The sequence below is a fragment of the Calonectris borealis genome, chromosome 18 (genome assembly GCF_964195595.1).
Source record: "Calonectris borealis chromosome 18, bCalBor7.hap1.2, whole genome shotgun sequence".
NCBI lineage: Eukaryota > Metazoa > Chordata > Aves > Procellariiformes > Procellariidae > Calonectris > Calonectris borealis.
Window position 1 is genome coordinate 6,899,814 of NC_134329.1, and position 117,013 is coordinate 7,016,826.

The window sequence follows — 117,013 nt, forward strand, 5'->3', positions numbered from 1 at the left end:
GTTGGTCAGTTGGTCTATTGAAATCGCCAATTTTAATTACGATTTAAACGAGCAAATAAAAATTTTTATTCCGTTCTTTTCCTCCATACTCCTCCAGCACTCGTACCATGACTGCGAGGCCGTCTTCTAAGGGAAGCAGCTAATGAGGATCAACCCCAGACACGCTGTTTTGAAGCGAAGTTTCTACAGACACATGTAAGCGGTTATACAGTCAACGTGCTTCCAGATACTCACATTGATTACACTGTATTAGAAAACGGTAAATTATTTATCAGGCTTTCTGACTTGTGATTAGTGTAAAGCTGTTCTTGGATGCAAATTGGAATTGTAATTAGACATGTAGAAACCCAGCACCTGAAACCTGTTTTTATTGAAGCAGTGTAAGGTACTTTTTTCCTTTTGTATCCAGCATAATTATCAAAGAACACTTTGCACATAAAAAACCCCATCAATTTATTCAAACCAGAAACAATTTTACATCTGATCAGTGAACTAAAGCTGGTCATCACAATGCCTGGATTTTAAAGCTAGTACATCTCAACTTCTCATACCTGATTTTTTTATTCCTGAACTGGAAGAGAAAGGCAAGCTCCCCTACCTCTGCCAATTTATTACTCAGCTTTGAGTGAAGCAATTCTTGAACAGAGCTACATTTAAAAAAACAAACAAACAAAAAACCCAAAAAACCCCAGACAAACAGAACAATCATAAAATCTCTTTGGCAGGTACAGAACAGACCACAGCCACTAAGAGTCAGCTTATTACTTCAAGATGCTCTGGCCTGAGACACTTACCTGCCAATTCCCTTTAATTCTGTGGTACAACTCATTAAAATTTCAAAAGTAAAAACTGCATTTACATTTGCGTAATAAGTTTAAGTGCATTTAGGTTTTATAGTTTGCCAATTGCAAGTTATGGTCAGCTTTTGAGGAGGTGGGTTCCCCCCCACTTAGAAACGATTACTTCCAACTAAACCAAATTTGTGTCTGCTCTGTCACTGTCCCCCCTCCACCCCCAGTCTCCGGGCCCTGGCAGTGGCATGTTTTATACGCCCAACAAGGACGTGCTTATTTAAGACTGAAGTGCGAGAGATCCCAGAACAGCTATTACAAGTAAAAATGTTAAGACTTTCCTTGCCTTTAGCCACCCTCCTTGCAGGTGACAGTCACTGTTCAAACCAGACCTTGAGCATGTGAGCAGAAACCAGCGTCTGGCTACAGGACCCTGCTTATCAGCCCAGGCAGAGATAATGGGAAAGAGTGAAAACAGCGATATCATCATTAAAAATGTGCTGTTTCTTTCATTTTAATTATCCAACCCTTAATTAGTAGCAGGTAAAAGCTGGATTGAAAGGTTTCCTCTCCACTGTGAATTGCAGTCCAGGAGAAATGGAGACCTGAGTGTCAAGCCCTGAGCTGTCAAGACGCTTTTCACCCAAAAATGTCAAAGCGCCCTGCACATCCACCTTGCCAGCCTCACTGCCCGCCCTCGTGGGACGCCAGGGGAGAAGGGAAGATACACCGCATGCATCTGAAGCAGCAGAACCAAGCAAGTGTCATTATCCGCGCTGGAATCCAGCCAAGACCCTCTTCCCCTGCCCCTTGGGATTAGCACAGCAGTTGAGTAAAGTAAATTCAAAACAGGATTTTGAGAGCCTGGGTCAAACTCGCACCTAGCCCAAGTGCAAGCAGTTGCTCCCGGGTCCTCATCTTAGCCCCCACTCCCAGTGACACCAGGCCTGAAAATGGCTCCACACCCGCGTCTAGAGGCCCACAGCCACATAGGAGAGCGGGAGAGAAGTTTCCAGGCATCAGGGCACGCGCAGCTATTGCTCCGAGGACATGGTGCCAAGAGCTCAGTCTTGCCAGAGGCAGAAGCTTAACTCTCAGAGAGCGCGTGCAGCACTTCGGCGTTTAAAGATGAGGAGGAGTGCAGGGTCACTCCGGGGGCCCCGATATTGGTCTCCCAGCATTCAAATCCACAGGCACATAAGTCTCGCTTGGCTGCTTCCACGGCCAGCGGGGAGGTGTCTGCCAAGAGGAAGGCAAGAGCAGCCAGTTAGTCAGCTAGGCCACTGCAGGGAGACTGAAACGGGCCATCGCACGTTTAAACACATGCCCCCTGGAACAGGGCCGATGCCCTGAAGATCTGACACACATAAATGAATGCACTGAATCGCCCCTGCATGAAACACTGCAAACCACACTGCCAGACGGCTCTGCTAGACACCATCCCACGCTCCTGACATGGCTTCACATCCCACACAGCCATACGAGGGCTAGCATTGTATCCCCCTGCTTCCAAACCTGACCCACTGGAAGCGGGGAAGGATGCCCAGGGCGAGCAGAGGGTTACTGACCTGGTCTCAGCAGGGTGATGCCACAGCCGCCCCCGCCAGCCCCGGTCAGCTTGCTATGCAGGCCGTGGGACGCCGTCACCCAGCACAGCCTGTCCAGGGAGGGATGGCCGACTCCGATCACGTTTAAGTGGTGTTGGTTTATATCAAAGAGTTCCTAAAAGCAACCGCACACACATGAGATGAGCACACATGGTGTCAGAGGCTCTTCACAGCTGTGGCTCCCTCTGCAGCAAGGTGCAGGGGAGCTGCTCTGCCTTCCCAGCCAGCACCCTATGTGGCCATCTCATTTCCGCAGGGAGTTCGGCCACCAGCACGTCTCGGGGCCCAGCAGCATTGGGAAGCAAGGTCGAGGCTGGGGTCTGAGCCCTGGGCTGCTCATCTGTCCCTGTCCCCCTCATGACTTGTGCTGCTGCTGCCCGCCACAGTGACAGTGATACGACAGCCTCTGGATCTCCTTGCTCAGGGAGGACACAGAAAATCCTGGTCACCTCAAGCTGCCAGCAGGCATTTATTTCAGGCGCTAAATCAGAGCTCCCCAACGCCTCCCGACTGCTTCACCTCTCCCCTGTCACACGAGTGTTGAGCAGGAGACTGTGCAAGCCCCCTCGCTGGCCGTGGGAAGGGCACTAAGCCAGCATCTCTCATTCCTGGCTGTCACCCTGCCCTGCCCTGCAATCCATCCAGCATAACTAAATCCAGGGGACTTCTGACACAGCCAAGTCCGAAATGGCATTGCTGGGGAGGCGACGTGGAGTTACCTCCCCTTGTTTGCATTGTGCAGCACTTCTCCGTCCTCACGGGCAGGGCCTGGGCTGCGAGCCAAGGGGCCTCTCACCAGCACCACGCTGGGAATCTGGCACCCAGCTCAAGTGGGGTCAAGAGGGTCCTCCCTTCAGGGGAGAGCAGCGCAAGCCACTCTCCAAGCAAGGCTGCCCTCCAAGCAGAGCTGCCCAGCTCTGGTGAGCTCCGAGTGCATCTCTGCCACGCTGCCCCAGTCAGCCACAAACACCGCTGCTCCTGGAGAAAGCTGCCACGGCAGCAAAGTCCGAATGGCCCAAGTGATGGACAACACCACACAGAGGTGGGAGTTACAGCTTCTCTCCTCCCAGTACTGGAGGTGAGGAATTAAGGAACAGAGGGAAGGGCTTGGCCCAACTCAGAGCAAGCCTGGAACAGAGCCAGGAACTGACACCAGGCCCCCAAGCACCGCAGTGCCCTCTCAGCTCATCACTGGAGGAAGCTCATTCTCAGCAATGCTGGTCTGACACCATGACTCGATCATCTCCCCGTCACGTGGCGGCTGTTCCCCTCGCTGTCCCAGAGGGTGTCACAAGCAGGGAGCCAGCTGAGATGGGACCAGTCCCAGAGAGGCTCCCTAACAGGAGCCCCGTGCTCCCTCCTCCAGTCAGTGCGACCAAGGCTTCCCTGCCCGCAACTCACGGTGAGCCGGGAGGGATGCTGCACGCAGGGAGCGGCGGGAGCCACGCTGCAGCGTGGCAGGCGTCAGTCACATCACCCTCCCTCAGCTCTGCATGGGTCTCCTGCCAACAGGAGGGGACGATGTAGAAATAATCCCTCTCCCCCCCCTCCATTTTCTGTACTGCATTTCTGTACTGCATTTAAACAAAAGCGAGAAGATGAATTAGCCAGTCGCATGCAGAGCGCATATATCACAAGTTCTGTGATGGGTTGGACAGACGTCCATCTAGAGGCCTCTTTATATGCCTGAGTGAGGGCACAGCACTGTCTATGATGATCTAAGACACCTGTCATCTCCTGATCCAAAATCTGCCAGGAATCGGATGACAGCTTATGACACAGTAGACTAGTTCGATGGTTCAAATACAATGCTGTCCAGAACCGCACATTTCAGAAACAGCCAAAGATATATATATGCTGCATATAATCAACGGTGCCTCTGTGGGCAATTCAAGCACAAGACAAAACAACAGATTCAAGACAGAAACCTGCTCACTGCAGTGCTGCTTCCCGAGCATTGTATACACGGCTGCTTTGGCACCTTTCATGTGAGGATCTCAAAGCACACTTCAAATTAGCCCTCCTCTTCCCCGTCTCCCAATACTTCCAACAGTCTGAGCAATAATGCATTACGGTGGAGAGGAGTTGTCTGAAGTCGCGCTGCAAACAGACTACAGATCTCCCCCAGCCGATGCCAGCTCAGCCCTCATTACGGTCAGCCCACGCTGATGGGTACAGAAACCCACCACCCTCTTGGTGCGAAGGGAGCAGAAGGACTTTGCTATGAATCCCATGGGAGACCTTGCTGCAGTCCCAGCAGCAGCTCACCCATATGCAGCGAGGTGCAACACAGCCTGAAGCAAAGAGAAGCTGTACCAACCATCTGCTAACAGAGCGGCCCTACACTGCTGCCACAGGTCGAGCTGGGACAGCAGCTCTCTGTCCCATCCCAGAGCCCCCTCCTGCACCTCCGGAGCACGCTCATGGTTGTGGAAGGGACAATCCGCCAGCAAGAGCAAGGACAAGCAGAGGTCCTCACGGGAGAGCCGAGGGGAGGGATCCAGATGCCAACAAGGAAACCGTACCGCTGGTACCAAATGGTTCTTGACCATCCAAGTCACTTGGCACCCAGGGCCAGGCCAGGTTTGCCTCAGCTGGGACGCTGCCACACATCCTTAGCCCACGGTTGTATGAATCAGTATTACAGTGCTCTCAGCACTGCAAAAAACTTCTATTTGGAAGCGTGTTTCCCCCCACCACAGCAGCCTCTCCTACTTTGAACAAAGCCAAGACAAACACAGATCTTTGTATGCACCTCATGCATCAATGTCAGGTCAGCTCTGGGCACAACTCTGTTTGTTATTCTCTGGAGCCAGGATGAGTGCAGAGCAATGGGAGCTGGCTCGTAACCAGTCCATCACAAACCAGTGGCTGCTGGGCTCTCTGCTCTTCACTCCAGCCTTGGCAATGACAAAGCAGTTGCTTCACAGGCAGCGACTGCCAGAATGAGTGTGGCTGGCCCGCGGCGCAGGGAGGCAGCGTCTCGTTCTTAGCAAAGTGAAACAAAACCTCCAGAGCTACAGGTCTACAAAGCACCAGGCCCACTCCCTCCCTCCCTGTGCACCGCTGTGGAGAGACACCAGCAGCATTTTCTGTCCCTTGGCTCCAGGAAAGGCATTAAAAGCAGCGCGCATAGACCATGGTTTCACTCAGAACTGCACATTTCCTGCTATCAAATTTTTTCTTAGACCTAATGTTCTTTAAATGACATTTTGATGTTCAACAGTAACAGTGTCTAAAAATACTAGCGAACAAGACCCTTACCTCCAGCACAGGGTAATACTCTGGTGATGGATTTGCAGGCATCGCTTCCAGAACACTTTGGCACTCCTGAGAAATTGCATCGATGGAGTCCAGCACCGGGTTCATTATAGCAGGAAACTGAGAAGGGGGGAAGGCAAAATGTGAGAAGACTGCTCGCTAGTCTTCTAATACCACCATGATAAAACCGGCCCCAGCCTCTTGGAGCTGGACAATTCCTCAACCCACTCAGGGCTACTCATTCACGGAAACCCCCCTTGCAGAGCAGGGCAACGGTAAGTTGCTCCCATCTGCAGAAACTGGAGGAAGAGAGGGAAACAGGCCAGAGGAAGGAACTGGTGATTTTTGTGGTGAGCCCTGTTAGTGCTGGAGAGAGGGAGGAGGTGAGCTGAACCCCCAGTCCGAGGGCAGCTGGGAGTTAGCTAGCAGCAGGTAGGAATGCAGTGACCACAAGAGCGATCTCCCAAGAGATCCCTATGAGACCTGCAGTCCCGCATGAGGAGATCTGAGCTCGTGAGGGTTATCCCCCCACCCTGCCCCAGCACACATCTCCATCCCCGCAACCACGCAGGTGCTGCACCTTCAGGATCTTCTCTTTGACGCCAGCCACCAGGACCTTGGTGCTTCGAGGGACTTTTGTGTTGGTCAGCAAGATCCTCAGCGTCGGCACCCTGGAAGCAACAAGAGACATCTCCTTGTCTCTCTCCTTCACAGTCCCCCAGCAGCTCCCAAGGCCCAGGCAGCTACAGTTTCTTCTGCCTCTGGGTGTCGAGCAAGACGCCCAAGATAAGGAGTCCCATTAGTTTTAAAAAAGTTAAGCAGGTGCTTAAGTGCTAGCTGGGTTCAGGCTTGTTCCTTTTAGATACAAGGAACAACTGTACTAGTGCTATAAATAGGACTGTAACATATTTACTGAAATCCATGTTTTTCAAGCAAAATTTTTCCTTTGAAATACTATCTGCGAGACTAGCCAGCAGTAGCCATTAACTGCTAATAGAGCAATTTCATGCACTGTGAAAGATTTTAATGGAGTCAGATTATACTTCATTGGCAGGAGGCAGAGGGAACATGCAGGACCTGGATTTGTCTCTGCAGCTTGGTTTTCAACAGTCCTACCACCAGGTAAGCAAAAAGTTCCCCCTCCCCACAATGTCATTTGCTGCCAGGAGCAGACCCGTTCCTGCTGCCCATAATGCCATGAAATTAATATTGATCCTTTGTGCTGTGTTCATCTAATGTCAGATAATGACCAAACATTTCATTATTCCCGTCCACCCCAAACCAAGACAACACTCAAACTACCCACACCCATGGCACAATCTGGCTACAAAGCCCTTCCGCCATCCCGTTAGCCATCTCCCATCAGTCTCATACCCTACGAGATCCACCCAATGCCTCTCTGACATATTCTACCCACTGGATGTAAGTGTTATTTTTAAACTCGAATATTACCTTTTTAACGGTGTGATTTTTCCTGATTGGTATCTCAGGGCTCCACCTAAAGTAAAATACATGCATTGTCTCAGTACACAGTGAGCTGAGAGAGAACACAGTGTCGTAAGAGACAGAAGGTCTTTCATCTTTAGAACCTCACCCAGAGCATATGACAGTAATTGCAAGAAACACCAGCTAAATGAACCATGTTCTCAGACAGCATGAATCTGCCTAACCCTGCTGACTTAATGAGAGGGACGTAGTTAACTCAGTGCCTTTCCCTTTGCTCTCCCCTACTTCGGGATCACATTAAATATTTTTTAAAAGGCAAAGAGTTTGGCCAGCATTAAATCTTTACTGACAAAAAGAATCAAGCAGTGATTCCCTGGGGCAGAGCCAAGCGCGCAGGTTTCAAACTGGACTGAACGTGTCCACTCATGTCAGCAGCCGCCCTTCAGCATGGAATTTCATTGTCCAGAAGGAATGTCTCACTTGGCTCCTATTTTTACAGAGGCATTGCGATTAGGTCTCATTAGAAAGATTATTAAAAGTCTCCAAGGACACTTCCAAAACACTTGGAAGTCTCTGCTAATTGAAACTAAATGACAGCTGTCCAACTGCATTTTCTACTGCATTATTCTTGGGACAGGATTAAGTTTCTTTGTTCACGCCAGAGTGTTTAAATTTCAGTTATTTGCAGCAGGGTCTCTGCCCCACGGCACTTGCCTCAGGGACACAGATCTCTGGTGTTACTGCAGTCAGTCCCCAACAGCCCATCTGGCTCCAGTCCCAACTTACAGATGGGGCAAACCAAGACAGGGAAGGATTCCCTCTACTCGGGTCAAAACAGGGACCTGAATTTGGGAGTTTCTGGTCCCTTCGCTGCACCTCAGTGCAGTGAGACAACCTGCTGATCCAGTGTCTCTGCAGCAACCCCAACCAAGCCTTATCATTTGGAGAAATGCAACTCGTGGCATCTGCTCATCACCTTCCCACAGCTGATGCACATTCTGCAGTGAAGAATGGAAACACGTTTGCTGCTCTGCCACACCATCAGCCCCTCCTCAGCACCCATATTCAGTGCCGGGGAGCAGCAAACACACACGTACCCCAAGTACCAACAGCATTATCCACACCCGAGGGATTGCCATGGATCACCCGCTCCCCTTGGAAGGCCCAGCTGTTAATCAAAGTCAGCTCTTCTTCTGTCCACCTGAAAGGCAAGAAAACAACTCCAACACACAACCAAAACCAGCACATGCAGAGTGACAGAGAGAAGCACCAGAGGCCCAAAAGCAACGGGAACCAATAAGGCACCCAGTTGCTGTGGGAAGCCCCAGCACTGCAAATTCCCTGTGTGCACTGCATTCTTTCAGCAGGGTGCGGGCATTGCTGTTTACAGCGCCTAACTGGCGCTCAGCAATTTCTGTATGGCAGCATGTAGAAGACATCCAGCCCTGTGTGGGGAACTGGTGCTGCTCCACGGACAGAGACAGCACGAAGGGCACAACCGCTACCCAGTGCTCCCGCTGCAGGCCAGCGGCGAGGGAAAGAGCAGATTCAGGGAGAAGATCCTAGCCCTGACCTAGTGAAGATCAAATTTAACTGAATGCAAGTCCAGACTATCCCCACCTCCCCGACACTGTGTGTTACCACACACGTTGGCCTGAGATCCTGCTCACCAACTGGCAGAATGGTGTATTTATAGACAGAGAAGGCACGATGTGAGAAGAGAATAGTAAAAGTTGCATTTCATGCATGCAACTTCAGCCTCTAATTGCCAGCTGCTCAGCTGCAGAAGCCTCACAAACTGGATCAAAAGGTGTAGTTAGAACTGACTTACTATCTCCAGCAAAGCCTTTGATTTTTAGGGATTAACTCTTAACACTTCAAGCTGCACCAGGTGCTGGCACTTAAGAGCACAGAAGGGAAGCAAATGCAGGTCCAGAAGGTGTTATGCTAAAAACACAAAACCAGGTCTTTCTGTTGTCTTAAAAGCAGTCACATAAATTGGGAAGTGCTTTGAGAGTTTAAATGCTGTCCCAAAGAGTTTGGTGCTGGGTCAGAGTCAGGAAGGATCAAGGCCCTTGACTGAATATACCAATTAATGGGCTGTAGCAATACAAAAAGCAAACGCAGAACTGCCAGTTACAAAGCGATTGCTGGCTACAACTTCACCACAATTCCACCACTGTGACTTCTTCCCCAGCGCCTCTCAAAACCCCACTGCTCTGGGCCTGCTTCTGCAGGCATGTCCCATACAACCACCTTCAGAACTCACCAGCCTATTTCAAACCCACTCGCTCGCTCCACGCTGAGGGACTGTCTCAAACCCTGGCACCCCAAGGGAAGCCTGACACCCACAGGGAGCCAGCTAGTCCTCCTGCAACACACAGACTCACACAGGCACACAAATACACATCTCTGTCCTTCCCCTGGAACACAGCGCTGCCTGCTCTGCCGTCCAGACGCACAGCACATGTCCCAAGCCACCGTTCAAATGGCCTAATGCACAGTGGTATCAGATAGCCCAGCATCAGTGATGTTCCGCGGAGATCAGAGCTGGCATTCGGTGCAGCGAGAACATGCATTCGACAGGTTTTTAGAATATGGGGCCCAGAACAGGTATTACATGATGGAGCAGAGGCACAAACATGGATTTTGGAAAAGCATCACACAGTCTTACATGAAATAACAAGAACGGTCACTGACCGCTGCTAAGGCAAGGCAGAAATGCTGAGCCACCCACTATCTGGAAGCTGCTCCCTTTAACTCCCTGCTTCCATGGGCCTCAGCTGAATGTCTTTATCCATCTCCACACACCTTTCACTTCACTTGCCAATATTTAATCTGTGAAGCATTCAGGAAAACAGCTCACACCACCGCTACTCAAAATAGAAGCGCAGTTTGCTGTAAACCACTTGTTTTTAATCCTCTTTGAGAGGCTGCGATTCTTCTCTACACAGGAGTCATTATATCACGCTGTTCTTTTCTTGCAACGTTAAGCAAAAACCTTCTGAAGCCTGACACCCCCATCTCTCACTTACCCCTCTGCATGCCAGCTGGAAGAAAAAAATTACGCTGTATTCAAGCTGAAGCTAAGACGTGCGAGCAGGGAATGAAGACATCCTCGCGGCTCGCTGCCTGGTTTGGAACTGGCCTTTCATTTCTCATGCCGTGTGACTATTTGGGAGATTTGCCTGAGCATGCCGTACAAACGGCTCTGCTCTAGGAACGTGTTTCTGGGTCAGGCTGCAAACCTCTGTTTTTGAGGCAGAAGACAGTCACCCTCTCTTGCTGTCTCACTTTCAGTCCCACACAAAATCCGCAGAAGGCAACCGTAAAAGGTTGCACCTGGCACCGAATGAACAATAGAGGGTTCTGCCGCTCCAGCTGCGATATGCATCTTTAAACAGAGCCTCCTCAGACACACAGCAAAGCAGACCAGTTTTTCAAGACTGAACTCCAAGGGAAAGCAACTCCCTTTCACCAGCCACTGATAAAGGGGAAACTCAGGCAGATCAGAAGGAAATGCACCACATGCAGAAAAAAATTCATGTGAAAATGCAGAAAACACAGAAAGGATCCTCGACTCCTTGAGGACTCAAAGCAAAACCTGGAAGATGCTCAGGGACAGAGAGGAAATAGAGGTTAAAAAAAAATCACCACATTAAAGTGTGTGTTTTATTTGCTTGGCAAAATAAAGCTTTTTTTTTTTTTTAGTACGTATATCTTACGCCAGAGAAGGGAAATGGTGCAAGTTTTACCAAGTCTCTGCATCCAGTTTCTTTTATCAGGAGAAGCGAATTGTAAACACGTGATTCACAGGTCAGAGCCCTGGGACAGGGCACGTCTCTGCTGCTGGGAACAGTTGGGCTCCGGGGGCCACTGCTGGGGCCACAGCCATTGCCATAGCCCAGAAGTCGGCCAGAGAGACCAAGAGAGGTGCCGGTGCCAGAATTTGTGCAGGTAAAAGGAAAGACAGGAGCACAGAGAGCAGAGCTGCCCCAGGCCGTGCATGCAAAGCAGGGAGGCTTCCCAAATGCATTACCTGGCTGTGGACTCTCCCTCCTTCAGAGGGCACGAGATGGCTCCGCACGCCGTCAGCAGGGCCGCCGCCAAGCAAACCGCATAGGCGGCACTTGAACCCAGCCCAGCTCCCGTGGGCAGCTCAGACCACACCAGTATGTCCACACTTGGAACATCTCTGAAACACAAACACACAGGATGGAACACAACAACCTTGAATTCCACCTTGAGACAACATTTCAAAGGCAAAAGACGCCAACTGGGACTGATCACAGGAAATGCTGGTTGAAAACTGGCAACATCAGCACATGCATACACATCCGACACACACGGGCTTCACGAGTGCTCAGTTAGCACAGCTGAGTAGCCTTGCTAAGCCATTGTACTAGAACAAAGCCTTGTTGAATTGGATCTATGATTAGCACAGCTCGTCAAGCTGCTAGCAGGGGCACTTAGTAACTAAATACTTGAGTAGCACCATAAAGAGACCCTTCAAAGATTGTTGTAAACATGATTTTAAACATCCTTCTAAATAAAGCCTAAATATCGCAATCCGTAACTGCATAGTTACATCCCACTGGAGCAACAAGCTGATGGGGAAGATAAAATACGCACGTATCCGTGTCCACATGCCCCTTTTCTCCACTGAATGCGTCCGGGTTGTGTTACAGACCCTAACATCAAACCCAGGAGCTTTTCACTGGCTGGTGAGTGACATGAACTACGAACTGATGGTTTCAGAGCAGGCTGATGACAGCCCCAGTGCTATCACCAAGCAACTCAGAGACTGCAAAGCAAAACACGATGCAGCTACACATCATAATTCTTTAACCTTTGAGTCCTTTGCTATGAATATTGAAGTCAGGTTCTGACTTGGTTTAAAATAGCAAGCAGTGCTGCATCAGACATTGCCCTGAGCACCTGCCCAGTAACTCACACTGGTATCATCAACAGTGTTGGTCAGGTTCAGAAATGCGAACAGCCTTGAGCTGCGGTTACCCCAAGTTCTCATATTTTTAGGGAGATTCAGCCCACGAGAGGGATCAGACTTAGCTCAGACAATGAATTCACAGCTCGTTTCTGTAGTTTTTCCAACCTAAGCCAGGATGAAATGAGCTGCCTGCCGGAGGGAGGGATGTCTGTCTCTGCTTCTGTTGACTGTGGGAAGGGTGGGATGAACTGCTCTGATTTAAGCACCTCACAGCCAGATGCCTACATGAGAGCAGATGATTCCCAGCCCAGCTGCTTGGGACACCCCCCCCACCAAACAGCTCAGCTCCAAAGAGTGTCTCCTGAGGTGCTCAGAACCTACGTGAAGGGAGATTCCCTGTAGTTTCTTACTTTGCCTCAAAGATTTGGTTTCTTCCCGTGACCTTATAGAAGCAATTAATGGTGAACAACACTCAAGACAGCATGTTTATTTTGGGGCAGGAAGGTAGCCTTACCCATACTTAGCTGAAATAGCCAGGCACATATACAGAAAGGCAAGAGTAGCAAGGCTCTCGGGAGCTGAGGCTCCGGCAGCGATTCCAGCAAACTCTTTCAGTGTATCCAGCTGTTCTACGCTGGGGGACTTGGATTCATCAGAGTCAGCTATGGAAGTAAGCAGGGGAGAATTTAGACACTTAGAAACCAGGGAATTAATAAACATGAAAGCAATATTTACAAGAACAACATCTCCTGTTATAGTAGGCAGAAACAGATTAAGCCAATTTCAGATTTCACCTACAAACTTTCTACCTGAGGATTCGTGATAAAATAAAAGCAAAATCTGCACCAGCCACTCTGAAAACCCAGTGTTTCCACACCCCACACCTGCATTGTATTACAGCAACTGTCTCCTTGCCTACACTTCCTAGTGCGCCCATCCATCAGTATGTAGAACTTGGCAAGCCACAAACTCTTGGATAAACTAAAGAACGTGGATATTCTGATATGCTTCACACAAGTCTGGACTCCAAATGGCCAGGAGCAGGCATCAGTGTAACAGAATTTTTAGTCAGTGCTGAGAGAGCACTGCTCTGACTCAGCAGACTTTGCTCTGCCTACTGTTAAGGAAACAGTGCTTGTGAGGGTCACAGGAGTTAACGCCAGGTCCTCGGGACGGAAACGGCACAACCGCAGTCACGGGCCCCACGCAGTACAAGATGCTGCAGAAATTCCAGTGAGAGCTGGCATGGGGCAGAGAGAGAGGAAAACAGGCCCCGTATCCCTGCCTTCCCCAAGAGCTCTCAACTCAGACCAGTTTCAGAGAGACCCTTTTTGGTCCCCCATCAGTAATACACCTGGACACGGTCCCCGGCTGGCTCCTGTATGTATTACAACACTGCCTGAGCAGCAGCAGCACAAAAACAAGCGTCTGGGAACTGAAACAGGAGGACACAGCCACAGCAAGGGCCACTCGCAGATACCAGAGCATCAGGCAGGTCACAAGAGGCACACAGAGGGAGCACGGGCGCCTGAGCTGGGGGTGTGCAGGTACACGTTAGTTAAACACACACTGAGCGTGCTCAGAGACAACAAGGCCCAGCCACACTCTGCAGGGGGAACAAATAACCCTGCGGGGTCCCAGCGCAGTCACCGGGCAGAAGGCGCCGAGCAGGACCGAGAGCCCCACACGTCGCACGGGCAGCGGCTTCCTCCTCCCAGCGCTTGCCTGCAAACCCACTCCGCAGGGCCTGGAGGCGAGGGGTGTCCCAGCTCCTCACGACGCCGACGCCGGGCAGGCGGACGCACACCCTGCCCTCACCGCAGGGCCTCAGGCGGAGGAAGGTCCTCAGGTCCAGCGCCACGGCCAAGGCCACCTGCGGGCGAGGAGAAGCGGCGTGAGGTGAGGTGAGCCGGGCCGGAGCCCCGGGAGCCCCCGGCGGCGGCAGGCTCCTTACCTTGCCGTGCACCACGGCGTGCTCGCCGTGCAGGATCACCTTCCCCGGGGCGGACAGCACCAGGCTCCGCGCCCACATCTCCCGCAGCAGGACGCGACCTCTCAGGACTCCCGCGCCGCCACCGCCGCCTCAGCTGCCCAACTCCAATCGCGCGGACTGACAGCGCAGCTCACCAATAGGAGCCGCGCTCTGCCCCGCCCTCCCCGCTCTTAAACCAATAGCTGGGATACTCGCGGGGGCGGGACTTCGGGAAGGCCAATCGGAAGGCGGCGGCGCGGAGTGGTGCGGCTCTAAGGTGACAGAGTGTGTGGGTGAAGGGAGGGACGGCGGCTGCGGAGGGTCAGGGGGCGGCGGCGGCCGGCGGCTACGGTGGCCGGGAGGGATGCTGCGGCGAGCGGCGGCGGCGGGCCGAGGCCTGTGGGGGCCGCTGGGGCGGCGGCAGCGGAGCGGGGCGGGCAGGTGAGCGCGGAGATGGGCCCGGGGGCCGGGCGGGGGTTAGGGCTCGGCGTTCCCTCTCACGGCCTGTGCCTCCGCAGCACCGACCGCGGCCCCTGCAGCGACCGGGCCCCGAAGATCTACACGAGGACGGGAGACGCAGGTAGTGCCCGGGGGCGGCGGGACGGGACACACCGAGGGGGCGCGGGGCAGAGCCCGGCCCGACCCCCGCGGCCTGGCTGGGCCGGGCCCGGCCTCTGAGCGCCTCCCCCGGGCCTTTTCCAAAGGCTTCTCCAGCACCTTCACCGGGGAGCGGAGGCCGAAGGGAGACCGGATCTTCGAAGCCCTGGGAGCCACGGACGAACTGAGCTCGGCCATCGGGTAACCCCCTGCCCCAGGACCCTCTGCCGCTGCCGGGCGGAGGGGCCGCGGAGGCCCAGCCCTGTCCTGCCGGGGTGGCCGTGCTCTCCGGGGAACTCGCCGCCGGCCCGGGGAGCTCCCAGGCCCTCCACAGGCACGAAGGCCTAGCGAGACCGTCCCAGCCCCCTTCTGCGGGGGTCTTCTGGGCGGCCTCTTCCCTTAAGAACGGCTTTCCCAGCCCCACGCCCGGCAGGAGGGAAGGGGACACGCTGTGGACCAAGATTCTCCGGGTTGCACTGACAAACAGCCAGGAGTGTCCAAATTCCGTGTTTTTCATGTGGAAAAAAACACATCTGCACAATGGTGGTAATTTTCTCATTTCCAGCTAACTCTGCTTTTTTTTTTTTTTTTAACTTAGGCTTGCTGGTGAATTTAGCAGTGAAAAGGGCCACGCATTTGTTGAACAACTTCACAAAGTGAGTGTTAATCCTCACCCAGTGCAGTCACTTCATCTGTGCTGTTGAAACATATTCTTAAACTCTTTCATTTTAGACACAGTGCTCGCACTGAGACACAGGAGTTTAATAAATTTAGTATTAAAATAAATAAATACTTAAGACTTTGACCCTTGATTACTCTCTAAGAAACAAATTTCTTTAACCAAGAAGGAAACTGGTAGATCAAGTGATTAGTTATGGGCAGACAAACTTACCTCTAGATTTATTCAGACCTGTTACTACATGGTTATGGACAGAAGCCTTGTTGTCACGTAGCCTCAGATTTGAAATCGGGGCAAAGTAACCACGTGGGCACGATGGTGGGAGACGGGTCCTGCCGTGGCAGTCTGTGAGTTTTGCTCATTAGCTTCGCTGTGCACAAGAACGCAGAAGGAGCTAATCAAAGATTTCAAAAAGCTTTACCAGACTGCCTCTCAAGTATCCCGGGCTGTGGAGAGATGCCCCTCTTGGAAGCAGATGTGACACCAAGCCAGCGCTGCTTGCAGCTGTTTGTCACTGCCTTTCTTCCAGAGGTTTCTGGTTCGGTGTCCTACCAGCAAAGGGATTGTGTGAGCACTCTCCAGTCTGCTTTCTGCAAAGTCAGCCAGGGTGGTTTAATGTGCCAGTGAAAACAGGTACATGTGCTAATCTGGCTTCTCATAAAGCAATTAGGGAGCACTTATCTGATCCCCCCTGCCAGCAGGCTGGGGCATGATGAACAACAAGGGTAGGATCTTCTTTAATCACCACAACCAGCTGTCGCCTCCCAGAGCTTGCTGCAGTTGTACTCGAGCATCAAAGGCTGGTTAATGACAGCGCTTCTTATTTTTGTTCTGATTGCCACATCTAGGTCCAGTGTATGCTGCAGGATGTGGGCTCCAACATCGCGACGCCTCTCTCCTCAGCCAGGGAGGCTCACTTAAGTAAGCCCCACGGTACCTTTCCTGGGATAACAGTTCTTGAATCACAGCTGTCCTTCTAGACCGCTGCTGGGGAGGCTGTTGCGGTCTGTGGTAGTTAGAGCTGCCCAAGGGCTGCTCTGCAGCGTGTCTGGTGCTGAATGAAGTCACGCACGGTCCCACAAGCCGCTGCTGCTGCCTGGGTGTGACTCAGGCGATGTAAGCTGGGCTGGGGCGCTGCCCCAACACCGACACGCAGCTGCTGAATGGGGAGCCAGCCCTGCTCTAGCAGGAGGATTTTTTTGGGATGCTTTCTTAGGACTTACTGATCCAAGAAATATGGAAGTAGAGCTCTATCTGTAGACTGAATCACTTCTGCATTTCTTTTAGTTGATTCTTTTCCCTCTGTAGAACGAACATCTTTTAGTGAGAAGCCAGTTCTGGAGCTGGAGCAGTGGATTGACAGTTACTCAGAGCAGCTTCCTCCGCTCAGAGCTTTCATCTTGCCAGTAGGTACTGCTTACGCCTCTCACTGACTGGAGAAGGCTCGCTTTGTTAGGGTAGATCTGCTCTGCCACTTGCTGCGGGAAAACAGGTTGTGAGGCCATTAATTGCACGGACAAATACCAAAAGAAAAGCAGAGAGAAGGACCCAGTTGAGTTAAATTTCCACATCCTACTGCATTCGGATATCTTTTCCCAGCTGCCTAGCCATAACATAGGGTTCAGTTGCACGTGTGTGTGAGATGTGATAGCTTTGCGGCAGTTACACAATAAGGTGGATGGCTATATCTGTTGTTAGCAGACATTGATGTGCTGTTTCATTGTTGTTTCAGTCAGGAGGTAAAAGCAGTGCTGCTCTCCATTTTTCCCGAGCTGTCTGCCGCAGAGCTGAAAGGTGGTGAGTGTTGGCTGTAGTGTAACAGAATAAAATTGATAAAAGGTGATCAGAATGCTACAATGATAGCAAATCGTTGCAGCTGGAGCAATCAACCATAGCTGTATTGCACTCGACTAGAGCTTGAGTCAAGCTTCGTATGTTTGTGTTAGTCAAATTCCAGGAGCCTCTCTTCCCTCCCCTGAACTCGGTCATCTGAGCTAAGAACTTCAGACAGAACAGACGGGTTTATGTTGAGATCCATCTACGTGTTCAGCTTGCATCTGGCTTGCTAAATGTATTTTATAGGCTGGCACACGTGGAAGCTGGGGCACTGGCAGGTGTGAGAGCCGGGAAGCTTTAAGATGTTACTGCCCACACCTACCTTGTCCCTCTTCTCTATTGGAGATTAAAGCTCCCCTGGTAAGGTCCGTAGGAGAAGACTCTTGTCTGCTCATTAAATCACTTCCATGCAGAGTCTCTTGTGTTAGCCCGAACCTGCTCATGAGCAGTTCTAAGTTGCTGGGGGTTCTTTACTGAAGCCGCTGATGTGCAGGAAGATGTTTCTGTGTATGTGCTCTGCTGCGAGGTTTGCTACTCTGACAAGATGCACTGGCGCAGGTGATCTTCGAAAAGCTAACACCACAGTCAGTGGTTTCTTGTCAAAAGAAAGCTAGAATGAGGGCTGTACACCAGTCAGGCGGCAAGGAACAGCTCTGTTCTCTCAACAAAAGAAGGGTCCCTGTTTACCTGCAGAAAAGGATAATGATCCTTCAGGGTATTAATCACCTGCAACTGCTCCCGTTGTTCAGTGATACCCACTGAGGAGTGGCCTTTTACAGGAGTGGAGCTGCAATCCTCCAGAATAGTTACAAAAATCAGTTGCGTTATGTGGCCACCACAGATTCTTCTTGGGGAAGTAACTGTGCTGTGGGGAGTTAGCAGGGGGACTCCAGGTGCGGTTGGGGTGTGAAGGTCGGTGTTCCAGCAAATTGCAGTCATTTGTGCATTCAGAGCTAGAAAATTAAATACACTAAAAGTTTCCTTTTCTTCTTCTAGCGTGGTTCCTTTAGTACAAGCAGGGGAAGCAGATCCAAATGTGGCCAAATACTTAAACAGGTAAAAAAAAAAAAATCCCAAACCCTTACTCTGTATGACTGCAGAGTGCCTGTGTTGTTCTCTTAGTCTTGGGAGAAAACTGTGGGTTTTACCTCTCAAGAAGCTTCCCTTCTAGAATAAGATCTTAGAAGTTTCAACAAGCAGCTTGTTAAAAAGTACTGTTGCAAGGCTGCAAAGTATGTTCACAGACACTGCTGGGGTGCTGAGGGAGCAGTCGCTTAACTTTCTTATTGAAGGCCATTTTGGAAATCACTTCTGGCGTGGTCTCGTTTTGCCTTCCTTTACCTGCAGCTCTTGTGCTGTAATCAAATGTGCTTTGCTGTGTAGTTGTGCGTTGCTGGATACAAACACACCTGGTGTGAGAGGTGGTTTCACTGCTTTTCCCTTGGTTTCCAGACTGAGCGACTATCTCTTCGTTTTGGCACGTTACGCTGCAATGAAGGAAGGGAAGGAAGAGAAAATATATGTAAAGCCTGAACCGTAACCGGGAGCTGGAATGTTTGTTTCTTTGATCATGGGAAGCGAAATCCAGCAGACTGCTTCCCCCCATCAAGGAAGGGAAAGAGAACAAGCCTGGATTGGAAACGCGAGCTGCCAAGAACTTCCAGCTTAAATAACTAGGACCTTGTTCATAAATACTGGGAGAAATACAGCTGTTCTGTTCACTGGGCCTTGTCCGAATACCCCTTGTATAACACTGTGGCGATGGCATCAGTTACTGTTTGCCCTGGGTTGGAGCTGAGGCAGGAGACTTCAAAGAATTACAGCTGATTTCTAGAGGTGTCTTAATTTCCCTGGGCAGAGGCAGGTGCTGTGGAAAGGCTTTGACAGGACTCTGAGGAATGAAGAGGAGAAAACAATCAGCTTCTCTTTGTAATGCTCGTACAGAACAGCAACTGTGTAGAGATTCAGGAATTCTGTCCACAAGCTTTGAAATAATAAATGTGATTTACTTGTACCAAAGGGCCCTTAACTGTCATACTTTAATACTGAGCCCAGCGTGCTTTTCTTTTTTAAGTTGCTTTCAATCCATCAGCCCTGGCTGAAGCTGAGCTGTGTAGATTTACAGGAATGCACCAAGAATTCTTTGGCTCTGGCTGCCTCTCTTTATGCATGTGACGAATGTCTCCGTGCTGACAATCCAGTGCATCCTTTGCCAGGAACGGGGCTCACGCAGGATAGGGATTAAAGGAGGAAAGCCCAAATCCTACAGGTCATGTGCAGGCAAGACGATTCTATGATTCTAAGCTCTGTTTAGGTAGCTGGGGTTAACTCCACGTGCAGCTGCCCCTCCGAGCGCACAGACCCCTCTCGGTTTGGTGACAGCATCCTGCTCTGGCTGCAGGTGCCAGCTGAAGGAGTAGAGCCCTTGGGTAGTTTAGTATCTCTGCTGGGGACCACGCAAGTCCCTGAATTTGCAGATAAAGGGGTTGTGATGACTAGCAGGGGCCTGGCCCTCAGCTGACAGCTGGAGGTGGGAGAGAGAGGCTAACACCTGAAGGGGTTCGTATCTCGCACACGTTAACGTCCACGTTGACCTCAGGAGCGTCACTGTCACGGAGCCCTCAGCAGCGCAGGCTAGAGCGTGTTCTAGAGCTTGGAGAATCTGGCTGCAAACATCACGATAGCAGATCACGGTACTTCAACAGAGGCGACATCCTCTTCCAGCTTCCTGATGGACTGAAAACTGCCAAAAAACATACTCTGTGTAAACGCGTGCATTACAGCCAGCTGAATGAGTTAACACCTTGCTACCACGCTGCATAGAGAAGACAGACAATTACGGTTTTACAGTTATGTCCAAGCCACTTACAGCTTGGAAATATAATTGGGAAGAACACACGTCAGACGTGGTGGTTTAAGTCTTCCCCTCCTTGTACGGAGGAGCGTCACGGAAACCTGTGGGCGGTGAGGTGATGACACATCAAGGGTGCTTGCCCTGCACTAAGGGTGCCACTTTCAGTGGTGGGAGCTTTTCAGTCAGTCATGCAGCTTCCTCTGTTCAATTATTTAAGTAGAAACAACCTTAAACTTGCTTCCCAAAAGAGTCTCTGGCTTTTGTGTTAACTTTTTAATCAGAGTGGGGTCAGAGTGAAGAATGCCCAGCGCTAATAGATACTGCTGTCTCATTATTCACCCCTTCTTTTTTTTTTAAACAGATATTTCATGGCTATTGTTAATGCACATTTTTCACAGAGTAATTTTCCAAGCCCTAGCCTGTAACACATCCCAATGACAAATGCTCTTGATTTGGACTGTACCGTCAGCTGCAATGTCACATCAGACATTTTCTCAATGCCTGCTCCAGACAGGCCATCCAGTTTTATGATAGCTCTGTCTCAGTGATCACTATTGAACCTTAAGAATCTAGAGGCTTTTCAAGTTTAATTGAATAAAATTCTTTGCAATATAAATTCTTCATGAATGCTATATAAATCAGCTCTGGGATGGATTTATAGTATTTTCTTTTTTTCCAGCTGGGGGGAAGAAATCTCACTACTGTTTTGGGACCAAAGCTAGTATTGTTTTGATTGCAAGGAGAAATAAATTTAGCTACTACACTTTAACATGATGTAGAGATTAAATTTATTAGGGTGCCCTCAGCTTCCAGCTCCCCCCCTTCTCCCTTTCTACCCAAAGACCTCTGCGCAATTGTTTCTGCGGGGCTGAAGCGGGGGGAGGCTGGTGTCTGGGGTGACCCTGTTGTTTCAGTTAAGCAGGCGCAGTGGGCCAGGGCTCAAATGTAGGAGTGAGCATAGATCGGGCTGAGCGTGGTCCCAGCCCCGCGGGCTGCTGCAGCTCAGCAGAGCAGAGCTCCCCGGGGGCCACGCTCGGCCCTTCGAGAGTTCACAGGGCGCAGTGAACTGCTTCAGCACCTCGTCGTACAGCACGCGGCTGTGTGAAAGGGACCTTTCTGTCCTGAATGCTGTCCCCAAGGTACGGAGGGGAGCCGCTGGCCATTGAGCTGCAGCAAGGCTCAGGTCCTCGGCCCCAGTGCACCCTCCGTGCTGCGCTGGGACAGAGGCCAGTCGGGGGGGGGACACTGGGGTGAAGCAGGGACCTTGTGCACCGAGTTGAGCGAAGACGTTCCAGCGCGGCCGAGCTGGCGCCTGCTAACGATCACGGAGCAGCGTGCAGCAGTGCACGAGAGCCTGGCGAGACAGCAGGCAGGAGACGGGTAGGAGTGAAGTGTCACCAAAATGAAATACAGGCTTTAAAACAAATAAAGCTCTGTTGCTCTGGATTAGCATTTGTTTTTCCAAGTCCTTTGTCCCCACCCAGCAAATCCAGCCGTAGAGCATAGGGATTCCAGTGCCTGCACCTCATTAATATAATGGGAGGAAGGCAGATGCTTTGTCCATACTGACCGTATGCAGAGCCCAGATACATTCCTGCCTAGCAGGGTTCCTTATTTATGATTACGTTGGAGCTGCCAGCACAGACATATGTTGCTAAGGGTCGTTTATTCTTGTTTGTAAAATGTATGGCTGCTCCTAGCTTACACACTGTCAAAACTGGAAGAACTGGCCCCAAAATCTCTTGCTGCATGATTGGATCAGACGCCTGTACATCTGTTAACGCTGTAGGAGCTGTAAAATGAAATAAGTTTCACTATAACTCAAGCACCTCTATTACCGCCACAATGTGTAAGCAGCAGAGCCGGCTGCTGCTCTTGCAGAAATGACACAAACATACATTTTGCCAAGTCATATGTAAATTTATACAAGGCAGCGTTTCCTCTGCTAAGGCACAGAAGGAAGGACTAGTACGTGTGTGCCCCCACCTCGACAGGATGCGCTGGCCCCCCCAGCCCGGGGCTTGCCGTGCTGCTGCAGCTGAAGGGCAAGTCTTGGGGTGCACAGCCCCAGCAACGGGGAGCCAGCAGCAGTCCTGCACTCCTCCTCTCAAGCTGGAGGACCAGAAGGGACCACATCTGCCATCAGATCCAAGTCCTCTGCAATTGCAGGCCCCTGAAATATCCATTTTTGCCTGGAAGGGGGTCAAAGAAAAACCCTCCCCATCCGAACAGCTCATGCTGCAGCAAGGTAAGACCCGGCTAGAAAAGGGCAGGCGTGCCGTTAGGGTGCCTCAGGGTAGGAGCCACCGTCCCTGCATCAGACAGAAGCAGATTCAGCCCATTTGTGTTGAGGAAAGGGCTGTCTTGGTCCCTCAGCTCTACCTCTGCCGCAACCTGGCAGAAAGTGCCCACCTCTGTGCCCCGTCCCTGCTACAGCCGCTCCGCAGAGCGTGCACGGATAGGCAGAGCGCCATAGCCAGTGCTCCAACCGCCCCAGGGCGAAAGTGAAGCTGCAGAGGGTCAGTATTGAAGAACTTGACCTTAGAAATGACCACAAAAGCGCGTTTCTGAACAGCCAGTGTAAGTACCACTCACCCAGGAGGTGGTGGGTGGCAGTGCCAAGCCGGTGCCATGTAGGTCTGACCACTCCGTCACCCACGCAGGTCACTAATGCGCTGCAGGAGCTGCTGTTGCATTTCTCAGTAAACGTGAGCAAACACAAAAATAAGCCATAGGAATACCTGATCTCGTTCTGCTCAGGGATGTGGAGACCAGAGCTCGGCGTACCCTCCTCCCTCTCCATCCGAACTTGCAACCAGCCCTGGCACAGAGCGTGGGCCAAGAGGTTGTGCAAAACAGTGCTATCAAATGGAGAGAATACCAGCCTGTGGCAGGGGACAGTCTGTAGGAGAAGAAGAGCAGCGAGAAGAGCTGTCTGCTCCCAAAACACGCCTGTGCCTGCACTGCCGCAGCAGCAGCGTGCCCCTGGCCAGGGCCTGCCCGCACGGCAGCCGCCGCGGTTGGGACACCCCAGCACCGCTCCCCGCCGGCACCGCCGCTGAGGGAGCACCAGCCCCCGGCGATCCCTCCCAGCCCTGCACCCAGCAGCACCCAGCGTGTGCATGGTCCCAGCGCCTCAGCCACGGTCGGACTTCACCTTCGGTCAGCCCCGAGGCGCAGTGGCATGTGCAGAGCCAGCCCCAGCAAGACCGTGCCGCTCTGGCCCACCACGCAGCGACGGAGAGGCAGGCATTTTGCAGGCCTGGCTGTTTGCTGCCAGCTTTCTGCCTTGGCAGCATCTGCTGTGGGGTTTCTTTTTGCTGTTTCTGACGGTGCCATATGCCTCCGTGTCAAAACAATGGCGCTTGCACACTGACTGGGAACCCTCTCCCTCGCTCCCACCGAGCTCCCTCTCCCCAGCGAAGCCCAAGCGCCCGCAGGGCTGGCCCCGAGCACCGCGCTCCCAGGGCGAGTGTGCACGATCGGCACGGTGAGATCAGGCAGGGAGGGCTGCAGCGCGGCTCCGAAGCTGGGGGAGCCAAGGACTACACCGCCACGCACCAAACCTGAGCCCCAGCAGCAGGCACAGCTCCTCTTTCCTACAGGGATGCTCCCAGAGCCAGCCGAGGGGAGAAACGTGATGCCTATATTATTATAATATTAACAACAAACCCCATGTCGGCGCCAGTACCTGGTCCTTAGAGCAGCTTCTAAAATACAAAGCACAGCCTTGCCCCACAAACCCACGTCTCCCTACGCCTCTTCTCCCTCCCCAAACCAAGAGGTGTCAGATTCCTTGGTGCAAAGATCCAGAGTTGGCCCCGCTGGCCGCCCAAACCCAGTTCTGGCTCTTGCAGCAGAGCCTCTGAAGGCAGACGGCTTTGCCACCAACCTCCAGCTTCTGCCCGGGCAGAGCTCCTGGAAAAGAGCACTCACTCGATGGGGCACCTGCTCCGAGTGCACGGGGACACGCGCTGCCTCGCTCTCCCGCGCGGAGGGACCTTGCCTGGCTTTCCAGTCCGGTTTCCTTTCCACTGGGGGCTCCAGCCACCGTTCCCAGCTGACCAGAGCTGTGCACGGAGCACTGCTAACCCCAGCCTCTGCATCCAAGGAGCACCTACGCTCTCATGAAGGTATCGACGACTGAAGCCGCAGCACCCTGCATGACCTAGTAGCACTTCTCCAAGCATATTCCAAGACACAAGTACAAATCCTGCTTCAAACCACCCTGCCAGGTCCCTTCGGGCTCAGAGGCACTCATATCGCCATCAGTAGCGTGCCATGGAGTCTGTTTCTCGGGGACACCTGAGCACACACACCAAGAACCAGCCTGACAAAAGGGATTTCCAAGGACCCAGCAGCCTCCACCCTCTGCCTCGCAGCCTCCTGGCAGAGGTACCAGTACCCCAAAGCTCTGCTCTCCCCTCTGCCGTGTGCTCCGAGCAGGAGCATTACACCCAGGGAAAGGAAGAGGAGACATCCAATAGTCTTACTCATAGCAGGTTTATTTTTCTCTTCCCTGCATTTCCGATACAAGGGATGTAACCAAGGTCTCCACAGCAGCGAGTCTTCTATAGAAAAAATAGTCATTAATCTCCCATGGCAAAACCATCCCTGCCCTACAAAGAACACCCGCGCAGAATACAGCAGTGCAGGCAGGGACCGATACACATTCGCAGCCTTCTGCTCAGGTAAAAATGTATTAAAGCCTCCCAGTCATACAGAAATGAGCTACGCAAGAGAAATATTATTGTTGCACACACAGCCACCAGGGCATTTACTAGAGAATCACGTTTTACACGCTAGCTACAAAATTGGATGTAGTGTCTCGTAGTGCAATATTTCCAGGTTTGGAGGGACCTAGCTAAGTCTGCATGAAGATCTTTTCTAGGAATTGTACTCCTGAGGAATGAAGGAAAAAAGGGGAGCAAAGATTTCATTTCACTGTGTTCAACAACTCACTTCATTGAACAATCATTGTGCTCTATTTAGACACTGCATCTCCCTAGAAGAAAAAGAGATCTTGTGTGATATTTTAAACTACGATTGGTACAAGTCAGTGCCCAAACCTCTCAACTACACAGTCAACAACTCGTGAATGCTGAAATGCTCTATGTAAAAAAAAAAAAAAAAAAAAAAAAAAAAAAAGAAATTTACTATCATCTTTAATCTCTCTGGACTCACTTAGTCCAGTATCTTGAATCCTCTGAATGCAGACATTTCTGCCCTCACTAACACTTCCAATCACGCTTGTTTAATATTACTGACTTGACATAGAAAAAGGACCCCAACGTTGCTTTCCAGATGCATTTGCAGGCATTGGTTCTAAAAAAAGAGTTACTTCTCTGAAAATCAGCTGAAGCAAGACAGAAGAGAAAGATAAAGCAAAGGCCATCTCTATACTCTTGGTTGAATGGTGCCAAGTATTTCTGGTCTGTTTGAACTGTGCAACGTGTCGTGGTTAAGAGGGTCTTCCAAAGAGCCCAGGGAGCCTTCTCCGTGCGGAGACCTGTGCTACGCTGAGCACGCCTGGGGATGCGAATCCCCGCGAGATGGACCAAGGCAAGCCAGAGGATGAGGTAGGGTACGGCAGTCTCGCACCGGAGCGGGTGCTGCGAGCTGACCTGTGCAGCAAGGCTCCGAGCCGATCCGCCCATAGAGTGCAGAGGGGCCAGAGCGCAGGGTGAGGGTCGCCAGTGCCACAGGAAGGTACGGAGGGGAAAGGAAGTCCAGGGGAAATACTAGCCTCTGTGGGAGCTTGTTTTATCAGTGAGCAGCAACAGGGGAAGGGGAGAAGGTGACTAGTTTTTAATCCTGTCCGGAACAGGAGAACGCACATGGCTTTCCTTTGTGCCAGAAACCCAGCAAGGACAGAGCAGCCCAGGAGACGGCAGCCTCTCCTCTCACCTGGCCCGGGCCGAGGCAGGACTTGCAGCAGCACGAGGGACCAAGGCCGGGAAGCTGCAGAGACACTTTGTAAGTCAGGCTCTGGACTTCGTTAGAAATGGCAGGAAGGGTCCACACCTTCCCAACACACACACATGCGCACCCCCGCACTCACACCCTCCCTTTCAGAACAACCTGAAAAAGCTGCCTGCTACAGGCAAACATCAACTGTTAAAAATAAGGCCAGAAAGAGACAAAGCGACCAAAATAAATAGTTTGGCAATAAAGCAAATGTGGCCGTTATGCAGAGGCCAAGTCCTTGAAAGGTTTGAAACAGCACATCTCCCTAACAAAAGAGCCTGCAAACAAAGTGAAACTTCTGTCCAAGTAAGAGGAATTTTGCCAGCGGAGGTTCCAGAGGGCTCTCGGCAGCTCAACGCATTCCCCTTCCAGAGAGGGCAGGGGGCACCTGCCCCACTTGAGCACTGTGCTGGGCAGTGAGGGCTGCCCGAGCTGTGTGCCAGCTCCTGTCCTCTGGAAACTAAATAAAATTAAACCTTTTCTGCTCCTGAGCAAATTCAGACAACAACCAGAACAGGCTCTGGCAAGAGCTTGGCAGAGGCACAGCTGGCTCAGCACGCTGACCCCCACGCCTGCTGCTTGAGCTCTTAACCTACAGCACTCTGAAGCCTTCCTGAGAATGGCAGGGTCCATCTGCTTGCGTTTAACCTGCTGCTTCTCGAGTCTGGGCCAGTGGTTCATTCTCCAAGATGCAAGGGGCTTGCACAGAGCAAGGGCATCAGGAAGCCCCCACGCAGTACCTGTCCTGAGAAAACAGTGCCCATTTGTGGCCCATCCAACGCCGCGGGCTCTGTCATGTTTCTGCCTTTGTGCAGCTTCCCACAGACTGACTTCCACCCAGTAAGAAACTGGACCATCTCCTGGGAAAGGAAAAAGAAACACTCCCACAGCAGCAGCTGCCCAGACGGCACAGCCTGCTGGGGGGTATTACGGTCACTAATCTGACTGGCACTTTTAATGTTCCTTTTATGCTCCCCCGGGGTTTGCTTTTAAAGACGATTTACGTGGGTGTCAAGTGAAGTGTATTGGGTCAGGCCCATCACCTCCTTCATCCTGGAGAAGTGCCCAAGAAGAGCCAGGCCTGTCTAGCCCAGCAGCTCTTCCCTGTAGACCTCTATTATCAGCTGCATCTCTCCAGCCCTCGAGTGAGCAGTCAGCTCCCACGGAGCTGATCCATCCTCTGTGCATGAAGGCCTCCACCTCCAGCAGCAGTCAGCAGCTCTGAGAGCCCCCATTGCGGAGTCCAGGGCCATGGCAACTAGGACAGCTCGAAGCCAGTGTTCATGCTGATCGCGTAGCGCAGCTTCTCCCGCAGGATGCTCTTCTTGCTGTAGTTGGGAAGCTTGAGGAGGTTGAAACACGTAGAGGAGGTTGGGAGACGCCCGCCTGGCTCTTTCTTGCGGATTGTGAAGAAGCCCCGAAGCACGCTGCCCAGCGTGTCACCGGTGTCCTGGAACAGGGCAGAAATGCATCACCCTTGCACTTCTCTGCTGTGCTCCTTCCAAGCAGGGTGCCTATACACAGGGCAGAGGGGCTAACACAAAACCTGTCTGCTGGGAACAGGGAGAGTCAAACCTCAAAGCCCTGTCCCCCACAACAGCCAGAAAGGAGCTTCTCTTGCAACTGCAACTGCCATTACACGCGCAGGGTCCCTTCGCAAGGTGCACAGGGAAGCAGGATCAGAGGCACAGGGAGGTCCCGAGGAGAAAATACAACGCTGGAGACAGGCAAAAGAGCCCAAGTGTGTGGGGAGGCAGGTGCAGCCATATGCATCCTACTAGTGTAAGCTTGTTTTCACCTTGCCCTATAAAGCATATATTTTTATGCCGTAGTTTCCTGGCCAGGCAGAGATGAGGAAGGAGGCTGCCAGAAGCCTGGCAGGGAACGCACGAGACACAAGCAACCAGGGTGCCTACCTGATCATCAGAGACTTCCACACAGCGGATGGAAAAAGGAGGCTTGAGGTAGGCAAAGCCCAAAAGTGGAGGCCTGGAGCAGCTGGTAACAAACTGAAAAAGTGACGGACAGTGAAAGACAGCAGCAGTGAGAGCAGCCTGGCTGTAACAGACATGTGGCTAACGCAGTCACAGCAGACAGCTGCTTGGACTGGCATCTGAGCACCCCCCAGTACAATACTGCCCAGCTTTAGTGCACAGCTCTGCTAGCTTTTGAAAACAGCACTATTCATGGTGACACAAGAGCATTTATAGGAACTCTGCTTCCACGGCTGCCCCTCTGCAGGGGAGCAAGATGTTGATTTTAAGGCGTCAAGCATCTGACACTCCTATTAGTGCGGAAAGCACCCAGCTAACAGGAGAACAGCGCTGGCCCAGCCACCCCAAATGGCGGGCTGGGCTGAAATGACTGCATTTACCTTGAGAAACATGGCTCTCTCCTCAGGGCTGAAGTCATTGGCTAGGATGTCCCAGAGCCAGATAATGACCCGGTGGCTCCCATGGAAGCCCCCATAGTACACCGTGTGTTTTCTGGGGAGAGAAAGGTTGCAACAGGCTTGTGTCCCACGGCAGCAGGAGGGTCACAGCTGACAAGTGCTGGAAGGATCAATACCTGCCAGGAGTCAGGGTTCACCCTGCCAGTACTGAGCCCCCACCAACGCTTACTGGGCACTTCATCAGAGAAAAGGGAAGGGCAGAGAGAAATTCTGCTCAGGAGCAAGTGGAAGGAAGGACCCTTCCCATTCATTAGTACTTTGTCCAAATTAGCTTTAAGGAACACATTCTTCAGCTCCATTCATTTCTGTCTGCTCCCCAAATTTCAGTTAGGAGAAGCAGAAAGTTGTGAAAGAGTCAGTCCCCTGCAAACCTCCAAATAGCTATATAATAAAATGGCTTGGTTCGCTGTGCAAGACGACCAGCAGACCAAGTTGCTCACTTACTTTAAGTCCTCGAGGTCAATCTCAGCATTGTCACCGGAGATCAGCCGCTGCAACTCTGGTGCAGAAAACATACGAATCCACTCAGGCTTAATGATCGACCTGAATCCACTGATGAGTGCTGCTGTCTGACTCTTGATTTGCGTGTGCATGCGGAAGTGAGCCATGAGATGGATGTAGCTGATCCTGTGTGCGACAGGGAAGGTGGCAGTGAGGGAGCTGAAGCAGCAAGGGACAACCACCTCGCCAGCGCAGGAACAAGGTTGCTGACCTGCCTCTCCAGCCCAAAAGGGACTAGCACTGTCTGGAGACGCATTATACTTTCCGCTCCAGGGCCCTGCTCTTTATTTAAGCAGAAAGAGCTGTTCTTCTGCCCAGACTTTGCCCCCCACCTCTGGGACTGTCTGCTCATTTCTTAGAGCTTCTTCCCAACCCAGGGACTAGCTGGCTCTAATAATCACTTAATCAATCTTGGCCAGACAGCAGCTCACAGAGCAGAGCGTGCGTCCAACTCCTCTTTAAAGGATCAGATCCCCAGTCACAGGAACTCCTCTAGGCTTCAAAAACAACTGTCTGGGCTCTGATGCCACCTGCACCAAAACCCACGGCTGGAGAATCAACACACCAAAAAACACTTAGGAGATTTCCACCTTTATCCCAGGAGTATGGAAGAGGTGCACTGTTTATTAGAGGGAGGCACCACCAGGCTTCCTCTTCTCACCAACAGTCAAAACAACCGAGCTTGCTGATTCTTCTTCATCAGTTCCTAGGCAGACACCACCACAATCACATTGACTGGGTTTTCAGCTAGGTAACCTCACTCCACCATTAACAGTTAGAACTGTTTCTAGATTGCTTCCCCTTATAACGCTTCTCCTGCTCCCTCCCAACTACCAATTTGTGTGCACATCTGCACGAAAGCTTCAAAGTTTCTGCTATAAGTGAGTAGAGTAACATACAGGACTTTCAACTTTCTCCCTGAGCTGACTTCTGACAAGCCAGAGAAAGATCCTTTCAAATGCAAACTCCCTGGTCAGAGCTCAAGAAGGGAAAGACTAGGAACATCAGATTGCAAAGCACGACTAACAAAGGACTAACAAAGACAAATTGTCACGTAGGATCCAGCTTCACTTGCCATTAAAGAGAACAACCCCCAGATTACCAGTTTAAACACACATCTGCTTAATAGATATTTTATCCTGCTTTTATGATCACTGAAGGGTACAGAGAAGAAAAAAAATGAAAGGAACAAAAAGGTGGGTTTGGTTTTCAGGCTCTGGAGTTGACATTTACGATAACTATCTAAAAGCCGGTTATCTGTGAAAATAGCTACAGGGCTCGGTGTCTCCTCTGATTTCCTGTGTCTAAAGTACGACTGTCGACCACATTTGAATTCACCACTGTCTCTTCTGAAGAACAGTGCTTTATACAACTGCCACATGTTATCATTCTGAGAAGATCTGTCTGCTCCAAGGTGTCTTTGAGCATCTGTGCCCTCTATGTTCACGACTGTGTGCCTGAATTGCTTTGAATCCATCTGTCTGTATCTATCACCATCATTAAATCCTGCAGAATCTCGCAGACTGTGTGCCTTTGACCTCAGAAGCGCTGTTTCAAGAAGTAAATTGTCAATTTTTATTTTGCAAATCGAATTTAATACAATTTCTGCCGATGAACTGTAACCAGTAAATTCTATTAAGATATTTATGTGCTCCTTCTACTCCAATCTATCTCAATTCATTCCAGATGCAAGCCCAAGGAACTAGAATAAAGTATTTTGCAGTGGTGACCTTAAAAATCTAATTGCTGTACTTACTTATTTTCATTGGTAACAGGAATGGTCTTCCCTCCAGGAACAAGTTCATGGCAAACAAGCTGAGGGAAGAAATGATTGTATTGCTAATTACTGCCTGGAACCACAATGGAAAGAAATGCCATGCTAAGCTGTTACTTCCCCATAAAACATTTATTTTTACAATAAAACAGTAGGATTTAAAATTTAAGTAATAATCCTGCTTCTGCCTTGAACCAGTTTCACTTAACTATTAACATAGTAATTGAACAGTAGGGAACTCCGACTCTCCCACCAGTGGAGCCAGCCCTTCTTTGAGGAAGCCTCCTCTCTAGTCTGATCCATCACCGCTGAACCGCACACAAATCAATTCGAAGAGCCCTGGGGGACTGTCACAATCCCAGAATCCAGAGGCTGAACAAGCTCAGAGCCTTTGCACAGCTCAGTCTAACAGCACAATCCAAAACTGTCTGCTCCACAGGTCTCATCTGGGGCCATCTGAGTGACAGAGCTCCCTGGAGGTCACTGTCCCTCAAGCTGGGCATTCAAAGCATGAAGCCGAGAGCGCTCAGAAATGAGACAGCCGGGAATTATCCCCTCCCTGCCCTGCCAGGGCCTGGTGCTCAGCCGACAGCACTGCTCAGAGACAGCGGCAGGGACCCTCCGGGTGCTTGCTATAGCAAGAGAGTCGTGACTCAACTTTGCACCCACACTAATTATTCGCATATTACAGTGGCCTCTGTGCTTCAGTTCCAGGTGACTTCCAAGGTCAGAGGGGAGCCCAGCACAGGGAATGAGCTCAGCTCCCCTGTGCCCAGCACAGAGCCGTACCTAGCGGGGACACACAAGTTCATTCAGGAACCACAGGGTTACCCCACCTGGCTGCTTCAGCATGGCCAAAGCACAGGGCAAACAGGTTTATTTTGAAGTTTTGAGTGCTATAGACTTCCATGTCTTACTGCTGGGCTCTCATAGCTGTTTCCTACCTTTATTTTTAAGGTGGAAAAAATCTCAGAGCTGAAACCTCAGCAATCCTGAGGCAGCAGCAAGGTGTTCAGCCCACTGTGCAGTGGGCGCAACCTCTCACCTGTGCGCAGCAGGGCTGTATCCGTACTTAGCTGTCTTCCCATTCACCCTTGCAGCTTTGCAGATGCATTTACACTGCTATTGCTGTTATCAGAAGTATGCAAGCTAGGTCCAAACTAGCCAGCTTAGGAATAAGAAACTGCAGCACGCAAAGCTCTCAAGGACAAGCTGCCCCAGATAAACACTCCATGACTTGGTGGTCTCTGAGCTCTGTGCTACTGGATCTACACTGCTAACAGTGCTCAGGCTTAGCGCTAGCTGGGGTCTCCCCACGGAATTTGCAGCAACAACAGCATACACAGACAGCAAAGGCATTTTTATCTTATCTGTCTGTATTTTCCAGCTATGCACACACAGTATCACAGAACCCAAGGCACAAGTGCAACCAAGAACCTTCAAGCCTTCCTAAGGGACTGACAAATAGCCTTTTCCTCTCAAGGCCAAGAGACCTCCTGACACACTTCAAGTTTCTCTGACGGAAACGGCTACAATTAAAGAAAAGGAATTCCTTCCTGCTCACACAAATTCTTCTTTTTAAAAGAGGGGAAAACCAATTATTCAGGGAAAGCAATAACAGTGTTTTTCAACTAGAGAAGAAAAAGTCCTGGCACTAGAAAAACTGAAGGTCAGAAGGCAACCTTTTTGTGGAAAAAGCCCACAGCTAAATATTGAACGAAGCCGCACAATCCTATGGCTGAGTTCAGAGAACCTCTGAAGCTGGGCCAGCCTTTCAGCACAGGCATTTTTTTGTAAAAGGAGAGCCGAGCTAAGCCCTAACCACAATCAAACACAAGGTCATTTACTTGTCAGTCCCCTCAGGATCCTTCTTCAGATGGGCCACACAGAGCATCCACTTGACATATCCAGAAACAAGGTACCAGAGTAAAAAGCACTGTGTGTGGCACGAGCTTGGACAGACCGCCTGACATTTAGATGCTCAAGACCAGCTCTCATAAAGCTCAGCAGAGAATAATAGCTGTCTTCTGCTGGCAAGTCAGACTGCAGGTGTATTCCTCTGCTCCAAGGACACTAATAAAAGCTAGGACACCTCTGCTCAGGAGTCAAACCTAGTTCTGCTGCCAACTGTTTATATTCACAATCTGCCAATTCTGGCACCAGAGGCTTTCCCACAGCAGTGGATAACGATCCTCAGGATCCCTCTTAGTGCTTCAAAGGCTCTTCTTGGTAGCATCAGCCAGACAAGCGAGGGAGACGCTCCTGTGAGGAGCAGCTAAGATCTAACCAGAAGAAACAGGGATTGCCTGAACCAGGGCTGCAGACTCTGAGTATCAGTGCCCGGAACTCTGCTCGTCACCACCTCGCATGAGGAGGGTGTTTGGAACAAAGCAGAGATAAGGTCCAACACAGTCATTGAATAAAACCCTACCTGACCCATCACATCTTCATCGTAGGACAGCGTTAAGCCCAAGTCACTGATATCACCATCATAACGCTAGAGGAGCAACAGAGAAAGGGAAAGAAGGTCAGGGTTTAGCAGTAGGAACAGCAGCTCTGCATTTTTGTATTACTCTTCCACTCAGTGATGCCCAGCAGGCACAAGTCACCAAAGCATAACAAACACATGAGTCGCTCTAGGTTATGGGGAGACTGCTCAAGAGCTGAGGCTAAAACTTGGGATTTCCCGATTGCCAGTTCCAGGTTTACACCTTCAGACTCCTTTCTCATCCCTGCTTGCCCCAGTAAAAACACAGGACAGCTACCTGCCAACCTGCCTCAGAATCACCAATTACTTCCAGGGTGTTTTTAAAGATGATGAGTACCCCAAAGGCATTTGCGATTCTAGCATTTCTAGCAGTAGCCAGTGCTAAGTTAAACAACAGGAAAAGTAATGCTCAAACCTTAATTGAAGTGAGATTTTTATAGAACTCGGAGTCCAAGGAGGGAAGTTCATCTACGGAGCTGTAGAAGACACTGTGGTGGTGCCCAAGTAGCTGACTCAAAAAGAAGGAAGCAAACGGTACATCCACAACTATTCCCTACAGACAACAAGAATGCATAGGTAAGGTCCTGCCGCGTACTCGTTATGTGCAATATCTTTGGTTACCTACGAGGCCTGCAGGCAGATCATGTGTTGGGGAACAAGTGCAAAGATGAAAGACATTGAAATCAGCTAAGAAAACCACATCCTCTTAAAATCCATTAATTAGTGGAGCAGGTGCAAAAAGGCAACATTTCCGTTAACAGAACTACCTTACACAGAGAGGGTCATTCTGTCATCCCACCCTCCTTTTAGTCACATGTCCCTTTAAGTAAGGTATCAACAAATGGATGCTCGTAAGGTGTAACACCAAAATAAAAGACTATTCCAGCTAGTGTCCCCAGCATCAAGACAAATAATCAAGGTATGTCCCAGGTTTTACCTCCAAAATTATTTTTAATATATGCCTGAAGAAGTGCCAGACTGTTCCACCATCATTATCTTTATCCAAGTAATTTTTTCAAACTCACCTCTTCAGTGACACCTCCCCAGGCATGTGACAGATGCTCTCAAAGGCAAGGAGCACCATCACAGAACTGCTTCTGAACAGTGCTATACCTAATACGGTACTTCTGGCTCACCTCATATACAGCCTTCCCAAGCATCTTCCCCACAAACTCAAAGAGCTGTAGGTAGTTCTCATGAATGTAGGATGTTGGGGATGGATACAGCCTCTCATCACCACTGGTTGTCTGCACACAAACAGAGGTAACAGCACCGTGAGCCAGTCTGTTTCTCTCTGCAATGGGTCATCATGGTCAGCATCTGCAGCCCTGCCTCAGACCTTGAACAAGTTGAGTGCAGGGTCAAACACCTTCTTTATTATCTCTTCCAGAAACTCTTTGAAGACACCATCTTGATCAATACCAGCCTCATCGACACCCAGATCATTCACAAACTTCACTCTGATCACTCCCTTCATGGCATTTTGGGAAAGCTGCCGTAGCTGTTCATATCCATCCTACACAGACCAGAAAAGCCAGAGGACAATCATACAGGGGGACATGTGAAACATCCATGCAGACATACAGCAGAGACAGGAGACAGATACACCACGGAAATCTGCATTTGTCATTGAATTTTGGGGCCAAAAAGACCAGCATTTTTCCTAGTCAAAACTCCAGCTTTGTAGCAGTCTGAACTGAACTAAGGTCCGGCATTTTCCTGTAACATCACTTCATACAAAAGCAGCCAGAACTGGCACTGGGTCCCTCAGCATTCACAGAGAAGATAAAACATATTCACACCCCATTCTCATTAGGTCAAGTTATTGGCTCGTTGGTTGGCTTCTGCAACCCAAGTCACTCACCTCCAGCATACGTGAGCGGCGGATAGTGATGTGTGTGACATGAGGTGATGCGGAGCTGGTTTCAACCAGCCCAAGCTTCTCTTTCTCCTTTGTAACCATATTTCGGAAAAGCAGCACCCTCTTAAAAAGAAAACAAATGTAAGTCTTCATCCACAAGGATCCTTATCCTCCAGCGCAGCAGGGCTTTCAGATGCTGCTGACGCACGCCCAGAACTAGCTCTTGGTTGTCCTGTTCCCAGCTAGGCCCAATGATGCCACTGTCACCTACTCACTAGAAATAGTGGGATCTGCCTCCTTGTTCCCCAGTGGGGCAGAGAAATCCTTGAAGCTCTGCTTTGGGAGGGACAGGGCACTGACGATACTGAAAACAAAAGCACCTTTCCCATCACCACATAAAAATCATCTCTGCAGATTTGCCACCTGCAAAAAGACACTCTGCTTTCTGCATAAAGACTTTCTCCAAAGCCACATCATGCATTGCTGGATGACTCTATGCAGCTGCCCACACAAATAAGCTCTCTCTCAACGAGACAAATCGAGACAGTGTAGAAGTAATATATTGGGGTGGGATGGGAAGGAGAAGACTTTTGTTTAACTGGCATTTCAATCACAAGTTCCATGTCACAAAATGCTCAAGACGCACGTCCCTTCCATCTCTGGCCACCCAGGTCACTGGCTTTTCAGCCTCCATCCTCTGCCCCTGTCCCACTCACATTCTTGTGGGGAATGACGTGCGGGATGTACTGCAGGAGCAGCTGGGCTCGTTTCTTGTCCTTGTCCAGCTCCTGGAAGAGCACGCTGGGTTTGAGGTCCCTTACAAAGAAAGGCACAGATTCAGAGATCCCTGAGAAATGCCCAGGTGTGGTAAATAGCTGGGGGTAGGAGAGAGAGGAAACCTGTAATTTCAAAGATGACTTAAGTGCTCAGGTGTACACATCTAAGAAGGCCAGAGACACTCAAGCTGTTAGGTGCCGAGTCAGTTTTCAAACATCACGCTCCATGAGCAGCAGCTAAACCTTACACCACAGAAGAGAAGCGCAATAGGAGGGACGTCCTTAAATGCAAACACAGGGAGCAGTTCTGACCTTGATCTCACAGGGAGAATGAGAGGCACTCAATTTTAAAGTAAGGGATCCCAAACCAGCCACTCACAAGGGACCTGGTGCACTGGGACAAGCACACGATCCTCGCCTTGGGCTGAACGCTTACTTGCGTAACCAGTGATCCTCAGGAGCAAAACGCCTGCGGCAGTCCCTTTCATATAAGACCATGAGCCAGCCATGGACAGAATGAAACAGCTCCAGGGTCTCCCCTCTGGCGTTCTCTGAACAAAAGGAACAAAGCAGCAATGTCCAGGAACCCTAGGTAACAGGAGTGTCCAAGAGCAACATGCTGATCATCTGCCCCACGCTAACAGGTCAGGTGTATTTCTCCCAACCTCCACTGCCTTCAGACGGAAGGGAGAGATCTTGTGCCTCCCAGAAGACAGACAGTTTCTTCTTTGATCAAAGTGAAAAAACTCTTAGCCACATCAAAGCCATCTCAGCCAGCTCCAACTGAGCCCTCACAACAGAAATGGACTATCTGATCCCACTGCCAGCATTGAGCTGTACCCAAATGATACGAGCATATAGATCAACACTAGATACCTATGGAGACCCTAGCAAGCCTGCTCTGCTTTGTCAAAGCACTATATTACGTCCTTGTCCAATACATGGCCCAGTCATGCTAAACTTAGTCTCTGGCAAACAACAACATGCCCATCACATCTGTTACACAAATTCTTATTGGAAATAGGAAAGTGCACTGTATTAGGTGCCAAGCACAATAGTGGCATCTGGACACCAAAAGACTGGGACATATTCTCATGCCACCACCACGTGTAGTACGGTTTTTTCTGCAAAGTAATGATTAGCAGAAGCTTCAAATTCCAAAATTAATGCTTTTTGTGGTTCTAATAGTAAAGTCAAGCTACTAAAAGCACTTACCTACAATTCCATCCCAGATCATCTTAAATACAAAGGAATTCAGAAAAGACGAGATGGTAACAAGCTCTTCCAGTTTGAATGAAATCTGCTCTTCATAAACTTCTATGTCATCAAGAATCCTATCGGAGAAAACAAATGCAAATGCACAAGTGTAAATTTAATTCCCTTTTGAAATTTTTATAAAGGCACATTATCCTTTAGCAGCAGCTCTTATTTCTATGACAACTGACACCCGTGAGGATCTAGTCATAAACAACTAAATGTTATTTATTGATTTTGATCGACATCTGATCCTAACAGAAGACAGTATGAAAGGTCCGAGACACAAGCAAAGCCAGTATCTAATAGTTAAAAGGACCTATGCACTCATCCCGAAGAAAACTTTTTCATCATTCAAGCTAAGAAAACTGTCTCTATTGACCAGCAAAGGCAATTTTCCACCCCTCTCCCATCCTTTGTGTTGGGTAAATCTATGAGCGAGACAGCAAAGGAGAAGGACATAAGCTGGGGAGCTTTCTTGCAGCAGTATTATAAGAGTTCCTCAAAGCTTATCTACATCCAAGTGTTGCTTTGGACTGACACAACTGGTGCCCATAAGCCGTAGAAGAAATGTTTCTTCCCCCTCCCTAGCCAGTGCTGTAATATTTTGTTACCAGTTCAGCCAGCTGTATATTCCTGAAGTAGCACATGGCTGAGGGGGAAAGTCATTTTGAAGTCCTCTATTTCTCAGGACTCTATCTGAAAAGCTTGTTGCTTTACTCTGCCTAGTTATCTTTATGCAAAGGCAGCAATACTTTAACTATTCCTCTTGAAACTTAAGGAACACAATAGCTTCACGTTACAAGTCTAGAGAGCACCCTCTGCTTCTACCTACGTGATAAGGTGGCGGGAGCAGTCACAGAAGAGCATCAACATGGCCAGCAGCCTCTTGGATTCCTCCGTATCATTATTCAAGCACTCCAAGAAGAGTTTTAACCCGCCCTGTGGTCCCAGCTCACAGATAAAAGCCCATAATTTGGGCAACAGATCATCCAGGTAAGTGAGGCCTAGCAATGGAAAAATATAAAGCACACTCAGTAAAGCTTGCTCTGCCCGCTTGTTCACGCAGGCTCAAAGAGACGAACGTGACTTGGAGCCAAAAGATCCTTTTGCAAAGCAACACTTTACTTGAAGGGAACATAAGCATCACATTTGGCTCCCAAGCCTGTCTGCATTAACAGGAGATGTACAATCACCAGGAAAGGAAACAAAAGCTTTTAACAAGGCATTAATCGTTTGCACATCTGAAGCCCTTTCCTGCTAATTATTTTGCAACTTTAGAAAAGAATTAATTCCTGAGATCCAATCACTGCTACAGCCATCTTAGAGATGGGAACACAAAGAACAGGGTTGTACCTGTGGTCACCACTATGGCCACAAACAAAGCATCCAAGGCTCTGGACTCATTCCTCTGCTCTAGCCACTAGACCAAAACAGCGCTTATCTCCTCCTCCACCCATTCCTAAGGCAGGCAATTTGTTCTTAAGATGTACGAAAGCATTCGGTGTTTGCATCACATAAAAATTAATATTGCCAGGCTTCTCAAAAACACTGACTCAGTCTTAAGTTTGATATGGAGTAAGCAAGGTTTCATTATAGGAAAACTTGTTTCAATTTGTATTCTGGAGAGTTAATGCTTGATAAAGAAGTGATGAATGTTATTGATCAGATGTATGATTCGGGATGGAACAAGCCTTCCACCCAGCCAGCCAATAAACGGTTGTCAGTATTAAAACTACCAACAAGTCAACAGAATTTAGTAAGAAAAATCTATTTTTTTTCTCCACATTGTAAGCGATTTGAAAAGCACAGATGTGGCCTGACCTGTGAGTATCTGCAGGCGGATCTGCGTCAGCGTTGTGAGCGTGGTTTGGTACAGGACACAGATACTGCACACCTTCTGTACTTCTGCTGAGTCCACTCGCTTGCCCCCAACAGGCTTGAGAATGTTGCGGACAGATGCAGACTTCTGGAAAGCTCTCTTGAAAAGATCTGGTGACACAGAAGTACATGAGACGTTGGCTCAGGAGACAGAAGTGCTATTCCAAAACATTTCTTATTCTCAGCCACTTCGAAACCATGTGATAAAGAGGATTTTAAGCAGACTAAGTCACTCCACAGACAGGAGGTTTTGGTGGACTTTTCTGGCAGAACATTGTACAGCTGCTAGCGATGCAGAAGAATATTTCAGTGGGGGCATTAGTCTAAAGCTTAAAACCTTACCAGAACTGCAGTAACTAATGACCACAGGATCTAGTGGTCATGGGCAGCTACGGGCAGCAGCTAGAAAACAGCTAGATTACAGCTGTCTTATTCCAAATACTCTTCTGCAGAATCACCACGCATCACAGGTCCACAAGCCAGCTTCACCTTGCTTTTCACCTGGGAAGCTGGCCTCCCATCTTACCTTGGGAAGTACTAAGTTAGGCAGTAAGCACTTCAGCTACCTGAGAAACAATGGAAAAAACTGCTAAAATAAGCAAATATGTTCACAGCACCAAAGTAAGAGGCTTGCCCCAGGTCACAGAGGCATTCTGAGCAGGAATTACAAATAGGAGAGACCATATCCCCACCTAAGCAGCAGAAGCAGCTACTGCAAGTAATTACTCAAAGCTTTTAGCATACGTGGAAAAGTCAAAGCCCCGTGAGTCTGCGAGAGAGAAAGACACGTGTACACGCACACACATGCAAAAAGCAACCCTTCAGAACTGACTCTTCATAGGAAGGCTGTTCTGAGGGGAAACTGGCTGTGTCGGCAGCTGAGCTATTTCCTGATTCTCCAGCAATTTCTTGCTGAGCACATCACTGAAGAGGATGCGGATCATATGGACTCCCCAGAGATGCTGCAGTTGCTTTGTCAGCAGAGGCATGGACTCATTCAATCTGAAAGACAAGAGAGACAAGTTAGAAGGCAGGCTGGAATAAAACACCAGACAGCGATACTTTGATACATTTAGCTCATAGTCAAAATGGAGTATGCACCCACCCTACAAATGGTCCTCACAGGAAGAGCTGATATACAGGTCCTGTATCGAGTGTACCAGTATGGCCACTGTTTACCAGTCTAACTATACTAAATTAATTTCCTCATGTAATAGCCTGTGTATGAATGCAGCAGTTTATATTGTGCTGAATATCTGAAAGTTATTCTGAATAGGGTCACACCTGTTCATCTCAAAACATAAAACACATCGCAGCATAAAAAAAAAAGGAAAAAAATAAAAAGAGAGGCTTAATCATCTATCACCATAAGGTCCTCCTCACTTACCCATAATCCACAGTCTGTGAAAACCAGCCAAGAACAGGATGCCAGTGGGTGAGGTTGGATTTCTTTTGTGAAACGTACTTCTGGCAGTAGGAGAGCATGTGAATAAGCACACCCACAAAATGAGCTGTCTCCTCCTCAAGAACTTTGTCATTCAAGGAGCCCAAGTACACAAGATTACCTGGCGGAATGACCAGCACAGCAAGACTTAAAACAGGAACAGATGCTGCGGGACAGTGGTTACAGACATAACAGACCAAATAAACTCACACCCCTGTTCAAGTCCAGGAGAGGATTTCTGTGAAGAATGACTGTTGGAGGCTACCCTGCAGCAAGCCATTTCCAGCACACACCAACCACTAAGGCGGCATGTCACTTTGGCCGCCTTCGTATCGGTATACCGCCAACACCTTCTACAAAATACTATGAGCTACAGATGATCCACGGTTATTCCTGAGTTCCAACTGTTCCTCTTGTTACTTTTACAGAAATGTGAACTTAAATATTTCAGTAGCACATCCATTTAGGGAAGTTAGATTCAAGTCTGCTACACTGCAAGACTTTCTCAGAGTCCAAGTGAAAAGCTAGCAGAGATAATACTTCACAGTTTAGGTATGATGACACGTATAAAAGAAGTGTCTGATCCTTCCTCCATTTGCAAGGGCCTTAAACCATGTTTGCAAATCCCCAAATAAATCTCAATTATTATTTAGAAATCATCTAAATAAGTATAAAAAAATGATGAGTTGGAGGCAGCTCTGACTCATGGAGAATGAAGATTTGATTCAAGACCCTCTTCCAAGCACAGTAAAAAAAAAAAAAGAAGTGTTACAGGTGCTTACCCAACAAACAAAGAGTGTGACTTCCTTCTAGGCATACGCAGACATCTCGACATTGTGCTTCACAACTTAAAAATAGGATGAACTTGCGGAAAAGATCATGAGATTCTATCACTGCCAGACGCTGCAAGACAGAATTTAACTGCCAGTGAGGCTGAGAAGCGCCACACAGAACAACCACACCTGATCTGCCACCAGCAATTCGGATTGTTTTTTCTTTCCAAATAAAGCAGAAAGTTGAGACTGTTGCACTGAAGAGAATAAGTGTTTGACATGAAGCTGGTTTAGGAAATAAAAACCCTTGCAAGTGAATAGGCCACGTTCTAGTTGTAGACAGACCTTCGCAACTGTCTGTCTGCAAGAACACAGAATGCCCATTTGGCACAAAACTTGCCTGTCTGCACCAAGCTACACACAGGAGCAGGCAAATTAAATCAGATTAGTGGACAGCCTACTAGTTACCATCACAGATCTTTTGCCATGCAACAGACTGATTTTTCCTATGGCTCTGTCTATGGTTACAGAAACGGATGGGGCAGTTCAGCCCATCATCCGTTGGTGTTAATAACTCCTGTGGTATTAGAAACCCAGAGTATCTGGAGAGCGTGAGGATCAAGTGCTTCCACAACAGAGAGCTGAAACTGGCAAAGAGAGAAATGCCAATGCTCTGTTCCAAGAGCTGATAAAATGAAATAACAAGCGGCCTTATGTGATACTCAGTGAATTTTTGGTACTATTACATCACCCACTTACCTCAGGTGTTAGAGTAGCAAGATGAGTCATTATAGCAGGCACAGACATGATATGGATCAGAAATGACCTCAACAGATTGTCTGAAAACTGCGCAGCAACCACAGGGCTACAGAGAGAAAAATACCTCAGTGCAAGCAACCTGACCTAGCAAAGTAAGACGCAGCCTTTAACCGAGCCATTCAGAACTGGCTGCTGATTCTACCCTCATCGAGAAGCATCTCTGGAGAAGGAACATTCACTTATACTTTTGTTATCATAGCAAGTTCACAAAATAGCTCATGACTCAAAGGAATATAAGCCAAACATAATGTGTTTTTACACAGCACATCCATACCACCCAGAGAACTATAAGTATTATGTGGTTCACCTCCTAAGTTCCCCTTCTCTCCTCACTACCATGAAGTTAGTAATTAAATAGTTGTTTTCCTTACAAAGAAGTTAAGTGACATATTCAAGGACATCCACTGCTACTCTACTAAACATCACAACCTCATCATCCCAGCAGTGACAGCTATAGAAGGGAAGTGGCACACAATTAACCACTGAAGTCTTAAAAGAATGCTCATTACTGGCTGCAGATTTCCAAAGTCGAGAGATATGAGGTCAGGGTAACAGCATACTTTTCTTTTTTTGAAGAAAACAAACTGAATCATTAGAAAGATCTGCCACCAGCTCTTGTTTCAGAGCCCCTGCAAATTGAGTAACAGGTACATCTGCATCAGCAGTTCATCGTGAAGAGGCACAACCATACTTATCTAGAGAACTCCAACCTCTTCTGATGTTTAACAGAATGACGTACAGATCCTGTACTCTGAACTGGAATTGCACTCCAAAGTCTAGGCTCATAGTAACACTAATTACTGACTTAAGAGCATTCTGATCTGAAAAAGGACGACAGGAAAGTGAGCTATTTGCCTAAAGTGGTTTCCTTCATCAGGGTGATACTCTCAATGGCACAAAGAGACTGGCAGAGTGAGAAGTTTTCAAAAAACACAATAAAGGCAACTTTGGCCGTATATCATCCCAAGCAGCTCTGGCTGCCTTACCGCAATGCAAGAGAGAAGACGGCAGTTAAAGAGCCTTTGGACAAGGAAGGTCTGGATCTTGCCAAGCCATTAGTTAGCAAAATCTGGAATTAAAAAAAAAGAAATAAAAACAAAACCCCCTGCAGTACTTGGAAAAAGAGGACACTCCTGAAAGAGATTATGTTTATTTTCAGAGCAGAGAAAAAGAACACCACCAAAACAACCTAAAAACCAGTTACTACAAGTCATTTGACAGAACTAGAAGGGCTTCAAGTTAATAATGGCATAACAGAGAAACTGCAATCAAATCAGACACTCTACAGTACTTATTCCTCTAGGACCGGTACTCAGTTCCCAGGCTTTTTAAAATTAACAGGCAAGGCTCATAGCTGCCTGGTAATATCCTTCTCATTTAAAAGATTAAGAAAAATTACATAAGTTCCTTTCTTGTACAGAGCAGTAAACAAATCAAATACATACAAAATGGCAGCAGCAGTTTGGAAAAATATTCAAGCCTCCTTTCTGTCCATCTCATTACGAGATGATTAAGCAGGATTTCGATTCAGCAATAGTGACAAAAAGGAGACGGTGTATTAGGTCTCAAGTGCTTTCAAGAAAAATATGACCACGCACAAAACACCAGTGCTCCACAACCAGCTTCTCCCTGACACACCATCACAGAGATCATAAAAGCTTCCTCAAAACAAGGACGACAGCACAGGACTGGGGCTTGTTTTGAATAAAGAGAAGACATAACTGTATCAGCCTGACTGACCTGCAGCACAGAAAAAAATCCCTTCTGATTTAGATGTCCCATGATGTTTGCACAGATGTGGTTCATGGCAGGCCTCAGGGTTTCACCTTCCGGGTTAAAACACTGATGTTACTAAATCAGCATCACACTCCACCCGTTACTTCCTTACAAACTATAAAACACTTTGTCAATTCATAAGCCCTTCTTGGACAAAGTCCTTGCCCTTAAATGCAAAACCACCATTTTAGCAGCATTTCACATCTATTCTTATTTAAGGTATAAGAGTCATCTTTCCTCACGATACTTGTTTATCTTTTCTATGTGTATTTCCTACAAAAACCCAGAGCTAAAACCACATTCCATTACCCTCTGAACACTTCTTGTGTGTGACATTTTGGAGCATTATAAAAACGTTGTAACTGTTGCTGTTCTAAGGAAAATAGCCTATCTAGTCGCAAGGGAATCCTTGCTGCCCATTCTAGGCTTTGTGCAAGCACAGAAGCATAATGAATCTTTATGGTAAGCACGGGGAGAAGACAAGGTGCAGGAACAGCATTCAGTAGATTTTAATAGCAAATCCCACATCAGTCGTTTAAAGTATTGAATAGGACGCACCAACCTTTTCCCCGAAGGATTTTCCACGTAGAAGTGTCTGTGAAGGTGACAAGCATTGTGAGGTGCAAATTGACCAGTCTGGAGTCTTGTAAGATGTCAGGCTGCAATAACAAACACCAATATTAATAAATCAAATTCGCTTTGTGCCAGACTACAGAACTGTTAAACACAGGGAGACAAAACACAAAGAAAATGTTTCTTACCTTAAGCTGCTTGAGAAATTCACAGCAAAACCACAAAATGTCTTTGATCTGTTTGATCCATAAGAGTGTAAGATCCTTGCAGAGTGCCAGTGACACATACCACACCTGAGAAAGGCAGGATACAAACGGGAGCAGTGATTAGTAGTTGTGCTACAGACCGGCAGAATACGTTAACAGGAAGCTTTGTAACAAAACGACCTCCTCAGTGCCCTACTCAACCCAGCAGCAGAACCAAGTTCTTTCTCTCCCCAGAATTCACTGGTCAAAACATACCACCCACCACAGAAAGAAATTGCCCTTTAACTCCTATAGCTGTATACAGAGTAAAAATATCAGAGGAATACTACAGAACTTATCCAAACTTTCACCATTGAATCTCAGCAGTGTTCAGGGGCTTTTGAAAGCTAAAAATTCAAATATCACCAACTTAAATCCCACACATAGAATTAAAAAAAAAAAACAACAGGCAACCCTCCCACCCCCAAACTAAAAATCCATCCTGCTGACCTTGGGCTCATTCTCAACATCCATACTATTCAGAATACAACGGCACAGCTTTTCAAATCTCTGGGGGGAAAAAAAAAAAGGTGACATTAGTTCTAACTACAGGAAGGGCTATTCTGGAAAAGCACTAGGAACACCTCAGCAGAGGGAGCAAGATACCTCCCTAACAAAACAACAAACGTTCCAAATATATTCCCTACAGACAGTGCCGATGGCTCCTTCCCCGAGAGCGCATCTACACATCATGCTACAGCTATGCAGAAGAGTTTCCTCCTTGAACACAGTGCTCATCAACAGCAGGAATTTCTCAGCCTTCCCTGCTAAATTGCCTCCCTCAACAGCACAGGCTGAAGCCAGGAAAAGCATTTTTCTGCTGGGGTTCAGCTAGAAAAGCTTAATGCTATTGAGTGCAGCAGCGTGTTCCAAACTCCCGACCATCACGGCTCTCAGCAGAACCTGGTGATCACATCCAGAACTCCTTAATTATTATTTCAGTCCAGCTGTATTTGTCACATGCTTGCAAGTTATAAAGCCATTCTGAGCTACAGAATTGGCTGTGTGGTTATGCTAACTGAGAGCCGTGTCCAGAAACAGAGTAGAAACAAGCACAGCCTAGTCCTCGGCCCAGCAAGGGACTGCGTTGCTGCTGGAAGGGAAAGAAGAGGAAATAGAAGAGACATATTTCAGCAATGCACCCGATTACTGTAATGCAGAACTTCAAATGGATGCCAGGCACTTAAAAAATTCGTATGTAATATTCACATTTTTTTTGATGCTGTAAATACAGAAAAATGCATTTGCAGTACTTGTACCGTCATCAGCAGAAGAGGAGTTTGATGGAACAAAGATTAAAAAAAAAGTCACCCACTGCTGCTGCAATATAAATACAGCCTTTCATCTTCCAATTGTTTTCCTTATAATTACCCCTCACAGTTTCCTGGGGCAAATATCATCATTTCATAGACTACAGCAAAGGGCTTCACTCTGAAACCACAAATTCAGGGCACGGTCAGAAAAGCAGTTGCGATATAAAGAGCCTGCACGCTACACTCTGCCAGGACAGCTCTTTGTGAGCTTGCCACAATGTACCTTATCTGGGGAACTGATGCAGCTGACAAAATCATAAGGCACCGCTCAATTCCTGAAGTTGGCACGGTCACCAGGAAAAACATTTGTTAAACTATGCCCTGAATATGGAACCGCTACTAAAAAATTCAAGGGTTCTTCTATTTCATTCCTACAGGCAGATCTCTCCAAGAAGTACTAGGAGAGAAAGAACACATTTCTGAAGCCAAAATATATTGCAGGAACCTACAAGATGACTACATAACTAATTAAACATATTTAACTTGTTAAAATATGTACTCAAAAGAAGAAAAGCATGTCAGAGTAGCAACCTTACCTCTTTGTCCTCTTTATGATTAAATACAAACAGCAGTTTCCTCGCAATTCTGAAGATAGAAAGAGCACTTCTTTTACTTGAGCCAGATTCATTTGCCCCAAAGAAATCCTCCACTTCTCTCCTAAGAAAGTAGGAAAAACGAGCATCGGTAGTTAAAAATCAAGCACACCTCTCCAGATAAAAGCAAAGCGCGGAAGGTAGAATTTCACACACCTTATCTCCCTCTGCAGGCGGCACCGACAGAGAAATCTTCTGATCAGAGCCTGGATCTGGACGGCAGCACGCTCCCTCTCCTTCAGCTCCCTCCGCTCCTCCCGAGCCTGGCGCGCTTTGTCGAGGAACTGGGCTTTGGAGGACTGGCTCGCACTGAACATTTTTATAACCTACCAAAATGTAAATTTAAGGAAACAAAGAATCATTGCAGCAAACACCTGGGAAACCAGGAGCAGAGTGGACAAAATGCACAGGCAAGGGTAATTCTTTACATTACTTCTGAACTGACTACCTGCATCCAAGATTTAAGTAGGGGAAGGGGAGTGCCCAACAGCACAGAAAGACGTGCATGTAAAATACAGCCCAGGCAAAGCCCAAGTTACTTGTCGATGGGACTGCAATAAGAACACACGAACACTGATATCAGAATTATTCCACCAAGGGTGATTTTAAGACCAAAAAAAAAAAAAAAAAAATCAGCGTGTTGTCATTGTGTTCCACTCCCTGTACTCCTGCTCGCCTTTCCAGTCTTATGTTATCTGTAACCAAGAAAATGAAAATAACTAAGAACAATTCTATAGGCAAGGATAGGAGAGAAAGGGCACAAAGGACACCTGGAAGCTAATTTATTGCCACTCAACAAGACAAAATGAACAGAGTCAGCAACAGCTTTATAAATACTTGACAACGAACTCACCTGAGGGCTTACTTCTTCAAAAGAAGCATATGATAATCATTTACACACAAACATGATCCTCATCCACTGGCTTCAGGCAGCTCCTGCACAGATAAGCACATTACCTGCAGATGACTTGGGGATTTTCTCTTTACCTTTGCAGTTCTAAGTCCTTTTGACTGGACTTACCTCTCACTACACCCTCAAGAAAAGGTTAAGTCAGAAAAGCTTCAGGAGAGGAGGAGAAGCAGCACCACCACTTAGTTGTGATTGCTGGCACAGGTAGCTCCTGACACTTCAGAGCAGGAAAGAAACAATTCGATGCGTGACAAAAGCGAAGGCCAGCCTCAACCGTGCCAGGGCCCTGGGCACCGGCGAGACCCGAGCAGGAACAGTGTTTCCCACTTCACCAGAGTGGGGGCAGTACCCAGGAGCCACCCCACAGGCCCAGAAGCGGGCTCTAACACCTTGGGACTTGCCCAAGCCGCTAGCAAAGCAGCCAGCAGAGACCCCCCCCTCAGCCCCACGGCCCCAAATGCCCATCTCACGGCCCTCGCAGCCTCCCCCCGCCGGGCCCCAGGCCCAGGCCCAGGCCCTCACCCTCGCCCCGCCGTCGCCTGCGCCGCCGCCGGAGGTAGGGCCTGGCCGGGCCGAGCGGCCCCGGGGCAGCTCCGTCGCCCGCGAGGCCGAGGCCGAGGCCCGCAGCCCCGTTGCCCGGCAGCCCCCACCTCGTACCCCGTGTCCGCGCTCCGGGTCCGGCTGGCAACCCCCACTGCCGCTGCCGTTCCGCACGCTCCCTCGCTCGCCCGCCCGCCGGCTCCGCTCAGCTCGACTCGGCGTAGAGAGGGCAGGCGGCTCTGGGTCTCGCTGCTGCCGGGTAGTTCGGGCCGGGCGCCTCCCGGGAGGAGGGAGCGCATCGCAGCACCGCCTGGGGAGGCCGAGCGGAACATCGGAAGGGTTTGGTGGCGCACCCCGACCATGGCGGAAGTGACGCCGGAGGGGCGGAAGTTCCCCCCGCCCCGGCACTCCCGCTCGCTCGGTCAGTGGGGCTGCGCTGCGCCGTTCATGGTGAGGCGGCGCGGGGGGGCCGGGGGCCGGGCGGAGCTGGGGGGCTCAGGGCCGCGGGGGTGGGGGGCTGGGGCGGCCTGGGTGTGTGTGGGGCTGCTCAGCTGCGGTCGGAGTGCGCGGGTGGGCGTCCTTCCCCGGGGAGGGGGGGCGCTGGCCTGTGGGGGTTGGGGTGAGGCGGGATTTGGGGATCCGGCTCCCGGGGTGGGGTGCGCGGGGAGTGGGGGCGGTGCGGGGTTTGGGGGGTTTCAGTCCCCAGGGGCGGGGGGCTGGGAAGGGGGGAGAGGTTGCAGAGTGCGGGGGTGGTCCAGCCCCTGAGGTTGGGGCGCTTAGGGAGCGGGGAGCAGGTACGGGGGTCCTGGGTGGGATGCGGCTCCCAAAAGACGGGGTGCGCACCGTCTGGTTTTCATGTGTGCGGGGAGGGTCCCGTCCTCCCAGGCCGGCCCTTGGCCAGAGGCTGGCGTGGTTTGGGGAGGGCAGGCCTGGGGGGCTCGGGGTGCAGCCCCACGGCTCTGTGCCTCGTGGGTGGCAGGGTGCTGGGCTGCGGCCTGGTGCGCAGGGCCGGATCCCTCTCTGGGACCCCGGGCACGGTTCCTGGCTGAGCATTCAGCTGCTGGAGGGAGCCTGAGCGTGGGGCTGAGGCTGGTGCCTTTGCGCTCCAGAGAGCCCTGGGCAGGCTCCGTAACAGAGGGAATGGTCCCCTGTGGCCATCTCTGGCCATCCCGCTTCTTCACCTTGTGAAATACAATCTGGACGTGTCACTACATTTCTGAACTACTGTTCAGATTTGCTGGCTGATAGTTCCGCTTTTCATGAGAGCGGAGCAAAAATCATTCAGTACAGCAGACAGCCAGCGCGCTCTCAAGGTTGTAGGACCTGGGTCTGCCTGAGATGGCGGGGCATTAATCATCCCATCCTCTCACGCCGTGAAGCAAAACAGTTAACCACAGAGACGCAGCTTGATTAAGGATTTATCGTTAGCAGCTCTTGGAGCATTTGTGTTGCTAAGCTAACGTGTTCCTGTTACAGCGTGTGACCTCGTTAGCTGACTGGAGTCCACTTTGTCCCGGGACTGTGGGCAGAAGTAGTGAGGGATGTTGGACATCGGGTTCTGGTGTGCTGAGAAATGTGGGAGTGCAGGGAAGAGAGTGGGAAGCTTGTGTGTGCTCTCTGTAGAGCCGTGTATGCTTTAAGGAAAAAAAGCCTCTAGAAAATCTGTGCAAAAATACTCTGCATTTTAACACATAGGAATCGTCTGCTCAGGCTCTGTGTATTGGGAATTGCCCAGTTTCATACCAGATTATTCAGGAAGTAAGAACTTAAGCTTTAGAAGTTGTGAAAGAAATGAATGCAGTTTTTGTGGGAAAGCACTGGCTTTCGCAGTGTAAAATGCTGCTCAGCTTTCACACCGTTCTTCACTGGCTGAGTTGATTTACGTTCTTTCGCTGGTTTATGTCACTCTCAGAAAGAAGACGAAGTTAAACGTCTAAAACATTTGAGAACTTTGCAAAGAGGCAGAGAGGAGCCGAGGCTGATAGTGCCCAGCACATCTATGACTACTTCTGTGTAAAATAACCGGCGGTAACACAAAGTTGGGTGCCATGCAGTGGAACTGCAGGTCTAACTGGTAACTCTTTGCTTCCAGGAAGAGATGTCGGGAGAAAGTGTGGTGAGCTCAGCAGTGCCGGCGGCTGCGACTCGCACTACCTCCTTCAAAGGCACTAGTCCGAGCTCCAAGTATGTCAAGCTGAACATTGGCGGTGCCCTCTACTACACCACCATGCAGACCCTGACCAAGCAGGACACCATGCTCAAAGCCATGTTCAGTGGCCGAATGGAAGTCCTCACGGACAGCGAAGGTAAGGGGCCGCTCCCCGCGTCCCTCGCACCGGCTTCCTTCCTCTTCAGGGGTTGGAGAAAAATGTTAGAGAACGGAGAGGAACATCTCAGCATAGGCCCAGATATTTCTACATTTTATTAAAATGTCAAAACTCGTAGCTTTTACAACTGAGAAAAGATGCAGAACAAAAGACGTGTATGACTTGAATAGTTGTCTGAACAACAAAAGGACAATAAGAAGTCCCAAAGCTCCTGTCAGGCCCAGATAGCACATCTTTTTCTTTGGAAATACTAACGCTAGAGCTCTTAAGCGTATGGAAAATGGTGGGGATAGTGATTAAGAAACTATGAGTCAGGACTTGCCTATTTACTTTGAACCTCAGAAGGCAGTTCCCTCATCTTGTTTCCTTACCTCAAATACAAGTATAAAATTTGCTCTGAAGACTGAGGGGGGTGTTATGAGGTAAAATCTGATTTTTTAAATGAAACTATTTTCTTGTGAGAGTATTGATTGATGGCTTCACTAAGACACAACCAGTTGCAAAATTTTTAGAAAATTTGCTATAGTATTACCGACAATAAAAGGAGAGAGCTAGCAAATGGGTCTCTCCACGTTAAATGTCTCTGAAAAGAAGGAATGTGCAGTATGTCAAAGCACAGTCTTCTAATGGAGCAGCGCTCAAACACTTCACTTCTTTACAAGAGACGTTGATTTTATCTTCTGCTGAGATTCTTTAAAACATTTAGTTTAAATTAATAATATAGCTAAAATGTGTTTGTGATTACTGCAACTGGTAGCATAGTTTTATATCAGCATTCTGTTATTGTGGGCATGTACAGAGTTTAACTGGAAGCACAGCTTTCTATTTATGTGCTGACATTTTGCCCATAACTCTCTTTATGGGCTTGCATACCTTGTCTTTAACAATAGCTACTGCATTGCTGAGCCTAAAGGTTCAAAACACCTTTTTCGTGACTAGTTAATTATTTGAAAATTTCGTTTGAACTTTCTGAAAGCATAGAAAATGTAGTACGTGGTTAGATGAATTGGACTTAGTTTTGAATGCTTTAGAATAGTCTGTATTTAGAATAGTCTATATTTATTCTGGCACAACCTAAAATATGTGGAACAAGTGATGGATTTAGCAGGGCTCTTGTGATAAGCTTTCTTGAGATAGGAGGAAGTGGATTTGGAGGAAAAAAACAGTGAAAAATACAACCTAATGATCTGAATATTCCTGTTTTAGCTAGAAGCCCTTATATTTAAGCTGGGGGAAAAAAGGCGCATTGTTCCAGGTGTTATACCGTGCTTTTTGCCAGTTTCAGCTGCTGTAAAGCAGTAACAGGTGCTGTGGTTTGTGGGCCCAGAGCAAAGGGTCTCTGGGCTACCTCGCATGGGTCTGTGCAGGTTGCATAAAAAAGCCAGCCTGTGGGTCAAATTGAAAAAAAAAACCACTGTCAAATGGGAATCGGCACCCTTACTGGGAAGACTGGAGGGATGTTCTAGCGGAAGGGTTGTGAACCAGTTCATTGAAGACCTCTCCCTTTGCTGCTGAACTTCAGGCAACTCCAAAAGTATCCTCCTGTCCCTCCCTAAAGCTGCTCTGTGTTTCACAAAATTTGATAATTCAAGACTTCTGAAGTCCTTCAGTTTGGAAGCGGATTGGAAATTCCAAATTAATTTTGGAAGCGTGCCCTGGGGTGGTCTCAGCGCTTCCTCCGGGTGTCCTGGGCAGGTACCGCAGGAGGGCTGGTACAGCGCGTTCCCGAGGCTCGGAGTCTGTGTAAGCGCAGGTGCTTTTTGCTGGAGAGCAGCTGACAATATTACTGGTAATATGAGGGTAACTAGAGCTTAATCTGCTAAAATGTCATGCTTGAGACATAAAATCACAAGTTTATTTTGCTGTGAATCCCACAGTGTCTGTGTGGGATTCTTCCGTTTAGCCAGTTTGTGTTTTAATAGGAATTTGATACTTCCTGTATGTTGTAACTGAGACACTCCCATTGCAGTAGTTCTTGCTTTATCTCCCCTTGCCTGGCGTGATGCTGGAAACTGGGACAATAGCATTATAGCTGTTAAAGGAAACTCTTTTTATCTGAAATTCTTCAAAATACTGCTAATTGGTCACACCCAAAATCTGGCACAAAACAAAGTGTTTCTTAGGAAAAGAAGCCAGACTGGTGGAGAAACTGGAAGGAGTAAAGTTTTTAAACAGTCTGTGGAAAGTGTCACACGGGGTCCTCTCCTCTTTGTTTAGATGCATTCTTCTGACCCCAGCACCATCTCCCCAGCTCTTTCTCAAACTTAACAATTACAACATGCTGTTAGTTGGGCCGCAGGAGAAAAGACTGGAGTTCTCTGGTGGTGGGTGGCAGATGATTATTTTTGGCTTAGAAATTGTTCATGAACTGTAGCAAATCGGCATATTTTGAAAATTTTATTTTTATGGTAATGAGCAGATAGAAGGATGTGGGTTTTCCAGGTGCATCCATCTGTTTCCAATTTTCTTTTCTGCAGTGTGGTTTTTTTCCTCACTCCCCACTGCTGTTAACCAGTTCATCGAGATGCATGTTTTTCATTCAGCTGCTAGTAAGACTGTTGAGCATCAGGCAGTCTTCAGTGTCAGGCTACTATTTAATCTGTCAAGGCTTGGTCAGAAAATGTCATCTGGTTTAGTTTGAGTGTTTGGATGCTGTCCCTTAGAGTTCTTGTAAAACAAAAGATTAATTTCCTAAAAGTCTAATGTGTGTACATACAGTTCATGGATTATGTATTCCTACCTCAGTAAATGGATCAGAGGACATTCTTGTAACACTGCAATTAAAAAATGGCTTTAAATGACTATAGCTGAAACCCACTTCTTAGGCTGTGCACAGCCGTGACTGGCAGCAGGGTCGCTTTCCTGTGAGTCATCTCGCTTTAGCTGCACGCTTGGCTGTTTGGTTAAAACAGAAGGTTTTTTGAAAGCTGTTTTAGCACTCACTTATATTTTGCAATGCTGCTCGAAATATTTTCTCATCCCCTCTCCACATGAAAGTGAGCAATTCTGCTTTGGTTTCACCATCTGTAAACATAAAGTTGCAGCAGATTTTTACAGCCTACAGAGGGAATCACAGCAGAGATGATAACAAAGAATTTGGGGGATACAATTCTGCTCTCAGCCTGCCCTTTACTTCTCTACATGTTGGTGTACTCTAGTAAACTCTGTCAACGGTTGTATTTGTGGAATATGGATGTCCTTGTTTATTACCATGTCTTGTGCTTCCTCTTCCCTTTAAAATGGGAGATCTTGCTTTACATAGCTCTGCATTGACAAATGGGCTTTTTTCTGCTCTGGTTGGTTAGGTATACTGTATTCATTAGCCTGGATCAGTCTTTTGTTCTTTGATTTCTCTGTCTCTAGTTCTTCTGCCTCCAGCTTTCTCGTTTGTTATTACAGTCTGTAAAATTACAATTGCGAGCACACATTGTGTTTTTTGTAGACAGCAGGGTAACGAGGGAGATGGAAAGCCTGTAGTGAACTGCTGGAGAGTGTCTCAGTTTTCCGCAGAACAGCATGAAAGGGCTGTGTTCACTTTCCAAATTGAACGAAATGTTCAGACTTTACTAGTAATTCCATTCATGCAGAGCATACAGGGTCTGCTTAACCTACTTTCCTTATTTGTCCAAAATATGACTCCTTCCCCACAAGCGTTTCCTCACTGCATTCCTGAGCTGCAGCCCGTAAGAGTGGCCATCTGTTCATTTATGGAAACTCGAGCCTCAACATTGCCTAACAATTCTCAGGGTCCGGCCTGATTCAGGCAACAGACTGGCAACGAGAGGTGAAGCGCAGATCCTTTGATCGCCAGCTAACTGGAAAGCATTTCGGTTGTAGCTCTGTTTTCTTTTCTTCACACCGTTGTCAGTACATAGCAGCGCTGCTGAGCTCCAGGGCAGGGGCTGTATGTTACATTCTGCTTACGCATGCTGTCGCGTCATGTCCTTCAGCAGTTTAAGACATTGTACTAATAACCACTTTGTTCTACCAAATTAATGCGCTTTGGGAATATAGAGACTGAAACAGTGTTTGCCATGACACTGGCAAACTGTGCTGCGTCTGTGCTGCCTTGCTCTTGCCGACCTTTTTGCACATCTACTGGAGATGGTGGATCATGGTGGATCATGGTGGATCACGGTGGGTCCTTGTGTTGTGTTCAGCTGAAACAACCTTTAGACAGTCACATCTGCTTGGCTCTAGTAAGCTGTCTGTAAGAAACAGCCACACATGTACGTAACAGGGCCCTAAGACAGAAGGCAAGAAAATAATAATCTGTCAGGGCTTTAGGAGTAGAGAAGAACAGAACTGGTTAGTTTGAGAATGAGAACTATTCATTCCTCTGTTTCAGCTAATTATTTGTCAATAACTGGGGAACTATGAGAAACAAGGGAGCTTCCCACTTTACTCCCACATACTCTGCACTTGAAACGCAGAAGGAGACGATAAATTCCCTGTGCTTTTTGCTCCTCTGCTCGCCAGCTCAAGCAAGGAACTGGAGATAGTCTCTCTTGGCAGGAACCTGCTTGGTACAGCAGTCCCAGGCCAGTGCCAAGGCCTTTCGCTGCGTTTGCCTCTGCTTCTGCTCTACTCTGGTCGTTTTCTGTCCCTAGGCTGGATCCTGATCGACCGCTGTGGAAAACATTTTGGGACGATACTGAACTACCTGCGCGACGGGGCTGTGCCGCTCCCTGAGAGCCGCAGGGAGATAGAAGAGCTGTTGGCTGAAGCAAAGTACTACCTGGTCCAGGGGCTGGTGGACGAGTGCCAAGCAGCCTTGCAGGTAGGTCGCAGAGCTGAGGAGGAGTCAGCTTACTCTGGCTGCAGTGAGGGGTCGAGAAGAGGAGGCTGCTCTGGGTGGAAGCAGCATCTGGGCAGAGCAAGATTTTCTGCTGGTCTCCACTTGGTGTCTTTTTGAGGCTGGGATGAAATTGAAATACTTCATGTCATTGATCTGCTGGAGATCTGATCTCCAGAAAAACGTACTGAGTCGCTCTCAACGTTTAGTGCCACCCAGTTACAGTGAGGGATAAACAGTTGCTCAGTTTCCCTCCGCTGACTCCTGGGAGCGTGCAAGGAGCAGCAGCCTGGCTCCTCTGCTGTGTTCTCTGCTGCCGTCAGGGTCTTGCATGCTGAAATGATCCGTCATCAGCACGAGCTCTGTGACAGGAGTTAATTCTTCCAGCGTGAACCAGAATGGGGTAGGTCCTTTGGCCAGAACAGAACAGCTTCTTGTAGCACGGTAGCCACAGGCTGCTGGGAGTCCTGCTTTGTTCTTTGTTTTCCTCTGGAGTGCTCACCCTAGGTTTGAAGCCACTGTTACTGGTGTCCTGTTTGGGTGAAGCCACATTCCATTTAAATAGGTGCATAACATTCAGTCCCTGTGTTTGCAGAGTGGTAGAGAGCAGAAATGAATATCTCAGGTGGTCCCAGAGGAATTCTACCTGGTAGCTGGAGTGCCAGCCTGGTTCAGAGCATGGACCAGAAACGGCCACAGATTGCACACTGAGCTCTTCAGCACAGAATCTGCAGGACCTTCCCAGTTAATATGAGTGTGCCCTAAGGCCTATTTACATTCAGCTGCTGTTTGATTCTTGTTTCAGCAGAACAAAGATGCATATGAACCGTTCTGCAAGGTACCAGTCATCACGTCTTCCAAAGAAGAGCAAAAACTTATAGCCACTTCTAACAAGGTAAGGGAGGCGAGGCTGCGCTGTGGCCGGGGAGGGTGCTGACCTGCTGGCCCAGGCTTGCATGGGCCCTTGACCAAGTATTCTTTAGAAAATGGTCTTTAGTTTTCAACAGTGGGCTTACCCTAAAATACATGACTTCAACTGTTGAGCTGCAAAGCACTGAAAATCTACAGCAGACTAAACATTTCTTCCGAATTAAAAGTCAAATGTTGCTCAGGCTGGGCCTGGCCATGTGTTTCTCCACGTAAGGTATTAAAATAGAGGGCGTAGGCAGTAGCAGGCTGATCAAGCAGATCCTCAGGGCTATTAGATCTTCCATTTATTTGTCCACTCTGGTTATTAACGACACACACTTTCTTTAGCTAAAGTGAATCGATGACTCCTGTTTCTGGAAGCCTGCTGGCTGTGGCAGGCGGAGGGGAGGGTGCTGGTGATAACGATTAGCCTTGGCAAAAGGGCAGAGGGCGGGTGAGAATAGATTATGTTCTAGTCACAGAGGGGGTCAGAAGGGATCGCAGCCCCATTGCCAACCCGTGCATGACAGTTTTGCAGCAACAACAGTAACAACAACAACAAAATCCCACTGGGCTCGGGCCTGCTGGTGTCATAGCGTATTGCAGCTTCTCTGCTGTGGGGTCTTGGACTGAGTGGAGATTCCAGCTCTTACTGCACTTCCTGTGACTGATCTGTGGTTTGTTTTTTACAGCCAGCAGTGAAGTTGCTATATAACAGAAGCAACAACAAATATTCCTACACCAGGTAAATGACTTCAGCTGGACTTCTTTGAAGTTTTTTATAGACTAATATCCGTGATAAGCATTTGCTTTTTCTTCACTCAGAACCAATGACAGATTGGTGCTGGCATGCACTCAATTTTTTCCCAATTAATTTCAAACTTTAGTCAGAAGGGAGCCTACTGTCATCAATGAAAGGCTAAGCGTGTGCCATTTCTGTGCCAGAGGAGTTGTTCTAATACTTAGGTGCAGCTGGCAGAGACTCCTGGCCAACTGCTGGCCTGCATTCCCCATGGGCTACCGCACTTTAGTTGCATACAGGAAGCCTTCCATGGTGCGGTGTTCGCAGTAAGTGGTAAAATCATCAAGTCTGGGACCCTTTCCTTATGTCTGTATATGTTTCATGACATAACGCTGTTTCCGTCCAGTTGGTGCTGAGCTTGAGCTTAGGAATGGTTTCATTTGGGTGATAGAATTTTGTACACAAATGAAATAGCCGTGGACAGTGTAATTCACAGTACTGTTGATGTCGTGTTACTGCTTCTTCAGCAGCAGGTTTTCCTGCTTGTACTAGTCAAATGAGTTATCCACTGCAGTCCTGGACACCAACTGTAAACACTACCTTGGTAGAGGCACAGTAAGTCAAAGGAAACTGGGCGTGTGGGCCCATAAATGCTCACTGCCCGCACCCCCCTTCTATTCTGTGCGCTGTCTTAATTACCCTAACGTGACTGCTGCCTGCCTTCATTTCTCACAGCAACTCTGACGACAACATGCTGAAGAACATTGAGCTATTCGATAAGCTGTCCTTGAGGTTTAACGGGAGAGTGCTCTTTATAAAAGATGTGATTGGAGATGAGATCTGCTGCTGGTCTTTTTACGGGCAGGGGCGGAAGATTGCCGAAGTCTGTTGCACTTCCATTGTTTATGCTACTGAGAAAAAACAGACAAAGGTACGAGTAAATCCCTGAATGCTTCCAGCAACAGGCCCAGCTGCTGTCAGACTGGCATCCTGACATCTGTTCCATTTTGAACACTCCTTCCATTGTTTAGCGTCTCTATAGAATAATCAATGCCATTCAAAACGGGAGCAGCACAGTGGAGCTCATCCTGTGGGTTCGTTAGGGTGGGGACTGCTTGGCTGTGGCACTTAACACGGCAACTGTGATATTCCGTAATGCAAGTTCAGTCCAGTTCTTTATCTTTAGGGAAACTTGTGCATTTAACCAAGTTTGCTTTACATCCCTGTGTAAAGCCAGGTCCTGGTGAGCAGTGGCATGCCTTCCCTGTGCCTTCTTACCTTTCCCAGGAGAAATCTGTCTGAGTCTGCCCTGCAGGCAGGCCAGTTCTGAAAAAAAAACCAACCCCAACCTGGTTGCTGGGTCTCAAAAGCTGAAAGCAAATAACAAAACAGAAATGACTGTTCTAGAAGGGATTTCTATGGCTAGAGTCCACTTAAGAAATTTTGAAAACAGAAGGGTATCAGGAATTAAAAATGAGGTAACCTGGTGCCTGCAGTGACTGGCGATAGTTGAGAGTGACCTTATTTCTCTTGGGTGGGCAGGTGGAGTTCCCAGAAGCCCGCATTTACGAGGAGACACTGAACATTCTGCTGTACGAGTCCCAGGACGGGAGGGGACCTGACAACGCGCTCTTGGAAGCCACAGGAGGGGCAGCTGGCCGCTCCCATCACTTAGATGAAGATGAGGAGCGAGAGCGCATTGAACGCGTGCGAAGAATTCATATTAAACGTCCGGATGACAGGGCCCACCTGCATCAGTGAGCCGAGCGACAGCCGCAGACTGCGCAGCTCTGTCTGGAAGGTGCTGCCCTTCGTCTGATCGATTATCTGCAGCAGAGCACCAGGTGGTTTAACTTCTGCTCAGCAAAATCTGTAAATTACGTTTTGTAACAAACTAGATTATTTGGGGTATTTAAATGCAGTAGTTCTAGGACAAGAATAAATAAGGTTACTGGGCATACGATAGATACTGTAAGGACCTATTGAGCACCTGGAGAAATGCCCTGGATTTTTAGCACTCTTTGCTGTTTTGTGGCTAGAGAGGAAGAGGGCTGGCTTCCTTTGGCTTTAGTAATTATCCTGCACTTTAAAAAAAAAAAAAACAAACAACAAAACAAAAACAAACAAACAAAAGGTCAGTCAGCCATGTACCTTCCCTCCAGGCACTCATTGACCCTGTCTCCTCCTAGGCGTTCAGGCGTGGGAGAAACGCAGTGATCCAGACACACCAGAGCTACTGCAGAGCTCCCTGTCTCCCAGGCCTGTAGGTGACAGGGTCGGTAGCTCAGGAGTGCCTCGGTGCGACTCCCAGGAGGACAAATGACACGTGCTGACTAGATTCCTGTAGTGCTGGGGGCAGAGGGAGCCCCCTCGGAGCAGTGGGAGCCACTTGGGCTCGGCTTGCCGGGTGGCTGGCTGTGGCTCCCTGCAGCTCTCGGGACCTGCTCCCCGAAGGGTTCGGTGGAGCTTCTACAGCACTGAACTGTGGAGGCCCCCCTGCTTTATCTGTGCAGTTCAAGGGTGGAAGATGTTAAAATTCCTTCAAAAGAAGGATCAGGAGCAAATTGTACGTTATGCTTTTCCTTAGGGTGGTGTTGCTACCAGTTAGCGCGTAGAACTTCTGCCTGACCCCGGGTCTCAGCTGGGGCGTTTCTTTCCCCCAGATCGCAGGTCAGTAGGCTGCGCTTTCTTTACTACAGGTAAAGCAGTCGCCATCACAGGTTCAAACACTCCATGCCAGCCTAGCGTAGGTAGGGGGCCAGCAGCCGTAGTTCAGTTCTGTAACCAATACAGGAGCATTGTCTTGCAGCGCGAGTACCATGGGGAAGAGGAGTAGGCAGTGACCCAGAGGCAGTTATTCCTTGACTTTGTATTCCGAGTCTTTTCAGAAATGGCAGCTGTGTGTGAAAGGGCAGAGCTAAAATGTTGTGTAGAGAAGACCTACGTAGTCTAGTTTTCCAAGAGTACTTTTCTATTATAAATGAATATGTTATCTACCTCCTCGTCTCTTGTTGCCTATTGTGGAGTCAAGTAACAATTACAGTGGAAGATCATGTATTATTCAATAGGACTGGATGCTAAAGGATAATGAACAGAGCCACAGCTGTAATGGTTAATGTAACAAATCTTGAGAGGGAGAGAAACATGATGGAGGAAGTCTTAAACTCGCAATCAGGCTGGCACCTCGGCAGACACCAGAGTACTTTGGCCTATTCTAGAGTTTTTTGACCCTTTATCTGGAATATCTAGCACTGGTCTTAATGGCCAGACATCTCAGAGAGAGCAGCAGCTCCATGTTCCTCTTCCTCAGTGAGGTGGTTATTTGTTTTTTCCCAACTTCCTGCTGCAAGGATTCCTACTCCTGGCTCAGGGCTGTTAATGGCATGTTAACATTTTAAAAACCAAAGGTGTTGTCAGCATCACCAGCTACATTACGCCAATGCTTCTATTTCAAATAGCAGTTACATCCCAAACTATGTATAGCTTGTCTGTAGAAGCTAAAATAAAGTATTAAGCATTTGCTCAGTGGTACAATTTTGGATCATCAAGTAAAGCTAAAAAGATTTCAAAGTTAGGTTGAGGTCATCTTTCTAGTAACCAAAGACTTTTCTGAGTTACAGACAGCTCGTGTCTGTAACTTGTTGTACCTGTATTTCTTATACTGTAGCTCTGCAGCTTCAGCTGTGTCCTGACAGTTACAGGCTTCTATTTTAACCTGTACTTACACATTTGCAACACACTTTGTGTTTGTAGAAGTCCATAGTGCAGATTGTTGTTGTGAAGGATGCAGTGCCTCTCCCTTCTTAACTTCCTTATGTGATAAGCTGGGGAGTGTGGACGGGAAGTCCTCTGAATTGCTGTTTCTCCAGCACTGCGTACTTTGACACTTACTGGCACGTTACTGGGCTGTTTATGGGTTTCTGAGCATCTGTAACAGACCTACCGCCCTTGAAGGGGTCTAGACCCTGTACTATGTTTCAGTCTAACTCCCACATCTCAGCAGTCCCACTGTGCTCCCGCCGGCCATCAGTGGTGAAAAGGAAACACCAGCTGATTACTGTAGAATACACCGATAGTCCTGCAGCAAACCCTGCTTGCTTCATTAGCGCTAGAGAGCTGGCTCCCTCCTGTGAGATAGGAGGGACAGGCCATCCTCATCCTCAGCTGTGCTGAACTACCTGCTTTCCCCATACAGCGCAGGGGAGACTCCAGCAACCCAGTGCTGGCTGCTCAAACAAAATCCAGTCGCATCCTGTGGTGCAAGAGCAGGTTCAGCTCCAGGAGGCGACGTGTTGACACCAGTGCTAAGCACCTGACAGATCACATCCATGTGATTAACTTCTCTGTAAATAGATTCTTAACTGGCTTCAGGATTTCCTCTTTCAGGTTTTGCAAACTAAGTTCTTAAAAAACAGGGGATGATTATTTTTAATCTTTGTACAGCGGTTTGTATAGCTATTGGTTTAGTAAGTCACTCCAGGAGAGTCTAAGTTTCAGTTTTGTTACTGCATTTATGGGCAGACTCTGCCTTAACGCACTCCTGACTTAACCCCCTGCGTGCTGTAGTTGTGTAGTAAAGATGTACTGCTGTTGTGTTAGCATGTCCTTTACCTACTGGCCGCTTGTCCTTGGTCTGTGGAGAGAGACTTAGTTAATGCCATTGCACAAATGCTGTCAGCTCTTGAGCCTTTTTACTGTAAATGGTTTTGCCTCTACAGCTTTCAGGTGAAGGTGGGGTACAGGGCAGCTGGCCTGGTCACAAGCAGCTCTTTAGATTATCCGGTACTACCTTGTATTAGCAGAGCGCAGACCTGTCTGCTGTGATTCTCCAGCACCACAAACCCAGCACTAATAGTGACAGTAGAGCAGAGCTGACTAAAATCTTACGTGTGGAAGCGGTTTTGTCCGTCAGCACAACGCAGAAGAGCTGGAGCACAGTCTGCAGCTTGTAATACAGTTAGGGCTGCACGGTAGAGGCAAGAGTGACCACCAGCCACTGACTTAAAGCTCCCTGAGAGGGTGTTTACTCCCACCTGTATCAGTGTAGCTGTAGCACCAAAGCAGCTGCTCCTCTGTTGCCATAAGGGCAGGTTTTGGATCCCACCCTGAGCTCCACCTGCTGCAGGACAGGCCCTGGTTAGAGCCCTTGTAGGAGGCTCCAAGCTCCAGTCTTACCTTAGAGCAAAGGGTAGGCAGAACCTTTCAGCCTTGATGGAGTAGTTTCGTTTCATGGACAATAGCAGCATATTCATCTGTTCTGTACAATCATTCCCTCCCACTTTATACTTATGCACAAAAAAAGCTTAAGCTAGATTTCCGTGTATGGTTGATGTTTGCGATATGTACTTTTTTAAAAATATAACACAATAAATTAGAAGATATTTCATATTTACATGCGAGTCGCTTTATTACTTGTTAGAGGCATGCTGTCCTCATGGTCCATGGAGCTGGAAGGAGCTTTCAGGAAGAAATACCAGAGATCATCCTCCCCCGGGTTGTTGGTTTTACCTCCTGGCACTGCTCATGGCAGAAGCACCAGCGATCTGGCTCTCGGGACTCTGCAGACCCCAGGATTTAAAGGCAGCAAGTCAAGGATCTTCAGGCTGTAGTTCCAGCCTACACAAAGCAAGCTGGAGCTACGCAAGTTTGCCTCAACATGAGGCAGCAGAGTAAGCGCTATGAACACGGAGTGGCAATACAGCTGCAGCTTCCAGGCAGCAGCGAGCAGAGGGAATTCCTGTCTTCCACCCTCTCCCCTTGTACCTGCCCCAAGACACCTCAAGGAACAGCAGTGCCTGCCACACTCTTGAGTGAGTAGAGTCCAGCTCTGTAGGTAGAGATGAAGGTTCTTCAGCAGCAGGAGACTCATTTCTTCTGAACTGGATTGCACCAAGCCAGCACATCCCTCTTTAAGAGGGGGCATTTTGGTCATCTTTTATGGTTTTGCTTCCACCGCACCGTGCAGAGCGGCTGCGCGGGGAGAACCAGGACAGTGTTACTTTAAAAGGAAAGATCTGTCCCCATGTCAGAGTGGACAAGAAAGCAGCTTACTGAGATTTCCAGATGAGCAGCTTCATATGCTGATGCACCAACTCAAAACGATCAGTGCCAGCCCTACTGCTACATTTAACCATCTCTACACATGCCAAAGGACTAGCTGCTGGCTTTGCCAGCCTGCCCAAGAGAAAAGGTGTTTTCAGACTAGATTTAACTTCCTTGATCTGCACTTGGAGTTCTCCTGGCAAGTTGTGACTCAAAGTACAGCTAGAGAAGCCTTTTTGCTTCTATCTTAATGCTTCCTGACTGGTCAGAGCCCTCAGCTCTTGCCGAGTGCACAGAGACAGACATTTCACATGGGGAACTGCAACTTTTGGTTTAAACATTTCCCTGTGACAGTGTGTAACGAGCATTTGTGCTCACGGGAGTATGTTACAGCAACATAATGGAATTTATTTAGCTATAGTTGAATAGTTTTAAGCTATAAAAAAGAGCCTGAAAAATGCAAGCAAACTCTCAAATCACAGCAGCCCTATGGCATCAAAGATTCCAGAGGAGATGGGAGCGCTGGTCTCATCCTGCAGGCTCCTTTCTGTTCCCAGCCAAGACAGTGACCAGGAACAGGAACTGTTTCTCATCAAGACTTTGCCTGGGTTGACACCTGGGATGAGAAAAGGAAGGAGTCATTAAGCACAAATGTTATTTCCTTGAGGTATCCTGCCTGTGGGAAAAGAGGTTGTGTTGTTTCTGTTTAACAGTTGGCATATCAAGATAACTCCCTTCATCTCCGGACTGCAAGGACAGCTAACCAGTGCCCAAGGGTGTTACACCTCAGCACGTAATTCTTCCTTGGAGCTGCCAGCTAACAGTCCCAAACACACTAAGCTCACCTTTGAAGCAGCAAAGACCCACATCTTTCCTCGTTCCTCCAGCCACGCTTGCAGCTGTGAGCTGACGGAGGCAGGTTTAGCACACCTCCCTGCCCGACCGTGAGCAAGGACAGAAGCAAAGCTCCTGTGTTTTCCATAGCTACACACAGAGTCAGAATTCGTTCTCCCCTCTGCAGCAGTTCTGCCACTGGGTCAGACAGATCCTTCCTTCTCAGATAACCTGCTTGGGTGACAGGAAATGCTTTCCTCCTGTCCCCCAACCGATTTCAGAAATAACTTCGCTGAGGGCGGCAACAAGAGGTGGCAAACCTCACCTCAGTCTCATTTTGCAGGTACACGTTGAATCTGGGCTCAGGCTAAATTCTCTAAATGACCAACCAGGAGAGAGCCTTGCTCCCTCTCCCCGTGCAAACTTGAGAGAGCAAGTAGCAGTGACAATTCATGTGCGAGGTGCGTAGCTGCAACTCCCAACACAGCGATGACCATCTATTATGCGTTAGCTTAGTAGGTAGATACTGACGGGGTAGTTGTCTTGCACCTCCGTGCTCTGTAAGAGGAATCAAGTCCTCGAACTCATACAAAGGGCCCTTGCTAGAACTTAGCTGTGCTCTCTACAGGGGTTGAGCACCAAAGGAGAAAGCACAAGTCATATTCCCGGCACTTAGGTGAGGCCTTACCACTGTTAGTTGTCCATTTTTAGCTTTAAAGACCTGAGGCTCCTGCCCAACGGTAAACACCATTGTCCCATCCTTCCCAGAGCCAATGCGAAACTGGAGGCTGCAAATACAGACAGAATTACTCATTAGAGTAAAGCCTATCGCAAAGAAAGCATCTAAGTCCCCTTTATTTCTGTTCCCTTGGCAAATCTCGTTAGATTAGAAGATCAGAGCCCTCCAGCTTAGGTAAATTTCCTAAACAATTGTATTATACCACACAACCCAGAAGGGTTTGATGAATGAAACATGCCTGCCTGGTCCGGGCATTTAAATTTTCCTTGTGCAATTAAGCACTAGAAGATAAGCAGATCTGACCTGGAGAAAACCACTGAACACACAGAATCTAATTACAATTGAAATGCAAAGACCAGAGAGAAAAGCTGGAGCAGAAGTACAGGTTTCATATGCCAGTTTCAATTCATGTAGAGATTTGAGAGACAGACTGCATCCACCTGCCATTAGGCTTGGTGGCGTGACTGAGAAGGCTCCTGTGCTCAGCAATCACATTTCAGGGCCTTCTCAATCTTTTAGGGAGAAAAGCATTTATCCTGAAGTGACCCACAGGCTCAGCCCAGCAGGCTTTCCTCAGAGCTGGTGCTAACGAGATCTGTTGTGAAACCACTAAACCTACAACCTCACGTCCAGGTCACATCAGCAGAAGCCTGAAAAAAGTGTTTTTAAAGTACAGTCACCTATAAAGAAGTTTGGGTTTTAAGCAGATGGATCATGGGCAGGTCTTAGAGCAGAGCAGCACACCTAGCAAGGTGTAACCACAGCCACCATGGAAGCAAGCCTCGTTAGTGTGGGAAATAGGTTGTAATGATTTTGAATATATTTTCTTGTTCCCGTGCATCCCATCTTGTTTCCCCTCTGCCTATGAAAGGAAGCCATGAAAACAACTGTGCACAACAGACCTCTAATCAGTTTAGGGCACTGTCTGCTGGGGTGATGTTATAGTTTTGACTTAAGTAGTCCAGGCCTAAAAGTTTTTGAAGCAGGTTCTTCCATAAAATACAGCCTGCACAATACTACCCATTCAACTTCCTTCCTTACCTTCCCTGCACAACTTTAACAAGGTTTTGCTTATTGGCCAGCATGCAGAGTTTAGTGATCACCTCAAAGATATGCTCACACTGAAGTATCACATCTCCCTGGAAACAAAAAAGAGGCAGTCAGTCATCTGGCATCGCCCTAGCCCATAAGGGCGCATAAGCCACGTGCATTCAGAGAAACTTCTTCCTAATGCCAGAGCAGTGACTGCTGTGCAAAAGGGACCGATAACTACACAGCAGTTAAAACAATCATGTACAAGTTTAGTTTGTTAAGCATCCTTTCCAGGGACAATTTAGGATTTACAGTGACTTTGGCTCTAAAAAAAAAAAAAAAAAAAAGGAAAGTGAAAGCTTTCATGGTGAGACAGCAAGAATATAAAGGCCTAGCTGATTACAGAATTAGTAAACATCAGTAATTGTGTAATCCCAGTATTTCATAGGAAAATATTAGAATTGTCAGCTACAAGACCTTACTTCTAACCACAAGCTCACAGTAGCTACATTTCAATTTTCTACCTTCTGTTTGTTGTCCTCGGGAACATGAATGACTACAATCCCATCACTCAGGTTACTGGTGGAAATACCTTCAAAAGAAATCCAAGAATTACAGGAAAAACTACCAAAGACAGTTCCACAACACCATCATCATCTTCCCAGTTTTCAAAATACCTTCTGAAGATCACTTTCTCATCCACTTGTCTATAACACATTTCCAACAGTGATTATTTAAACACGGTGCATTAGTTGTTTGCTCCATACCTTTCCATGCTACCTTTGTTTTGGTAAGGGAGGAAGGAGAAAGTGTATATTCTACCCCTGGACTGTAGTTCAGAGAATGTCAGGATTAAAAAACATGTATAAAATGGGGTAGGAAAGTTGTTTGGTTTTTTTTTCTCCTCTTTATTTCAGCAGAAAGTGATGTCCTCCTGCATTTAAGTATTTCAAAGAACTGTATCCTCTTACTCATAATTTATACTTCAAGGAACTGCACGCTGACACACAGACCCTTTATCCATCCCCCAGGAAAACGTGTTCTCAGGTAGATCATTGCTTCAAATATCTTAAAAGACCAAGTTTCAGAAGTTCATCTTTCCACCTCAGGATCACTGGCAGAAAGGGAAGCCCCACGCTGACCTCCACCATTACCTTTCAGAGTGGCGTAGTCTATTTTCTGCTTGATCTTGGCCATTTCCACCACATATGCTGAGGACTGGGTCAGAACAAGCAGCCGGTCTCGTGCTTTGAACCCGTTCCTGTCATATTTTATCACGGGGGTCACATACTGAAAACAACGAGTTGGTATCAGCATTTCTCACTACCGCAGGGTCCTGTGCTGGAAGCAATTCAGCAAGGAGCAGCCCTGTGCCGCGGAGCTGCAGATCTCAGCTCACAACAGCTGCTGCCAACCTCTGCTTATGATCATCTGGGTTTTTTTTATACTTGGAAATTCAGATGGCAGAATCATGCTTTGAGAAAGATGGTTTACCTGTGCCCTCTATGCCATAACCATGGGAAGTGCAGTGCACACACCTGCACTTCTCCTGCCCATTACAGCCCAAGTAGGGTTAATGATGCTTTTTAAGCTTTTATTAAAAGGAATCTCAAATACTTTTTGTCTAGGTGCACTTTGAGACCTGTCTTCAATTTTAAAGCAAGGAAATACTCGCTACACTGCTATTCAGCAGCCTGCCCTGCCACATAGGCATGGCTGCAAGACAGCCTCAGACGTTACGGATCACCCAGTCTGCGTGACCGACCAGCTCCAGGACTCCAATGCAGCAGGTTCAAGGGCTGCTGAGCTCCAGCTGTCTTTCCTTTACCTTGATCTTCTCACCGTGGATGAGCTGCAGCACTTTGGGGTTTATGTCATTCTCTTCTGAGGAGCAAACCAGAAAGACAAACTGAGTGTAGGCGACAGACAGCCACCACTCCCACCAGCAAAACAACAGAGAGCTGTTGTTTTAATTGTCTTCATCCCATTAATCCTTGTCCCCTTGGTACACTGCCTTCTAAACTGAGGGTGTTCACTTCAAGCTACTCCTAAACCCATTTCAGTAATTATTCCTGCCTGACAAGTAATTCACAGTGGGAGTTACTGGCTGATCTTGGTTCAGGCCCTGGCACAGAAGGACTCCTGCTCAGAACCACCCAGAGATGTTTCCTTCTGCACGGTGCTCCAGCTGAAGCTCTCTGGGAGCTTCCAATAAAGACCCCAGCATCTCACCCACACACCACTGCTACCACACCCTACCCAGTCTCCCAGACCCCTCGCCCTGCCAAGGCACTACTTTTATCTGCTTAACAATGACTACACGGATTCCCAAGATTCACATCTCTCCTTCCCAGTAGCTCCAGTCCTTGGGACTGGATCCCCACAGCTGGTGATGCTGCACTGCAACACCCCCGCTCAGCCTCCCTGCTCCATCCAGCACAGCAAGGGTGGGTCCCGATCCACCCCAGCCCACAGGGAATTTTGCTTGGGTTTATGGCTGGGTCTGTCCCAAGAGGGATTCCAGGTGCCTCCAGTTTGAGAGCAAAGTCTGGCAGATAAATCTGTTTAGTGTCACTAGACATGACAAAGGAAGGGAACTCAAACGGTAGGGCACAAACGCAGCAGGTGATGCTGCCTCTGTCAGATAGGAATTTATCTTAGAAACTGAGTCTGTTTTGTCAAACAGAATTTTCCTGAGCAAGGAGCACATGGCCGAGTCCGTCAGGGGTTTGTTGTGCACTCACTTAGTCGGGTGTCCACGAAAGGCTGGTTTATGCTCTGCAGATAGCCCTCCTTCTTCCCTCTGAAAACCGCACTTGCTACCACTTTTTGCTGTAGCTGTTTTGAGAAGGAACAGCCGTTACCCTCTTAGAGTTTCTCCATCAGTAACATCAGCAGTTATAAAGCAGGCATCATTACTGCACAACATCATCCTTTTACTCATGCAATATCTACCTGACTCACGCTGCATTTCTTTCAACATCTCTAGGTTATTCCTGTATTACACCAAATAAAGGGGTAGTAAGGAGTAAACAGTCCTACGGATCTTTTCTTATTTATGGATCTATCCTAATTATAAGAAGTGCAGTTTTAATGCCATAAGATTAAGACCTGTACGTCTGTAGGAGCACTGCTCTGTACATTGCAAGTGCCACTGTAAAATACCTGACTCCAGGCCCAGGAACATTTGCTCAGCAGAAGGAGCAGTGCTGTGTCAGAAGGTGCAGTCTGTGTTTCAGACAGTTCACAGAGAGCAGATATCACACATGCACAGCGTGTTTTAACTCGCACATTTGCATTCCACATATTAGTTACCTGCGCTTTCCTCTCAGCAGTAACACCTCGGCAGTATTTCCTTACTAGGTTCCTAATGCAGAGTTTCTGTAGCATCTCAGATGTCTGCATTAAGGAAAAAAAAAAAGAAAAAAAAGTGAAAAAAAAAGTAGTGAAGCTGTGCAAACTCCTGCTGCAGTCTTAAGCAATGCTTGCCTGGTGCAAGCTGTTTCTAACATCTAGTCACAACTCCTTTAAGCTCCCCCAGCCCAGAGCCCCACCTACTAAAGAGCTTTGCACCAGAGAAGGGTTAATGCCCAGCAGCAGCTGAAGGATGCAGAACACCAAGCAGCTGAGTCATTACTAGAGTTACTAAAACCAGCAAACTCCATCTGTCACCCCCAGACGAGACTGCGGCACCGCACACGTAGCGTACCGTTAGCACTGCTCTTCACTTACCTTCCGTCTGAGCTTTCTAATTTCCTGGGCCCACCTCACCCACCCAGCACCGGCCACAGCCAGCATGGGATTGATCCGCTCTGGTCCCGAGCCAGGCTACGGGCAGGACCAAAGGGGCCATAACAAGCGTCAGCAGCTGTTTCTAAATGAGAGTTCTGCTGGAAGCAATTAGAGTTTGTCCAATTCATGCACTGAGGCTACCTGTCCTGCCAAAGCCCAAACAAGATGAAAAGCTACAAGTCTATCTGTGCTGCAAGCTTAAAACATTGTGGGATTAATTTTGTCTTTAATAGGATTCACGAGTTCACTTTTCTGTCAGTGCATCTTCCTTTCTATTCCTTAAAACAAAAGCACCAAACTCCTTCCTCTCCCTTGGAAACTTAAACAACAGCACCATTCCTCCCACTCCCATCCTCCCCCAAATACAGAGGGCCTCAGGGTCTTCCAAAGGCTCTGCCATCATGCCTGAACAGAGGACAAGCCAGCAGGAGACCACTGCTCTTTTCCTACATGAAGTGTGCACACAGGTGACCACAGAACAGAAACCGTCTTCACCCCTCCCGAAGCCTGCAGCAGCACTCACCTCTTCCAGGATGGAAGGAGGTTGAAGCCAGCTCTTGTCCAGGATGTTTTTTGGAACGTGGTCTCTGAGCTTCATCAAGTAGTTGTACTGCACAAGCTGCACAAATTCAATGTTCTCTGGACAAAGGGGTTTCTTCCGACTGATGAAGCCATTTATGAATCTATAGAACATATCCAAACCAGAACTTACACGTTACGTTCAGAAATCAGTGGAAATGAAAGGCAAGTCACAGAAGGCACACAACAGGCTAACAGATCACCAGTGTTAACTCAGGTACACTGTCACCTGTGTTACAGCAATGGAAATCCTAAGCTTTATAATATTCCAAAACATTAACTTTTTTCCAAGTTTTATTGACCAAAATACAGTGCTTTGGAGTTAAAAAGGAAGATCAGTACTACTTCTGATGGAGCATTCAGGAGCTGGGTTTATGGCAGTGGAGAGGGAGGACCATGCATGAAAAGAATGGACAGGCTCGCGAAGAATTGGTTTGGAGATCCCTTGTACCAATATAAACTAGCAGAACAACAGAAATTGGTGCAAGTCAGAGAATTCCTGAAGAGGTGACAGGCGTTTCTGATCAACCCCATCTGGCAACTGTCCTCCTAACTATAATGATAACTTAGAAATAGGTGTTAAGACGACTGTTTTAACTCACTCTACTGTCAGTACTCTGGACGCATTGTCCAGAGACCATCACCAGGCTGTGACCCACAACCCTCCCCAGGACCACCACGCAGTGATAGTTACTTCCTGATTATCTGAACCGCCCACGTCCTCTTCTTGGCCTCCTTCCGTGCCAGTGCTCCTCGCCAACAAGCCTCCAGCTTGATAGCTGCAAGAATTAATCCTTGTATTAGTATCAGAGGTCCTGTGCCACACTATCCTTTAAATTCACACAGCAGAAGTTGTAACTGGCTCTTTTGCAGCTCTTCCCATCGTTTAGAGTAAGAAGTTTAGAACTTTTTCTTCTCCATAATAACAGATCCAGCACTACCTGCACTGTAGAGCTGAACATCAAGGCAGTGATGTACTGTACACAGCAAGCAGCTCATCTCAGAAAGCTGGCCTTCGAGCCTGCAGCACTATTTATCACCCTGTCCACTGTGATAAGAGGGTTTGTTTCCCCAGCAGTTAATGAGCTATTCCCTCCGTGCCCCAGAACACCCCCACATGCACAGCAGAGGGTGCTGCCGCTGCACAGAGCTGCTCCCACAGCTGATGCCTGGGTGAGGCCAAGAGCAGCGCATGGTGTGAGAAGCTGAACAGAACTAAAGGGACCTCTGTGAATACCCTTCATGCAGCTGTCACCTGCACCTGACCCCGACACCCACAGCCCTGCAGGGAAGCTATGAGCGCTATCTGCAGCAACATGGATTCGTGACCTCCCAAAGCTACAACTCCTACTGGAAAGCATAGCCCTAAGAAGAGAGTCCTCAATTCCAGAGCCCGTACCTGCTTCTCTCTTCTTCTGGTACTCTCTCTTTCCACGGCATCCTTTATATTTGGCCTGTAGTCTTGAAACTGGCAAAAAAAGCAGAGGCATTGCTAGTATCTACAGGATCAGAGCATTCAGGAGCTGTGCTGCCAGCCATCAGACACCATGTGCCAAGGCACAGGAGGGTCTGCACAATCACCGAGGGACAAAGGTGCCAAAACACCAACAGGACCCAAAAGTAGCCCATGTAGGTAAACGTGCCTTTAGGCAGCCCCATGCATTTATGCATTTCAAGCAGGTACAAACAGGCAACACTAGGATGAGACAGGTGGTATCCCAATCCCAGGGGAAAGGTACTTAGCGCAGCTAGACATGGAGCAACAGTTACTAGTAGGACTGAGGAGCTCTAAAGGAGATATGCGTCTAGAATTCAAGCAATATAGCTAGCGATTTCTCCCCACCCTGGAAAAAGATTACTAAGTTTTCCTTGGACTCTCCAGATCTGTGCAGACCAGGGGTCTCAGATCTCACCATGGCGCATCTGCTGCATGAACCTGGAGCCCAGAAACACAGTGCACCCAGGCTCTGCTGCTTAGTCTATATATAGATAAAGGGAACTGGAACCATACCTAACAGGTGCTTTCTGAATTCAAATGCATCTTCCGTAGCAAACAGAGTCTTTGGAAACCGAATGAATATTTTGGTTCTGAAAAAGAGACCATGAACAGCTTATTCACAGTGAGCCATCATTTCAGCTGCCCTCACCAGGCTCAGAATCCTCCAACTAGCTGTAATACTGACAAGTTACATCTCCTTGCATAAACACTCTTCATTTGTCTAGCTGGCACATCCTGAAAGGGTGCAAAGGACTTGGCACAGGGTGGCAAGGAGAGGGGAAGAAGCAAAACACCAGTTACTGCACAAGGTCCCAGGTGCCCTGGAAGGTGCAGCGTGGAGACCTCTGCCTTTACATGACTTGTAATTCTCCACGCTGGGATCCCTGCAAGTTGCCCAGGAGCCGAGGATAAGCAGCTGAAACCCAGTGAAAACAGGTTTCCTTGTCTTAGCTACTATCCTAGATGTTAATTCATGGATTCCAACAGCCACAGGTTGAAGGTGACATTGGAGAGCCCCGCCTTGCCCCATGCCTTGTCTTTAGCAGGGAGGACAAGGTTGCGGTTCAGGAGTGGTTGCAAAAGGCAGTTAAAAAAGAACCCAAGCCTAAGACAGGCAAGTTGCCTCTGGCTGCCCAAGCATGCAGGGAGATCTGGAGCTGAAGCAAGGCAGCCCATCTCCCCTAACCCAGAGATGGAAGAAACTCAGCTGGATTCAGGCTTCCATGGAAACAGGAAGGTAAAAATAAAGGGGGAATTTATGCATCTGGGCTTTTTATCTGTCTCTGTGCTCATGTGCATTGCATACCTTTGGGGTGAGGTTACTTTGGCCTGTTTTAAAGAAACCATCAGGTTTGCAGACCCAGGCAGGTCCACCTCGTTCACACAGTCAAGCAAGAGCCAAGCTCAAGGGATCTGTTCACACCACTATGTCTTACAGCTCTCCGGGAAGGGCCACATGGTGGCCTGCAGTCAGACAGGACAGAGGATCAAATATGGCAAGCACCATGCAGCTGAGCAGCAGAGATCATGGCCAGAGAAAGGAAAGTTACCTTCCTAATTTGTATTCCTCAGGCTTGTAACCAATATGCTTGATGAGCCTCTCCACACCCTCAGCTGCTGGCCCATGCCAATGTGGCCAGGTGGCTGGACAGAGGGATTTATACCTGAAACACCAGCAAGACATCAACACAAATGACTTGATGTTTGAGGAACCCCTTCCTGAAACTCTCCTCCCCAAATTCCTATTGCTTTATTCAAGGCAGAAGATGCCAAAGCAGATCAAAATGGATAGAGACAAAAGACATAAAAAGATTATCTTTGATGCAGAAGAGTGTCTGCTGACACCTCCACATCTCTTATCACTATGACTTGACATTTAAACAAACCTTGCTCTGAAGCCCTCGTGGGAGGGCAGGTTTACCTGGCTGGAGGGCAAAACAGTTCCACTTACCTTTGCAAGAAGAGTTCATACTTCCGCCGATATGCGAAGCCGGCTCGTCTCACCCGCAAGTGCTCCATCAGGCCCAGGTATTTCACCTGATGTCGGATCAGATAATCATCAAACTTCCCTGCAGCAAGAACACAGAGTCACTGGTAAATACTGTTTGTGGAAGCTCACTCACTTGTCCTTGTATTGGGACAAATAAGGAAGGAATCAAATCCACAGTTACCCAAGGTGATGACTTTGCTGCTAGCTTAACTAAGATTTTTTATTTTTATATATACACACAGAGAACATATATATATGCTCTACCTAGCTACAAGCTGAAGTCTCCCTCACTTCATTCCTTTATCTCAGCTGTGTCTTCAGGCCAATGACTTACCAGGCTCCTTGTTCTCATTCGGTTTAATGCATCGGACATAAGAAGGCTCCTTGGACATCAGGATTTCTATAAGACTCATCAGACTGTTTTTGAACTGGGTTGCAACCTAAGATGACATTGAAAGAACTTTCTTAGCTTTGGAACTCAAGCGCTGCAGTAATTGAAATCAACTCATTGCCTGCATCATGTTAAAACTGTAAGTAAAAGGCTGACATATGCATTAGTACCACAAAGCTTTTGAAGCATAGTCAATCATAAGTTACCTGGACAGATTGCTTAGCTGGAATATTTGAACTCCTGCCGTACAGCTGGACACGCAAGGTAGCCCTTCAGAAACTAATACTGTTGGATGCTAGGCACAGGGCTCGTTTTAGAAGGATGCATTAATAACATTAAGGTATGTCACATGGCTTGCTGCTGTCTCAGCAACGTCACTGTTCAACTACCAGGAAGCTAGCAGGGGTGTAACACCAGCAAAAAAAAAAAAATCCACTGAATTCAGGACTAAGGACTGGATCAGTGGTTAAATCAAGACTTGGGAAGTTGAGTTTATGTTCAAAGTTAAGACTAAAGATGAAACTTACAGTCTCTGGTCTCCTCCTGTTGTCTAGTTCTGACAGTAAAAAGCAGTCTCTAATGATGCCATTTTTAGAGTTGCACAGCACCTGAAACAGGATAAGTGAAAAGCTGCCTTATTTAGCAGGGGTGCTATTCCTGCTGTGATGCTTCTCAAGTTGAACAGCACAGCTGTAAGGACATGCATGCAAGTGCCTAAGGAACATTGCTAAGTAGAAATATACATTTTTGTTTGCTACAGAGACTAAATAAATTTTCTGCAACACATCTCTGCTTCAAGCAAGGTAATTTAAGATAACAGCATCCCTTTTTTGTTCTTACCTCTTTCAGGTTTCTGTACAGGAGATCATTATTCTTCTCCAGAAATCCTGAAGAAAAAGGAGAGGGTTTAATTCTTTTTGAAGGCTGCACACTTGAACACAAAATCTGGAAATTTATATCCTCAAAATTCACACTGCGTTTATGTTTAAGACTTTCAAGTAACAATACTTTCAGAGGACAGATATTTTGTAATTCATCTTCACGTCAAGTTATCATCTACCACATTGGCTTAAAAGCTCAGGTGACTTCTAGACTGGCACTCTGTTCACACTCACCAACAGCACAGTAAGTGACTTCTCCTGCGTAGTGAAGGAGGCGGAAATCCACCCAGTCAATCGATTTCCGTGTTTTCTGGTCTGCAAGCTTGCGACTGCAGGGAAAAAACAAAACACCAAGAGAAAAAGCAGCAAATAGGCTTCCTCAGCTTGTAGAAAGTCACCTGCATAAAAAGCAGCTGTAGGAGAGCTGGGAGTCTATTTAATATCTGTTCTATCAACATGGCTCTGACTATACGGTTATGGCCCATAATCAGATTATCATCTACCTGTCCATTCTGAACAGCTAACAACAAAATTCAGTGCTGGAGAATGGAAGCCAGCTACTAGAAACTCCTCAAAATATCTGCAACCTATCCATTGCCATTTGGCAATGATCACCCTTTCCAGAAGTATTAAGATTCCCTTCTATAACATTCATTTAAATACATTCTCATTACCTACATGAGAAAAAGGATCACCAGCTTCCTCAATTTCAAAGAGAAACCAAGGGGAAGGATTGTTTGAGATTTTTGCCCTAGAACAAGAACCCAAATACAAAGGAAGAATCACAATTTTCAAGAATAGCAGGAAAATTTTAGAAAGCAAGGACTGCTGGAAGAGGGGGGAAAAAAAAGTAAAAGAGCAACTTAACAGTTTAAGTTTCAGCTTTGTAAGCAGTCACTAACAGCAGAGTTGTGTGTCATAACAGCACATTAGTACATCAAAATTTCCTTCCAAGAGTATCGCCAAGTACAGATCCCATTTAAGTAGTTCTAGCACTTCTATTTAAAGCTTTTAATCAGGCAGAACAGTATTAAGGCACATTGTGGTGACAAGGAAGTTGGCTACAAATTTTCCACTTGGCTGTGATGAACTTCAGAGATGTAGAAACGGTGACAATTCAGCAGTGTGACTCTGAATTGATGACTTGTCAAAGCCCTTCAGCAGGCTTCTGCTGGGAACTGCCAGAACAGCCCAGCGCCAACACGTTCATCTGCCACCAAAACTGAAGCTGAAAATACTACAAATTGAGTATTAACCAAAATGCCACTCATCTGGGAGATTTGAGCAGGAGCATGTTTCTTCCCTCTTCATACCTAAAACCCACACATATCCAAGATGGACTCCTGAAAAATATTTATATACTTCTCACAGCCTGGGGCATTAGGCTCTTCTTCACAATACTTTCAGCTTTCTCTGGAGTCAGTGCGGGACAAAGCCATCTAACCTTCATGGGCCAAAGCCATCTAATCTTTAGTCCCTAATCTTAGTGGAATGAAACCAGCCTCAAAGATCAGCCTCACACTAGTAAAGGGACAGGAATACCTCCTATCACCTCTCCAGTACCCCACACTCTACCAGCGTAGCACACATTACAACATTAGACAGTGGATGGGCTGCTTGATTTTCTTTGGTAAAAGCAAAAGTTGTTCCCTCCCCAGTACTCTGTTATGGGTGAGAGATGGGAAGAGTTTCCTCTGCGGTAGGATACAGAGCGTAAATGCATACGTCACGAAGTGGGCATGATCTCCTACTTTCTCTTCCAGCTTTTCCAAGAAGCTCAAATCAGTCGCTTCACCAGGTCGTAAGCATTCTTCATCCTGAAACAGCAGGCACCGAATCAAATGCTGCTTTGAACAGATTACTCCCTCCTTGCTAATATTTAGTATGACTTTGTTATGCAAAACTAAAGAGCTTGGTTACAATTTGAGATGATCTCTATTTTATAGAAGCAATTTCCTAGTTAAATTTAGAGCTTTGTTTATTTGTTTTCAATAGAACTGTCAAGATAAATCAAGTTAAGTCGAATCTGCCTTTCTTCCAAATTTGGCAATGCCCTGCCTCATCCTTTATTATTTATAGTTCATTTAAACAAAAACAGTGAGAAAGATGAGAGAAATTCAGAAGGACCTGAAGGACTCTCGGTCTGGATGAATCGCAGAGTTGGAGGGGGAAGACAAGCTTACAGATTATCCTTTTCTAACCCAAGAAACACAACTCCTTCTGCTCCCCCAATTGTACTACGTGTAGAAAAGTCCTGCTTGGAAGAGCAATCCATTGCAATGTGAAGCTAATGCTGAGCTTCAGCAGCACCTTCTCTGGATTACGATGTACTAATCCTCTGTCTTCTGTATTGAGGTGATAAAAATTCTCAGCTTTGTGGACATGGCAGAGGTGGTGGCAAGAGATAACTCAAACTTCAAGTTTGGCTACAAGTCTCTACAGGAAGATTACTAAATTTCTTACTAATTAGGCTTTGCATGCAAGAAAGTATCATCGTGGTAGTTAGCTTGTGTGCTCAGACTCCTCCCCATGGAACTGCACACTTTTCGAAGCAAAATGTGTTACACAGCATTGCAGAACAAGCTCCTTGTTAAAGGCTCTGGAGTGAGCTGCCTTCAGCCTCTCCCATTTCTCCTGCCACCCCTATGAAGGCACAAAGAGGATCTTCTTCAGATCAGTATTTTAGGAGCAGTAACATGAAAGGGCAAGGAAACAACAGGAAGACTTACAGCTCAGGCGGAGGTAGACAGCTCTCAGGCTTCTCTCCTAGCTGAGCCCTTCTGAAGCATCAGACATCAAGGCTAGCAAGTCATGTAAGCAGATAGATGGGATGAATTATCCTCTTTCATCTCTACAGAGCCTGGATGTCTGGCTTCGGAGAAGCACTCCTGGTGTTCTGCAGTCTCCCTAATGGTACTCAGAAGAAGCCTGGGTCCCATCCCTGTTGCTGACCATAGCCAGCCAGGTTGCTGCGGGTACCTTCCTTCTATGTCTCTGTCTCCAGGCAAAAAGCGGAGAGAATGGCCTCCACGCATGGCTTGAGAATGGCCTCTCAGGCACTCAGAGTTGCTGCGGAAGCAGCACACCACTTCTAAAACACACAGCTCTCTAAGCAAGCAGATCCTCTACCTTAACCTTCTGGGTCTTTGTTTACAAGGTCTATTTGTTTACATTCTGAATAATGCGTAATGCATTATTAGAGGAAAAAATACGATTATGGACCATTGCAATAGGGCACAAGCATGCATTTTAATTTAAGCAGCACAAACTCTGTTCTTACTAGAATGGAGATTATTCCTTTATGCTTCTGCTCAACCAGGTCACAGATGATTTTGTTGTTAAAATATGGAATTGGTTCCCACTGGAAATAAGAGGAAAAAAAAAGGAAGAAGAGTTTTAGAGGAAAGTCTTTTCCTTGCAATTTTTAAGTTCTCTGGAGCCAAGCTCCAATCCCAGTAAAGATCAGTGTTGTAAATCAGTTCCAACCGAGCTGCTGGAGAAACAATGACAGCACATTGATCCATCACCTCACACTACAGTCTTCCTGCTTTCAGCAGCCCAGACCATCCTTTTATTCTCTACATTAATGCACTCCATCATCCAGTGTCTTGCAGCTCCTCATTCCTACAGGGACATTGTCACTGCTGACCTTTTGAGTTTCGGGGAGTGTCCTACTCCTTTCTTAGATGATGTAAATTAAATCTAGGCTAAATTACACTGCAGAGAGGGTTACAGAATGAAACCCATGGTTATCTTATAATTCCCACATGAACAATGCAAACTGAAAAAAGAAAAAAGTAGGATGTCTTCTTCATTGATGATCAAAAGCATTCAGTGTAATGGCAGTTCAAACAAAAAAGGGAAAGGGAAAATAGTAAGTTACCTCTATTCCTTCCAGTTCATACTCCTCCTGCTCTGCTTTCAAGGTCATCTCAATCAACAGCTGCTGGAGCTTCTCATTGCAGTAATTAATGCAGAACTGCTCAAAGCTTCAGAGTGGTTAAATGAGCATTAGTTTTTATTTCATGGACAGTTTTACTTCTCCCAGCACTACCTACTGTTTTCCAGCCAGCCAGTCCACTTCTATACAGATCAAACCCACGCATTCCTCCCACACTGTTGTACCAATCGCTCAAATCCAGGCAAGCAGTCCAAGCTAAAGCTTTCACCAGGGGGTTCAGCTAACCCAGTGCACTCAGCTTTTGCAGTCAGCTGTAGCTTGCCTTGCTGGGATAAGAGTACACTCAAGAAGCCATGTAGGACTTCAGCACATACCCCACCAGCATGAGGCATTACCCCATGCCTCAGGAGCTGTTGTTACCTGTTTGTGTCCAGCACTTCAAAACCATAGATATCCAGCAGGCCAATAACTGTTTTCCGAGTTGAATCCTGTTAAAGACACCATTGCTCTGTAATTACGCTTCAGAGGATGCTTCTTCCCTGCATGTTTCATGTTGCTTTCTTCACCTAAATTTTAAGCTTTCTCTTTGAGAGCTTTGTATCACATGCCAATGGAGTAGCCACTTTAAAGCAGGTAATTAAAGCAGGTAATGAACTGCTAAAACTATTTAACATACCACCTTCCACACCTAACCAAACAGTTTTCCAGCTCAGTGCTGGAAAATCTACATGCTACATCAGTTACCAAGCATCCAAGATATTTGGTGATGAGTGCTGTAGGGCCTCACTGGAAAAACTTTGCTCAGCGAGTTAGGAGCACTCAGTGTCCAGGAGGACACTAGACAAGAAACTAACCTTGTTGGCTAGAGAGCCATTAATTTTGTTGACTAGCCAAGTGAAAGTTCGTCCGTAAATGGCCTTTGCTACTGCATCCCGAGCGTAGAATGCCAGATCTACATTCAATGGACTTAGGACCTAAAAATAAATAAAGATATGCTGGAGATGATAAACACCACAGGTGATCAGAGCAAACTTCTGCAAAGCCAGTTCACACTTGTGGCTTGGAGAGCCAGCCATGTTGTTGTATACCACAGCACAGTGCTCAGCCTATCTGAACCATAGCTGCCTACAGCTTTATTTACCATCAGTGTTACTTCAGACTGGCATATGGCCACAGGCCAGCAGGATTGTAATACTACGTTTTGGAAAGTACTAATTTAGACAAGTGGAGAGAAGAATTCTGATTTCCTTTTATTTTATTAAACTTGGTACAAAATGCTCAAAGAACAGTTTTTACCAGTGCTTTTCTTTGTTTATGCAGCCCAGTTTCCCAGGAAGCACTCAAGAGACTGAACAAAAGGAAATTATTCGGCTCAAACACAGGCTTGCCTGCAAGTCCCTGTTCCTAGTTTTTTAGCAGTTACTACCTCGTTCAGCAGTAAAACTCCAATACTGGGAATATGTTTTAGTTTAACGTCTCAGGCTATAGGAGGAAGATAATACGGAGGAGAGAGACAGCCATAGTGATCTGGTTTTACTGTAACACTGCTAAGAACAGAGGTCCTCATCTGTCACCACCACTAGCTGGGGTGACTCCCAGCTGACAGGACTACTCGATACCTCTTCGGATCTGGCTTCGATCTTCCGATGGGTGAGAGCTTCCTGCAGAATGGACAAGTGCACACCCAGTAGCTGCAGAAAAAGAAATACTTGCACTAGGAGTATAGTCAGCAGGAGACTGCTGAAATAAGCAGTATTGTGTGATCTGTAGAGCATAACCACCCCATCCATTCCCATTCATTTCAGGGGGATGCCAGCCTTGATAGATCTCAGGAATACTCATCTTTGAGCAACAATAAGTAAGGAAGTGTCAGAGAAATGTGCTACAGAGATAAGGGGCCCTACAATTCAAGATAGTTTATAACAAGAGCTGGGTATTTATATAGCAATCCTTCTGCTTTTGGGAACAGATGTTTTTGTCCTTAAGAGGAAAACAGAGCAAGGTTAAGGCTTTCTTCATAGCACTTGTAATACTGACACTATCTCAGAATAGATACCTTTGAAATCCATTTGATCTGCGTGCCATCACGAATGATGGCATGTCCATTGCTATCTTCTTCAAACTGAATGTTCCCGAGGTGCAGCACACTAGCAACAATTCCAAAGAGATGCTAATAACAAGAGATATACCATTAGAAAACAGGTTCCCACAGTCCCATGGGATGGTACTAATCTTTGCTATGCATGTTAATAAACAGAACATTGGCTAGGCTGAAGGAGGTGAGTCAGACAACCTGCTTCAGAGATATGCTACCACCAGTTGCCATCATGCTGTACCAAGCGATAGAGCTCTTTGCCCATCCACTCCCTCAATCCCCCCCAAATGATGTCCTATTCCACCCTTAACACCTCTCCCAAGCAAGACTGCTTCCATCACTTTGAAGGAAAGACAGCAGCACACTCCTTACTTAAATTCCCTTTGGTAGGCTCAGTCCCTTTTAACATGCATACCTCTATATCTCTTTCAGTAAAGTCAATGATAGAAAAAGCTTTGCGGACTATTTTCCAGTCATTCTTGTCATTAATAGAAAACACTTTGGCACATCGACCCTATACAGTAAAAGAAAGATGAATTAGTACAATTAATTGGCAAAGCAGTTTTATTATCAGCAACAAACATAGCATACTACTGGGCATACTACTTCCATTTCCAGTTTCTTCAGCCTCTATAGATGCAGTCTGCAACTAGCTAGCAAGTTTATTTCACTCCTGCTAATCCTGAAAATGCCTCATTTGATTAGATCTTTCAGCTTATACTTAAAGCTTTAGATACCTTAAAGCATTGAGCTTGGATAGCGATTACCATAAAATGGCTAAGTCTTGTGAAGAGCTTGAGCTTACAGTCATCTTCCATTTTTATGGTAGTAATACCTTCTGCCCAAGTGTTCTTCACTCCCAAGGAAGAAAGGAAACCAAGAGCACTACCACGAAGTGAGCTGTATACTGCATAACCATATCTATAGACATCTATAATATGAGGTCTGTAAATCCTGAGAAACTCATCTTATACCAGGTCCTGACACGGGGGCATTAGAAGAGACGCCTTTATACAAAGTGTAACTTGCAGACAGATACTACTCTGCTGTTTAGCAGCTCAGACCACTCTTCTCATGAATCAGGAAGTGTCTTGAGCATACCAGCGGGATCAGGGTCATCGAATGGTTTGGTGACATTTCCTTAAGAGTGTTTACATTCTCACAGCAGCAGTACGGATGGCAGCAGTAAGCCATTCTGCACACACAGAACGTGGGGAATACACAATTAATAAGAGACCTGGTGAAAGTAACTTTTTTTAAACTCTGATGGCCTTGCTGTCACTGGGTCATGTTGCCCAAAAGCTTGTTTCTGTCCCCACAACTATATCAGCTGATCCAATATGAAATACTATCCTTTATAAGCCACTTATCATGTGCATCCTTAGGCCATAACAGCTGGAACAGTTCCTGCTACAAAAGCATCCAGGACAGAACGATGTCCGACAACTCCAGAGCAAATATGTTTGTAACCAATACGTATGTATTGCAAGTTTCGCAATAATGTGACACACAGCAGGTTCTCTTAGCAGTTCAGCAGCGCACTTAGTAAGTGAGGAAAGCTGCATTTGCAATCCCTACAATTCTAGATGTAAGATACAGAGAGAGGGACAAGCTTTCACTGACCTGGATGAGATACGTGTACTTTTGGGGGTTGCGCTCCAGCCCAAGCCAGCAAAGAAGATCCTTGTCTCCACCCTCTAATAACTGGTAGAAAATATGGAAATTCCTTTCTCCGTGGTTTTGATGGACAACTCGGGATTTCTCAATTAGGTAACTGAGGATGTGCCCTCCCACTGGAGCTCCCTGGCAGAACAAAGCAGTCAGATCAACACCAACAGATATAAACAACATAATTGTGACGGCTGTTCCTCCACACCTGGGAACAAGGAGCAGTGTCACGAGAAGCATGTTTCTGCTGTTACTTATCTGCCATCTTGTGTTTAAGAGTCAGAATCCAACAACAGTACAAGCTGTATCTAAAGAGTTTGCTCTCCTTCTAGTGTAACTTGTGCTTTACAACAATCTGTACTAGCTTTCCACAGAGCGCTGGCAGTATTGCCAGTAATGTAGGAAGCTTTCAGGATGTATAACAAGTCACCTTACTCACAAAATGCAAGATCTGTAAAAATAGGGTCAGAAATCTGCAGTGTAAGTAGGTCTTAATAAATCCTGTGCTGCCTGGTGAGTGTCCAAGAGGTTCACTGATACAGCTTGTTTTAATAGCGGTCCATTAAGTTTGTTCTCACCTTAAAATCAAATTGGATATCCATGTATTTCCCAAATCTACTCGAGTTGTCATTACGCAGAGTTTTTGCATTTCCAAAAGCCTATGGATAAACAGATAAATTAAGTCGCTTCTCATCTTACTGAGAACCTGAAATCCACGACAGGGCAAAGATTTGCTGCATCAGCTGAGTCCTACTACTGAATTTAGTGGAATTAAAGAAATACCAACTAATGTATTTCCCTAGCTTTAATGTGGAATTCAGCTAAATAAATGATCGCTCTTTCTTGTACAACGTATAACTGAAGCCACAAGGAACTGTTGTATGGTGTAGAGTTTCCTTGTATTCCCATGTTTCAGCTATCCTCCACTATAAAACCCAAGTTTAAGTTTCTAAACATTAAGTGATATTAAATCCCAAGCATTCTTTCAGAGGTTGTGCTGTCAAGAGGCAGAACACATGTTATTATTTATGTTAGGTATGCAGGCGCAAACTCATGTAACACAGGAGGCCATTCCTGGGTGCAGGTAGACTTGCAGCAAAGTCTTGTGGAGTGAGGCCATCTACACCAACTCTTCTGCATTTTGTACCTTTATTTAGTTTTTACCTCCAGAACGGGGTTGGAAAGTAGCAGACGGTCACGGACGATCTGCAGCTGCTCTGTAGTTGGACAGGTTACTGCGTAATACTGCAAGATCTTCTTGGATGCTTCTGTCTTCCCAGCTCCGCTCTCCCCAGAGATGAGGATGAAATGGTTGTTGTACTCACTGCACATCACCCGGTAGGCATTGTCAGCTATGGCATATCTGAACAAGGATCACAAGAAGTATTCAGAGGAGAAGCATCTGTTAGAAATGGCAAGAGGAGGCAGAGTATCAAAGGTTTTTCAGAAGTACTTACTCCTTGTCTAACATTACAAGTATTGGACATGATGGGAAAGCACAGCTCAAAACATGAGACTGACTCAAGATCTCAGAGTAAAAACCCAGTCTGTATTTCAGGGACAGATAGGGCTTGTTCTTTTTTCCCCCACTGTTGCTGTAGGATTTATACAGGCTGTATATATTCCTGGTGAATACAGTTTATACACAGCACGGAGTCCCTCTTCCAAAGCAGAGGAGCCAGTTTTGATTCCAGTAAAGGGAAGATCTCAACTTCTGCTGATAGAGACAGATACAAAGATAACCAATAGTGGAGCTTTCACCAATATGCCACTGAAGGAAAAGAAAAAAGAAAAGCCTACTCAGCAAACCACCCAACAACTTCCAACCATCAAAAAAATTGCAGCTCAAGTTCAGAAGTTCAGGTTTCTTCTCCTCCTGGGAAGTCCAAGTGGAGGCTGTGCATGAGCACTGCACTAGCCCTGTGGTTGCCCGCACTGATACGGGGCCTCAGAGGACAAGGCAAGATGACGACTGGAGTGTTTTGGACAACTGAAGGAAATGATGCTGACTTGCACATGGACACAGTCAGGCAGTGGTCTGACTAGACCACGCGTAATGAGGAGGACATGCTGAGCGTTAGTCTGGACAGTAATCTTCAAGATAACTCTTCCCCTACAGTTTCCCAGCATCACTTCCACAATCCTTTTATTCCCCTTTTATTCCCACAGTCAGCTAGAAGACAGAGACAAATACATCTTTACCTACAGGAAGATAAGAATATCAGCATCCACTAGACCTAGTGACTGTGGATGCACATCCTTGTTGCTACTACACAGCATTACAGAGAAACCCAAATTTATTGATATTAACTGAAAACCAAAGGGTTCTACTTACAGATGTGGTGGCAGTTCAAAAAAGTTTACCCCTCGATAAAGCTGCATCTGTGTCACGGTGTAGATATCCAGCTCTTTGTAAGGGTTGACAGATACAAGAAGAGTACCAATATATGTCTGCAGGGAGAGAAGAATGCATACAGGTGGGAAACCTGTTCCATCACTATAATGACAGCCCCTGAAAGAGGAGTCAAGTGCATCAGGAGATTATGCAAGAACAACTGGAAAAGGTGCTACAGAAATTGTTATGAGAGAAGAAAAAAAAACCCTTATTGCCCTTCAAAGGCAGTAAGGGAACAGGAAAGTGAAATGCTATCTACTGCATATTGTTTGGCTCTTTGTAAGGCAACTCAGAGCAGGCTGAGACTGTATTATTTTCGTCAGCTCAAGTAGTCAGACTACTACTGGGTGATCACTCTGCTGGGTACTACTAACATCTAGAAATGTGTCTCGCAGCACAATGAAACCAAAGCTGGGAGAGTATTCTCTGTATTGATAGCACCTCCTGCCCCTGCACTTTTAGTTTGCATCCCATCTAGATGGGCAACAATTTTTTTTTATAGATATACAGAGAGAGACATTTCACCTATAATAGGCTACATGAATCCACATGACCAGCACTTACATAGATGAGGTTCTCTTGGTATCGCTTGCGAAGGTTGTTCAGGAAAGCGGTCTCACTGGTGTGGGAGTCCAGAAGCACAAAGTCCTGCACCCCAACTCTGTCCCGGGCTATCAGAGCCCCTTCCATGTCTGCATCAGTGTTATCTTCCACTTCTTCTTTCTACAAAACAAAGGTTGTATGAAATAGATCTAGGAGAGAGCAGACGGGGATCCTAAGGGTCAGCTAAGTCTTTCCCCATACCCCAGCACCAAATCAACCTTGCATGGGTAATGCCAAAAAATTATTATCCAAGCTGTAATTAACACCTTCCCCAAAGATGGCAATTTCACACCATGCGAGTTTGCGCTCCAAATCCTTTACAGTCAAGACATTTGAGACTCATTCCTGTCATCAGGACCAAGGTTTCCAGGCAGCCCTCACTAACATAACAGTTGTTTGAGACAAACCTGCTTCAAATATGCAGTTACAACCTGGGACACCCCGTTAACTCTGTCTAGACAAAGCAGTTGCAAGCACAAAGTTGGAAGTTAACAGTGGAAGATACCAGACAAATTGTTAGTTTCTAACACCACCTGCAACTACTTTATACAGAAAACTACGAAAATAGAGAAACTCCAGAAAAGGCTGCATTTGACTTGACCTTTAGGAAAAAAAAATTAATCCTACAGTACTACTCTGCACAAGATTGCTTCATTATTCCTAGAGCTGCCCGCGAGCAGATCGAAGTCAGCTTTCAGGGTTGGGCAGCAGATGTCTCCACATGCCAGCGAGAGACCTGGGCAGGGGGCGGCGAGGCCACCGTGCTGATAAAACTAATCAAACAGCCATTTGGAGAAACAGTTAAACCTTTACTAGCACACACACCACCTCTTTCTCAAGAGGCTGAAAGGTGCAAAAAGGATGTCACTGACAAAATCTAGTTCTTTTGCACACTCCACTTCCCATTCTTTACCGTGGAAGTTGACCTTATACTGAAAATACTCACTGCCGAGGATCAAGCTCTTGTTTCCCAGGCTATCAGAATAAATTGTATGCTTTTTATTTAATTAAAATCAAGCTAATAGTTTCATGCTAGCAAATAGAGAAACAGGATATTCTTTATTCTATAGCAATAAGTGTGCCATAGTGGCGTTTTTTTTTTTTTTTTAAAGACACCAGGATTACACAGCTCGGAGAAAAATTCCTACCCTAATGCATAAAAAACTTCCCTTATGACTGAAACAAAGTTAATACGTTTTGAGCAGCTTACCTTTTAGGGATCCCAGGCTTTGCAAATTAGGGAGAGAAACTGGCTGAGCAGCCACCAGCTGAACACACACAGCAGCTCCTCAGACTCAGGGATGTGCACATAAGCCCAGCACCTTTGCTATTCTCATCCTGCCCTTCATGACATTGGCTTTTTACATTTCGCTGCTCTACTGCTCAAGAAGATTGTGTGATTGTGTGTCAGATTTTGAACAAGCATTAAAAGGACAGGGATGGCCTGTTTATGCAGTGCCACATCACTCCCCCCCTTTTTTTTTTTTTAAAGCAGAAGCTTTACAAATTGTAAATAGGCACAATGTAAAATCTTTCTGCTAAGCTTTGGCAAACCCTGACTCTGGAGGCAGGCTTTTGGGATGAGCCTGCATAGCACTGGTGAAGATGACAGCACTTTGGACGCTAAGGCTTGGTGGATTTAGAAGCAGGGTTTCACTAAAATGAAGAGTAACGGACCTAACTGCACAATATTCTTTACGACTGAGGGAAGCTCAGAAGAGTCAGCTCTTAAACAGGAATTTTAGTCTAATTTTTAGTACAGCCTGTTCTTTACATTCATCTGTTTATTGCATTGAAAGAGCAATCTGAGCTTTGAGATTTGTATTCAGCAGTAACATTCTGAAGCACACTGTTTAAATCCTATCATAGCTTAAAAATAAATAAATCATACCTGCACTAACTTCATATACGAGTAATTACTTTTTTGCCTTTTACATGCACTGCCTCCAGCTGACTGTGTTACCAGCTCTAGGTTGGCAGGAGGTAGTATTCCTCATTTCTCCTGAGCCATGGCATAATATGATTGTGACCACTTCTTTCTTTTGTCAGAAAGATACCTACATTTTTTCCTTTTGATATTAATAGCCCTTTTTTTTCTCCTCTGCACGTGACATATCTTATCCATTTGTTGTGCTTGTCCTTAGCTCAGGTTCCATCGGTTTGGAAGACAATATAAAGGATGACTTAGCTTCTCAAACCGATACCTGTACAGACCCCACTACCTATGAAGGGAGGAACAAGGGGAAGAGAAGAGTTTAAAAAAAAAATCTCCTGTTCATTGTCCTATTAAGCCTTTAATTTAATTCTACAAACTTCAAGAACCTAAGAGATATTCAAACCACTAGTCACGGTCATTATTACTTTCATTCTGAACACTTGCCTCTAAACCAGGTAGCCCATTCAATAGTTGCTGGTGCTGGTGTTCCCACACCACTCGTCACCCCAGTAGTCGTGACATCTCCCAAAAAGATTATTATAGCTTTGCAAAATCATTGGAAGACTTGACAGAATGACTTTTCAGAGTGCAGTATTAAGCGGGATAATAGTAATCATTTCAGTCTCTCTGTTCTGGACTAATACAGATGACACAACATTCAGTCATACCGGGTTTTGTATTGAGCATAGTTGCCATGGTAATATCCAAATAAAAAATCTATTCTGCGAACGTTTTTAGCAACCTCCTAACTTCCCTGTATTGCAAATGAGACAAATGGGCAGCTATAGTGCAAATTACCAGAGTAATCATTTTTGTTAAGTGTCTATCCCATCTGAGTAGTATTCAATATTATTTGGCAGTGCAATCTACAGATTTTTTGTTACCAAAATATAGTTTGGTTTTTTTTTTCCCCTCCAAAAACACTTTATCTGCTCCACATAAGTTGCTGTGAGATTACTATTTTTATCTAACAAACACAAATATACATTTCATAAACAAAGTGCCAGAGTTTAGAGATAGATATTTATTATTTCTTTTGCCCTAATACTTTCTTCACCATTTATCAGGGAAACTTTTGTCTTAATCATCTTGACTTTCTTGATCTTGCTACAAGGGCAGCTGAGTTTGGAGCCTAGCCCCTACCAGCGGGGCTGACCCACCCAGGCTGGGAGGGCACACAACCTTCTCAAGACCTGACCAAGCTGGACAAGTGTTTATCAGACTTAACAGAGCAGCTGTTCGTTAGCTCCGGGTCAAGAACAGAAGGAATTTACCATCACCCCAGACCAGTAAAAACACCCATCTCTCAAATCAAGCATGTTTTCAGGCTGTAATAAATCAGTATCCAGTGACAGAGAATTAAAAGCAATCACACCTACGAAGGCAGAGCTGTTGAATGAGTTCTCAAACTTAAGCATGTCTTACCAGGTAAGAGATATCTTTGAATTTAATTGCAAATTCATTTTTAAAGCAGAGACTTTGGCCTGGCTGCAGGAACACACCCTCCCAATACACCCTCTGCTCCACGCACGGCCAGCGCTTCTCTCTAGCAAGCCGTCCAGATACCGACCCCGGCACATGTGGCAACTGCTCAGCATCAGCAGCCGCTAGTACCAGACCCCTATCAACACACCAATGCTGTTACGTCCTGAATTAGGCCTATCTAGACATTTCTACCATATCACATGCATACGCCCACGGTGTCCGATTGCCACGCATTAATGTGCCATGCAGGAGGAGCCATCTGGAGTATCCTGTACCACCTCTTTTAGGGCTTATGGCATAGGAAGCCTCCTGTCCTTCTCGACTGTTGTTTTCTTTCACTGTCAGTTATTTCAAGTTATTTTTGACAGTCTGAGTAAGAAATCACCTGATTTTTCTCCCAGGGTAAAGCAGTTTTTTGGCAGAATTATTACAAGCAAGAGAATGGGTGAACAGCTTCACTTTCAAAATATACATGCAGTATTAATCGAAATAATAATGCCCTGAAACCCACCTTCCTCTACAGAAACCCTGGACCAGGCGAAACAAAGAATTTAAACTGAAAACTTTAAATTGAGATTGACCTAAGGCAGTACAGAACTCGAACCATATCACAGTCTGAACTATTTCCCCTTATTTTTCCCCCAAACAGTTAATACTCATTTTTTCCACTCCAGTTTGGTCATAGCACAGTGCTGCCTGACAAGGTTAGAGTTTGTATTTTACTAGAAAGAGGGACTATGAACAACTTAAGGTGGATTTGTCCTTCTGAGAAAACACTCAGGACAAGCTGGACAAGAGACTTTTACTTTCTCTCCAAGCCGGGAAGCATGAAAGAATAAGCCTGAAACCACAGTGGCCATCTACCTGATCAGGTTTCCTTAACCCAATTTTCTCACTCATATGTTAATTGGTAAGTGACACTGCTCCCCATTAGACAAAAATCCCAAACTCTTTTCTGGGCTGGTTTGTGCTCAGATTTTACCAGTATTTTGCTGTTGCTGAGGTCAGGCAATTTTATTATCACAGTACCATTTACTGCTGTGTCCCCCACCCCATTTCTGGAAGTTTACCAGAAGTTTTGTGCTCACCTGGTATCACCATCAGTAAGAGATACCCCCCCAGGGCTCAGCAGTGCACATTACCCCAGCAAGACTCTGCTCTTTTTAAAGGATTATTTTACTTTCCTCATCACTTAGAGTCAGGAGATTTCTTTCTTGCCTACTGAGATGCAAGCTCTATCAGAAAATCTCTCCCTACAATGAGGGCTTTTTCTTTTCCCACAGGGATTTGTCTATCAACATTGAAACTACAAGGAACTGCAATGGATCACAACACAAATTCATGAGATGTGCAGCTCTTGAAAAAAGCCTAAATTAAGGTCAGAAGCAACAGAATAGTTTCTTTGACAAAGTTTGTACCAGTTTTTAACAAACAAACAAGACTTGGCAAGGAACAGTTAGAAAAACAACTTTTTTTTAAAAAAAAAAAAAAAGAAACTTTGCAAAATTACTTATCTTTGTCAGAGGCTCAGAACTTCATTTTTCAACAGGCTCCAAAGTTAATTGTTGTTGTTTCTTTGGTTTAAGGCCATAGAAGAGAAGACATTAACATATAGGGGACGAGGAGGATCAGTTATGATGCCACTGCTATTTTGGAAGCACTAGAAAAACCTAAACCAACCATGCCACATGCTACCCATCCAAATACAAACATGAAGTGAGAGCCTCAAGTGGGCACCATCTCACCCAGCATATCTTGCAAGTAGCCTCTTACCCACCCGGTCAGGCAAGCACCCTTATCTGTAGCAAAATGCCATGCAAGCCACCAGACTTCAGGTTTATCACAGCCACTCATAAGGCCACCAATTCCCACCACAAAAAAATCAGAAAAGTCTTCTCAGGGATCCTCCATCCCCCCAAACCATCCCAGCCTGCCAGAGATGCTGGATTTCCTTGCCACCACCCCACAAATTCAGAAGTGGTTTTATGTCACACATGCCCCCTTCCTCCTTTACCTGCACCCCCCCAGCCGCAGCGTGCCACCCCCCGTCAACTCCTTCTCCAACCTGCGCTTCTTCCAAGAAGAGTTAACAGGGCTGAAGTTAAGGCCCACTGACACCAAGTATCACGTGTCGGGCTATTTGCTCGCCTCCCTCCTTGGGCAGGGATGCTAACATCCTCCTTGTTTAATGAATTATCTAACACGCTGTCAGCACTCAAGCTGTAACGAGGTTTATGCCGACAGCACCGTTTGATGAGATTTTAAGATCTCACCGAAGAAGTGAAGTCTGAGTTTGAAGACGAAGCGCTGGACTCTAACCTTTCTGATCCGTAATATGAGCAAATCTAGGCACAAAATCTACCACCCCTGAGCAGGCTCCTCACTCCCTCCCCGCAGCTCCCGGCTTGGCTCCCCACTAGAGGTCACTGCAAAACCCATTTTAATTTGCAGATTGAAGTTTCCACGATTATCCCTTTTTTCATATGCAACAGTTTCTCCCCAGAAAAATGACTTTTCAGGTTGGACTCTGACTGCTGCCGACTCCCCCACGATGCCAGCTCTTTCTCCCCCTCTGCCCAGCTGTCAAAGACAACAACAACAAGTACTTTCCCATGATTGCTTCTCTGCATAAACAACTGTCAACAGAATAAACCCCCTGCATTTGGGCAGCATGCGCAGCAGCAAGCAACCTCTCAGTTCTGTTCAACCATCCTCCAGATGGTGCTTTCAATCCTGCAAAGAGCTCCATATTTAAGAAGCTTCACACCCAAGTCCAGCCTCACTGCATAACAAACGTGTCCTCCTGAAGGGACTCATAGCGAGATCAGGGTCTGCAGAAGTGGAAGAACCCTTCCTGCACTACAAAATATCTTTGCCTGGTCTTACAGCAACATTTAGAAGTTGGATATCCTACCTCATGGCTCAGTCATTGAGGAAAACAGGCAAACAGTACAATCCGGGAAGCTGAGTCGGGCAAAGGCATTTCTGACTTATCCTCAGCTAATAAATACTGATTATGAACAAGAACATTCTAGACAAAAATCAAGAAAAAACCACAATAATTTATATTTCCATAGAGAAGTGGAAAGAAGCACCTATTTAACAGACAGTTTATTGAGAACCATCCATTTCCCAACAGAATCGTTTTTCAGTAACAGGTAAGATAATTCCTACCGACAAGAGCACACTTGGGTAACAATCTCCACAAAAAAGCTTCCTGCTCCCACCCCCCTCCAAAACTCAGAGCCTTATCTAACACTGGACACAGCAATCCTGAAGCACGGTTTAGTCTATTTGTTGAGCTCTGTCTCCCGCTGGCATACGAGGAAATCTGCTGCGACACCAAACATTTATGACCTTTTTTCCTGTTCTTCTGTTGTTACACCTCTGAGATGTAAGCAAATAAACCTCATGCCACAGGAACGTAGCGCAGACATCTCTGGAGCTATCGGATTTAAAATAGACCCGAGAGTCTCAGGCCTGCTCAGGACAGATGAACTTGGAGCAACACCGCTAATACAGATTCCTTTAGAAACATCAGCGCTCTGTTTTGGAAATACTCATTTACTGCAAGAGGCAGCGCTCCTTGACCCAGTCCCGCACCCCTTGTGCGCAACAGGAATTTGCTCATTAAGAGTCCTGAAAACTGGACGGCGGCACTGCAAGGATTACAGCAGGGAAACCCCTTGGGCTCTGCTCCACCTAAGGCTCTCAAAAGAAGTTGCCCAAAAGGGCAGTGACAGCGCTTGATCGTCAAAAGTGGTAAAGAACGATGTTCTGCAAGAGCCTGCTTGGCAAGGTCAGCGGGAGAGCATGGACAGGTCCCAGCAATCACGTCTCTTCCTTCAACTCTGGCAGCGACCTCAAGGTCAAGATCACAGCATGCCGTAGGGCTGCTGGAAGAGGCTACAGGCAGCAGTATCTGCTCCAGGAGGAGCCAGGACCCCATCCCTTCGTCCCCAGAGAGGACTCGGGTTCAGTGGCCATCAAAGAGCTGGTCCTGCTGTACGCTTGGCAATAGGACTTGGAGCAACGTGTCACTGCCCGAGAACAACGGTGAGCCCAGGGCGACAGGGAAATACTTTCCTCCTACTGTGGAGGCTTCGGCGTGGCTCGTAAGAATTAATCTGTTCAGGGTAATTTTCAGATAAACCGCATGTAAAACAGATGAAAGCAGACCAGATCTCCACCAAGTGACCAAGCTATGATCGTCTCATTGCAGCAAAGCCAACAAAAAGATGAGATGATTTTTAGACATTTCAGTGAGACTGGCCCCTGTATCTCTAGAAAATTCCTCCACATTTATAATGAAACTGAAACACTATACATTGACAGTGCTTGGAAATGCAGCACCGCAGAAAAGCGATGTCTTGGGTCTCTAACGAGGAACTCGGGCCATTTTGCACTACTGTACACACTTGTCAAGGCAAGAGAATTCATAAACACAATTATACTGTGGAAAAATTTACACATTGTAACCTAATTTCTTTTCAAAAGAATACAGAATAAGAGGGTTTTAAGGTTAATCAACAGCCTAGGGAAACGCCAACAGTTCTTAAGGCCTCTTGTCTGTCTCCAGGGCATAGTCTGCTATAGACTTGTTAAAGGCTGACTGTCTGTCTTTCTCAATAGAGGAGAGGTCGAGGTGAACCACTTCACTTTCATAAATCAAAAGAAAGAAAAAAAGTGAGAAAATCTCCAGAGTTCAAACATTTCTTTAAAACCCAAACTTTAAATACTAAATGGGCTTCATGGCTGCCATTTTGAAAAACATTAGTTTGCCAAAGGACCCTTTTGATTTCTATTTGAAATGCGAGCGCTCACAGATAATCCATTGAGAATCAAACCCCCACAAAAGGCTTCCTGAAACAATCGCGGCGCTGGTGAAGGACAACATTTTTGTGCCCAAAATAAAACATTTTAATGCGCTACAATCCATTACACATATATTCCTACATTTCCTTTCAGTAATTATTCATTAGAAAACATTTAACGTCACTGCAGATTTCACACTGGGCAGTCTGCACACAAAGGAGAAGAGTTGGCCCATTTATAAGGGGCTGAGGCCGCCTTTTCTCATCCGAGAAACTCCAAGGCGGTGGGGGCTGCCGGACACAACGGGCAGGCTAAATTGTGCGGTTAACGGTCAAAGCCCCCCTGCCTACTTTGACACTCATTTAAAGATGACGGGGAACAATAGAGATTTGTTCTTAGCAACTCTTTCTTGTTACGCGGGGTCTACATCGGCTGCGCCGGGCGGTTCAAGGCATGAAACCGGTGCTGATGTTCGGTTCCACCTGCCATCGCTCACCCTGCTCACTCCTCTCCCCCCTTCCCCTTTCCCCACTTTAACACAATGAGACAGGTAAAGAATATCATTAAAAAGAGTCCCATTCAGCACGTCAGCTTTAATAAAACAATTGCCTGTCAGGTTAATACGAGCAGCTCAAATTTTGGGTTACTGCCAGTAAGCCTGCTTTTCTGGACCAGGTTAGTAAAAACAGCCCTTCTCACCCCAAAATTCCCAGTTCACTTCTGGGATTCCAGTTTGTACCAGTGCTCCCAGGTTACAGTACTGTCAGCAGGCACCAGTGCATTCAGGCACCTGACCTATAGCATAAAACACTTCTTTATAACCTTTTAATCGACAAACCCATAACAACTGCTAGCCAAGATCATTTTGCTTTACCAGCTTGTTTTGCAGGCAGCAGAGATGCTGCCCAAAACTCCGCTTTTGCCGCTGCACCCCAGACATGCTAGCTTGATGAGCGAGGAAAGCCACAGCAATCGCACCTCACTTCGCAAATTTAAGACTATAAAAACCAAGCTACAAATCCTGCCAAGCCAGAACAGAGACACTAACTGCATGCTCTTGCTCTCAGTCATTGCTTTTTAGATATAAATGCCAGTTTTCTTCAGCACCAACGTACTTAGATTTACTGCTGCTGAACCAGAGGCAGCTCCTTAATGAATCCTGAATCTTTATTAATTGCAGAACAGGACATCTTATTAGAAAGCATAAATTGCTGATAAGCCCCATAAAATGTATTCCCTAGCCAACAGAGCACAGGATTTCCAGCTGGAAAGCTAACATTCAGAGTTAAAGCTTCTGGAAATAAGGGAGAGTAGATTTATTCAACTTCTAGGAAAGAGAAGGATAGTCCTCAAGTGTCTGACAGTCCATACGTTACAGGGAGAGTAGCATTAAACAACAGTAAGTTCATGTATTCAAAGGTCTTGCAGATGAACAGAAAGAGACACTTTGCTAAGATGCCTTCTGTGTTGGCCAGAGCACAGCTCAGACCTTGATTTTGCTCCGATAACTACAGAGAACACCCAGCAGGACAGGGCCACCTCCGGAAAATTTTCAAAAAAAAAAGCCCCCAACCAAGCTATAGGGCAGATGTAACAGGTATTTCCTCTGTCTGGATTAGATTGCAGTCCCTCCGTATTTACAGTTATTGCTTGTTTGGTCTCAACCAGGACTCGGCAAGCACACCATTATTCCTACTCGGCATAAGAAAGGGAGAGCAACCTCTCCCAGCGGCGCCGTGTTGCAGGCAGGAGGTGCAGCCCTCCGGCCGGGTTCCAGATCTACACCAGCTGCACAGAAATCCAGAAAACCAAAGGCACCTTCTCCCCCTTCCACAGTTTGAACACTCTGGTTGTCACAGTCACAAATCTTAATTCTTAAGCTAGAATTCCAGATAGGAAAAAATGATGATAAAATCCTTTGGGCATCAGAAAGCAAAGAGAAGCTGGCCTGTGTAATCACTTCTCTCGAGGGAGGCGACAAGTCAACATCAAAACAGAAAGCAGACAAGATGAATGACACCTGGGACAACAAATTGCTGTCTAAAACAGCATTACAACTCCAGCTCCCATAGCAAAAGCCAGTCTTTATCTCTGCACCACAGCTCCCAAAAATCAAGGGCTGCTTTGATAACAACTACAAAATAGTAACTTGCAGAGGCTGCAACACAAGGTCTAATTCACATGAATTACAGCAAAGGTCACCCAAAAGCTCACATCAATTTAGAACGTGCACTTGCTCTGGGCCTGGCTTGTCAGGCTTGAAGTAGCACCAGATGCCAAGGCTGCAGTTTTGCAGGCAGGTGGGAGGAACTCGGAGGCTGCATCTGAAGAGGCTGTGAGCACAGACTCATTACCTAGCTGCAAATTTACTGGCAAGTGTAATATTTCAACAGAGCCTGGAGAGGCAGCCGCAATGAAGCGGGGAATGTTCTTGGGAATAAACAGCAAACCTCCTTCAAATTGATGCAGAAAACATCTTTATCAGATCTTCCTTATTGTTTTTGTTTTCCTGGACCCCCTTGCACACAAAGAACTTCACTAACAAGCATTTAAATTCAGAAGTCAAGCACAAAGACATTATCAATAGGCCACATAAATGCTTCATTTTGGAAACTACCACTGAAGCACAGGCTTGCACCCCACCAACTAAGTAGTCTGATGGAGGAGTTAACAGGCTAGATTTGCTTTACAGCCACCTGCAGCATTAAGCAGCAAACAGTGTGGTGAGACTTAATACAGGAGAAATTTATGGAAAGGAAAGATACTGTGTTACCTTCAGAAGACATCCCCCTACCACCCCTCGTGATACTTTACAGTGCACGAAAGCAATTTTTGAGGGTAGAAAGAGTCTGGTCACGGTACCCGTGAGAAACTTGCATCCCTGCTTGCAGCTCTGAAACCAAGTGAGAGAAAAGGCAAGCACTCTGACTTGTTACAGAGATGGGGACAGAGAAGAAGGAAGAAGCACAGTAATCCCCCTTAGAGCATTCAAGTTATTTTTACTTCATAGCAAGTACAAAAGGGGTGTGGGGGGTCTCCAGCATTCTGCATGCAGCAGGACCCACCCATCGGATCACCAAAGGGCAGTTATCCTGGTTTTGTTTTTCAAATAAAGATCAAGGCTCCTCAAGCAGTCACGTACAAGTTACCGGGTATTCTGGTGTGCACGTTGCAAGCCCCCTTCTCCATTGATCAGAAAAAACATCCCTCTCTTCTCCAAGCAGGTGAAAGTCAGCTCCTTCCCTCCTCCTTTGGTCACACCATTCTCTCCAAAACACCCCAGAAATGATTCTACCTCTCTTCCTTTGAGAAGGAGGAAAAATCATTGCTACCTACACCCTGCAGGTCAGGCACCAGTTTGCCAACAGTTTTCCCTCTGCGTTTAGCCAGAAATTCTCATTTTAAAGCACACATTAGCATAAAAACTTTACAAAGAGCTCTAGAACTTACCCCCATTTCTTCCATATTGCTACAAAAAGGTAGCCTAAAGCAAGCCAAGCAGGAAAGAGAAAAAAGTCAATCTCCCCCCCCCCCCCCCCCCTTCTGAAACACAAAACTACCCCCTCTGAGTGTATGATATATTGCCACAGCAGAGCAGGCTGGAAGCAGAGGTGACTCAGCTGTTTGCTTTTATGGTTAAAAGGCTACCGAATGGCTGACACAGGGAAATTTAATCATCTGAAACAGGGAAAACCTGTTAAAATAGGTAAAACAGGTAAGTGAAGAGGCATGTTTTAAAGGAGCAACAAAACATTAATCACTTCTTAGCCTTAATCCTTAACAAAATGACCACTGTGATACAGCTGCTGTAAAACCTTTTTTTTTTTCCTCTCATGGGAAAGAAGGGAAGATATATACTGTACTAGCAGTATTTAAGAATAAAGATTATGTTTTCTATATGAAATTATTTTATTTGTGCTTAACAAGGATAAAAGAAGAGAGAATATACAGAAATGTATATTCTGCTACAAGCAAATTTTTGTATATAATAAAATAAACCCTCACCACATAGTATAGGCAACTGCTGTCAAAAGTTAGATGGTAACGTAATTGCAGGCTAACAAATATAAGACCAATATATCAGCAGATAGGAGATGATACGAAATTCTTGGATTTAGGTGCATGTTTGAGTCAAAGTGTTATTGTTAAAGTATGTATCCCTCATCTTGAAAAATAAGTCTATCTAAAATTAACAACTTTCTTAAAGAGTTTCATATAACGGCATAAGTAGCTTTATACATTATTTATCTTGGGTTTTATACTTAGAGCTGAAGGTTATTTGAGGAAGTAGAAATAACTACAGTGATTTAGAAGTAAATGCTTTACATATAAAAAAATGAAACGGGGGTTTGGAGGAAAAGAACGTGTTGTCTTTATGAACCCATAAGTCTTTCCTGTAAAAACTCCTCTTCTCACAGAGGACTATTTACAGTGAATGAAAATTATCCTGGCAATCAAACTGGGTATTTCCTTTCTGCTAGGTGGTGAGCAAAGGGAGGATATGGAAGAAAAGCAGCGTAAGTGGGGAGAAAGGAGAAGCCAGGAACCACTCTTACATTCCACCTGCAGCCATCGGTCTGTTCACGTTCAGGGCTCAGCTGTCCCGGCCTCAGAGGAAACAACGACAATTATCACAGTAATGAATGTGTTCGGCCTGTTTGCTGTAATTCTGTCTCGTGTCATTAATACAGTAAATAACTGGGTAGGGAGTGCCAAGCCCGAACCATATGTAAGTTGCTGTTTGCTTCTCAGCAGCTCACGCTGTAGATAATGTTTTCTTTGTTTTGCCTTTCATTATGTTTGTAAAATCTCCATTTCCACGGCGGGTGGCCACGTCCCGCCCCTGCTCCCTGAAGAGCCCCGCGTTGCCCGAGCCCAGCCGGAGTGGTGAGCCCAGCGCTCATTGATCCCACATAGGGAGGAAAGAAAGCTTGATTTTAAATAGGAGAAATTCTTTGCAACTCTTTTGCAAATTCAGAATTCAATGCTTAGCAAATAGGAGGATGTTGCTCCTGTCCCCGGTGGATTATGGCCAGTTAATAAACTGTTCTGGGAACGAGGAGCCGTGGCGTGCCAAGAGGGCTTGGGCACACCCCAGCACTGTCACCACACCGGAGCTCCAGAGCTGGTGAAAGACGGGGTGAGGATACACAAAGGCTATTGCCTGAGGAATTACTCACGGATCCTATTAGGATTACTGTCCTGATTTTATGGTCTTTAAAGCTGACCTTCAAAAGGACAAATTGAGAAGAAGGAGCGGGCTAATGCTGCTTTGGGTTTTTGAAATGAGAAATGCAGGTCCTGGCTGTTTTTTCCTGGGAGGATGAATAAAGAAGGAGCAGGTTTAACATCAGTAAGGCCAAAGAAGCTGCATGGGGTTATCTGACAAGAGCAAATGAGTTTTCTTTTGAGCCTTTGGGGTTTTTTTTGTCTGATAACTGTGATTTATTTCAAATATCTGTCACGTAGTATAACAGTAGGAAGGAAAACTTTCACAGCAAAGTTGCAAAAGCCCCCAACTACTAAGAGCTGTTAGTAAGCCTGGATCTGTCAAACAAATATACATTAAAAGGGAAAGATAAGAATTTTTTTTTTTTAAATTGGATAAAGTAAAAAACTTTTGTTTCCTGAAGAGGAATTCTTTTTGAGCTTCTACAACATTATTTTTAAAAAGAAATTCCCTCATTCCTATATCAGTTTAAAGCCTCAACAGCAAGGTACCTATCACATCCCATGGACTCCTCGTACATTTATGCTTAAGTTTGGATCATTGAATGGGGGGCTCCACTGTTTCTGATTCAGCTAGACCGTGCACTATCAAGTAGCAACACTGGAAATTGCATGCAAAGTAAAAAACCCTTCTGTGTTGCAATAAGCAAAACTCCAGTAGATTTAACAGGATCGTTGTGCACATCATCTCCAAGTTCCGCAGTCAGTACTTCAACTCACTAAAATACATCCCTTTATCTCCCTCTCTGGTACTATGACACATTGAAGCAAAACCACTATTACTTCCTTTAACTCTGTCTTCTCACCAGACATAAGATGTGGAAGGAATTAATTATGGCTAATTAAAAATTAAATCCTCTGTCTTGCCTTTGGTCATTGTATTTCTCTCTCTGACTCAGAATATGCAGCTCAAATGCTCTGTTACCTTCTGCCTCTGTCACCTTTCATTTGGGAATAATTTGCTTACTTCTCTTTGGCTTCGGCATCAAGCTCTGTCATTTGGTCTTCGCAGTGCCAGCTCCAGGCCGGCTCCCACCTCTGCTCCCTCTGCTCCGTGCCGCCGCTGCTGCTCACAGCTGACCACCTTTGCTTCAGCACCTCTCCCCAGCGACTCAGTGTCACTCCTTACTTCAAACCCCCCGGCCAGCAAGGGCCTCCCTCTCCTTATGTGCTGAGCCAACACTCTCCAGCCCAATCACTTGATGGAGCCGCTCTCTGCGAAGCTTTTCAACCGCAGTTCCTCCGAGGACACCACCTCTGCTGCACAACTGACCTTCACGAAATGCATCGTGAGTGTGAACTCTATTGTCCCTGCCAAACACAGACAACAATTTTCTGTGGGGAAGAGGAGAAAAGGAGGTGCAAAGGAACCACTTTTCCTTTGAGCAGGTCTCAACACACTGATGCTCCATAAATAAATGGAGGATTAACCAAGTTATTTTGCAGCAAGTGGAATGTTTGCCAAGTAGATCACAGAATTTCACCATGTCTTTCATTCGCCTGCGAGTCAGCTCTGGACCAAGAATGTCAAGGTTACCTGGATGTCTGTCCCACAAAAACCATCACCAGGTTTTGTGATGAGATTTGATGGCGCTTGCTGGAGGCAAAGTGCCATGCCAAGACTGTAAGCACTGTCCAAACAGGCCAGCTTCAGAACTTCCTAAGCATTTAGAAAGACTAAACTGGACTATTTAAGAAAACAGTCTGTGTCAGTGATGCAGTACTGCTGCAGAGGTCTTACAGAATTTTCCCTGGAAGTTTTGCTGCAGTCTATGACAAAAGAAAGTCATCAGCAGACACCGAGAAACCTGCACCTTAATTGCAAGAGCTATTATAAACCTTTGAATTTTAATATCTTGTTGGAAAAAAGTAGCTGGTTTGATCCTGGAGTTCCATCTGTCATCTCCTCTGTCAAGACTTCACTGGCATGCAAGTGAGATGTCACCCCAGTCACAGCTTCCAAGAAATTTCTTTGTCGAAGTCCACTAAATTAAATTAGCCAGCAGAGACAGAAAGTGAATATTTATGAATGCACAGGTATCAAGGCTAAAAGTCGTTCTTACTGCTGAAGGTGTATTGTCCAATCTAAACACAACACACACTTTTGCACCATGAAGTTTTTGAAATGAGTCTAGATATTTGTGGCTGAATTATATCAGTTGTCTGCCTTATAAAAATATTATTTCAAAATTAAATTATACCATCACCTGGCCTATGGAAATGCACTACTCAAATATTTACTAATGCAGTTAATAGAAATGTCACATGGAACTACATCTCTAGCTAGCTGCAATACATCTATCACTATAGCTACTAATAATTAAAGTTACCTGGGGATCCATCTTGATTGCTGTTAAAGTGAGCTGTTAACAATTATTCCAGCTAAACCATTCAAAAGGTGCTTTGAACTTGTTTAAGGTCCTTCGTAACACTGTGCAGCTAGCTAGGAGGCTACGTTCTCACCCGAATAGAGTACCATTAATAATTTACTGTGTGAGTCAGGGACTTTGTCCTATGGTACTTGCATACACTTAGTGGCCGCTTTTCCAAGATAAGCACTAGAAACTGTATCTTCCTGGAGATTATGTTGCAGGCACCAGTGATCTTTGATGAGTCGGTATAAGCGTTATATGTTAATTACAAACTACCGAAATAAGTGAGTGCATCCATCTGCTGTTTTAAAACTGCCCCTGGAGTCAGCCCAATCTAGGACCATGCCAGTGTTGCAGACCGCGTGGTGGGTGCTCATCTGCTTCTTCAGAAACCGGAATGTTAGAGGCTGTAGGAGCTGACTCGAGCTGGAAGCTTTAAGGTTAATAATGTATATTCTCTTGGTTATAGTATCTCTCTTCCCAGGCTGAGGCTAAGACATGCTTAAAAATTAAAAGTGCAGATATCCTATAAAGGAGGAACAGATGCTAAGACTACACATTAATCTTTAATGTGATTCCAACTCACACACTAAATTTTACTAACTTCCCTGCATTGCTGCAAACCTCTGCGATCTCTTTACCCACTGTGCAATGTGCCATTCACTGTGATCGGGCACAGGTGTGGATACAGACTTACCCTAAGAAGGACTCAAAACAGCGTTAGAATGAATGAGTACTCAACTCTCACATTCACATATTGTATTCTCCCTTTTTCTTCTACAGGGTCCTGACGTGTTGTAACCAGATCTAAGGAGAGGCAGTCCTACCTCTGCTGGCATCCTCGCTGCGCCGTCCTCACACTCAGTCCCACACGCATTAGCTGATGAAAAATTAGACCTCGACATTCAAGCGATTTCTACAGCTGTTTAAATAAAGACAGAGAGAACATTTATTAAATTCTTTCAGGTTTATCTAGCCATCCATTCCCCATTACATATCGTGTGGTGCTTCTGAAGTGCACGTGCATATTTATGCAGGTGTCTACGAACCACAACAAGGCAGCAGAGTGCATAGCTATGCAGAACGAAGAGCGATGGGTACTTACATCAGAAAACTGAGCAGCAGCGAAGGTTCGGGCTAACAGTCCCATAGACTAACTTCTGTAGTTTCTGTGTACACTTGCATCGTAGGAAATGCTGATAAACCCTGCAAAACCACACAGTTTAGAACTTTAGGCACCTTCCAGGAAAGGGAGAGGAAAATAAAAAAAAAATGTAATATGACACAGTCTAATACATAGATGAAAAGCATACGAATGTGTATTATTGACTTCAGTGCAGAAATGCTGAGGTCATTATTTTATGTAGGGCGAGACATGAAAGTCGAGTTGAGTGTATCACCGAGTGTTACAAGAGATGAAAAACCAAAGCATGCTCATGCCCAGTCAAACTCTTGGAAGTAAGCGCTATATTGACCCCTCGCAATCACTTATTTTGCCGACAGAAGCTTTTGTGCCCGTTCTCATCCCAAAGCCACTGTCTTTTTACACAGACAAGGCAGTACGTTTTCAGTAAACTGGGCTGTTTGATGCACTGTGGTGCTGTTACCTTGACCACCAACAAAAGCACTGTTACTCTTTCAGACAGTTACAACTTTGAAGTTGCCACCAGATAAAATATCTTTTCATGCCATCCATTCTCAGCAGGGAATGCTGAGGAATTGTTTCACACAGAGTAGGAAAAAACAGACATGGAATTAAAAGACAGAAGGAAATTATATTCTTTGCTGACAAATGCAAAATGACAATTAATTTTGTAGTTGGAGTCAAGGTGCTATGATGGGCAGATATGAATGGGGCTCTTCAAACAGTCTTTGCAACTCAGGCTTGAGCATTTAACCCAGAATCCTGCTTTACTTCAGCGTCCACGCTGGCAAAAACAGAGATGAGAATACTGCATTGCATTCCCATCGCACAACAGAGCAGTAAGTTCATTTCTACAGACAGTTCATGGAGATGTCTCACCCAGGAAATCATTTTAATGTGTCCTGTTCTTCCCCGGACATACTGCAAGCACAGCACTTGGGTACCTGGCCTAATTACAGAAGGAATATTTCAGCAGTTGGAAGTGGCTTCATGCTGCAGTACCTTTGTGTACAGAGATCACCTTTAGCGATTATATATTTCAGGAGTTCAGATTCCTGTCTTCCTGTGACATGATGAATGACTTTTAAGTAACATAATATCTGGTTTCCTCCTCTTTCACACACCCATTTCATTGCCAGTTGTCTTCAGTGACCAGATCCGAAAGGATTGTTTGCAGTCAAAAGGGAAAGAGAAATTCTTTACCGCATGCCCAGCCTACTCTTGTTCATATTTAATTGAATTCTTGCTTGTGTTAAAATGGTTATCAATTATTCACCCCCGAGCTCATTAATTCCAAACATCCCAAGTAATAAATAGGACTGCTCTACTGCTCCGGTAAAAATTCCAAAATACTTTTGTTTTCCTTTTTAATCTGTTGTCCATGTAACTGCAAGCTAGCCAGTGAATTATATGGGGCTTTCCTGTATATATTATTTAAAGAAGGAAGCAAGCTAGCAGACAAGGTACAATAGCGGCGCTGTGTCAGAAGGTAGCACCGGGCAGATTCATCAGCTTAGGACCAGAGCCTCTCCCATCACTGCTGCGGCTGGTGAGCTAAACAGCACCGAGAAGAAAGTCCTCTCCTTTCAAACCAGCAGCTCAGACCTCTCTTTCAGCCTCAGTTTTAACATTTGAAAAGAGTATTTTTTGACTAGCTAAATTAAATCCTCGACATCCTTTCTTTATAACTCACATTCTTTCTCAAGCCAGTTGAGAGGAAACAAACAAAGCAGACAAAAAAACCCAGAGGGAACAGGAGATAATTTGATCCTGGTACAATACAGCAAAACCGCAACCTGCTCTCCGTGAGGCTCTCCAAACCACGCTGCACTTCAGTAATAGTACAGTCACACAAGACCAAATATTTCAAGATGCAAAGACTCTTCTTCTGTCACTTTAAGATTAGAATACATTATTTTCACATTGCATCTAAGGCCCAGGCTGCAATCTCAGCACTGCTGAGCAGGAGATGTGCCATCTATACACATGACTACTTGACAGAGCCAGGGCAGTCCCTCTGAAAGTCAGCACGCCTTAAGCTTTAAAATCCTGCTGAAAAGAGGCTGTTACAGACAGAAGCCTTTTTTTCTTACAATTCTTTAATATCAGTCCAGCATGGCTATGACAATCCATGAACCTTATGTAGCAACAAGGTGGTACTGAGCAAGCCATGGAACCATGAACGTATCCCATTAAAAAGTTCATCTTCACAACGCAAATGAGAAATCATGCAAATGTGATCCAGCCTATTGAACAATTCACTGAATGCCTTAGTTTTCCTACCTGTAAAATGGGACTTATTTTACATTTGAATTTTTACTGGCATCACTCAGAATGGTATCTGGAACAGGAAAATCCACCTTCCCAGGGCCTGGGTCTCATGGTCTTCTCACGGGTTTGGCATTCCAGAAAAAAAACAGAAAAAATCATGTCTGACGAAATGTTGTCTATACCTTTTTCATTGTGCCGTGCAATACAACAAACCCTTGCTCTTCTCACTTACTTCTTTTAGAATGAACATATCCTTGTGTTTGAAATTGGGAGGAATTTCTTAGAACAAGGATTTAAAGTTTCAGCTCAAACTGGAAAGCATTCAGACAAAAATTTACCGACCAAGCAATGTTGTGACTTGACTGGAGTACTGGAACATACAGAAGTTAATTAGTACAACAAATATCGAAGTAATATTTTTGTTAACTTTGTTCTTCTGCTAACAATAGAGGGGGTGACATGTGAGGCATTTTAGCTCTGTAGCTGAAAGGGGTCATTATGCTCCCAGAGAAGGTGTCTTTCGTCCCTGGAAGCTTTCTGCCGGCTCCACGCATGTCAGCTCGGGAGCCAGCGGCTCCAGTGTGAACTGCTGTGCGCAGGCTCTCCCGCCTGGCATCCGCAGAAGGGCTCAGCATGCAAGACATAGTCTCATGATGACAGAAATAAAACCAGGTGGCTTAAACAGACCAGCAAGATTTGATTTTCAAATATGTTCCGATAATAACTGGGAATGATAAATCCATTTATTATAATTTAATAAATGAATCTCTAATTTACCCATATAGGGAGCTTATGTCGGCACAGAAAGAGGACTGATACAGTAGGTCAGGATTTGTGACACCTGGATGCAGCTCTCTGCTTGGCCACAAGCCTCTGGTGTGAATTTACCCAGAAATGCTTACTGCACACAGGATAATCCTGTACAAAGCAAACGTGTATAAAAGACCTAGAAACTAGCCTGCTTTCCAGTATCCAAGCCACTTAAGTCTACCTCATCTCAATCTTTCCATAGCATTGTACTCTATCACATAAATACACCCTCAAAGCTTCAGTTCCACATCTGGAAAATATGACTAACAACACCTCCTCTCCCTTGCACAGTTGCAATTCAGACATGAATTGTTTTGCAGTGCCCAAATGCTAATGTACAAGAAAGCCATTAAAAATCCCAAACATAGATACATGGTTTCTAGGGGCATGGAAAGCTGTAATAAATCTATTTCAATCTCACTTCTCATGCAGGTCACTAAATCTGTGCCTATAATATTAGGAGTGTGCTGGCTAACTGGCCACAAGCTATACAAAAGCCTTTTCTCTCCAAGTTCAATCAAAAGGACAACAGCATATGACAGACCCCTTGTATCTTTTGGTATTTTAGCCTGTCACAGCAGGGACCTCCTGCAGTGCTAGGAAAAGAGGGTTTTTCTGCTGGCCAAGCTAAAGCTAACAAAAATACCTAATGAGTAGAAGAGCTGAGAAGCTCATGCATTTAGCTATGTCTAAAGTAGCATATGCATACTGAATGTGGGCATGAAAAATTAATTCCAGAGATGCTATCGGATATACTTTCAAGTGACTGGTTGGACTAAAAAAATACTATTTTCGATAACTATTTTTACTTCAATTAAAAATATTTGGGGGAGAAATTATACCACCCCACACACCCTATTTTCTCTCTAGAACAGGGGTAAAGAAATTCTGCCCTACAGCCTGAACACTGCCAGTGACGCATGTCCTGCAAGCTTCTGGTCTGACTCTTCACCTCCTCTCTCTAGCACCGGTTTCTCTCCCTGCTAACCTCCATCCCTCTCACCCATACCACAGTTTCCCACTGTCTGAGCTACTCCCCCTCCAGCTTCCCATCACTGACCCCACTGAATTCGGCGGGGGGAAGATGGGGCGGTTTGAGGAGCTCTGTGCAATGTGGCTACACCTCTGGAGAAGGACACACTGAGCTAGAGAAGCCCTGCCCTGTCCTGGGAGAGGAGGAGCTGAACATGCTGGAAATGCATAGGAGGGTGATGGCCATTAGGACACACCGTACGCTGGGGTTTGGGAATGCAGTCTGGAGCAGAGGAGCATTCCCTGGAGAGCTGCAGATGGGAGAATTGTGCGACAGTATGTCACACCAGTATTACCTGAGATTCCTATTAGCCTTTCAGCATGGAAAGTATTCCCTACTGTTGCTCTAAAGTGCATCCCTGCAAATTAATAAATTGAAAAACAAAATTAAAATGTCAAATGGTATCTACCAGCTGAAAGTGATAGTCACTCCCCATGGGAAGAACGAAGGTAGAGCAGACCTTTCATCTGTGATGGCACCTTTGTTCAAAAAAAGCAATGCAGGGAGAAAAAGCTAGAGATTCAGTCCAGTATAATAGACAACAAAGCACTCATCCGGATGTTACTCTATGCTGCAGGTGTAACATGCTTCAGAAGAAACTTTAGAGGCAGCCAGGAGAAGTAAGGCATAACTGACATTTGGTCTGGAAAGGATGCCTATACACAGGCCAAGGAAAGCAGTTAGAAAGGTAGAGTGACTATATAAACATTGGGTAATCCTTGTAGTTTTTCTCCAGGACAATCCTAGCCTATAGGCTTGACGACATATAATTTCCATGATTAAGTATCTGTTAATTAAGCACACAATATATAATTACTACATGCAAGCTGTTTGAGCTCTTAAGAAGGCTAGAGTTCCTGCCGTTCCAAAAAGAAGGATACTTGTCTTGGATTTCTAAACTTACACATTTTGTGAAAAAAATGTCCAGTTTGATTAAGTGTGTCACATCTCATTAGAGAAGTGGTGTAGTTTATTTATTTGTCCTTCAAGCAAAGCTGAAGAGGGAACTACAGCAAATGCAAATACATTAAAGGAAATGCCCTTTGAAAGAAGTATTTGTTAACCTCATCTGAAACTTGCACCTGAAAATCCAGTATTTAATCAAAGTCTTCTGTATTTAGGAAACTTGGTTCCATGTTCTTTAATCCAAAGAGGAGTATCATTGATGGATTACCTGCTTCAGTAACTCTGGCAAAGCTAAAGATTCAATAAAAACTGACTTTGCCTTGCAGCCCACTGCTGACTCACTACACGCTGCAAAGAAAGAGGAGAATGATTTTACAAACTCTTGTATGGCTGAAGACTACTAGAGTAAGGATGGTGAGACTGGCTCCTTCATCAGCATGGATTGGTATGTTCCTTCCCAATGAAAATTCAGTACATGATCATTTATAATATTTAGAGCAACATGCACCTGTGTAACAAGATGGTTCAATTCCTTCTTTATTCAGGGGTGTCTTTACGGAACAGCACCACCTGATAGTGACAAAAATGTTCGCTTCATGACAAAAAAGGCCAGATGCTCTGTTATGAAGCAGTAAAAATGCCCTTGTTGAGGTATACAAAGGCATTCATTTTTAAATTCTAAATAAAACTTCCACTCAGGAGTTTTGGGAAAACTTTCAGGAGTTTCTTATATTTGCATGACCAGTGACTGCAAATCTGTTTAAAACTATCTTAACCCTTGCGTATGAATCTATCACAGACAGTCTGAGCTTATTAGAGAATAAAGAGTTGTTCATTACCACCTTATGCCTACATTATGATTTTCAGTATAAAAATTTATGTGGTGAAAAAGTTCAACAGGTGCATGATCAGGTCAGATTCTAATTAATGTATGTGTCATCACGTAATAGGCAAGTTTTAAATAATGCAGAGCTCAAAGCAGCAAAACTATGTAAAAGCAAAGCCTGGAAACAAAAACTGTTGTTTCATTAAACTTAAAATACAATTTGACTCTGTCATACCAATGTATATGAGCTATCTGCATTAAATTGTGTTTAATTTAACTCTAGAACTATAGGGCCCAATTAAAAATAATGAGGCCTGTCTCCAACTGTCAGGCTCAATTAGAGATAATGGGAACTGATAGCTCCTGGAATAGATTCATTTTTGTCTGATAGACGAACTAGGGCAGGGGTCTTGGCAGGGGTCATTGGAATAGACCCGGCAACAAAACATGGGTCATTCAAGCTTAAGGAGTCTTAAGGAACCTAGTTATTAAATAAGGAAGTAGGAAGTAAATCAAATCCAAAAGCACATGAATAACCCCAACAGATTCTTTTTTCTGTTACATACCTGTATACTGCAATTCATCTAACCATTAAACTGCCCATTCTAAACCAACAAAATATATAATGCATAAAGGTAAAACCTATTTGACAAGACAAAAGAAAAACTAGACAAGTGCGTGCCCAACGTCATATTCCAGTGCCAATTTGCAGTTTAGCAGGATTAATATTTTTCTTAGGTAATGCTCCAAAGATTGTAGCAAAATCGCTGAGCTTTTATTTTACATAAGTGTCATAAAAATAAATCCGGGAAAGAGAATTTGAATGTATTAAGAAACCTAGCTGTCTTGATGGACGTTACATATGATAAACAGATTACTTCCTATTCAGCCTCAGCAATAAAAATAGGAAAAATGTCAGCTTTTGATAAGTACTTTCAAAGATGTAATCGAACAGTCAGACAAATTCAGAAACGCGCCAGAGAGAAATGAAACCATTTGTCCTTGAAGAAACGTGAATGGGCAACACGGCGCCTGACAACTTTTAGGCACTAGACAGTAGCTGTCATTTCAGATGAGCAATTAATCTTGAACTGAGAGGGAGATGTGGAGCCCTGTTGACTGTTTATTCGGCTAGAATGACAGTCAGCGTCTGTTAGCACCACTTGGACCCTGCCTGGAATTGGTAACCTCTCCCGGGCAAAGCTTGCCTGTGCATCTATTGTCAACAGCAATGACTCTGAAGTTCGTGTTGGGCAATCCTGACGCGCCGTGCCTTGGCTCGCCTTTTGTTTCTCTGTGAAGACACTTTTTTAATCTAATGATATCTTTCTCAATGTCTAACGATGCTCGTGCAACATGCCGCCAATGGCATTTTATACTTTGCTCCCCTCCCCCCTTACACGTACAGGCCTGCAAAGTCATGCTTTGCATTTTAAATCTGTTCTCTGTGACTTCTGAGGAAAGAAAGAACAGTTGAGCATTTGAGCTTCTCCCCAGCATGACTTATTCTGAAAGAATGTGCAAATTTAGAATTTGACCCACTATTTTTCTTCATACTTCCCTTCTTGTACACAAAGAACCTCACGAGGGGGCCCTCTATGGCCATATTAGAACAATGCAAATACGTCATTTCTAAAATACAACGTAGGGTTATCGGCAATACAAAGGAGCAATGTTATTCCCTTCCTCCAGTGTCTTCTCTTGTTTGAAAGCACCGAGAGGCAGTCACCCCAGGCGCTGGGTGACAACCTACTTGACTTGACCCCTACATCTGTTCACTACTCAATGGCTATACTCAGATGGGAATTAACATAGGCAAGAAGATCTTTGGAGCCTCAGCCACGACTATCTCTGCATCTGTGTAAGACTCAGAAGAACAGGGCATAGATTTCAATTACAACCCTTAGAAATGATAGTTTTAAAAAGCTAATGTAAAAACGTATATATTTCCTCTAGTCTGAAGTATATGAAGTATATAGTCAGCTCCTGTCATGCAGCACTTGGGAAAACAGAGGTTTTGGAGAATTCTGTTACTTGTAGCAGGTGTTACCTGCACTCAGTACAAAAACTGCTCTTAGGATGCACAGCTGTGTGTCTCTCGTGGGAATTCAGGTGTATGCGTACAAGTACAAGGATATGTGTAGATATCCATATTTACATGAAGTGTTGACTGTGGAAGATAATTAATAACTTACAGAGGGATCTCTGTGGCCTTGTACTCATACACCTGTATATACATACATATACATACCCTGTATATATATACACACACATATATAGAATCATAGAATCATACAATCATAGAATCATTAAGGTTGGAAAAGACCTCTAAGATCATCAAGCCCAACCATCAACCCAACACCACCATGCCCACTAAACCATGTCCCTAAGCACCACATCTACATGTCTTTTAAATACTTCCAGGGATGGTGACTCAACCACTTCCCTGGGCAGCCTGTTCCAATGCTTGACCAAAATAGGTGTATTTTAACCCCCCAAAAGCATTATTGAATATATTAATTTTTGCACCCTTCAGCTGGAAGAATCAAATGTTTTGCTAACTTCATTCTCACTTGAGCCCTGACTTTGGTCAATGCCAAGAGGTATATTCTGCGAAATTTTCATATCCCTCTGTCTGGATCTCATCCTGTGAGTCTCATAGGCATGTAGCACCTTTGAAAGACAAATATCAGCATGATGAAAAATTCTAACAATGAAATTCACTTCCTCATGTCAGAAATCTAAAGTGGGTTAGCATATTGAAGTATGAAGATTTAAAATGTGGATTAACTAAATTCACTACTTTGAAGGGAGTTCAAGGCACTCATAACAAAAAGATGCTGCATTTCCTAGACAATCGATCTGGAAGAGGTTGCTTACAGTTCCTTTTCTTCAACTTTTCACAGTCAGAGCCTGTTTTTCTGAACTGTGATCATCAGGATTTGTGAAACTGGGCCAAGTTGAATTCATATAATTACATCTTTTTTTGTAAGGAAATTTAAATTGTTTTCCATCATTGCGATAGCAAATGATGATGATATTTTTGCATTTCTACAACCTCTCCCATCAAAGTATCTGAAAGTTTTATAAAAACTAGTGAATGAAGCCCTAGCATAGTAATAGAAAGGGGCATTACCTGTTTTACAGAAGAATTAACCAAGGCACAGACAACCCTATTATCTGTTATCAACCTTGGCACTATCTGTTTAGCACCTAATAATTAGTCATTTCAGTGGTTAATTCCAAATAACAAATTTTTGAGGACTTGAAGTTTATATTTTCAACACCATGCAGTAAATTTGGTTGTTTCCAGTTTTGTTGTTTCTAATCTGTATGTCTAGCTCAATTCGGGGCTTGGTATTCAGCAGTTCTTGCAACATGCTGAAAAAATGAGTTACCATCTTACTTAGCAAAGACATCCAGTATTAGTAAATACTTCAGAAAATGTGGAAATCCATACCATGCAAGACCATACACATGGTCTATAATAGTGCTAGGAAAAGAGATACCATTTCTCAACTACCAGTTTAGACCCATGACTGGTATTCCGTACACTTAGCTACGTTACTTGCAATCATTTAAATAAGAATTTTACTTTTGTTTCCAGCTATATTTCTGCTCTTTATTCAGCTCGTTTCCTTTCCCACTAACCAGCTTCCCCCAGCTCTCCAGAGTTCCCCCTGCAGCAGCTTCCCGCAGGAGGTGTGCAGTGCAGTAGCCTCGAGCCAGCAACAGGGGATGTTGCGGGATCGGAGCAGGCAGCGCAGGCAGGCCGAGGAGAGTCCGCTCCCCTGAGCTGCTGCACCCCGGAGACCAGCGCATGACCGTAGTCCCAATTCTTCAGAATTGCTTTTTCCATACAGAAGATAAAAACCAGGAGAAAGAACGAATTATCCGATTCCCTCAGCTGCTCAAAAATGACCCTCTGCCATACGTGTTTGGAGGGAATAAAAAGAACCTTTGGCATCGGTTCTCAATATTCAAAGGAAACAATGAAAAAATGAAAATGATGATGAGAAAAGGCATTTGGACTAGATTTCTTTTTTTAAATCACAACTTGAAAGGAAGGTAATGAAACCCTAATATTACACACTGAAAGACATTCGTAAACATTGTAAAGTTTCATAGTTTTTAGGAAACACTAAAATGTAAATATTTTTCAGTTTAAAGAAGTCATTTTTTTGCTACATTCCTAAGTTAATGGGTAAAATATGACAATATATATTTTAATCAGAGCCCTGTGTAATAAACTGAACTACTTCAGACAATAGTGCACACTATGATAAATAAAATCTTAACCAAAGATATGGATGTGCATTCACAACAATGCTTAAGCAAACCCTCCTGATTATTTCATATATTAAAATTTTAAGTTTAGAGCATCACATAGGATCAACTGAAGTGTTTTAAACTGTACTACAGACAGTTACAATCATGAAGCAATAACCCTGACAACACTTGTGAAAGTGCTAAGGGTGTGACAAAATGACAAAAGCCAGGAAAATCAGATTTAATGTAGGAATGTTCACATGACATTGAATTACTTTCATTTCACTCGATGGCACAGTGCCATAAGTTAGAATTGCCTGGTATTTTAAATTAGTTACTTAGCTTCACAGAAGGATACATGGCATTCCAAGTCATGCATAGGAAAGCGCTGAAATAATCCACGCAACTGGCAAGCCCTAAAGACGAGAACGAATACATCAAACTTCCATTTGCCAAGTTGGCCAGACATAACACTCTGATACTTAGTAAAAGAAAAAAAAAATTTCACTTCTCCACACAGCTTGCAAAGTGGTGCTACAATCCTGTCTTTATATAGCACTGAAGTAAAAGCAAAGCCAAATGCCAACTGCTAGATTTCAATTTCCATGTATCAAATCCTGCACAGAAGATAATTTTATTTATGGCTAGTTCTGCCTCCCTCATGAAACCAGAGATTCTTTTGACCTCAATGGCCAGGAGTAGACCCTTGGTTTCTTTTCAATTTCACAATAAAATCAGCTCACTGTAGCTTGACGGTGTAATCTTTCTTAAAGGGCTCAGAATGGGTACGCCTGCCTTTCTTCAGCAGGTGCATCTCCTGAATTGATTTCTACTGCTCCACAGAATGCCCTTAATTTGGAATAAAAAGTGAGATGTTGCTATCACTTAAATCTGAAGACTGTCACCACTAGAATAATCAGACGTTTATCTTACACTGCCATTTGAAGAGAATTCGAAATACAAAGAAACTCAGCAGGCAGTCGATGAATTCCCCCTGGCCCCATCTTAAAAGAAAGAACCTTATGGAAGGAAGAGAAAGAGACACATAATTCATCTTGAAGATACCGGAGATTTTCTTTTTTCCTGTTGAGTGGTTCTAGTTTTGAACAGGCTATACTGGAGCGCATCGTAGCACTGGGGCGCTTCCCATCATTCAGTTGGTCACCTACGTACTGTAGCAGAAAGTGCCAAACAATTGGTTTATTCTCTTGTGATAGTAACCCAGGAAACAAATCTATGATGACACTGTTACATGCATTCGTGAACTTAGTGGCCTTGTAGGTCACTGGACAAATCTCTCTAAACTGAACTGTTGACAGTTCTTTGCAGGGTTCCCCACAGGAAACTGAAGGTTAATTGACCATTCTTTCAAACCATGAAATGCTTTTGAAAATGTTAGTTTTAAGTCTCGTAGCCTAAAATCTGATGAAACAGCGTGTCTGTACTGTGGTGTCTTCTAATTACTGAAATTTTGGTCAGGGAAGGTGCAGAAATGGTTTAATTAGATTTCTGTGTCATGTAAACATGAAACAACACTCATCTAAATTGTGATATTGTTTAGAACAGAGATGCTGAGGTAGCAGGATACCTGCTAGAGAAGCTGTTCATAATAGAACTGACTACTTCTTGATTATGTTAATTTGATGATGGCCTTATTAAGAGAAGGGATCTTAAATTTTCAGTCTTAGATCCTTAGAGAAATACCTACATGCTTATCTTCACTCATGTGGATAGTCTCACTGACTTCAAAGGAATTATCACAGTGTTGGTTCCTGCAGGATACTTCCACCTGTAAAGTTATAGTTATGCAAATACTTGCATACTCAGAACGAGGAATCCCAGAAAACACCCAGTTTTTCTGGCAGGAAAGCAGATTTGCTTTTATGAGGTATGATACATGAGTAAAACTAGTTACAAATTCACCTAAGATTTACAGAAGCTAGGAAGAAAATGGAAATCAATTGTTCTGTCACAGATTATGAAAGACCTTTTTCATACTGTGTTTGGGCTTTACACATTTAGAGTATTACCCTGACATCCTATGGGTGTTATTTTTTATTTGAGATAAAATGTGTCAGTGTACATGCTGAAAATATTGCAGAAATAGAAACCAAGAAAAAACTGTGTATTTGTTACTAACATTTTTCTCCAGAAACCTTAAAGAATACTTTACTTGAGTATTTCTAGTCATGGTTAATAAACTTAAGGCGATTAAGAAGATTTGAGTTCTGCAAAATTTTAAATTCCAAACTAGACTTTGGCCTTTCTCTAGCTGTTGTCTTGTCACTGATTTTCTATGTAAGAAATATCAGTTTAAATGTGGCCAGATTGTGATCTTCAGATGATGCCTGTCTCTCTGTGCGGCTCAGCAAGTAACATACTGGGCAAACTTAATTCCAGTCTGTCAAGGCTAGACATTACAGCAGCTTTGCTGGGAAGCAAGGTGGACCAGACTGGGCTCTCTCCGACGCTAATCAGTTATGCTCCAGGTGTCCATCACTGTGTGAAGCCACTGATTTAGTCTTTCAGGGGCTGAAGATTCAGCTGTGCCTCCAACTGAGGCAACGAATAGCCCCTCAGACACGAATTTCCCAAAGTACTTATGTAGTCAACATTCATTGCTTCTATGACAAAAAGTTGTACATTTACCCAAAGCTGAAAGCAGCTGTAAAATTTTCCTTTTTTCTGCTTGCCTAACTTTTCATCTACAAAGAGGAAAAACTTTATGTAAGAATAGGTATAGATAAAAGCATTCATTGTCATTATCTGCACAACACAATCCATGGAGATTTGCTGAAATCAGGAATATTATTTTAGGAAAAGCTCATTACTATGGTGGAGAAATAGGTGAGGCCTACACATGATTCTCTGCAGTGTTCTTCAGCTGTAAATAAACTGCAGTCTACAAAAGACCAATAAAGAGATCAAAACTGACAATTTTGTCTGCAGCGTGCTCTGTTGCTGAAGTAGTCTCTTTCAACGACAAACTAGATTGTAAATTATATCCATCAGCCAGTAGCATATTGATTTCCTTCTATATTTGAAAAAAAGATAATTTTAAGAGTATGCATTTTATCCCCAAAATGCAAAATAAAAGCATTAATGCTATGCTTACATAGTACAAGGATTTGTTCTAACTTAACTGTCTAAATTTAGGACATTAAAAATTCAGGGTGACAATAAGTTTTTATTCCAACCTTTTACACCTATATGTTTTAAGAAGGGGATATTACCTTCTGCACATGCCCATACTAATTGTCATACATGGCACAGTATCTATAGACAACAGAATGGATTAAGGAAGCAATTTTAGCTTCAGTCCCAATTTTTCTCGTTTCTACAATCTTGTATTAGGCACTGTACTTCTGAAAGTAACTATTTTGCTGGAGGCTAAGTAAAAATACACTAAAACTACATTTCTCAGAGATCACTTTCTCATTAATGAAATTTTGAGGGTTAAAATCTGCTAACAGCCTGTGATAAGAGCAATTAAGTTGGACATTTGAAGTGGTGGAAAACATGCCAGCCATCCAGAATTCTGTTGTCACAACACTTGCTTCATAATATTGTATATAATAACCATTGCAGTGCACAATTACAGTATCTATAAACTATGTTTTGCCCCAAAATAGACACGTATTAAGGCAAAATATTATTGTAGTCCACTCACAAAGATAAAATTGTGCTATGCTTAGGTTTAAGTGGTTAAATTATAAACAGATTGTCAGGCTTTGTATGTCCTAGTGGGTCTGGTTTTATGGTTCTGCCAGCTCTTAAAGCACATATAATAATGGCTCTGTATTATTTCTGTTACAGGAGCATTTAGAAGCCCCAGGCCATTTTTCCAGGCACTCTGCAAATGTACAGTAGTGAGATGGTTCAGCCTCAGAGGAAATTATATATCAAATGCATAGTTTTAGAGAAATTCTAAGACACATATAAGTACAATGAGAACAGCTGAGGTAAACGGAGCAGCTATCACCAACTGATTTTTTTGTAAACTTCAGAATTATTCAGTAACACTGCATTCTAAAAACTACATCTTAACCCAAAGAAAAATTAAGTTGGGATACCAGCAAAGAAGCTTCTCCTTCTGATAACACACCTTACCCTAACGGACCCGGACACACTATGACGGATTACACAGTATGATGGATTTTGTTCCTAAGTATTAACAATTCCACATTAAAATCAGTGACCAGGTCAGATGGCAATTTTAACTTCATGGCTATACAAGGCAGCAATATCATCTTCATGAGGATGAAGATTAATTTCTTACAGGCCAGACTACAAGCACTTCACAGAGAGCAAGACAACTTTCTCCCTGCTGAATAGAGAACAGCAGGCATTAGTTTTAGTAACAAGGACAGTGATAGTTAGAAGCTGCCAAACTACTGCTAAAGGAATCACCATTTGTTTGTTGCCTAAAGATGCAATAAAACAAAACAACAAAAAAGAATAAGAAAAGTAGTAATTGCCTTAGAAAGTAATACTGGGACCCTAAAGGGAGTAAAAAGCAGGCTTCCCTTTGTTTGTGATACATATTATGAAACTGTTCAACAGCAAAGGCATTTTAAAATGTAGCTTTTTCTGAACAAGCCAGGCACTAGGACCTCCAGTGTATTTTCCTTACCTTAGCCGTGAGGAAGGCCTTTTTGTCCGTTACATCCATGCATGTAATCAGTGATTGTGCCTTTTGTAAAACTCAGATTCACCATCTGTATGCTCCCAAGTGGCTAGACGAGTGCTAAAACCCCATCCCTATGGGATTAA

The 117,013-nt window shown here is 45.9% G+C and overlaps 5 protein-coding genes across 22 annotated transcripts; 2 read left to right on the top strand and 3 right to left on the bottom strand.

The window, feature by feature from the left end:
- Positions 1-436: 436 nt before the first annotated feature.
- MVK (mevalonate kinase) lies at positions 437-14,277 on the bottom strand. 2 transcript variants are annotated; one of them, XM_075167547.1, is made up of 10 exons: positions 14,008-14,277; positions 13,779-13,926; positions 12,568-12,715; positions 11,145-11,300; positions 8,203-8,306; positions 7,112-7,157; positions 6,240-6,330; positions 5,663-5,779; positions 2,360-2,513; positions 437-2,030 (listed from the first exon to the last, which is right to left on the bottom strand). In XM_075167547.1, exons 1-10 carry the CDS (start codon positions 14,083-14,085, stop codon positions 1,879-1,881), a joined length of 1,194 nt encoding a protein of 397 aa, XP_075023648.1. In that variant the 5' UTR covers positions 14,086-14,277; the 3' UTR covers positions 437-1,878. The 2 variants fall into 2 exon arrangements, with proteins under 2 accessions (XP_075023648.1, XP_075023647.1); XM_075167546.1 differs by having other exon boundaries at positions 13,704-13,926.
- Positions 14,278-14,321: 44 nt separating this feature from the next.
- On the top strand, positions 14,322-20,607 carry MMAB (metabolism of cobalamin associated B). Its single transcript, XM_075167550.1, has 9 exons — positions 14,322-14,466; positions 14,544-14,605; positions 14,730-14,823; positions 15,221-15,278; positions 16,150-16,222; positions 16,610-16,707; positions 17,034-17,098; positions 18,134-18,193; positions 18,590-20,607. The coding sequence occupies exons 1-9, from the start codon at positions 14,390-14,392 to the stop codon at positions 18,675-18,677; spliced, it is 675 nt and encodes a 224-aa protein (XP_075023651.1). The 5' UTR covers positions 14,322-14,389; the 3' UTR covers positions 18,678-20,607.
- A 3,868-nt stretch (positions 20,608-24,475) lies between these two features.
- UBE3B (ubiquitin protein ligase E3B) lies at positions 24,476-48,189 on the bottom strand. Of its 16 annotated transcripts, none has more exons than XR_012676426.1 (29): positions 47,503-47,859; positions 47,335-47,417; positions 46,638-46,807; positions 46,425-46,545; positions 45,026-45,085; positions 44,519-44,623; positions 44,320-44,416; positions 43,722-43,807; positions 42,968-43,050; positions 41,922-42,027; positions 41,172-41,292; positions 40,333-40,510; positions 39,778-39,947; positions 38,889-39,056; positions 37,900-38,071; positions 37,026-37,144; positions 36,247-36,361; positions 35,751-35,850; positions 35,038-35,157; positions 34,513-34,689; positions 34,310-34,420; positions 33,589-33,726; positions 33,117-33,182; positions 30,668-30,726; positions 28,855-29,037; positions 28,333-28,444; positions 27,875-27,967; positions 25,899-27,408; positions 24,476-24,562 (listed from the first exon to the last, which is right to left on the bottom strand). XR_012676426.1 is itself a non-coding variant. In XM_075167529.1 (29 exons), the coding sequence occupies exons 4-29, from the start codon at positions 46,796-46,798 to the stop codon at positions 27,217-27,219; spliced, it is 3,213 nt and encodes a 1,070-aa protein (XP_075023630.1). In that variant the 5' UTR covers positions 46,799-46,807; positions 47,335-47,417; positions 47,503-47,608; positions 48,049-48,189; the 3' UTR covers positions 24,476-27,216. The 16 variants fall into 16 exon arrangements, 15 of the variants coding, with proteins under 15 accessions (XP_075023630.1, XP_075023631.1, XP_075023633.1 ...); XM_075167529.1 differs by adding an exon at positions 48,049-48,189 and having other exon boundaries at positions 24,476-27,408; positions 47,503-47,608; XM_075167530.1 differs by adding an exon at positions 47,914-48,041 and having other exon boundaries at positions 24,476-27,408; positions 47,503-47,608.
- Positions 48,190-48,276: 87 nt separating this feature from the next.
- Positions 48,277-62,096, top strand: KCTD10 (potassium channel tetramerization domain containing 10). 2 transcript variants are annotated; one of them, XM_075167548.1, is made up of 7 exons: positions 48,277-48,381; positions 50,024-50,237; positions 54,869-55,038; positions 55,859-55,948; positions 56,655-56,707; positions 57,440-57,635; positions 58,247-62,096. In XM_075167548.1, the coding sequence occupies exons 1-7, from the start codon at positions 48,292-48,294 to the stop codon at positions 58,463-58,465; spliced, it is 1,032 nt and encodes a 343-aa protein (XP_075023649.1). In that variant the 5' UTR covers positions 48,277-48,291; the 3' UTR covers positions 58,466-62,096. The 2 variants fall into 2 exon arrangements, with proteins under 2 accessions (XP_075023649.1, XP_075023650.1); XM_075167549.1 differs by having other exon boundaries at positions 55,862-55,948.
- Positions 62,097-63,130: 1,034 nt separating this feature from the next.
- On the bottom strand, positions 63,131-102,379 carry MYO1H (myosin IH). The gene is made up of 33 exons (XM_075167545.1): positions 102,087-102,379; positions 101,809-101,903; positions 85,106-85,264; positions 84,482-84,597; positions 83,311-83,509; positions 82,725-82,805; positions 82,102-82,281; positions 80,894-80,992; positions 80,440-80,553; positions 80,003-80,074; positions 79,238-79,357; positions 78,804-78,871; positions 78,366-78,471; positions 77,763-77,843; positions 76,208-76,299; positions 74,717-74,811; positions 74,442-74,488; positions 74,129-74,209; positions 73,545-73,650; positions 73,172-73,289; positions 72,771-72,884; positions 71,734-71,810; positions 71,122-71,190; positions 70,417-70,501; positions 69,667-69,826; positions 68,667-68,750; positions 68,096-68,189; positions 67,180-67,235; positions 66,506-66,641; positions 65,876-65,943; positions 65,361-65,458; positions 64,269-64,368; positions 63,131-63,362 (listed from the first exon to the last, which is right to left on the bottom strand). The coding sequence occupies exons 2-33, from the start codon at positions 101,884-101,886 to the stop codon at positions 63,339-63,341; spliced, it is 3,177 nt and encodes a 1,058-aa protein (XP_075023646.1). The 5' UTR covers positions 101,887-101,903; positions 102,087-102,379; the 3' UTR covers positions 63,131-63,338.
- Positions 102,380-117,013: the final 14,634 nt, after the last annotated feature.

Excerpts from the sequence above, each read along its gene's own strand:
- MVK (XM_075167546.1), bottom strand. The coding sequence starts at position 14,085 with ATGTGGGCGCGGAGCCTGGTGCTGTCCGCCCCGGGGAAGGTGATCCTG. Across the intron at positions 12,716-13,703 it reads TGCTCGGCGCCTTCTGCCCG|CTGACTCTGATGAATCCAAG; the intron begins GTGACTGCGCTG and ends TTACTTCCATAG. Across the intron at positions 6,331-7,111 it reads AAAATCACACCGTTAAAAAG|GGTGCCGACGCTGAGGATCT; the intron begins GTAATATTCGAG and ends TGTTGCTTCCAG.
- MMAB (XM_075167550.1), top strand. The coding sequence starts at position 14,390 with ATGCTGCGGCGAGCGGCGGCGGCGGGCCGAGGCCTGTGGGGGCCGCTG. Across the intron at positions 14,824-15,220 it reads GAACTGAGCTCGGCCATCGG|GCTTGCTGGTGAATTTAGCA; the intron begins GTAACCCCCTGC and ends TTTTTAACTTAG. Across the intron at positions 17,099-18,133 it reads TGCCGCAGAGCTGAAAGGTG|CGTGGTTCCTTTAGTACAAG; the intron begins GTGAGTGTTGGC and ends TTCTTCTTCTAG.
- UBE3B (XM_075167532.1), bottom strand. The coding sequence starts at position 46,798 with ATGTTCAGTGCGAGCCAGTCCTCCAAAGCCCAGTTCCTCGACAAAGCG. Across the intron at positions 42,028-42,967 it reads GTCTTCTCTCTTGCATTGCG|CCCTGTGGTTGCTGCGCAGT; the intron begins GTAAGGCAGCCA and ends TTCTCTCTGTAG. Across the intron at positions 27,409-27,874 it reads TGGAAGTCTCTGATGATCAG|GACACCGGTGACACGCTGGG; the intron begins GTAGGCACCCTG and ends GCCCTGTTCCAG.
- KCTD10 (XM_075167548.1), top strand. The coding sequence starts at position 48,292 with ATGGCGGAAGTGACGCCGGAGGGGCGGAAGTTCCCCCCGCCCCGGCAC. Across the intron at positions 56,708-57,439 it reads AACAAATATTCCTACACCAG|CAACTCTGACGACAACATGC; the intron begins GTAAATGACTTC and ends CATTTCTCACAG. Across the intron at positions 57,636-58,246 it reads CTGAGAAAAAACAGACAAAG|GTGGAGTTCCCAGAAGCCCG; the intron begins GTACGAGTAAAT and ends TTGGGTGGGCAG.
- MYO1H (XM_075167545.1), bottom strand. The coding sequence starts at position 101,886 with ATGTCGAGGTCTAATTTTTCATCAGCTAATGCGTGTGGGACTGAGTGT. Across the intron at positions 72,885-73,171 it reads TATGAACTCTTCTTGCAAAG|GTATAAATCCCTCTGTCCAG; the intron begins GTAAGTGGAACT and ends CTGGTGTTTCAG. Across the intron at positions 66,642-67,179 it reads TCCACGGTGAGAAGATCAAG|TATGTGACCCCCGTGATAAA; the intron begins GTAAAGGAAAGA and ends CGTTGTTTTCAG.